The sequence below is a fragment of the Saccostrea echinata genome, unplaced genomic scaffold, assembly GCF_033153115.1.
Source record: "Saccostrea echinata isolate AGI-Se365-2 ecotype Australia unplaced genomic scaffold, CSIRO_AGI_Sech_v1 ptg000047l, whole genome shotgun sequence".
NCBI classification, from domain to species: Eukaryota; Metazoa; Mollusca; class Bivalvia; order Ostreida; family Ostreidae; genus Saccostrea; species Saccostrea echinata.
In genome coordinates, this window is record NW_026889796.1 from 15450281 (window position 1) to 15594459 (window position 144179).

The 144179-nt window shown below is 32.9% G+C and overlaps 13 protein-coding genes, 1 long non-coding RNA gene and 1 pseudogene across 15 annotated transcripts; 11 read left to right on the forward strand and 4 right to left on the reverse strand.

Annotated features, from left to right (window-relative positions):
- Positions 1-1166: 1166 nt before the first annotated feature.
- On the forward strand, positions 1167-10897 carry LOC133202434 (dynein assembly factor with WD repeat domains 1-like). Its single transcript, XM_061338251.1, has 13 exons — positions 1167-1263; positions 2208-2280; positions 3100-3191; positions 3810-3862; positions 4198-4256; positions 4545-4667; positions 4887-4986; positions 6016-6123; positions 6560-6666; positions 6906-7027; positions 7779-7951; positions 8367-8529; positions 8841-10897. The coding sequence occupies exons 1-13, from the start codon at positions 1224-1226 to the stop codon at positions 8873-8875; spliced, it is 1248 nt and encodes a 415-aa protein (XP_061194235.1). The 5' UTR covers positions 1167-1223; the 3' UTR covers positions 8876-10897.
- A 1762-nt stretch (positions 10898-12659) lies between these two features.
- On the forward strand, positions 12660-19980 carry LOC133202435 (uncharacterized). Its single transcript, XM_061338252.1, has 4 exons — positions 12660-12806; positions 14392-14569; positions 17999-18156; positions 19104-19980. The coding sequence occupies exons 1-4, from the start codon at positions 12755-12757 to the stop codon at positions 19241-19243; spliced, it is 528 nt and encodes a 175-aa protein (XP_061194236.1). The 5' UTR covers positions 12660-12754; the 3' UTR covers positions 19244-19980.
- Positions 19981-23012: 3032 nt separating this feature from the next.
- LOC133202658 (uncharacterized) lies at positions 23013-33211 on the forward strand. 2 transcript variants are annotated; one of them, XM_061338515.1, is made up of 5 exons: positions 23013-23164; positions 29009-29173; positions 29447-29594; positions 32518-32660; positions 32821-33211. In XM_061338515.1, the coding sequence occupies exons 1-5, from the start codon at positions 23101-23103 to the stop codon at positions 32952-32954; spliced, it is 654 nt and encodes a 217-aa protein (XP_061194499.1). In that variant the 5' UTR covers positions 23013-23100; the 3' UTR covers positions 32955-33211. The 2 variants fall into 2 exon arrangements, with proteins under 2 accessions (XP_061194499.1, XP_061194498.1); XM_061338514.1 differs by having other exon boundaries at positions 32818-33210.
- A 4068-nt stretch (positions 33212-37279) lies between these two features.
- LOC133202667 (protein shisa-4-like) lies at positions 37280-38694 on the forward strand. Its single transcript, XM_061338524.1, has 4 exons — positions 37280-37394; positions 37587-37707; positions 38220-38344; positions 38490-38694. Exons 1-4 carry the CDS (start codon positions 37346-37348, stop codon positions 38672-38674), a joined length of 480 nt encoding a protein of 159 aa, XP_061194508.1. The 5' UTR covers positions 37280-37345; the 3' UTR covers positions 38675-38694.
- A 1663-nt stretch (positions 38695-40357) lies between these two features.
- LOC133202526 (protein SpAN-like) lies at positions 40358-46441 on the forward strand. Its single transcript, XM_061338364.1, has 4 exons — positions 40358-40373; positions 45384-45574; positions 45759-45915; positions 46000-46441. The coding sequence occupies exons 1-4, from the start codon at positions 40358-40360 to the stop codon at positions 46266-46268; spliced, it is 633 nt and encodes a 210-aa protein (XP_061194348.1). The 3' UTR covers positions 46269-46441.
- A 6340-nt stretch (positions 46442-52781) lies between these two features.
- On the forward strand, positions 52782-56896 carry LOC133202768 (uncharacterized). Its single transcript, XM_061338649.1, has 4 exons — positions 52782-52922; positions 54185-54347; positions 55452-55527; positions 56684-56896. The coding sequence occupies exons 1-4, from the start codon at positions 52792-52794 to the stop codon at positions 56854-56856; spliced, it is 543 nt and encodes a 180-aa protein (XP_061194633.1). The 5' UTR covers positions 52782-52791; the 3' UTR covers positions 56857-56896.
- Positions 56897-61144: 4248 nt separating this feature from the next.
- Positions 61145-66128, forward strand: LOC133202527 (uncharacterized). Its single transcript, XM_061338365.1, has 8 exons — positions 61145-61487; positions 61616-61939; positions 62069-62131; positions 62559-62909; positions 64005-64316; positions 64566-64820; positions 64901-64981; positions 65956-66128. The coding sequence occupies exons 1-8, from the start codon at positions 61145-61147 to the stop codon at positions 66126-66128; spliced, it is 1902 nt and encodes a 633-aa protein (XP_061194349.1).
- LOC133202598 (mini-chromosome maintenance complex-binding protein-like) lies at positions 65651-76720 on the reverse strand. Its single transcript, XM_061338441.1, has 15 exons — positions 76640-76720; positions 72899-72978; positions 72539-72721; positions 72124-72225; positions 71760-71949; positions 71442-71515; positions 71188-71288; positions 70913-71079; positions 70275-70398; positions 70034-70151; positions 69640-69805; positions 69166-69299; positions 68743-68907; positions 68553-68641; positions 65651-66608 (listed from the first exon to the last, which is right to left on the reverse strand). The coding sequence occupies exons 1-15, from the start codon at positions 76695-76697 to the stop codon at positions 66494-66496; spliced, it is 1866 nt and encodes a 621-aa protein (XP_061194425.1). The 5' UTR covers positions 76698-76720; the 3' UTR covers positions 65651-66493.
- A 3941-nt stretch (positions 76721-80661) lies between these two features.
- On the reverse strand, positions 80662-82547 carry LOC133202528 (perlucin-like protein). Its single transcript, XM_061338366.1, has 5 exons — positions 82496-82547; positions 82292-82395; positions 81271-81361; positions 80888-81110; positions 80662-80692 (listed from the first exon to the last, which is right to left on the reverse strand). Exons 1-5 carry the CDS (start codon positions 82545-82547, stop codon positions 80662-80664), a joined length of 501 nt encoding a protein of 166 aa, XP_061194350.1.
- Positions 82548-82670: 123 nt separating this feature from the next.
- LOC133202530 (perlucin-like) lies at positions 82671-84209 on the forward strand. The gene is made up of 5 exons (XM_061338367.1): positions 82671-82683; positions 82939-83072; positions 83227-83326; positions 83445-83700; positions 84157-84209. Exons 1-5 carry the CDS (start codon positions 82671-82673, stop codon positions 84173-84175), a joined length of 522 nt encoding a protein of 173 aa, XP_061194351.1. The 3' UTR covers positions 84176-84209.
- Positions 84210-87909: 3700 nt separating this feature from the next.
- On the forward strand, positions 87910-89725 carry LOC133202531 (uncharacterized). Its single transcript, XM_061338368.1, has 3 exons — positions 87910-88499; positions 89388-89444; positions 89615-89725. The coding sequence occupies exons 1-3, from the start codon at positions 88287-88289 to the stop codon at positions 89723-89725; spliced, it is 381 nt and encodes a 126-aa protein (XP_061194352.1). The 5' UTR covers positions 87910-88286.
- Positions 89726-89902: 177 nt separating this feature from the next.
- LOC133202756 (uncharacterized) lies at positions 89903-90524 on the forward strand. Its single transcript, XR_009723295.1, has 3 exons — positions 89903-90021; positions 90125-90220; positions 90453-90524. It is a non-coding gene; the product is annotated as an uncharacterized LOC133202756 (long non-coding RNA).
- Positions 90525-93993: 3469 nt separating this feature from the next.
- On the reverse strand, positions 93994-103385 carry LOC133202312 (ubiquitin-associated domain-containing protein 2-like). The gene is made up of 8 exons (XM_061338106.1): positions 103288-103385; positions 100904-101151; positions 100365-100468; positions 98635-98755; positions 97230-97277; positions 96207-96452; positions 94614-94724; positions 93994-94400 (listed from the first exon to the last, which is right to left on the reverse strand). The coding sequence occupies exons 1-8, from the start codon at positions 103316-103318 to the stop codon at positions 94290-94292; spliced, it is 1020 nt and encodes a 339-aa protein (XP_061194090.1). The 5' UTR covers positions 103319-103385; the 3' UTR covers positions 93994-94289.
- A 4874-nt stretch (positions 103386-108259) lies between these two features.
- On the reverse strand, positions 108260-111585 carry LOC133202532 (golgin subfamily A member 6-like protein 22). The gene is made up of 16 exons (XM_061338369.1): positions 111547-111585; positions 111290-111361; positions 111105-111179; positions 110747-110842; positions 110562-110657; positions 110376-110471; positions 110191-110286; positions 110005-110100; positions 109819-109914; positions 109633-109728; positions 109447-109542; positions 109261-109356; positions 109075-109170; positions 108865-108927; positions 108454-108549; positions 108260-108325 (listed from the first exon to the last, which is right to left on the reverse strand). Exons 1-16 carry the CDS (start codon positions 111583-111585, stop codon positions 108260-108262), a joined length of 1371 nt encoding a protein of 456 aa, XP_061194353.1.
- Positions 111586-112855: 1270 nt separating this feature from the next.
- LOC133202533 (calpain-5-like) lies at positions 112856-115170 on the forward strand (annotated as a pseudogene).
- Positions 115171-144179: the final 29009 nt, after the last annotated feature.

The following is a 144179-nucleotide window of genomic DNA, read 5'->3' on the forward strand; positions in this document are numbered from 1 at the left end:
CTTGAGCCTTCGGCTAAGGTGAGCTAAAAAGTAGCTAAAACCCTTCTACTATAAAATTGCAAACAAAATAAATATGTTCATGTATTATACCGGATGTTTTAGTATTAACTCTTGTTATCTTCATTATTCTCGAGGGTCATTCATAAAAAATGCAATGCAATTGACTGTGCATCAAAAAAACTAATTGCATTCAAAGTTCAATACGAAGACAACACAATTCATTGTTTTGAAACAATCCTTGGTCGCCTCTGTAAATGTTTTCCAAGCTTCCCCAGTTGCAGTAATTATCAGAAATATGTTCTTTGTTTTCTGTATTTGCTTGCACAAAAAAGAGAGTTGTCATCATTTATCGAGAGGTTCCATGTAACTGTTTCTTGCAGAAATGCAAAACGCGTTTAAACGAAATTAAATGCAGCAAAGTACACACATGGAGTTCATCTCAACGAAAAAGAACCAGACTATAAGGTGATTTAGCTCGATGCATATTTGATTTTCGAGACATGTTTCATATTGTAAATTTTGAATATTTACCGGGTGGTAGTAACAAAATTTACAACAATAATTTAAACGTTCACTCATATCTGTATTATCTAAAATTATAATATTTTCGGAATTTATTTCATTTAAATCTAATTCTAAAATGTCATTTGTAGTAAATAATTAAAGTAATAAATGTATTAAAATAAATATATTATGGGTAATAAATATATATACTTAAAAATTTTGAATTTACCAGGTGACAGTAAATACAAAATTTACAATATGACACTACCAATGCGACGATGTGTGGTATATTTTCTCGTACACAGCCAGAAATTCTAGAAGCATTTTATATATTCATTTATTTAGTTTGTTTGTTTGTTTGTTTATTTATTTATTTATTTATTTATTTATTTATTTATTTATTTATTTATTTATTTATTTATTTATTTATTTATTTATTCATTTATTTATTTATTTATTTATTTATTTATTTATTCACACGTATTTATTTATTTCATTTATTCACTTTTTCAATCTTATTTATTTTTATTTTTAATATTTATTCATTCAATCTCTCTTTCAATCATTTTAATTTATTTGATTGATTAAAATTTTAACGAATATTTCCTCGTACAACTGTCTCCAAATTATTGGAAGAGTACTCTCCCGTAGAATTCATACGTATCCCAACATGCATCAATATTAGGTATTTTTAGCAGTTAGAAACCAAGCACTTGAGCATGAAGTTGAAGCGATTTCTTCTACGATATTATCCCCCTGGTAAGTAAATAGTTCTAAAGATTTGAAAGATATTTCAAAAACTTTCCAAAAATATGGTATTATTAATTAAGTTTTTAAGGGATTTGCGACAGGAAACAGTTTCGAGTTTGGTCGCGATGAACGCCAAGATGATTCATCATGGCTGAAAAGCACATGCCTGGACATTGCTTGGTGTTCTGTTCACCTGTTTCGATAAATTGTGTTATTTTCGGCTTTTTTTATTTTGATATATGCCTGCTGCTACTTTGAAGGACTTTTTAAACTATTTTAGTAGATCTACTGTACTCGCTCTTCTCTGTATATAAACAGCTTTTCAGTAGGAGAAAAAGAAAACCTTTTGCACTGTATCAATCAATACATTTGATATATTACTTTCATAATTTTTCACAGTTCGTTACCTTATTTTCTTAACTTTCTTCCTTTATCATAATGAGATTTCTCTGGGCTGTCTTAATGATAAATAATCTATAGCTGACACATTCACTGAAAATCAGAGCAGTAACTGCATATGTTAGTTTAATAAATTCTACGATTGATTTTGTTCATGTAAATCTCATTGTGACATTCAGACAAAGCATCTAGAGATAATTCATTACATTCATTGTTGCATATTGTAGCATATACAAAATTCAAATTATAGATGTTCCGAATTCGCTACCATTTCTCAAACATTTGACATTAGATGTTCTGAATCTACTGTTGAGAAGCGGGAGCAGATTTGGAAAATCTAATTTTAATTAGATTGACACAAAATTGAAATGAGTAACAAGTTTAGCTAAAATCTTCATAGAAATTCAAATATCTTGTGTATTCATTGTATATAATGCAAATGAATTGCAACAAAATAATGTAAACCTTAAGTTAATAAGTAACAATATTTTAAGCTCTTAATTATTTCTTGTTCTTCATCATGATTGACTTTTAATTGAATCAATGTATTTCAGGGATCATATTGGAGTATGAACAGGGAGGCAACTTGAAAACCAAATCAATTGATCTGCTTGACCTGAAAGTAGAGTAAGTTTACACAAAACTCTTTGTACAAAAGTCCAATGAATAAAAACACAGCTGGTAAAAATATGTACTCTTCATATTTTACACGGTCATGCAATACTAGAGGGGCATTCTCTAATTCTCTAAGCCCTGTAATTATTGAGATGATAAGACTGTTGACAAGTAATCCTTAGGGAACTTAAACTTCTTTAACTGGTTCCAGGTTAGTCTAAAGCTCTTCACATCATTCTTGTCAAATCAGTACATCATTTTGATCACTCCACTTAATACAGATATAAATTTAATACATATTGAACCATCTCATCTATAAACATGTTCTTATAATAATTTACTACAAATGAACTTAAGCTTTTGTGTGCATGGTACATGCAGGGCTACATTTAATGATGTGCACAAATAGGAATAAATGCCCATATATTATTTTCATTTAATCTGTTTTGTATGTAATTCATGTCTAAGTATATTTTAGTAAAATTATGCTTTTAATTTTGGTTTGGATCTTTAATATGTGACAGAGTAGGTTAAGCTTTTACAGAGTATTGACAGAACTGCTTCTAAAGAACTGAAGTTGATGTAATTTATACTTTTACAGAACTACATGATGTTGATGTATTTTATACTTTTACAGAACTGAAGTTGATGTAATTTATACTTTTACAGAACTGCATGATGTTGATGTATTTTATACTTTTACAGAACTGATGTTGATGTATTTTATACTTTTACAGAACTGATGTTGATGTATTTTACACTTTTACAGAACTGATGTTGATGTATATTACTTTTACAGAACTGATGTTGATGTATATTATGCTTTTACAGAACTGATGTTGATGCTGTGGTTGATGAGATAGCCAGGAAGGAACCATTAATTACAGCATCTAAAACAGAACAAGTTAGGAAACTTGTACAAAGTATGTATACCTACTGACTCTCAAGAATTTGAATTAAGAAAGAGTACAAAAAAGGGTGCACAGCTGCAAACTTTTCATCAGAATTATCTACAGATGTACAGAATTTAGAAGAATGGTCACCATTTTTTGGACAGTTTTTAAGGGATAGTTTTTAACAATCTAAGATGTTTAATCCTTTGTGCACAGAATATGTCTTAACAATGTACCAGTATATTTTTTGTCAGTGAGAGGTATCCAAAGGGATAAATAGCAATTATAATTAATGATATATAATCACGATTCAATTAACATACGGTAATTTTGCTACCGTATTTATTATAACATTAAACGTCTAATACTTATTAGATGTTTTGACAAAATTAAAGTTAAAAAAAGAAAACTTAAGATATTTTCTTTGACAGTTAAGTTCAAAAGAAAGAGACATAAACTGAATCATTTAATTTAAGGAGTTAAGAGACAGTTTATTGTGCCATTTTACTTATGAAGACAAATATCATATTTTGAATTTGAACAAATACGTGATTTTTGTTTCTGAGATATTGAATCTATAATGCTAGTTTATGGTATTTTCAGTCCAGGAACATCGTAATATAAATTGAATTTTTTTGAATATTACAGGATTACAAGAGAAACTTGCCCAAAAGGATGACCATCACTTTTACTTATTCAAGGTGAGTTTTATACAAAGTAATGTTTTAGCAATTACATTTAAAAATACCTTTCAGTTTGAGCTATCTTACGGTGGATTCATCATTGTTAGTGGGGGACCAATGTTCGTGGATTTCGTGGTTCACCGTTACCAATGAATTTTGAACCCTGATTGTCAACCTAATGGTTAAGTGAATCTTCTGTATGAACAAGTTATGAACAAAATTATCCCATTGAACCAGTAAAAATTTTGATTCCTACAAACATTGACCCGTCGAATAAAAATGATTTCACAGCATTCATTTTTTAATCGTATTATTTGTATTTAATGATTTTCATATTTATTTCTATTCTGTAGGTGCTTAGAGCCCATATCTTACCACTCACAAATGTTGCATTTAACAAATCAGGGTCCAGGTATGCAAAATGTTATATAATAATATATATATATCCGTAATGACAAATTCTTATTTTTATAATTTTTTTTTTTTTTTTTTTGTAATTGCAAGTTAAATTTAAAAAAAGAAAATTTCAGTGTAAGTGAGGGAAATATAACTTCAGTAGCTTCAATATTACTTAAAAAAACAAAACAAAGGACAGCCAGGTAGTGTCATATTAGATTTATTATGTATACTTCTTTTTCTAGTTGAGGATAATTTATCAAGTAAAATTTGTGAAATATATCTAGTCAACACTCTCTTTCAGTTTTATCACTGGGAGTTATGACAGAACATGTAAGGTATGGGACACAGCTTCGGGGGAGGAGTTACATACCCTGGAAGGACACCGTAACGTAGTGTATGCTATTGCATTCAACAACCCATACGGGTAAGAGGACGGCCCAGGCTTTGTATTTCTGTTTTTATCTATTACTGTAGAATGAAAAAGAATTTCAACTTTCAAAGTAGAAAGTACAAAAAAATAAAAAAATAAAAATTTTCACTTAGTCTTGAGTCCGAGGGAGTACTTGACAGTTTTTTTTTTGTTAACTTTTAGTCCAGATATTTATTGGAAGTAATTATACTCAAATTATACTTTTATTTTTAGAGACAAGATTGCCACAGGTTCCTTTGACAAAACTTGTAAACTATGGAGCTCAGAAACTGGGAAGTGTTATCATACATTTAGAGGACATTCTGCAGAAATAGTAAGTAAATCTGATCAAGAAAACTATCAGATAATATTTAAAAATTGTTTATTAAAAAACCTTTATTTACAACAATTTCAAAGGTTAAGTAGACAGTAGAAATATTTAAAGTGAATACATCAGCTAAGCAGACAAACTCAGTTGATAATAGAATACACCACTTGATAACTGGATTTATTATACCTTTATTAAGAATAATCAAATTTGATTGGCTTGTTAGAAGGCTTTTAAACTCAATAATGACTCCAAAAAGTACCGTATACAGCAATAATGACCTAGGAATCATTGCATGTGGGGTATAATGACAAGTCAATAAAAATAATGACCGCTAAAAATGACCTGTTAAGATTGTACATTACAAAAAATGCCGTTATAAAAATATGTAGTATTTTTAGGATACGGAACACATTTGGCCTTTAGATGTGTCATAACATTTATTGTTTTCATTGAAACTTTCGTTACAATGTCAAATTCAACGAATGCAGACTCAGCTCTCTTGTACAGTAAAAGTCTGCACCAGATTGTCATTGTACTCGGGAATGTTATTTGTGAATTTATAAAAATGCATGTTACTGACAATCACAGAGTGTTTTAATAAATCGGTGGTGCAAAAACTTACAAGACTTGCAGGCAAAAAGTAAACTACTTCACTAGCGAATCCCAATCCCCATGGAACACTGATAATAACAGTTCATTGGTCTAATACACAATCGATTATTTTAGTAATTAAGCCTACAAAAATTGCATTAACTTATATTGGTATAATAAAACAATTGATTACCCCTTATGAGGTCAACATGGTGAAATAAGGACCCTCGACCTGGCCACTTGCTGACCTGACCTGACCTCAGCCGCTACGCGGCCTCCGTCAGGTCAGGTCACCTTGTGGGCCAGGTCGAGGGTCCTTATTTCACCATGTTGACCTCATAAGGGGTAATTAATTGTATAATATTTGATTTGTTAATTCTGTTTATTATGTCATTTATGTTATGTCTTTTAGTTGATTTAAACACAACTGTAATATTGTAGGTGTGTCTGAGTTTTAACCCCCAGAGTTCTGTAGTGGCCACTGGGAGTATGGACACCACAGCCAAACTATGGGATGTCCAGACTGGTCAAGAACTTGTCTCTCTTTCTGTAAGCATCATGTACCCTAAACTTACATTGTGATATATGTAGGACATTTGAGATGAATTGTTAAGTTTCAGATTATGGTAGATATAATTTTTCATTGTATTTTCAACTTATAGCCACAGGTCAGTAAAATTGTGTGACACAGTTGCGTTAATTCTAAATTTGTCACAATTATGAAAATATGGATATTCTATCTTATTTGTGCCCAAGTTTGTGTTTATTTCACCCATGTGAGTGTGTATTAACATGTCACAAGTACATGTACCACATTTTCAGTTGTTAACGGAACTAGCACAACAAATAGCTAAATAAAGAAGCCACAAATTACTGTCATTTATTTTTGATTTATTTACTACCTAAAACATTGAAAAAATCCCTTTAAACCACTTGTCACAAATCATGCATATACAGTGTATAACTAGACTCTTTTCTGTTTCAGGGTCATTCTGCTGAGATTATCTCCCTTTCTTTCAACTCTACTGGTACACAGCTAATAACAGGATCCTTTGATCATACAGTGTCTGTGTGGGACATCAACTCGGGAAAGTAAGTGATAGAGTTTATATAAAATATACAGGAGTAGTTAGTGTTCTCAAATAATGGTAGGTGAAAAAATCATGCCATAATGTAATATCCCTCTGAATAGATGTAAAGCACGGTTCTTCATCTGATGTTTCTTCAGTGGGGTCAAAACATTAACTACATCTTTCAAAAGTCTGAAAATAAATGCAATAGAATGTAAGGAAGTGATTTGGATTAACACAGGTTTTTTTTTTTGGTTATAGGCGGATACATTCGCTGATAGGACACAAAGCAGAGATCAGTAGTGCACAGTTTAACTGGGATTGTTCACTTATTGCCACAGGATCCATGGACAAAACCTGTAAAATCTGGGATCCACCCTCAGGTTAGTAAATCTCTAACCAAACCATATTATTCACCCCCCCCCCCCCCAATATTTTGTTAATAATGCCCTGTTCACATGGAGAGTTTAATTCGAATTAAACTTAAGTTACTGCGAACTAAATTTGACCCGCGTTCACACAGAGAATTGAAAGCGAATTAGTTTAATTCGAATTAGTTTACTGCGCATTAAATTACTTCGCATTAGCTCTGTGTGAACGCTAAGTGAAGCTAATTGGAATTAAATTTTGACGCATGAGTAAGGACAGAAATAAGCCACAGGTCACATGTCGATGGTCAAATATAGGTATTTGTGCTATTTTTGAGTGGAAAACAGAGGAAAATTATGTTCATCACTAAAATGTGTACAGACACTATGATATTATGTCAAAAGTATATCTCTTCAGCACAATATGACGTGATTTGTAAATGACGTCATAATAGCCTCACTGAATAGCCTTGTTGTAGAAATAAAATTATAATTCGCATTAGTTTACTTTGCATTGGCTGTCGTGTGAACGCAATTTAATTTGCATTAGTTTAATTCGCATCATTTCACTTCGCATTAATTTACTGCAAATTAAACTCTCCGTGTGAACAGGGCATAAGACTACATTTGGTTATGTCTATAATTGAAATATGATAACATTGTTTTTATGCATTTACAAAGGTGATGTCTTCAAGCTTTTGAAGTACGAAGAGATATCCTCATGGAAAACATTCATTATGTAAATCACATTTTTTTTTCTACACAGGCCGCTGTATAGGTACCCTGAGAGGCCATGACGATGAGGTGTTAGATGTGGCATTTGACTACACAGGTCAGATGTTACTGACTGCATCAGCTGATGGGACAGCCCGGTGCTACAATGCTGTCTCCCACAATCTCATCTCCAAGTTTGAGGGGCACGAAGGTGAAATTTCTAAGGTAAATAAGGGGAAATTGTGCATACTGTAGTTCAGACATATAAAATATTTCTTTATGTTTCAATTTGAAGTGTGAAATCTGTCTCATAGTGTTAGTCAGGGTAATATTTTATATGTATGAAATCAGGTAAAATATGTTTCAATCTCGTTTAAGCAATGTAGCTTATTTTAAACTAAATATTTAACAGCTGCTTTCTCTGTAAAATCTTCTTGGAGAATTTCAAAATTATAAGTAGAAAGGGCCTTGAATTTATTTTGATTTAAAAAATTTATTTCAAGGCAACATCTTAAATATTAGAAAATTCTTGCTTCACAAAGATAAGAAAAGATCAAACAGATTTTATACATTTTAAAAGACTCACTTCAAAATTTTTCCTAGGGGTATTTTGATTGCATTCTTTATTTCCTTATTACAGATAACCTTTAACCCACAAGGAACCTCAGTGTTGACGGCAAGTTCTGATAAGACAGCGCGACTGTGGGACCCAGAAACGGGGCGATGTAAACAGATCCTGGAGGGACATACAGATGAAATCTTTAGCTGTGCATTCAACTATGAGGGAAACACCATCATTACTGGTAAAGAAATACATTTATACTAACTGCTTTGTAATTTATTTATAATACTAATTTTCAAGAATGCTTCTAATCTGTTTTATTGTAAAGCTGATGGTAAGTAAAAAAAAAAAGTTATTATATGTTTTGAAGAATTGGTTTTGTTATGTTATAAAGTTTTGATGATTTAGAATTTTAATTTTGTGTCATTTACATGATTTCAGTTGTTATGTTTTACTTCTCTGATCCACATTAAAATTGCTATTGTACTACATGTAGTTGAATTGCCTTTACGTACAAAATATAAATTACTGAGCTTCGATCTTGTTTTCTAGGTAGTAAAGATAACACTTGCAGAATATGGAGATGAGAGTGGTCCATAGTGTCTCATTATTAAACAGTATTATGGTGCCAGAGCTTGATGCCTCATTTTGTCTGTGTCATTGTATGCCCTTGGTGGACTTAGAAGCATTTTAAAAATATCAACATGTTAATTTTGCACAGAGGAAACTCCAAGAGTTTGTGTCATGGAAGCCATCATCTGGAATTTAGATATTTGCAAAAAAAAAAAAAATGTTATTCTGGTGAAGATTTAGGGGATGTTATTTGAAAGAACTTATTTCTTTGCATCTTTCATACTCTAATTTGTGAAGTGTCCAAGTCTTGAAATCCTTTTTTTGTGGTAGAAAAAAAATTGTGGTTCCCAGAACCAATAATTTACACCTGTACGTAATTATTAACGACTGTTTTTGTCTATTTTACTGAAATCCATTCCTTCCAGCTTTATTTACTGATATATATATATAATTTATTATATATTTCTTTTTTATAGTTTTCTTTATGATTTTTTTCCCCAATTTTACATTTGAATTGCCGTCCAGTAATTATTTATGATTGATGGTAATGGATACCATTTGTAACATTTAAACAAAAATATATGATTGTTGAATTTAAAGACATATTCACGACAGAGGTTATTTTGTGACTTTATACATAAGATTTTACATTTATTTTCAATTCTATATACTTGATACATTGATTTTTAATGCACATTCCAGTATGTACCGATGTAATGTTTATAATGTTGTGTTTTGAACCAAAAATATATAGTTCCATGTAAATTTTTTAAGTCCATCTGCAGACTTCAATTCTTATAATATTTAAATGTTAATAATTATAGTTTATATATGCATGAATAGAATTGTAAATGATATTTCTGATTTTAAAATATTTTCAGTTTTGTTACTCCCAGACTTGGAAAACACTATACTTGACAAAGGAAGTGGCATTCTTAATGACAAATATGTCTGTCGAATAGATATTAGCTTTGAATAACTAATGTAATTTTAGTTTTCGTGATAATGAATTAGAACCTGTTACTTTGTAATATTGCACATATATTGTCACAGAAAAGTTCAAGGTCACAGGAAGTACTGACAGGATCTCGGTTATTGTTTTGATCATTAATATTATTATTCATAATTGTTTCATTTTTGTATCATTTACATGCAAACCATTAGCAGAATGTCAGCATTATTGATAGGTTAAGAAATTTTATCTTCTTTAGATCTCTAGCAATTTTTAATGTGTACAAAATTTAGAAGCTTACTTGTTTAATTGTGGAACTACAGTTTGATTAATTATGTATGAAGTTTACTGAATTTCTATCTTCACAAAATACACTTTATTTTGCCGTTTTGAATTGCACAGGAATTTATTGTCACATTAATTCTGTCACAAGACATTTCAGAGTGAAATTTGATTGTCCGAGTCTTACATGACAATTTAAAACATTTGTGCATAATGAAGGTTGAAAATTCTTTGTTGTTGGGCTTTTTTTTATGCTTGTGTGTACTTAATTTATTATTATTATGTTGCATTTTTAATAGAAGAGTGTGGTAAAGAAACAGTAGAAAGACCATGGTTCAGAAATGGGGTTTTACAAAACTTTGAATGCTAATAGACTATTGCAAATACACCTATTTATTTCTCTGCTCCATATAAAAATAACACATCAAAAGAAATTTTTAATATATTTATTAATATTTCTCAGTGTATGCACATTCAAAGGTAATGTAAAAAGCAATTAGCAGTCTTTGTTATATTAATATTTAGCACTCTTTTGCTTAAAAAAAGGCTCAAATTACAATTAAAAGAGATGAGTACATTTACAGTAATGGATATTTGTTCGATTGAACATCTAAAGTTGTTAGAAAGTGTTGTCATTTGCATGAAAGATATTTAAGTGTGTAGTAATTATAAGTGCAGATGGTTTTGTTGAAGAGTTTGTCAGTTTGCCCTTGTTTTGCATATGCATGCTGGTTCTTTTGTATTTGCCAGTGCATTTTTTTTGGTTAATACCATAGAAATGCAATAAAAGAAGTACAAAATATCTGAAGAGTTGAAATCTTATTATATGTCCAGGCATTTTTGAATAATTATGAAACAGTACTTGAAGTTTATGTTCTGATGTATGAATTCTGTTTATCAGCATTTTTTATTATTATTATTATTGACGTTAATTGAGAATAGAAACACTGCACCACTCTGAGGCAAACTGAAAAATGTCTTTTGCTACAGTAACAATGTATAAAATCAAACCGCCTTTGAAATTGTCCCTGCAAAAAAAAATTATGATGCAAAACATGTCTATATTTACATCCACTTAATATTATTTCCTTTATTTCTTATAAAAACCATTGCCGTTAATCAGTCCATAAACAACACTAAGCAAGCCAACTGCATAGATTTCTTAAGCAACGGCTGTTCCATCAATTATGCATACAATGATATACACATCTATAATACAATATTTAACATATTTAATTTACTTTGAATGTTTTTTTAAAAAAAGATATAAATATAAACAATAAAATATATTTCTTTGTTTGTTAGTACGGGAATTAACGTCGCAGCTACTGCAGAAAAAAATTCACATAACCTGTTTACGCGGGTTATGTATTTTTTCTGCAACAGCTGCGACATTAATTCCCGTACTAACAACCAAAGAAAGCATTTTATTGTTTAAATTACAGAACATCATTTATGTTCCACATAGTCATAGTTATCAGTAAAGTTTGTGAATGTCACCTAGGAGCGAAATCAAAAGTTCCATGTCCGTCAAAAAAGTACCGTAAATTCACAAACTTAAAGGTTTCATAAGACTCGCTGTTCCCTCTGAAAACTAAATGTGATGAATGTTGATTGATATTGATAAACAAATACTAGCTTTAGTATATAAACGTATATTTCCTTTGTTTATTATAAAAAAAAAAGACTCATTTCAAATACCAATATCATAAAGTCTCATGCACAATGTGCACTTTTTGTTTAACGATGTCAGACAAGAAAAACTTGGGGCTCTTGCCCCCCCCCCCCCCCCCTTTGCGCTCACAGATACTTGACTTTCTTTATAATTTAAGAAAAAAATCTTTACTATAATACAATGTTGTAAACTTTGCCAAATTTTAAAACTCTGTATTGTTAGACTCAGAGGTTAAAGAAATGCAGCTAAATCATTTGAAAGATGGAACAGAAAAACCAAGAGCAATGTCCCTTTTTCAAAGATTTAATTGGAATAAAACTTGTAGAAAGAAGAGATGGAGCGTGGGGGAGAGGTACTTGCTGTTTAAAAAAAATGAGGGATTTCAAAAACCTATTTTTTTTCCTAAATCTAAATTTGGTAATTCAAACTACATGATTGACGGAAAAGTTCAAAGCAAAATCATTTTTTTTTTTTGGTTTCAGAATAGCATAAATTTTAGATGTACACATTTGAGAAGGGACACAGCCTCTTATGTTCCTACAGATTTCATCATTGCACTATACTGTATTTACCCTACCTTAAAGTAATAGCTTGAAGTCATGCAAATAATGCATTTTAATAATTTAACCAAAAAAAAAAATCTTTAAAACATATACAAATCATTTCTATATTACATGTAGTTGTAAAGATTAAATTTATGAATCCGCCTAATTGTTTTCTGGTCATTAAAGATTCGGCGTAGATATTCTGTGATGTTTGAAAGTAATAAAGGTATCATTTAAAATTCATGGATTTTATTACCTACCAGAAAACTTGAAACTTTTCCAATTCCATTGTAATTTCACGCTGAATGGGTTCTACCACCATCCGCATTTTAATCAATAGTGCACATTGCTGATGTGTGACATCTATCCACGACTGAACCCAAACAAAACATTTGTTACAATTATGTGATTTCGGAAAGAAACGTCATTTAATTCAGTGATGGAGATTTCGGCTTTTCTTTTGTTGACACTGGTATTCGTCTTGACTGAAGGTATAATATAGTTTTTACTTTTTGTAAGTATGATGATGAATTTCTTTTTTTTTTTAATTTATAATTACTCAATATTTTCTGTTTCCAGAATTCAATATTTAAATGACAGTCCTACCTGGCCATGTTTTTTGCATTGAGTTTAGAGCGAAAATAAGTCACATGATACGTCCTAAAGATAAATGCAAAGATGTAACCCCCCCCCCCCTTTTTCAGCTTGACTTCAATTTTTATTTATTTTTAACTCGTTAAATTACAGTATGGTGAAACTGTGATGTTATCGAAATACAGCTGAGGATCCGTCTGCGAAAGATAATTTAATTATACCGTACGAAAGAAATTCAATTTTTTTCTACGTGAAAACAAATTTATTTACAATGCATATGATTAATATGATTTTCATCGTATATAGTAAAAAGAATTCTTTCTATTCTAATCATGATCAATGAGAATATCGCAGATTCGTTCCCGGTTAGGGCTACTGGACTGAATAGAAAAAAAAAATCGAAGGGACGTTAAACAATCAAACAAACCAATTAGTCTAAGTCTTTGGTATTAGATACTCAGAATAAATAATTACTAGAGTAGTTCTCAGTATCAAATACTCAGGATAACTACTAAATTGTCAATATCAGGTACTTATTATTATCAGATACGCAGAATAACTTTAAAATTAATTTTAAGTATCAGATATTCAGGATCAATTATTCTTTAGTATTAGAAACTCAGAATAACTCATTAGTCTTCAGTATCAGATATGCGGAATAAATAATTACTATTAGTCTTCGGTATCGTATACTCATGTAATCGGAGAGAAGAAAAATCCGACGAACCAGACCGGGATTCGGACCCGGGCCCCCTGAATCTCCAGTCTGCTGCTTTACCAATTGAGCTATCTGGCCACCGGTGATCAGACCCGTCTGACCGCAACATTCCTCCCTCTTTAAATGTCTTCGGCCCCAAACACACCAACTCAGGTTCTTTCACCAGTGTAACATCCTGGTCGCGGCACCAAATGTAACCGGAGAGGAGAAAAATGCGACGGACACCGGGATTCGAACCCGAACCCCCCCCCCCCCCCCCCCCCCCCCCTCGAATCTCCGGTCAGGTGCTCTACCAACTAATCTACCCAGCCCGATATCCACGCCCAAACCATTACACTCAAAATAACTAACGCGTCTTAGACTGATCAGATACTCAGGATAATAAGAAAGTTCTCAGTATTAGATACTCAGAATAACTTATTATTGTTCTGTATCAGATACATAGTGTAAATTATTAGTTTTCAATATCATATTCTCACTACAGGACCAATTAGTTTTCGGTATTAGATACTCAGAATAATTCATTAGTCTGCGGTATTAAATACTCAGGAAAACTAATATAGGCCAAGTGAATTAGTCCTAGGTACCTGACCCCACCTCTGGAATCTCAGGGGTTCGTGTTTTATGTGCTGTTCACAGATTTGTATTGCTTGTAGATTTTTTGAGATCTATCGCTGTTCGTTAATTATCTTCATTTTTCATTACAAAAAGGTATAAGTGTAATCAGAACATCATTCATATTTTTGTACGTCTACTTATTTTAGTTGTAAACCTCGCTAAAGGATACGAGTGCCCTAGAATCACCTACAGAAGGGACAGCTTTGGATTTATTTACAAATTACGAACTTACGTTCATTGTGAACATGGCTGCTGTGGACAAAGGGGAGACTACTGCTGTACAGCTCCAATCACCACAACAGAAAAACCTATCTACAATGACAAGTAAGAGCGTAATTGTTACAAGTCTTTATTCATTAATGTCTGTAGCTCAAGCGCTAAATTTCAAAGGCCAAACTTCAAGGTCATGAGGTAAAAAAAATCATAGGACATTCGATCACAGGTAATGCAAAAGTGACCCCACTTTCAGAGGTCCGTGTTGACTCTGCTCATAATTTTTTTTTTGTTTAAATGGACTTTTGGGAATTATCACTGTTCGTTATATTCACAATTCACAAGTGAAATATCTTTTCTCAGTCAGAAGTTATTAGCAAATTTGAATATTTTTAAAAGTAGGTCAAACTTCAAGGTAATGAGGTCTACAGTCATAGTATATTCGGAAAGGACTTGTCAGAGGAAATGCACACGTCGTGTGAAATATGAAAGCCCTATCTTCCCTTACTTTAAAATTTATTACCAAAGTTATTTTTTTTTTAAAAGAAGGTCAAACATTAAGGTCAAGGTCATGCGGTCAATAATCATAGTATATTCGGAAAGGCCTTGTTACATGTACAAGAAATGTACATGTGAAATATGAAGGCCATATATCATCTCATTCAAAAGTTGTCACCAAGGTTAAAGTTTTTGGTGTCAGACAGGCATATGAACGGACAAATAGAATTTAACGTCCTCGCGCTTTTACAAAAGTGGGGGACAAAAATTAAGGAAATTTTAATCAAGTACATGTATATATATATATATATATATATATACAAATGAAGCATGGAAGCTGAGCAGAAAGCCGTTTCTATAGATTTCTATTCAATGTTCAGGAAAACGAAACAAATGCATTATTTTTACAGTCAGCTGATTTTGATACAATATTTGCATGTAATTTGATCTAAAGGTACATTGAATATAAACAATTGTTCTTTTAAATTGAACAAAAGAGAGCGATAATTAATTGTCAAACCCCAGCGGGCCACTTTTAAATAATCGATATCCTACTGACAATCGCAAAAATGGTTGGAAATGGCGATTTGCCTTGAAGCTGTCTTACCTTAACTCCCTCTGTTTCCTTCCTGCTTGACAGGTTTTCTTAAACGCCCCCCCCCCCCGTTCATATGGACCATTTCATGTTTGTAAATATTCATTTACAGATAAACTATGCACAGTCCTCACTGACGACGACGGTACCTTCCGAGAAAATGTACACTGCTCCTCCTAGACTTTTGTCATTCTAGAAGTTGTATTGTTTCTTGTAGTACATTGAATTTACGTCCAAAATGGTCATAACTGAAATTTCATAGAAAGCCGCGAAAGAAAAACAAAATCAGATCGATGGCAATTACTAATCATTAAAAAATGGTCGGAAAACACCTCATTATCTGAAAGAGCATTAAATATCAGTCAAATACCTCATAATTATATCCAGCAAAAACTTCTGGAAAACAAATATGTCGCCTGGGGAGGGGTGAAGAAAATAATAAAACAGGCCTAGATTTCACTATTAGTGAATTAAATTAAAAACTAACAGAAACTTGGTAGGTATTCAATTATTCCGTAAGGCGTTAATAAAAAGCAATAATGATTTTTTCTCTCCCTCTTTTCCCCATATAATATTTGTTTTAGCTTTGGGAAGTCTGTGTCTATTTTCCACATTTGAGGACCAAATTACTGTTTGTGGCTTATGGCGGAAGTTGGTGAGTGGCCATTAGATAAAATGTCGAGCGCATGACAAGTATATGGGAAAAATCTTTTTAGCGCCCCTTTTTCATGGATATTTATTAGTTGTTACGTGTGTTTCTAGGAAACGTAAAATATAGAAATGTTGCTATGGCAGGAACACCACCAAAACCAATGCACTGTGGATAATTAGTGTTTAGAGAGTGGGAAATCAAAGAGTTTCTCATGACGTTATCATGATTTTATCTTCATCAAAAAAGTTAAAAATTAACTTGAATTGGATAGAACTTGAGCAAAACTTTATAGTGAAATATCACTGATACAGTGTGGCTAAATTGATCTACTCATTTAAAAGCTCTAGTTTGTAAAAAAAAAATGTGCATGTACCATTCTTTATTTCTAAATTAAGACCATGCAAAGCTTTACGTAGAAGCCATTCTAGAAAATTACCGAAAATGTAGAGCATTGCCGTGACATTGTTAACCCAGATTGAAGAAAGAAGAAAATGCCACGCTTTTATTATTGATAAGATTATCAGGAAATTTATAATTAAAAGTCGTCCATATACTGGATAATAGTTATAATCAAAAGTACTTAATTAACACAAACAGATTGAACTTTGGCATCTCGAGCGCCATTTAAATCGCACAATAAAAATATGTCGAAGTGAGTCCATGATCCCAACTAAATTTTGAGTTCGAATTTGAACACCCTGGTATCTCCATGTTTATTTAGAATTATATTTTGCCTTTGAGTTCGAAACACCGACTCGGAGATTAAACTGTGTTAGTTTACTTCTTATAGCAAGTATCATTATTTTTTTTTTTGTTTTTTCCCCCAATTTTGAAATCATGTATGTATCAATTTTCGCACATGTATAACTATTATGCCTCAGTGAATTGTTAAGAGTTTAAATAAGATCAGAGACATTTTCAAACTACCAGTGATCTCTCTTGACTATTTTGAAATCATGTATGTATCAATTTTTGCACATATAGAACTATTTCCTCATCCTAATACTCCTACATTGTCTTCCTCATCTTTGGACTTCTAAAATTGTTTTTTTCTTCATTCTAAGAGCTCTATATTGTTTCCCTCATCTAAAGACATTTGAAGTGTTTGTCTCATTTCAATACTCCTACATTGTTTCCTCATGCTCCTACATGCTTTACGCCCTGTTTACACATTTGTCTTGTTTGTAGGTTTATTGACATCGATCACTGATCGTTATCTTCACATTTTTCATTGTCTCTAAGGTCCCTATATTGTTTGTCTCATCCTAAGACTCCTACATTGTTGGTCCCTATATTGTTTGTCTCATCCTAAGACTCCTACATTGTTGGTCCCTATATTGTTTGTCTCATCCTAAGACTCCTACATTGTTGGTCCCTATATTGTTTGTCTCATCCTAAGACTCCTACATTGTTGGTCCCTATATTGTTTGTCTCATCCTAAGACTCCTACATTGTTGGTCTCTATATTGTTTGTCTCATCCTAAGACTCCTACATTGTTGGTCCCTATATTATTTGTCTCATCCTAAGACTCCTACATTGTTGGTCCCTATATTGTTTGTCTCATCCTAAGACTCCTACATTGTTGGTCTCTATATTGTTTGTCTCATCCTAAGACTCCTGCATTGTTTGTCTCTATATTGTTTGTCTCATCCTAAGACTCCTACATTGTTGGTCCCTATATTGTTTGTCTCATCCTAAGACTCCTACATTGTTGGTCCCTATATTGTTTTCCTATTCCTAAGACTCCTAATTTTTTTTCTCATTTTAATACTTCTACACTGTTTTCTTCTTCAGCACCAGTTTGTACCTTGGAGTCGTGTCTGGTACTGTTCTAGCGATCGTGTTTATTATCTCCGTTACTTGCTGCTGTATCAGCAAATACAACAAGAAAAATGTGACTGTTGGCGTCGACCCTCGCCGGTCAGATGGATCTCGAGCAGGAGTTTTGACAGGTAGAAAGCCAACATTTTATAGCCCAGGTCATCTTAAAAAAAATGTTTGTTTGCCCTCTCCCGACCGGCTGACTAAAAACGACTCAAAACTTTTTTTAATCTCCTGGAAGCAATGATTTTTTTTTATTCATTCTGAAGTTTTATCATCCCATTAATAACTACATGTATTCTAACTTCCTATTCGCAAGTATTTTTGAATAATTTAATTCTGGTTGTAACGCGTCATTTGATTGAATAAAAAATTAGTTTATATCGTATAACCTACGTTGCCTACATCACAATGACTTACGTCAAAAACGTATTAATCCGCTTGACCTTACTTTTAAAATATGATCAACTTGAAGAAATTTTTGAGGAGAAATTGACTTAATTTCAACACTTCATGATGGAAAATTAAATTATGAGGAATAAATTTAATAGCTACCCAAGTTATACTGGTATAACCTGAGTTGGAACAGTTTACGCTTTTTAATAAACCGCTTCGCGGTTTATAAAGCGTAAGCTGCCCCAACCCTAATTATACACTATAACCTGGGTAGCTATTAAATTCATTCCTTAAATAATAAAAAAAATTTCCCCCTACCTACCTACCTACCCATTTTTTTAAAATCCTGAGTCGGGAGAGGACAAGAAAACATTTTTTCTTAAAGATGACCTCAGTGGTAACGTTGCTTTCGAGTACGTTGCGTGATTGTTACGAAAACAGGCATACAGATCTTTTAACTTGTACTTAATATACCGTATAACAGACAATTTCTGCTATGTTTTGAATATAATTTTATCTTGTTTTTTAAATTTTTCATTTATTTTTTATTTACTTTATTTTGTTGAAATTTTAGACTAAACCATTTAAATTCCGGGAAAAAAACTTTTGCAGAAATATAACCATTAGATGGTATTTCAAAATCCATATTCATTGTATATACTGAGTTATTCCGTGGTTTTAGTTCAGGATCTTGAAGACAGAGTTATGTCCCCTCCACCTGCATATGAACATACCGTCTCCACAGCTGCCCCGCGTTCAGCACCACGTGACCCTTCCGTCAGATATACCAGGACCAGTGGAAAGTTGTTCACATCCACATAAAAAAAACTACACTTTTTTGGACAGATTTTGATCTAGCTTATTTGAGAGATGGGTATACGAGATAACTGCATATTAGATTTGCTTCAACGTTTAATCTTTTTATCATTTATTTAAAAGCTTATTTTCATTTTAATTACGGTGTATTGAAGTGCATGCTCATAAATTTATGCAGGGTAATTTAAATTTAATCGTTCTAGTATCTTACACGTAGTAACATGTACAGGTAAATTTAAAGTTGACTCTATTATTCAAAATTTGTTCACCAAAGCAGTTGGTTTTCTTTTTATTTGTATGTACTTAAGATTCCATGTACTTAATTATTTACATGCATGCATTTGCAGGTTAGGACATGCATGCATGTAAAGTGCAAGGTTTTAAATGCAATGAATATAATTATACATGTAAAGTGCATGTATTTTTGGAATTTTTTTTTTAGGTCTGTTTTAAATATGTTTTGCCTTAACACATCTATTTTTGAAAATATCTTGCCTACTTAAACATCTTAGCTTATCCACACTACTCAGTGTCAAGTGCTTTATTTTGTGTATATGCTTCTTTTTCCTGATCTATATTATGTTTCTTTTCTATGTTAATATTAGGCCTCCTGTATGACAAATGAACTTAATGTCATGTTTTGTTAAGGTTACAACTAGAGCAAGGCGATATTGTTATCATGTTACTTATGTAGTGTGTCAAAAACATGAATTTGATAATCTGAATAAAATTTTATATCTTTGTGTATTGTTGACTTACCAATAATAAAAAATAACTGAAAAATAATTTAAGTTGTCCATATTTGTCCATTGCTTCTATATGTTGTAAGATGTCATCAAGATGCAGTGCCATTTTTTTAAAATAAAAATTCCAAAATAATGGTTGGCGGCGTGTATTTTTGTAAATATACATGTAAGTAACGTTTGTCTTTTTTGCCAAACCTAATTTAACTATACATTTCAGACTTCTAACTAAAAAAAATTAAAAAAAAATACAAACAAACAAACCAAGACTTTCCCTTTGGTGCTGTTCTATTTGTTGACAGCTTTTAAATGCCATGGTCTTAGGACGAAAAGAGCAATTAACGAAGAACATTAATAATTGGCTTTCCATTAGCTAGCGAGGCAGCGCTGAGAGTCTCCGAGGAAATTTGCCCGACTCAATATTCTCTCTTACATTAATTTACCAGGAGTATATATCTTCCTGGTTTAAAAATGGCACTTCGTGATTTTGTCGTCCTTATTCTGAAATATACCGTGTTTTGTTTTTGAAACGATACTATGTTCGGACCCACAATTGACAAATATTTTAGTATCTATCATAGATACTGAAAAATCTTCAACACTAAATGACGTACATTAAAGAACTCTATATAAGACGTAAACATAAGTAGTAACTGCTCCTTCGCCAAATGACAGGCATTGGGAGTGAAAGGCACAGGTCCCATGTCATGGTAGGCGATAAAGAGCCCTCAAGGGTCTAAATTTGAAGCCCTTCACCGGCATACGGCGACGACTCTTTATGAGTGAAATATTCTCAAACGGGATGTTAAACAACATACAATCAATCAATTAATCTTGACTACTGGACATCAAACAGTCAAATTGTTGACATAATAATAAGCCTCTTCCAAGATTGCGAAATTCATAGATCAAAAATATGAATATGCATATTTTTTTCAAAAATCTTCTCTCCCCCTTTATTTTTAGCAGACAAACTACATGCATAGATATGATGGGCAAGAGTGCCTCTCCCATGCAAACCTGTGATATTTATGGCCCCTGGCCCAAGGGCTCTGTTGTCAGGGCAGGACTCTAGTTGTCATTTAGTGAAATGCATTATTTTTCTCTGCTGGGTATTTAGCATACAAACTAAGTGAACCGTTATGAATAGCAAGAATGCTTTCTCCAAAATTGTGAAATTCATGGCCCTTGGGTCAGGGGTTCTGAAGTTAGGGCGGGGCTCTTTTATGATCATTTAGTGAAAATGCATTGATTTTTTGAAATCTTTTTCATTGCTCTTGAGTATTTAGCAGAGAAATATATTGCATGACATTGATGAAAAAGAGTGCCTCTTCCAAAATTGTGAAATTCTTGGACCCTTAGACAGGGTTCTAGAGTTAGGGCGGGCTCTATTATGATCATGTATGGTAATGTTTACTCTTCTTTAAGAGAAATTAGTCCACTTTATAATTCACTTAAAATAATTAATAAATGTAGATATTGCACGTGACTGAGAGGTAAATTGAATAAAAGAATTATACAATATATTTTAAAAAGTACTTTCTTTTATTTTTTTTAACAGTCAGATAGATTTGTAAATAAAGATGAATAAAAATGAGACAAAAATACCTTATATACATGTACATGTACATTAAATATTAATCAAGAGCCCAAGAAAGACCATTATTGTGTGAGGATTGTGCTGGGTGTATTCTGTGAATTTTGTGTGTCATGTGTAAGCACTAATGCCTCATGTTTGGTGGTAGTGATATAGCGTATAGATAGTACTGGCATGTACAGCAAGTCTCTATGTTGTTGCTGAGTATCAGCTAATTACTTTGCTCATCCCTGATCACCCTAAGTCTATTGTTTTTGAAGTCTCGTTTATTTTTTTTTTTTTTTTTGTTATTATACAATTATTTACCATTTCATGGATGCTTTAATACAGGGTTGTATTATACTCAGGTGACTGTTAAGGCCCTCGAGCCTTTTGTTTATTATTATTATCTTTTTTGTTATTATTTTGCTGTTTTATGTTTGTATAAAGCTTTGCTTCATGAAAATGAAAGTGTAGAGCAAAGATGGATTAAGTAAAACACAAGTCATGATTTACCTACAGTGTACAAGAAACATGGAAGTTATATATTAAGTTTTAAATACGCGTTTAAGGCATACGGACAAAATATCCATGTCAGGATACTTATATGTCTTCATTCCGTTGTAGTCATGTCTTCATTCCGTTGTAGTCATGAATGGATTCTCTTATAAAGAGCTGTTTTGTAATAATTTGTTATAACCGATTACATTCAGCTGTTTGATGCAGTGCATCATTCAAAATTACAGTGTATTTGAAGATATATACAAGTATGTTTCATTAGTTATTTTCACAGACCATACACCCACTGTAGCCATGAATGGATTCTCTTATAAAGAGCTGTTTTGTAATACACCCATTTCAATATTCAAATGAAAAATTTCCTGCATAAAAATGAAAAGCAGCAATTATCTTTAAACGCCTCTGAATGGCTTGTTAATCGAAATAATTTCTGAAATGAAAGTCCATGTGTACTTATATAGTTATGTACTTTTGATAAGGTATCAAGGACTTGCTTATGTTGGATAAATCTTAGATAATTTTCATTGTACTCTTAATGCATTTTGGGAAAAAATGTGAATCGAACATAATTATTAATATAATGCATGCATGTTTATGGTGGAAGCACAGTACAGGTCGATTAAAATTCAAATACGTTAAGGAAAACCAAGATTTGACTTGAAAAAAACCCAAACTCTTTCAAAATACATTTTCTCTGAAAGATGAAAGTAACTTCTAAGATCTGTTGAGCAAAATAAGGTTTAATCTTGGTGTAGGGAAACTAACTGTTCCAAACTACATTACACTTTAATTAAAAGGGACTGTGAACTTCTTATTTACATTTATATCAAATATAATCATGCATGAGCAAAAAAAGTTAAACCCCAGTTAATTAACTAAAAAAAAAATCGAGCCTGCGCACAAGACAGATCTATGCAAGCTAGGCGCTGTATGCAACGTAGTGTTCTCGGGTACATTTGTTTCGCCTGACTAGTTATTGGGAATTTAATCTCGTTATTCCACCATAATGTAAAAAAACAAGTAAGATGAAGGCTGTCAGATATCTAAAAATCAGTTGTCTGCTTTGTATAATATGGATAGGATATGGAGGTATGTTCTTTTTTTCACCTGAGCAAGCATGCATCAAGGTATTCGTGATTTTATTCTCACCTCTGATTTCTGTGTCAGAAATTCTTTACTTTTTTAAAAAGAAAAATATATTAAATTCAATATAAATACAGCATTCAATTGTAATTGTTATATCTGAATGAGATACATATGTAAATATTGTATAAAAGATATACTTTTGCATCACAACATCACATTGACCTAAATTATACCAAATGCAATTGATTTTCTTTCTGGTTACTGAGGATCGTATTTCTTATTAAAGACCATGGATATTTCCGTCATTAAAGAGAACTGAGCATAAACAAAACGGATTCAAAACTGTTAATCGAACAGGCAGTTTTCTTTCTTTCATTGTTTATATGTATGTTGGTGAGAGGGAAGGGGAATCAACTCCTAGTTTACATAAAATGCATATTGTTTAAAATAAAATATGGAAAATTTGTCTCTTTTTACTTTAATTTTTACATATACACTGCTATAAATTCGGATATAAACAGATATACCATGCTATTAATCTACTTATAACACTGCTATGTTACAACGCACTTTGAACAATTATGCATTTTGAAAATATTTTTCAAAGTGCGTTGAATTTGGGACCATATTAACGCACTTTGAAAAAAAAATGTGCTCGGCTTGGTAAAAATTCTTACAAATTTTAGGCATGATAAATTATTAATTGAATATTGCAGCCCATGATAGTTTTGCTTTCTCTGCCTTTTTTATACCATTATACTGAAACTGTCTTCCAGCCACTGCTGAGAATTGAAAACACCAATTTTAACATTTGTAATTTATTGAGAAATCACATCATACAATGTTGGATGGAAATGGCCGCAAATTTTGTAGGAGTCAAGGGAGACAACTAGGATACCATAAACAAACGGGCAAACTAATTGCCTCGCTTAGATGCGAGTGCCATGGAGCCCCATGCCCGACACACATGGTGGCTAGGCACAAAACCTGCACAGCTTTTACACCCTACCTCTGGCTTGCTACCTGGTTTAGAATTTTAACACCAAACGGCCTGTACCCTCTCCTAGTTTTATATAGGTAGAGGGGGTCTGAACACTGAAATACTGCAGATCCCAAGCAGTTTACAGTTATTCCACACATTTCCTCAGTGGCATTTAACTTCTATGTTAACACACTGCCATGGACACCCCTCATGCTTTGATACAGATGGGCAGAGACAAAAAGTTCAGCATGTACAAGATGTCTCCCTTGACCCCGCCACTAACATCAATATGATGTTCCCCACCAAAAATTTGCTCCAAAATCGATATACGTATCAATACTAAACTAATGACAGGTCATCGCAATTGAATCCTGAATGATGAGGTTAAGGAAACTACTGAGGCGGGAAAACTTTGCCCTTACCCCCCAAAATGAATTCCAAACCACCTAGGATATTATTTAAATAAGCCTTATTCCCCCTTTCAGATCAATGGATTCCATCATATCTAAATAAACTGCTTTGATGAACATTGGTATTTTTGTCGTGAACAATGCAAGCCCCATTAACTTCGGATGTAATTAATTTTCTAATGGCCTTGTTAACCTTACACCGTTTTAAATCAATCTTAGCCCCACACTTGCCTAGGCGCTCCATGCCAGTAAAGACGGGGAAGCATTGTTGACCAAATGAGCAAGGTCCTAGGAAGCCATACTTTATAAAGATATAGACTACATTGAATTTCATGTGAAAATCTTAGTGCATTATGGCCAGATGTTGTGAGATCATTTGACCCTGCATGAATAATCAATGTATCTGGGTATGGTTGATGCCTGAGTTCTTCTGTTAACACTTTGTCAAGATCTTCCCTTTTCAGCCCTCTTATTCCCTTCCAAGTGATGTGATTCCAAGATTAAGGTTCTTTCCGCCTGGTCTCCTCCCTGCCTCCACATCAGCCCGATAAGGTATTGAAGATCCTACTATCCAAATTGTCTTGAAACCTGGAATACTTTTGGCAAATTTAGCTTGTGTTCCATTTAAAAATGCAATCACATTATAATCTGATGTAGTTTTGAATAGCTTTTGACTCCCACCTGCCCAAAGATTTAATTTCTGAATCTGGAAAGATCTGTAGCTCTACCTATTCTAAAGCTATGTGGTCTAAAGAGTCCCTAAATGTTATTGAATTGAAGTGCTTTCTGAAGCATGCAGTTGAATTGGTATCTTGTTACGCCTTTGTTATCGATATGAATGAAGAATAAAAAGGAGCCACTGTTAGGGCGCAGACGTAAAAACATGATTGCCCACAGTACTGGACAAACATCAGAATTTGGTTGTTTGCAACGTTGTTGTATTTCCAATTAGGCCAGTTTTGGACCTGGGAAATAGAATACTGATCCTGCTCTAAGTAAATGAGATGTGTGCCCTATGGATAGTCAAAACTTCACTTACCCTAAGCAAGCCGTGAAATGCAACTGAAAAAAACTGGAAAATAACACTGCCTCCTAGGGTGATCTACACACTGATGGCAATGCTGATACTACACGTTGCAAGATTGATAAAGTTTGAGATTCGAGAATCTACAGTGATACCTCTCTTTTGTTTGCCCCCTCATTCTTAAATTCCCCACATGTTCGTGGGAAGTGGTGTTGGCCATGGATCTGCTGTAGGTGCTAGCCGTCGGAATCTGTCCCACTGTGAACGAGAAAAACAATCCGCAATAGAATTTGATTTAGATGATATGTATCTTGCTTTAATAAAAACAAGATGTGTTTGTGAAGCACTGATGCCCCCGCATGGCAACTTATAGCAAAGGTTAAACTTTCTCAAATGCAAATCAAATAGTTGGTACCCAAACTAAGGTCTTGTGTCGAGGAATATACCTGTGAAATATGAAAGCCCTAGCAGCAACCATTGAATAGATATGGAAAAGGTTAAAGTTTCTTCCAAAGAAAGTCAAAAATCCAGGTCAAAGTCAAATGGTCAAAATTAATGGTGCCTAAGGAAAGGCCTTCTCACAAGAAATATACTGGTGAAATATGAAAGCTGAAGCACCAATCGTTCTAAAGTTATGACCAAGGTTTAAGTTTTTCAAAAGAAGGTCAAACTCCAAGGTCAAGGTCAATGGATTACAATTGTTGGTATCCAAAGGAAGGTCTTGTCACAAGGATTATATATGTGAAGTATGAAAGCCCTAGCACCAACGGTTCAAAAGATATGGCCAAGGTTAAAGTTTTCCAAAAGTAGGTCAAACTCCAAGGTCAAGGTCAAAGGGTCAAAGTTGTTGGTATCCAAAGGAAGGTCTTGTCACAAGGATTAAATATCTGAAGTATGAAAGCCCTAGCTGCAACGGTTCAAAAGTTACGGACAAGGTCAACGTTTTTTCAAAAGTAGGTCAATCTCCAAGGTCAAGGTCAAAGCGTCAAAGTTGTTGGTATGCAAAGGAAGGTCTTGTCACAAGGATTGTATATGTGAAGTATAAAGCCTTAGCATCAACCGTTCTAAAGTTATGGCCAATGTTAAAGTTTTTTTCAAAAGTAGGTCAAACTCCAAGGTCAAAGGGTCAAAGTTGTTGGTATATAAAGAAAGGTCTTGTCACAAGGATTACACATGTGAAGTATGAAAGCCCTAGCACCAATTGTTCAAAAGTTATGGCCAAGGTTAAAGTTGGGTAAAATTTTGCAAAACTGGGTCAAACTCCAAGGTCAAGGTCAAAAGGTCAAATATGGTGGTACCCAAAGAAAGGTCTTGTGACATGGAATACACATGTGAAATATGAAAGTCATAGCTCCAACCAATCAAAAGTTATGGGCAATGTTAAAGTTTTTGCGGACAAACAGACAGACAGACGGATGGACAGGGCAAAAAATATATACCCCCCGAATCTTCAATACGGGGGGATAAAAATTATACTTGAGACATGTGAGAACCATTTTCATGACCCTTTATGACCTTAATGTTGTTGTGTTAATGACCACTACCATATTGTCGATGTAAAACAAAATTCTACAGTTGTAAAATTGATGCTTCCACAATTCAATGCCTACATGGACTGGAAAAAGCTCTAGAAAGGTCATATCACGGGTTATGCCTTGTGCAAACCTCGAAATGGGCCATTGAGCATATGTCCACTTGCCTGCAAAAAATATACCAAACCCCCCCGAGTTTCCCCCTGCACTATCGTGTAAAGTTGTAGAGTCTCATTGATAACCGATATGCCTTCTGTTATGACTGAAATGCCATTAAATGATTGAAGGAAAGCAAGCCAGACTTTGAGGTCAGCTTTCATTTCTAATGTTACCCGGGTATGGTGATGTGGTTTGCTAAGGCCAAATATTACACTTTCATGTAAATTAATTGAATCTGATTCGTCGAGAAACATTTCTTAAAAACACTATTACCCGCTGAATGATGAAGCCACGCCCTCCAGCGTAGCAACAGTCAACATTGCTTGACGACGGGTGATATTCCAAAAAAAAAAAATTACAGTGTAACTGCGCAGAACATGCAATATTTATGTACTATATATATTGTTGCATCAGTCAGTCGTCGACAGAAAGTCCTACCTGGAGCTATGACTCAAGCAAAATTACTACATGCAAAATTTAAAAGCCCCAATATAGACTGAAGTTGAAGTGTTACCTTCTTTAGTGTCATAAAGTCAAGAATCTTTTGTTTGATTTCATCAATCTTTACCAATGGTAATTTCATGATCATTTTCACCGTATCGAACTCAATGCCCAAGAAAGTAAAAATCTGGGTTGGATATACTGTTATGTCGTTTCCAGTGTTGACCCCCCATATCAATGCACAGGGAAAGAAAAGTGTCTAAGGTGTTTTAGCAAATGGATTGTTCTTTGCCACTGAAGAGAAAGTCATCTAGATGATGCAGAATGGAGGCATTTTGTGAGCGATCCTGTATTAGCCAATGCAGAGAGCAAGCAAATCTGTCCCAGATTGCAAAATTTATCTTACACCCAAATGGTAGCATTTTGTCATAATAAAACGCATCATTAAAGTGAAAACCTAACAAATCGAAATCAGTGCTGTTAACTGGTAACAACCTAATGGCTGATTTGATGTCTGACTTAGCAAGAAAGGCCCCCCTACCTAATTAGGCAGTAATGGCAGCAGCAGCATCTATCGTTGAATAGGTTACAGAGCTCTGTTCTGGGTCAATAAAATCATTTATAAAAGCAAATTCTGGATATGATAAATGGTGAATAAGGCGGTAGTCACCATCTTTTTTAGGGCAAGGCCTAATGGAGAAACTTGCAATGTTGGAAAAGGTGGTTCTATAAAGAGGCCCGCAACTCTCCCCAATGAAACCTCTTTGTAAATCTTTTGCTCCGCCTTAACCCCCCCCCCCCAGTTACCAGTTATGTAAGTACATAATATATACATGTTTTTGGATAGGAAAGATAAAGAGTTTTGCTGAGGGACCTTCTACCTGTCTTCTCGATATCGATGAGGGTAGATCAATTCATCAATTTTTCGAAGAAATATAACAAAACAATACTGTCTATTACTAATATACCTAAGTCCAAAATTGTTGTTATATTTATATATTTTTTTTCAAAGTGCATTAAGTGTCTCCATGGTAAAAATGTTGATGTACACTCTTAATGCACTTTGACAAATTTTTCAAAGTGCGTTGATTCTGTCCCAAATTTAACGCACTTTGAAAAACTTTTCAAAGTGCGTAAATTTTTCAAAATGCGTCACCATACTGCTATTAAATCAAATTCAGTGCTATTATCTTAGTAACACCGCTGCTATATTTGAAGCTTTACCACTGTAAATAATTTTAGCTATATTAAATTACTAGTAATAATTTCGATCTTATTGAAATGTAATTTTTTTTTTAGAAGCGGACCATTTAAAGAAACCAGGCACATGCCCTGCTATTTCGCCTTCCATGACCGGAAGTTGTACAAATTACTATTGTACATCAGACTATGACTGCGTGGGAGAGGAGAAGTGCTGTAGCGATGACTGTGCTACCTATAGCTGTCAAAAACCGGTGACTAATGGTTAGGATATATATCCAAAATTGATATAAAGTCTCAGTAATCGGAAAATAATATTTAAAAAATCTGAAAAGAAATCACAAAAATCCTCCGTAAATCTTTGGCGCTTTCATTTCAAATCCTCAGAAGACAGTGTACTTACATGTAATTAAGCATCACTGATTTGATTTTTTGCCTTACAATAAAGGCATTAGAATATATCCAGCATGTACATTGTATATTGTATCTAGTGAGTATTTTAGATTTTTAAAATGAAATGTCTGATATATATTGAAGAGGCACATATCAAAGGAGCCGAGTGCCCACAGGTCTCTTATCGGACAGACAGCTTTGGGTTCAAATGGCCGATGACGTCATACATTTACTGCTCTACGGGATGTTGTGGTGTCAGGAATAATCACTTCTGCTGTGAAACCAAGCATCAGTAAGGGTCTACAAATCTAAAGTAAAATAGTTTTAAAAAATCTAAAAATGTTGAAAAGTGTACACGTTTTGGAATCCTTTATTGTTACTGCAATTGCTCTCCTATGGTAGCATATTTTTGCCCCCACATGCGCGAAGGGCTTTATGATAAATTTGATCTCGTACCAACCCGTATTTATATCCCGATAGATGTTTAGAAATGATACCTTATTACTTATATTTATATTTGGGTGAATTAAAAAAAAATGACCACCAAAGTGAAATTTTTTAGAAAAAATTCAACTACCCATAACACATTTTTCACCAATATCATCATATTGTACATACATTCTAGTTAATGTTCCTGAAGTTGCAATAGAATAGGATAAAAAAAAGTTTAAGAATTTTTATAAGTAACACTTTATTTGAAAAAAGAAAACACTACATCCTAAAAGACTTTCTAAAAGAAATTGTAGTTTTTATGCTTCAAAATGGTATCAGGGATATAACTGATTAGATCTAAACCTTGACTGAGTTTCTTCTCTTGTATATGTGGAAAAAACTGGCTTATTTGATTGTTATTTTACATTATTTTTTCAATTCTGGTTTAAAAAATTTTAATATGAAAGAAATATGAACCAATAAAATTCCTCCCAAATCATTATTTTGTCCATTTAAGTCAGTTCTTTAAATTTAAACCAAAAGAGAATTTTGAGTTTTCTTACAAAAAATACTAAATTCTGAAGTGACCCTATGTTACATAATTGTGTTGCACTCCTGACATCTGATATGTATTTTATTTAACTTTGTTTATTAATCAGTTCGTTGTTTTGATATTTTTTATCATTTACGGAAAGTTTTTCATATTTTCAAGACTTCAAAACATGATTATTTGCAACGTGTTATATATATACATTGTATCTAAAAATATGTGTTAAGTGATGACAACTATTCTCTGAATTGACTGTAAATTGTATGTAATTAGTTGACAGACATAATGTTTTGAAAATCAAATAGTATCAAACATTTTTTATCAATTTATTTTTTAGTAAAGATAGATGAAGATAATTAATAATTATTATAAAACAGTTTTGTTGCACTCCTGGCTGCAGTAAAATTAAAAATTAAAGCCACACAACACAAAAATTCATAAAGTGTTGGCAACATCAAGAAATAACGAAATTGTGCAATATTTATAGTCCAATACTTCATAACTGAAACAGATGAAAGTATTTAAAGTTGGCTTTATATCTTGAATTATTCCCCATTTATGTCAAAAAACTAGCTAAAATATATGTTTTGAAGATAAAATATATCTTATAGTATATTTTCCTTCACATGACAAACACTGTAAGCAACTGCGGTCAACCAGAAACATTCTACTCATCAATATTTTCTTTATATTTATCCATATTTGATCAGCAATAATCCTAACATATTTGTTGCACTCCTGACCAAGAGCATAGCAGTCTTTATAAAGTAGAATTGTGAAGCAAAAGTTATATCATAACTTGTTCTGTTGTTTCCTTGAAGTTGAGGTGGAATTACTTGAACTTTCTAACAATTTTTCAGTGTGTTCATTTTTCACATTCTTAAAAAAAATTAAAGAAAAGATAAAACACATCTGCTTTGATAAAATTGAAAAAGAGAAGGATTTAAATAATAAAACTGTCACTAATTATTAATAAACTATTCAAATAGATCGTTATTAATTTAAGAATATGTTATAGTATGAGTAGAAGTCTTTTCATCATATAACTTGAATCTTTAAAAAAATGTGTTGCACTCCTGACCATGGAAATATAGTTTTGAAACACAGACATACCCTGTAATTGATAAATCTATTTGGTAAAATGTTCTTTGTGTCTTTATTTTCCAAAATAAAAATCAAAGAATCATATATTGATAGTTTTTTCATGCTGGGGGAACAAAACATCAAATTTTGCACTCCTGACTTATTGGGAATGCACAGATACTTGACTCTCATAAATGCTGCTTGTGATTTATATGATATTTTTAAGTTTTAAATTGTATATCAGTTATTGTTTTACACTTTGAGAATTCTTTTTTTGACTTAATTGTCTTTCAGATTTTTTACATCGATGTTTTTTGGCAACATTACATTTTTGCTGTTGCACTCCTGACATAGTACATTTTTTTTAAACATCAGACATGGCCACAACTTAGTCCAACAAAAGTTGCTACAGTCTACATTTAAAGCTCAATACTTTGAAAATTATCAGGAAAGTCTTTATTTCCAACATAAACCATTATCATTTATATCACAGATCTTAAAAAAATATTGAATTTTAAAAATTTCACAAGAGATGTTGCACTCCTGATATTTTTAGCATCATTTTTGGGCATAACTTTTTTGTGAATTGAGATATCAATGAGATATTTGGCAGGTATTTAGACACAATCTAAAGACATATGCTGAGACACAGAATTTATTCCCAATGCCTGCACTTTTAATACAGGTTGAAAAATACGTGTTTGGTCTTTTTTTTTATTCACCCATTCGTGACTTATTTATATTTTATATTTGCCTGATTATAATTTTTAACGTGTGACGTTATGTTGCATATTAACATAATTTATCTTGGGTATTTATAGGGGGCAGAAATATGCCACTATACAAACCTAATGCTTCCAGATATTTTAGCCTCGTGCTTTTGTGTTACATAAACATTAAAACAAATGCAATGTAATACCACAGATTAATTTGTTTTAAATATTGTAATTTTTAAAGATACATGTATTTTGTAATTTTATATAAGAGAAAAAAAAAACTACAATAAAAGCAGCACATAAACATACCTAAGGATTCGTAATACTTTATTTATATCACACAGAAGAAAAGAGAATTATAAAGTTCATAACGTATAAAGAATATCAACTGGAATGGACATAAAAAAAATCAAAGCACCCTTAAATTTATACAGCATTGGTATTTATGTCGGGATCGCTGCAGCCACCGTGGTGTTGGTCGTATTGATCGTCTCAATCTCATGTTGCTGCATCCATAAATACAACAAAAAGAATGTCATCGTCGGAGTCAGTCCAGATTCGCACAATCAAATGTTTGGTTAGTACATGTATGCAAAGAATTTTGCGAATTGAAACGTTTACCTAACATAAATATTTTATGTAGATTAATCTAAATATTTCTTGTAGAATACATAATTCATATTAAGATAGAAAACGGAAAAAAATCTTTGTGAGCTGATTTTTTTTATTTCCAGCAGCTCAAAGGACACAATATCAGTGGCCAACGGCTCCTCCTCTGTATGAGCAGGCCATTTCTACAAGAAATCAAGCACCTGCTGCCAATGTTAGCTATTCCAGAACTAGTGGTGTTTTGTTTGACAGTAAGAACTAATAAAATACAACTCCGGTATATAATTTTTTTTATGTAAATATTTTGTAAATTATACAATTAGTTATTTTCAAGTAACTAATAAATCATTAAATATATTTTGTAAAATCCATGTTAATGTACCGGAATTCGAATCTTTTTCTGATAAGAGATGCAATACTTATATATAATTGCTATCTATGCATTCAAAGATTTTTTAAATCCCGAAATGTATTTTTGGAAATTGAAAAAGTTCTATAACCATTGACATTTTATCTTATTTACTGTAATTAATGTATTTTGATTGTACAGACTTTGACAGTTTATGTAATTACCGATTAATTGTTTCTGTTTATCATATTAATAAAAGACAAGAAACACAATTTAACTTCTTTGTTTCTAAAGTATGAAATGCATTTGTAGGACTTTTAATCTTTTTTATAGGCACTCTAATACACTAATGACCTCCCCCCTCCCTCCACCCCCAGGAGACACATTCAAGCAGATGAACAGAAATCACTGTTGCATACTTAGATCGGCATTGTTTCAATTTTAATAATTTTTTATAGGTTTGGGCATTGAAATAATTATCCCCTACTACCCAAACTCCGTCACCCTAAGCGGAGAACACGTCAGGTTACTCTCTGAATTATTTTTTTGATTTCATTCTTGTCAACTACACTTAGTAATGAACTTAAACATTGTTTTCAGAACTATTTAAAAAATCAGTTATTGGGCTTATTTACATTACACATGTATATCGCTTATAAAGTGTGTGGAAACCTACAGCATTCAAAACACCATAACACGGACAGGGGGTCAAAAGTTTAAGTATACGTTTTATTTTGACGTCACAAACGTTGAACGCCGTGGAATTACAACGTCATAAGCGAAAATCAAAATTCACGCTCACATTGAACAGAAGCTGTTGCAAAGGCTTTTCCATTCATTGTAACTTACTCGAAGGATAATACAGGGATTTTGAAATTGTAAATCACATTTGCAGTCAAGGCAAGGAGTTAAAAAAATTTAAATATAAGCATTGAATCATTATTTTTTGAAAGATATAGTCTCATAACTGCAACGGTGTGTGAAAACAAATTTTCATAACGCGCTAACGCGCGTTACTCAATTTGTTTACACACACCGTTTCAGTTATGAGACTATATCTTTCAAAAAATGAGTCAATGCTTAAGGAAATCACACAGACTTGTCACGTAGGCATATTTCATGAAGCACGCTGCAAATATGTGTGATTTACACACCAATAATTCACACTTAACTTAAAAACAATCCTTATACATGTATTTACATTTTGCATGCTTAAATTCACCAAGCTTATACTCAATGTTTGAATTTCTCGCTGCCCTTTATCGTCATATTTTTAGTAACGTCTCTGTAGCCTCATTGTGACGTCACTTTAGCGCGAGTTTCTCCGTGTATATTTCTACGCCTGAATATACACAAAAATGGCTTTCAAAATCAATTTCACAGTTGGCTTAAAAGAAAAACATAGCAAGTGTATATATATCCGTATCCATTACGTCCAGTGAACCCTAACTCCGTCACCAGGGCCCTCTACAATAGTTCAACGTATTAATTAGATTTCTTTTCCAGTTTAGTTTTTTTCTCCCTTCATCTTAAACTTGTAAACATAGAAAATTAGTTTTGACGATTTAAAATAGTATTAAATTAGGGAATAACTATCTTCTAATTTGGTATTTGCGACCGTTAATGCTGATTTAATGGTCGCAAACTGAGTTTTACCGGCGACGCGTAAGCGGAGCCGGTAAAACGGATGTTTGCGACCGTTAAATCAGCATTAACGGTCGCAAAAACCAAATTAAAAGATAGTTATTCCCATTCTAATGCAATATATGCTTTTTATTTGATGTCCATGTCTTATTTTGTTGAGTTTTGTTATATAAAATACGTCATGGAGCATTGTGTTTTTGCGTTGCTTTATTATGACGTCACAATGAAAAGCTTTCATTCTCGTTAATGCTCGTTTTACTGCATCAAATGTCAATTTATTACCCAATCAAAATGTGTTTTACAAAACAATTGCATTAGAATTGTATTTTAGGAAAAGCATCAACAACACAAAAAATAACATTAATAACGTATTTTATATGTAATAACGTCACGCTACGTTATCTCCAAAATTTTTTTTTAACGTATTCAGTATGGGATATTTACATTCCACATGTATTTTGCTTAGAAAGTGACGGCATTCAAAACACCATAATACGGACAGGGGGTCAAAAGGTTAAAATATGCGTTTTATTTTGACGTCACAAATGTTGAACGCCGTGGAAGTACAATGTCATAAGCCAAAATCAAAAATTCACGCTCACTTTACTTTACTTTAAACATATTTTATTGAGTAATGCAATAAGGATTGGGCAACAGGCAAAGCCTATGCACACCCTCTCCTTGTATAATAGGTCAAGACACAGACATTGATATTAATACTTGAACATGGTAATAAACTTGCTAATAATAACAAAAATAAAGATTCACAATCAAGCATTATTCATCAGTATTATATATAAAAAAAGATGATAACCCAGTATTATAAAAATTATTTACATACTGTTCCAGCTTTAATATAAATATTGTAAAAAAAAATATACGTTCAACAGAGTATCTAATATTACAGTGTACTCAACTACGTCTCTTAGTAGATTTTATAAATTCATGTACATATGAAAATATTTTACAGTTTGTTTGATAGGATTATTGACTTTTTCCTCTTAACAGAGTGTCGAGTTCAAAAACAACATCAATATCATTTAATTTTTTACCAATAAATTTCTTTCAACAATATATGATGGACATTTGATGAAGTAATTTTCAGTATCCTCTGTATAAAATCCACATTTTTGACATGATTGAACATCTGATTAAAAAAAAAATGATTTTTTAAATGTGCATTGAGATTGCTAGCATTGTTTCGCAACTGACAATGTAAGATATTCTCTTTTCTATTACCAAAGTTAAAGTACCTACATAGTTTATTAGTTACTCCCCAACTTTTAAGCTTTGCTTTAAAGATAGATAATGATAAAGAGTTTTTGATATTCTCACTAAGACTGTTCCAAAGTTTTATAGTTGAGGGAATAAAACTATTATAGTAAGACATTGTTTTACAAACTGGTATATACAAGTTATTACATCCAGACCTTAGGTTGTATGCATGTTGAACTGGAAAAAAAGGTTTGAATCAATTCATACAAATAATCAGGTGCAGAATCATTAATTATTTTATACATCAATATAAGTTTGTGTTTTTCTCTTCTAAGATATAATGGTTCCCATCCTAGTTCATCATACAAGCAAGTTCTGGAAGAATTTACTCTAAGCCCTGTAATAAGCTTCTATCTGAACTTTTTCAAGCAATTCTGCATTACTTTGGGTACAATTATCTCACACAATGTCTGCATATTCTAAAATTGATCTTATGAAAGCAAAATGAATTTTTTATTAGTGAATTTCTATCTATACTGTGTTTCAATAACCTAAGTATATTCAATCTTTTGCATGCCTTTTCATATATATTTGATATATGATTATTCATATATATTTGATATATGATTATTCCAAGAACCATCTGCCTGAAATTGTATTCATAAATGAACATGAGTTTTTGATTGTTTTATATAATCACCTCCATTTCCAAATTCAATGCCAGGATAACTTAAGTGTTTTCTTGTAAAATCAACATTAACAGTTTTTTCACAATTAAAATCAACAGCCCAAGCTTGGGACGTATTTCTTATTTTTCAAGATCTTGAGTAAGGGACATTGTTGTATTAGTATTATCATTGTCTATAATAGTAAACAAAGAAGTATCATCAGCAAACAGTCGAATATTACTTGATATATCATTAGTTATATCCTTTATGTATAACAAAAACAGGAAGGGACCAAGAACAGACCCCTGAGGCACCCCAGCATCTCTGGTTTTATATGCTGATGAAAAACGCTCACTTTGAAAAGAAGCTGTTGCAATGGCTCTTCCATTAATTGTAATTTACCCAAAGGATAATCCGGGGATTTTCAAATAAAAACCACATTTGCAGTCGAGGCAAGGAGTTTAAAAAAGGTAAATAAATGTTATCCGATTAAGTCTACATTTTGTAACACTTGTTGTGTAAATTTCAATACAAATACCATGGGTATTTTTTTTCTTTAAATGAACACCGAAAAATAAATGAACTCGAAGATTTTAAACTCTGACAGTCTGACCGTCAAAAGCTCTGCATTAAACAAAACCATTATCTGATCAATGTTTTAATACATGGGCATTTAAATCTAAACAGACATCATTCATGATAATTATTTAACTTAAATTAGGTACATACGTTTGTTAAGGCTGTTTACAATATTATGGGGACACAAAAAATATCGGAATGACAAGACAAAATGTTGTTTTAGCACAAGTTTTGATAATCATATCTGGTAAGTATTTTTTCTTTTTTCCTAAATTTTTGACACCTCCAATGAAATGATATTATTTTGTTACCTAAAAAACTCACCTTTATTTTTACTCTTTTATATTAGGAAGAATTAGTCATAATGATGAATTTATTTTGTTAATTAATTTTTATTAAAAATTAGCAAATACATGTATAAAGACTATTTATGTTTCAGGATGCTTGGGAGGAGAGTATTGTTCCTATAATTACAATGGCGGAAGTGGTGTTAAATACATGTACTGTGACGTCACATGTTGTGGTTCATACTATGAGCGGTACTGTTGTGCCCTAACATCGTAAGTATTATATGCTGTAGAAACTGTAATGTTCTTTTCTGACCCTTTTTTGATCCCTGGAGTGTCCTTCAAAATCATATACATGTACATACTTCTGCAATTTTGGCAACTTTTAGAAAATTCATGATGAAAGTTACCGAAATAAATGTGTTGACTTTTTTCCAAATATATATGTAAAAAGCAACGATTAATATATATATTTTTTTCTGAAGAATGTTCATAATATTATAAATCTGAATTTCATGTCATATATTTTAGTAAATGTTTTGAGCATGATTTATGTATTAAATGATTATTTGCAACTAATGGTGCTTTAAATCAAACAGTTGACAAGTGGTTACAATAAGCAAAAATAAACTAACTTACTATCTACTTTCTTTAAAAAAAATATCTTATTTCTTTTTGCAATGCCTTTCCAATTTATATTTATGTAATATTTATGTTACTATATAGAAAACAACCTAAATCTAAACTTTTCTTAATCTGTCAATTTTTCGCCTTTTTATCCACAGGACGGCCCTATATGTCGGAGCAATAGCAGGAGGAGTGATATGTGTAGGTCTCATCATAGGAATCGTAGTTTGTTGTGTATACAAAGGGAAAACACGTGTCAGGCGACATCGCCACATTAACAACGGTAAGAGAAGTTAAACATAAAAAAAAAATATTACTTAATCTAAAAATAAGTAAAGTGTTCAAAATTGATATCTTGGATTTAGGAAATATCCGCTGATGTTCCAAACTGTACAGAAGAATGATAATTTATACAATTATAATTTTAGATGCAACAAATGTACGTTTTGAGTGTTCAAGGATTTATGGCAATGATTCTCCAAAGCCCCCACCGTACGAATTTCAGCATCACCCCAGCCCACCAGAATATCACTCAGATCCGCCACCACGTTATTTGACGCCTTTACCGGGGTCAGAATTTCATCACTTTCCGGGCTCGATGGAAGACAGTTGATTAATCTGTATAATCTTGACAAGCAATGAACACTGAGTAAATTGTATTAATTCTCTTTTCATATTTACTGCTTGAAGTCAGGTGTTTATATGAAAATATATTTTCACCCTTTTACAATACAAAAACTTAAAGATTTTCTGAGGTCTATCATATCACTTTATATAATAATGTTCCAAAATGACTTATATTCTGTACATAGTCTGGTTATATATTTATCATTATTCCAACTGAAATCTCTGCATTTTATTTTAACAGCTACAAAACAGCATGCTAGTTTTAAGGCTATGTGAAACTATTAATCACATGGACACTGTACTTCAAAATTTTAATGATTTGGTAAATTAAAAAAAAGGTATGATTTACCTTTCAAGATATTTGTATTTCAAATGAATTTAACGTTTTTTAGCACGAGCTACACTTTGATAATCAATAATAAAGGATTGATTGTATGTTGTTAACGTCCATTAGAGAATTTTTCACCAGTGTAGAGGCATCGATCAGCGTCTGCTGGTGAAGGGCTTTAAATTTAGACCTATATTCAGAGTCATTGAGCAGTGAGGGCTATTTATCGTGACAACGCCTACTGCGTCACGGGACCTCGGTTTAAACCTAACGAAATGGACAAAATTCTAATTTCCTCTGTGTAAACAGTGTTGATACGAGACGTGCTCCTATTTTTCTTGTTATTTGTAGTTAAATGTACATGATACACAAAGGTTGGTTTTTAATTGATTATCCCTCTGAAGATCAATTTTTATGAATTTTACTTTTGACCAGGCCTATCTGATGTGTCCGAGAAAGTTGAAGAGTAGCTTCATCTCCAACCCGTTAAAGTTTAAAGGTTTTGATTGAAGTGATGGTGACCTGTTCCTACCCTGATATGGTGACCTGCTTCTATGATTAGGACAGTCTTTGGCAAAGTACACTTAAAGCAAGTTTGTCTACTTTGGTTATTATAAAGAGATCTAAGTCTTGCTCTCTCGCTACTGATTGACTTTTAATTGTAAATTTGACTTTGGGATTTGAGAAATTGAGGGCTCTCTTGAATGTTACTTTTGAGTTTCCTTTTGTCTTCTTCTAGTCTTTTGACTCTTGATTCTAGTTTGGACACTGTTTGTCGTGTGTTTCATTCTTTGCTGAAATGACTGTCATTGTTTCACTGATTTTATTTTCATAATACGTTATTGTGTTTTCTATTTCTGCTTCAAATTTTATTGTAATTTTTTCATTTGTTCTTCATTTTCAGATCTACGTGTGTTCACCCACAATTCTATTCGTTTTTAGCTAACAATGATTTTTTTCCATCTGTGCAATTTATGTGTCTTTTCTCTCAATATCTTTGTCTTTCAATTTGTGATTGTTACATTGTATCTTGCAATCTGAAACAATACATCTTCAAAATTGTTTATTTTTGCTCTCTCTCTCTCTAAAAACAATTACACCATCGTTCACCGGGGGATCCCAGATTGTTCTTGGGATTGATGTTAAGCTTTTAAGCCTTCTACAGTAAGAGCCCTTTCTCTTCTCTTAACTCATTGATAAGCCCTGGCCTTTTTTCCTCCAATGTTTGGGGGGGGGGGGGTTAAAGCCGGCCCCCCTTGCTGGCATTGTTTAAGTCTACAGGGTTTTCCTTTGATGCCAATAAGATTGAAATTTGATGTTACTACGTTTCAAATATTCGTAATGACAGAAGAAAAAGGTATGTTGTTGGTTATTCTATCAGAAAGTCCAACGGAAAATCAAGAGTGGAATACATGTATTTTTTATTGTTACCAGAAAATTCGACAAAATATTAAATGTATTTGAAAAAAATTGAAAAATCGAGAAAATAGTCAGGAAATGATAGAAACCGCCAATAAATTTATTCTAGAAAAGAAAAATTATTTGAGAAAGACGACCATTACATTTCCATTGCTGATACAGGTATGAATTCATGTTTGAATGTTTCACACATTCATTGTTCTTTATTTACATTTCCAATTATTTTCTCTTAAGATTCTTTACAAATTAGAAAACGGTTCATTTTATCATGTGGATGAGCATGTATATTAGAGAGGGTGAGATTTCATCCATGTACGTGTACGGGTACATCTAGTAGAAAAATTCCCTAAATTTCTCGCGTATTATGTCATCAGTTTTAGTGATGACAAGTTTTCTACGCGTTTATTTAATCTACACGTACGTGTGAAGTAGCTTTTATTATAAAAATTATTCAATTTATGTGTGAAGATGTGATTGTTGTATCTTATTTAGGATGTTTAGTTTCATAAATACTTATTTAACCATGTTTATTTACTAATTGAGGTCAAACTGATGTCACAAAACTACTAAATAGTTGAAAAAGAGACATCGATCGAAAGGTACACGTTGAAGAATCTCATCAGACAAATTACAAAAACGTGTACGTGTACGTCAACGTATAAAGGAAGAAATCTAGAAATTACAGAGGGTGTTTGTTTTTTTTTTTTTATTTTACTGCGTTGAATTAAAGTTTACATAATTACAGAATTAAAATTTACATAAAGCAATCGCTTGAGGTGGGGAAGGGGGGATTTACATTTTGGGTATTACCCTCAAAGCACAGTACACAAGGAATAATAGCAAGACTTGCCCAAGAGAGCATATTGAACAACAAAATGAACACAACCAGGTAAACACTTTAGTCTTTCTGAATATGAAAGAAACAAATTCTCTTAATAATGTGTGATTAAGACAAGATTATAGCATTTTACCCTCTTCGGACCTTTAAATATAAGCGAACATTTTCTAATAAACGGCGGGCCTTTCATGTTATAGGACTTTGAACAACTTTAAACAAGGACGACCAAACATTATGCAACAACAGATACGTTTACAGTTGTTTCTCAGAAAATCTTTTAGAAGCATTTATTACTGGAAGTTATTCGTTGTGCAACGTGTGCCCCTGCAAATGTAGAATTTGGAGACAGTATTTAATGGTAAGTTTGATATGTATTTTAATCTTAGTACAACTGTGAACATTGCACATGGAAAAAAAAAACCTCCTTGGTCCTTAGCAATTGAATTTTGTTACATGTATTTTAGGTGTTTAAAAACGGAGAATTACTCAATCAAAAATATAAGTACAAATTCATGATGCAGATTGATATGGACTATTTTTATTTTAAGATACATAATATATATATATATATATATATATATATACACTTTACTTTACTATATATACATATATATATATATATATATATATATATATATATATATATATATATATATATATATATATATATATATATATATATATATATATATATATATATATATACTTTACTTTCAAATTTTAAAGCGTTAATCATTGTATAGGGTTAAATAAAAAAAAATATGACGAGACACATATTTATCAACCTGCACTAAAAACACAGGCAATGGGAATAAATTTCTATATCACAGCATATGTCTTTATATAGCTAAAAAAAATATCTCATTGATATCTCTATTCACAAAAACGTTTTGCCCAAAAAATGATGCTAAAAATACGTGCAACACCTTTTTGTGACATTCTGAAAAATCAATATTTTTTGAAGATCTGTGACATAAATTATAATTGTTTATGTTGGAAATAAAGACTTTCCTGATAATATTCAAAGTATTGAACTTTAAATGTAGTCTGTAGCAACTTTTGTTTGGCCAGGTTGTGGTCATGGCTAATGTTGAAAAAAAAAATGTTATACCATGTCAGGTGTGCAATAGAAAAAAATGTAGTTTTTCCAAATAAAAAAAAAAAAAAAAAAAAAAAAAAAATTTAAAAATGTGAAATGCAATTAAGTCAAAAAAGAATTTTCAAAGTGTAAAAGAATAACTGATATACAATTTTAAAACTTAAAAATGTTATACAAATCACAAGCAACATTAATAAGAGACAAGTATCTGTGCATACCCAATAATGTCAGGAGTGCAACATTTGATGTTTTGCTCCCCAGCTTGAAAAAACTTTCATCAATATATGATTATCTGACTTAATTTTGGAAAATAAAGACACAAAGCACATTTTTACCAAAATAGATCTATTACAGAGTCTGTCTGTGTTTCTGATCTATATTTCTATGGTCAGAAGTGCAACACATTTTTTCCAAGTTATACGATGAAAAGACTTCTATTCATGCTAAGAAATATTCTTTAATCAATAATAATCTATTTGAATAATTTAGTACTAAATTATTGATAGTTTTGTTATTATAAAATCCTTCTTTTTTTCAATTTTATCAATTCAGATGTGTTTTTATCTTTTCTTTGATTTTTTTATGAATGTGAAAAATAAACACACTGAAAAATTGTAATAAAATTCAAGTAATTCAACTTCACTGAAACAACAGAACAAGTCCTGATGTAATTTTTGCTTCACAACTCTACTTTAAAGACTCCCATGCTCTTGGTTAGGAGTGCAATAAATATGTTAGAATTATTGCTGATCAAATATGAATAAATATAAAGAAAAATTGATGAGTAGAATGTTTCTGGTTGACTTCAGTGGCTAACATGATTGTGTGAAGGAAAATATACCATAGAATACATTTTGTCTTCTAAATATTTATTTTAGCTATTTATTTTTTTACATAAATAAGGAATAATTCAAAATATAAAGCCTAATTTAAATATTTCATGTGTTTTAATTATGAAGTATTGGACTATAATATTGCACAATTTCGTTACCACTTGATGTTGCCAAGCCTTTATGAATTTTTGTGTTCTATGGTTTTAATTTTTGATTTTACAGCAGTCAGGAGTGCAACAAAACTGTTTTATAATTATCAATGATCTTCATTTATCTTTACTAAAAAATAAAATAAAGTTTGATATTATTTTATGTTCAAAACATTATGTCTATCAACTAAATACAGAATCATCACTTAACACATATTTTGTTAACGGAAGGGTAGATGGTTCGCATTTCCCTCTTAGTTTTCTAATACGAATCTTAATATATTTCTAAAACACTTAATCTATTCTGACAAAGTGTTCAGGTCTTCCTTTACATATTTAGCCCAACGTTTGACAGAATTCATAATGGAAATAAAGTTCTGTCGCCAATTGAAAGATCGGAGCTCCCTGTATTTAGGACTTTTTACAATGATTGCTTTAAGGTCTTCATTTTCAGCCAGTAATGACGTGTCCAGCGGAACTGTAGTTGAAAGACGAAGAAGAGCAAGAACACTTAAGAGGATTTTGTTTAAGATGTTCAATATCTAGGCATTGTAGCTGTCATGAATTCTATCATCATGTTTGACAAATATAGCAAATACATGTATGTTCTGAAAGTCCAGAAAAAATAGCCCCAATTTAAGCTTAAAATTAATACTTTATTAGTAATATATAGAACATCACAGACCCCCACTTCTAATTTTCTTTTCTGAATATATATACAATTTTAATTATTCTGCTTAAATTCAGTAAAATGACATTTCTTTCAAATGATTTTATTGCTTGTTAAATTTTTAATGCCAGGAAAATGACATTTTTTGAGCATGCGAAGGATTTGAAACATTTTTGTTTTCACAAATATTAATTTGTCTATTCAAGATGAAATGAGACTGTTTGTTCTGATAATTTATTTGAATAAAAAATAACGGAGGAAAAACTTTCAAAATTTGATTTATGTGTCAGACGTAATTACAGTGCAAAAGGGTCATATTTTAAAATGCTCCATAAAATGCTCCATAGCGCCAAAAGAAGGGCATTAACCCTCGTTTTGTGTTTTGACTTTTAATTGAGCTATGTGTGTAGATCCTAAAAATATACTTGATAAAAAATTCTCAATACTTTTGATAACAGGATTCAACCTCCTTAAGGGAAACACAATTTTACTCTTATAGAATACTTTTATAGTTCAAAGTAAATAAAAAGGTGACACTAGGTTTTTAATAGTGAGCATGTTGAGTTTTGATATGTCCTTTGTCATGAGGTATGTGGACTGCTGCAACAGTTTGATTAATTTTATTAATCAGTGTAAATTTATTTGAGCAATAATCATTATAAATGATTTCTGAGTCAAAACTGAATCCAAGTTCCATACTTTGCAAGTATTTTCCTTAAACTACAACTTTTGCCTTGCTGCAATGAACAAAAACGTTAATGTTGATTTTCAAAATTGTGTTATACACAGGAGAAACTAACACACACACACCCCACACACACATAGCGCGTTACTATACCCCTTCCGCAACTCCGTTGCGAGGGGATAAAAAGGTGTCACTCTTTTGAGTCTATAAGGGACGCAGTCTCAAGTTCGGTCGATGTACCTCGGAGAATCCTCCGGGATGTTTAAAATATCTCATATGTGCAGTTTTCAGATGACCTTAGGTATAAAACAAAATATTTGTTTTGTGTCTTAAATCAAAATTCAAAACTGGCAGTATTCGTTTAATAAGCATTGATGACAAAAAATATTTGAAAGCTCAAAGCATGCATCATTATGATAATGGATATAATACTAATTTTCCCATACCATTGTGAAACATCAGTCTTTGCTTATGATATTTCCGTGATAAAACAGAACGAAATATATTTAGGTAAGTATTTCTGAAGCAGTCATTCAACAAGGAAGATGTACTCTCCAATGATCCAGTTGATAATCGCCGTACCCTTGAGTAAGGATAATTCATAGAGAATTTTGCTAGCATCATTTGCACAAAAAATTGCTGTTTTAGAGCTTTTTTATGTTTTTGTTTTTCAGATTATGGATTGCTATCTTTTAATACTGTGAAGTATCTTCATACAAACGAAGGTCAGATAACCTCACCTGGATACCCTGATAATTATCCAAACAATGTAAGCTTCACCTGGATAATCAGAACAAGACGCAATGATGCTTATGAAGCTTTTATAATTCTTGACATGGATATTGCCTGTGGCGACTATCTTAAGGTAACATTCTTCTGCAAACACAAATGTTTCGGACTTTTGCGCCGAAGACATTGACATGATTAAATTTTGTAAACGACTACGATTTGCATGTACTCTGATCTCTCTCTCTCTCTCTCTGTGTGAGGGGTGGGGGTGGGGGTGGGGTGTGTGCATGCTGATTATTATCACTTAAGTATTTCTGCAGATTGAGCAGGTCGAGCCATGTTGCTTTAATGCATTTTACGGATGTAGTAACCGTAAAATACATCAAAGGACCGTTTACACTAAAGGGAAGCATTTCAGAATTTCTTTCCTATCCGACAAAAGACTGAGTGCAAAAGGCTTTAATATCTCTTGGACAGGTATCATTCTTTACTTTTTATTTATGTAACATGTTGAATTACCATTATGATCTATAAACAAATACAATAAAAATATGCAAACAGCAAAACTAGGGAGAAAAGCAGTTTCAAAAGCAACAAGGTTGACAATTACTCCTACAAGAACTGTTTCAACAACAAAAGCGTTGACGTCCACTGCTACAATAACAACAATAAATAAGTTGACAGCAACTCCCACAACAAGAACAACTCTGTCAATCATACATCTTGCAGCAACATCCGAGTCAAAAAGATCAGAACCCACAGGTGCAAGGTTTTTAAAAATTACATTAAAGAAATTCAGACCTAATAATGTGCAAGGCCAAAATCTTTAATGAGAGTATGACACACATACGAGGGTTGTTAGAAAAGTTCGCGGATATACTGACTTACGGAAAATTTAATGTCCTTTTCTGTTGCCCGCTTGGCGCAGTAATTAGAGCGTTTGCTTTAGAGTCGCGGAGTTAGGAGTTGATCCCTACGTCGCAGGTTCGAATCCCAATGCGAGACATGGAGACCGATCCTTCGGATGAGACCCTATAAACCGAGGTCCCGTGTCATAGTAGGCGCTGGCACGAAAAGGATCCCTCACTGCTCAATGGCCCTAAGTGCCAAGTATAGGTCTAAAAATTAGCAGCCCTCCACCGGCAAGTGGTGGCGTCTCAATTTGAGTGAAAAATTCTCGAAAGGGACGTTAATTAGACAATCAACCAAACAAAATGTCCCTTTCTAAACAAGCAAACTTTAATATAAGCCACAAAAAGGGGGGTATTGGAATAATAAGCCATGATTCACACCTATCAAAAGTAAAGAAATTAAATATGAATTACATTATCAAATATTATTTTGATTTAGAAAGACATTTGCTATTACTGGCTGCAGCCAGACATTTTGTGTTGTGCAATGTATTCCATATGATTTATTTAGGACTTTAAATAATTTACCAAGCGGGTGAGTTGCAAGAAATACAAACCCCTTTTATTTTAAATATATGCATTCAATAATGAAGCAAATTCATAATGCGCAGTTGTTAATAATTGTTGGCCTATTGAACTTGAATATAAAAAAATGTTTTATTAAATTATTAACACCATGAAGAATAAAGATAGAAAATATTGATAGTTTTCGTTCGTTATACACACATGGAGTATAAGTATACGTACAGGTATATATTTTCTTATCAAAATAAATTAAACGTGCGCGTCCCCTCCTAAAAAGGAATCCAGGATCTACCATGTCATGTAACAATGAGCTCTCAGGAATCTATCCATCTCTTCAAAATCGAACAGAGACCGTTCACAACAGAAGCTGTGTTAGCGAAGGGAAATAAGTAAACCAAACTTTCTTGTTCAGTAAGGTTTGATGAATAGTAAAAACAAATCAGTTATTCAAGAAAATTGCCTTGCTTTATATATTTAGTCTCACATGATATCTCGATACATATTTAATATTTTCCCTTTGATGTATTTGCATTTTACTTGAAAAATGCTTATGATAACATGTCAAGTTCATGATGTCAATTCTTTGTTTTTGCAATATCCCGCGCATGTATTTGGACTTGAGGGATGAAAGACCTTGCCACAAATATAGTCATCTCGATCCTATTGGCACATACACACATGGCGGAAAATGGCAAAAATCGGTAACCCTTACGTCTTGCATAAAAATCATTCTTCAAACATTTGTATCCTTAATAAATGTTCGAATCAAACAGAAAATGAAACAATGTATGGTTCGATGAAGGATCTAAGTAGTGGTTTATGAACATGCTGGGAAAAAAAGGTATTTGTCTAGATTTTTTAATATTATATGTAGCAATGGATGCTATTCATAATAGCAATGAAACTTGAACCAAAGGCATATCTAATGATTATGATATTTAACTGACGTCTTGAATGAGATTAAGATCATATTTATTTTTACTATTCATATTAACAGTAATTGTTGGGCAACATAGGGAAAAAAAACCAAACACCCAAATAATCATTTTTTGAAAAAAGACATGCCAAGAGGGGCATATTTATGACGCCATATTTCTATACACAGATCAGGTCAAGCAATAAAACTTCAACTAAGTTCTATTTTTTAAACAACTTTTCTGTTCAAAGATCTCGGGAAACGCGATCTTCTTTAATCGAAATCATTTACTTTAAAATTGAGTTCAAGCAATACCATACATAAATGTATGTAGAAAAGTAACTACAACTGTGCGTTATATTTACATTTTTGTTAATTTTCTTGTAGATTCTTGATATGAACATGATAAACAAAGTATTAAAAATTGGTAATTAATTGGGTTATTATACCCCTGCTCCGAAGGAGAGGGGAGTATACTTTTTTACCTTTGTGTGTCTGTCTGTCTGTCCGTAACAAATTTTCGTCGAAGTTTTCTCATCAACTACTCATCGCATATGCTTGAAATTTTAGCACATTCTTTGTCTAGGCATGCCATATGGTGGGATTCATTTTTGTACAAATCCGATGTCAACCTCCCGTTTATCCGTGCGTCTGTCCGTACCAAATTTTCGTCGCAGTTTTCCAGTTTTCTCAGCAACTACTCATTGCTGATGCTTGAAATTTTAGCATATTCTTTTGCTAGGCATGTTATATGGTGGGATTAATTTTTGTACAAATCTGGTGTCAACTTACTAAACGCTTTTCCGTGCGTCTGTCCGTACCAAGTTTTCGTCGCAGTTTTCTCAGCAACTACTCATTGCAGGTGCTTGAAATTTTAGCACACTCTTCGTTTAGACATGCAATATGGTGGGATTCATGAGAGCGTATATTCACATCAGAGCGGGGTTATTACTCACAGACTTCTTGTTGAAATAGCAACAGACATGTATTTCTATCCTTTCAAAAATGAAAGTAAAAAAGCAAAGAGGAAAATTGATTGTAAAAGGCTTGAAAATATAGATCGTTGTTACTAAAAAAAACCTAATTGTTTGCTTTTTAAAGATATTTTCTACGGTGTTGTCTCTTTAAAAAGACATTTCTTGTTGTTTTTTTTTCCTGCTAGTACTATTGTTAAACTCATTTTCGAAAAATATGAGATCTGTTTAAATCTTATAGTTTCATGAAATGTTTTTCACTTTTGAATGTCAGTTAATTACTTTAACTTAAAGTATAAATACTATGATTATTTTTTTTTTCAAAATGAAGAAAAAAAACTTGATATCTTGTGCAAATACATAATTTCATGAGTGTTTCACTATCAAAAATAAAATCTAAGTGCTCGACAAATACATCCAGACAAGATGATTCTTTTAAAAGATTTCCTCGTCACCTAAGTACACTTTCTCTGCGTGGTCATTTGGACACTTATTTAATAGTGGTAGGTAGAATTAAGCTGTCAATCTAAGTACCAACTTGTAATATCTTGAACAGACCAATTGTGTATGGCATACTCTCCAATGGCGTATTACCCAAACAAATATTCTTTCATAAAACTTGGCTGAAATTTACCCAAAGATCACTTGTTTACCTCCCGCTCGTACATTAGGAGTATGTATTTCTTCTCTGATTGTACACATTTTTGGGATTGTCTCGGGTAAGCTATAGCATGGATAGGTAATACCTAATATACAGTGGACTGATGTTCCATTGAAGCAAAGTCAATACTCTCAACTGCCAATTATGATAACTACCAGAAATTACATCTTGCCTTACTAGCTTGACAACCAATTATGTTTCTAGTTTAGAATGATGTCACAAATTAACGGATTTTGATTCTCTAAAAATTGTCTCAATTTTTTTTATTGAGCCTGTTTTTTATTGGTAACAATAATGGTTAATGTTATCTCTATACATTTCGTTACAGATATAACAAATATTTGAATTGGATTTTCCTTGTTGCTACTGTTGTCGATGCCGAGTCTTGTGTACCTGTTATTAAAAACTGTTAAAACTCATTCGAAACAATACTGCATCAGTTCTGATTTCAACCGATAATACATTGAAGCTGTTTCTAATGACATCTAAGTCTACCTGAATATAACTTTACGCCAACATTTACTGCTGTTGTTTCGAAGAAAGATTTGTGGGACTTTATGGTACGCAGCTCTAACGTAAACAAGGATTCAAAATCTTATTTTAAAATCTATTAAAGAAGTGTTAAACGTTATTGTTGCATTCAGGTTTGTTTATTATTAATTTTTCATTTCTTCCCATATTACAATCCACGAATTTTGAAAATCTGTTAACAGTAAGTCAGACTGCATTTGAAGAAAAAAAAATATAGAAATCAACAAATGCATAAACTTCCAGTTAATCCTTTGCCTGTACATATATATCCGAAATATCAATGTAAATTTTCGTCAATATTGAACGTCACTTCGATGTAAGAAAAAAATAAGTATTTAAGACACCAATTTAGTTGATTTCAGGTTCATTTAAGGAGGTGAATGACTCTAAAATGGCATCATGCCTTTTCTAAAAAAAAGTTCGGTAAAAGTTCGGAGGGTATTCTAAAACAAATTAAGATTACTTTATCAAAGTTTAGCCTTGGTTGTGGACATGACGAAAACAACTAACAACATGAAAATTATTTCTGTTACATTATTTTAGCTTAAAACGCTTAGTTAACAAGAAGGTTGATTAGCTCAGCTCGTTAGCATCTGGTGTTAACAAACTCAAGACAATGTTTTATCAAATAAGATATTCCTATTGTAACCAAACAGAGGGACAAAACAAAACAAGATGTGTTTGTGAAACATTGATGCCCCCTTATGACAGCTCATTGTCAAGGTTAAAGTTTCTCAAATGCAAGTCAAATTCTAAGGTCTTGAGATCAAAAATGTTGTTTAGCAAGGAAAGGTAATATCACAAGGAATGCACAAGTGAAATATGAAAACCCTAGCACTAACAGTTCAAAAGTTATGACCAAGTTTTACGTTTTTCAAAAGAAGGTCAAACTTCAAGGTCATTGAAGAATTGAACATCAAATCTCCTTCTACGATTCATTTGATGAAAGAGATAGAATACTTTTCCTCCAAGAATGGAAAAGTCAAGGTTAAGGTATTCACGCAATGTATAATGAAGGGATATTGAATAATTTTGAATTAAGTGTGTATTGCTAGATAACGATGAAAGTGAAATGAACCAAATTCATATGATTCAAGGTGCAATTAATTGAACAATAATCAAAATTTCGTAAATTTCTTTGGTGGAGTATTTTTATTTGATAACACCTTCAAAATGCTACCATGATTAATAACATCGGATCATTCATTTATTAGCTACAAAATATGGTCGTTATACATTAATAATAACCTTAACTCAGCCCTTCTTGAAAAAGTGTAAGAAAATGCTAAATATCAAATCGTACTTTTTCTGGTCTAAAAGTGCCATATGAATTTTTTGCAATGAAAGTAGGGAGGAAGTAAGCGGTCAAAATGTTTGTTAGGCCAAGAAATTTTAAAATGTCGTTTGATGGTTGTTTGTTAATAGGTCTAAGATCAACTCCAAAATCAAAATATTTTAAGGCCTGACATCTTTTATTTAGTAGTCATATTCCAACATCACCTGCATATGGTGTTAACGTCTCGCAACTGATTGTTAGGCAAGGGCATGATCTGAGTACGATCAATTTTTAAACCGGGGCATGCTACCGACAAATAATTGATATTATTTTGTACGTTGGGTCGAATAATGTCTGACATACTAGTATCTCATATCAATTGTTAGGTCATTGTTTGTAAACTTGATTTGACTACGGATCACTCCGTCTAGCTGATCAATACATTGAGCTCACGGTCGATAGGGGAAGCTTACTTCTCTTAGGCACCTAATCCATACTCTGGTGTTTCCAGGGGTCCTTGTTTTTTCCTGTACGATCACGATTCGTTTTCTTTAATGGATTTATGAGATTGATCACTGTTTCTTGTCTTCACCCTTTACTTATTAGTAGATTTATCAGAGTCATACATATTGTCGTTACATGAATACATGAAACTCATTTTTAAAAAAAAAAAAAAAAAAAAGTAGGTCAAAGTCAGGTTCCAGCCTAAAAGGATAATTTACATTTTTTTTTATTCTTATGGTTTTCATTGTATATATATAATTAAATACATAAAAGCTCTTCTCCATGGAGTCAATAAATACATTGTAACTGCTTTGCTTTTAAAACTATCTTTGAAAAGAAAGTCAAAGGTCAAGATAATTGTTACAAGTTAGCAGCCTTTGCATTTTGCAATCATCATTTGTCATCCAATATTTGTGCATATTTTCGGATCGCTACTTCTAACAGTTTAAGACATTCAACCTGCAACCAACGGAAAGACAGCTAAAGAGACCCTGGCATAGTGACCCATCAGTTTTGCTTTGTATTGCAGGCTGAATAAAAATATACAAGTTATTAGTAGCTCTTTAAAATATTAACTATGTATTAAATGGCTAAATTATATCTCTTTTTTTATGAACATACATGTAAACCTCTACATGTATTCACAATCATTTAATACTTTCGTTGATCGAAATCACATTGTTAATTTCTAGAAAAAGTTCTTACAGCTACAAATGTAAGCACCAATATTATGACTATAAAGGCACTTGCAAGTAATTCTATTATTCATTAATCCTCAGCATGAGACATAACTTTCAAATATGATGCTACAAATATCATATCTCTTGAAAGTTTTTCATCGATCAGGTAGGCACAATAGGTTATGAAATAACGTGGAGACATTTTCACATAATTTGTTATCAAATAATCTAATATTAGACAACAACGTCTGATAACATTGTCTTAAACGATATTTTACGATTGATACTTAACCTATATGTACCTGTGTATGCTATATCGGTATCATATGATGTCAAGTGGTTTGATTACCCTGATACACATTTTCATCAAGCAAGATGCGAATTACTTCATTTTTAGTTTTTGCTGCCTTTTTTGTCGTAGTTTTTGCTTATAGAGAGGAAATTAAGCAATGTAGATATACCGATGCTTCGGGAAAGACGTATAATTTGAGTCCTTTAATGAATGCGTAAGTTATCTTTTTATGTTTCATTTTTTTGGGAAAAAATGCAGTCGCAGAATATAAAAATATCAGTTTTAACAACTTTAATTATTTTATTCAAAGCATTATAGTATTTTTTTCATTTCACTTTATTTATTTTTTTCCTATCCAGTATCTAAACAGTAAGATAATAAAATGATAAACAATTGATCAATCCCATTGAATTGGTGAAAAAAAATTCACCATCTTCACCTTTTCATTCAATTCTAAAATTGCAAATTATTGTAAGAAATTCTGTAAAATATGATTCTGAAACGATGAACGTACAGTGATCAACCTCATTATTCCTATGTAACGTAACAACATGATAAAGCACGGACCTCTAGTAAACCAGAGGTTAGATCAGATGCCTAGGAGGACTAATCAACCCCTCTGTCGACCCGCCATGAGCCGTCTCTATTGATCAGGTAAACGGGGCAATCCGTAGTCAAAATCAAAACGTGTATGATAAAAAATGGCCAATGGCCTAACAATTAGTAAAAAATCGACCGAACAATATTTGCAAAGAAGGCCATTATTTGCAAAGACTGACTTTAAAGAGACCGTAGAAACCTCTGTAACATCAACTTTTCTGTCAGAAGCCGGCATTGGTTGAAAAATTGACAGTACACAGATCATGACCAGTGATTATTACCAGAACATACTGGAGATATGTAAACCAAATGCAGACCATTAATTCTATACTCAATAAAACGTCTAAATACGAAAAAGTGAACCTTTTCCCGAAATATCTTAAGACACAAAATTCATTTCTCCAAATATATAGTAGATCACAAAAAAAAAAATCATATTTCTATTACATTACAATATATTGTGAATTATTTTTAGAAAAAGAATATCTTTCTCGAACAAAGAAATAACAGAGTTGTTCAATTTTAATCTTACTTGTGAGATTTTTTGGAAAAAAATGGCAATAGATTTGGCAGATACTATGGTGTCTTTTATTACAAGTTCAGTGGGATAAATCGAATGACATAAGAATGAAACTGAAATCTGTTAATTGACAAAACCAAATGTCGTAATAAATGTATCTTAATGTCGAATTAAAGCCATAACAAAATATTCTTCTCGTGTAATTTTTTTTAATAAATTCTGCTTCAGAAAGCAAAACAGATCAATAAAAGAGCACAATCTGTGCTCATGGGAATTCCAACGGATTGTTTAATTTGTGAATAATATATATGAATGCTAATTTCATCCTTGCTTTTCTATATTTCACAAAATTCCAGCAAGCCGTTCATATGGATGCAGACATTGTACGTGATTGGCAATAATAAATGGGACAACTTAGCAGCCGACAGCACCATGAATGTCACAATTCAGCTGTCTGTATGTCGTAATGAAAAACCAATGATTAGCAACAACTGCAGCACCAATGGATCAATATACACTGTAATAATTTATACATACATTATTTTGAAATAATGCAAAAAAGCCTTTCTTTTGAATACCGAAATAAACAACCATAGGTATTTTTCCGAATTGCTTTGAAATAACGGTAAAGAAGAGTAATAGACTCCTTTCATATTAAGTGCTGCTTACAGAATGTGTTAATCATTCTGTATTTCGAAAAAAAAATGTAAAATTGTAGTAATATAAGACAAAATTGAAAAAAAAAAAAGAACTGTGTACATATTTAAGAAAACCTTTGAATTCCACATTAAAAACACAGTAATTGAAATTTCTCAAAATCGGTTTAAAGTGACCGTTCATGCTGAGTCAAAATTGAACCAAGTCGAATGATTCTTCATAAGAATACAAAAATATGCATTCAACAATAGCTTACAGTGCTATCTCTGGGATAAATGTCATAAATCAAAAAACCAAAAATGGATACCGTGATAGAAATTGTGTGATTCAAAGAAAAACTAAATTAAAAAGTATTTTCCGCAGATGTAACATTCTACTTAGTTTCTTTGTGGATTTTGAAGATACTCCTGGTACGTATTGTTTATGTTTAGGGGGAAAAAAGAGCTATTTTCTCATATTTATGTTGAATCTTTATAATATTTATTAATCATAAGCCGCAGTTTTTGTTCTCTTCCCGGGAATTACATCATATAAACAACACATTTTTAGATTCAATTTTTTCTGATATTTTATACATGTAAGTAGCAAGGAACAGCTGAGGTTATACACATGTATACAATATTTGCATAACGAGCGCCTCCATATAAACAAAAACAAGTCATATAATTATATATAACCATGATGAACCTTGCAACTGCTTTTATTTTAGTTTTATTCTTTCTCAAAGATCATTAAATATTTTCTATTTTCGTAATGAAACACTTTTTACTGTTTGTTTGTTTGTTTGTTTTTTTTTTGTTTTGGTTTTTTTTTTGTTTTCCCCTGAAACAGATATGAACGTACACTCTTCTTAGTATTACCCGTTGAAAAATCATAACAGCAACTTAAACTTAACGTAAACTTAAACAAGTAAACAAAAGCTATGAGGAAAAAATTCATTCTATCAATCCGTCATATTTCTGATAGGTGGACCCCACAAATGGTTGTATTACATGGGGAGACGCCGAAGTCGCAGCTTTTGATCAAGCACCTTACAAAGACGGTAGGTTATACTAACTATAGTTCAGAAGTGTTTCATTTCAAAAAATGTTTTAAAATTAAATTTGGAATAGTTATCTGGGAGTTATAGTTTTTAAGATTTAATGACACTAGTGATAATTGCTGTAATGTACAATTCTCAGTATGGTTTAGTTTTTGCGAACTCCAGTGAGTAAGTACTAGCATCGTGTACAGAGGAATATAGGATAATGTACTTTATTTACATTTGCAAATATTTTTCTTAGATGAACCTATTGAAGAGAAAATATGTTCAATTCTGTATGAACTTATTAGGGGGTCAGAGGTCATGACGTGACCGAATCACACAGCGAGATGATACATGTAGGCCTATCTTGTCTACATATACTATTTCTGTCACAGTGACACTGGTTTCGGAACTTCTAAGCCGTTAAAGCGATGAAAAAGATAAAAATTATTTAAACATATGTTGTTGTTTTTTTTCGTGCAACAAATGATCATTAGTTTCTTTCTTCGATGTGAAGAATGTTTTTAATTAGCCTAAAATCACGCTTACCTTTTTAACCCGAAATTCCTTTGAAGGTATGTAAACTGAAGACGATACCACCGCTTTTGACTTCATATATAAAGTCCTCAAGGCATACAGTAATAGTAAGATTATTCTCAGTAGCGATCATTGTTTTTTTCATTATGAACAGCTATTTCCTGAGCTGGACTGCTGAACACCAATGTAAGTATTCAAATGCTGGAGCGAGGCGAACTCTCAAGACCAAACAGCTTCTAGGTCATTGCGCGTCACAACATAGCAATACGGCGGGCCGTTCGTGTAATAAATGCAGTTCTTTTCAGAATATTCGTCTCAAATGTAAATAAAAGTAATAATCAACAATGTTAAAAAGTTCACTGGGAAATGAACTTGGTTGGTACGTGATCAAATCTTCTGAGAAGCCCTTCGGGCTTCACAGGATTTGATCACGTGACCAACCAAGTTCATTTCCCAGAGAACATTGTTGTTTATTTCTTAAATAAACTGTTAAATGAAATATCAATTGGAAGAAAATTTTGCCACAAAAGGGACAAAATTTTTCAGTTTCTTATTTGTTGCACAATAGGCATTTTTCTCGCCTTGTTCGCTCATCTTCTTTAATCCAGTTTGTTAAACCCTATGGTTTCATTTTAAGGAGTATTTTTACAAATGTTCCATGGAAGTGTGATCGATCACCCGACAAAATATTCTTCAAACGTCTACTTCATCTGTAATCCAAAGGTCGGTGTTCCCAAACCTATCATGGAGCATGTAAAAGCTGACACAAACCAGGGTCACTTCCGGGTGGAGACGAAATATGCTTGCTAAGAGAACAGTTTATTCAGAGTTTCAATAAAATACAAACATGGACAAATACAGTGAATGCTATTTAAGGTTAAACCTAAAAATTGCACAACTTGTAAATTAAAATTGTTTATCTTTAATGTATAATTATTACTGTAAACAACATGACATTAAATTATTTGCTTAACAGTTGTTTTTGTTATTTCTGCCTTCTTTATTATAATATTGCATCCCCCCTTTTTTTCAGCTTGTCGTTTTATTTATCTAGCCTTAAACATAAACTATTCTTGCATTCAGACCTAAAGAGAAAGCGTATACGTGGCAGTATATTTGTCATTGTTCTGAATAACGTACTAAAACAATGATTTTAAATGGTTTAAAAGGCCATGAGTTGTTAGCTGAGTTGTTTGAAGTTGTGTTGCATGAGTTGTTTGAAGTCTATAGATAAAAAATGTTTAAATAGTTATAATAAAAGACATATATTCAAGAATTTCAATACCAGTAGGACAAATTATGGATTATACAACCGATGACTATACTGTACCTTTGGATGGTGGAGGCATGGAACCTTTGATAAATTCTCAACGAGGTGTAACCTATTACAGTGGATTTTATGGTAAAACTGTGTACATGTATTTAGTAGAAATCTTTAAAACTGGTTCATTACTCTAAATTGCAAAGTTTAAAGGTCTACAAGATAGTAGATTTTTTTCCCATATGACAGACATTTAAGATTAAAACAATTATATTCTTTAACATAAGAAATTTTTGTATATTTGAATTATGAAATATTTGATTTTTTTAAATTCATACATAAATCTTGCTTGATAAAATCTTGAAAACAAAGAAGCAATGTCTATAATTTATTTAAGAATTACAGCTATATAGAATAATCATCTAATATTATTCCATCCGATCTCCTTTAAACTGTCAGCTCGCCAATTCTCGAAACTTGTTAATGCTTGGTTTTTTGTCAATCTAGTCTATACCCATAGTAATCTTTTATAAAGACAGGGACGTAAAACTTTAATTCCTTAGCGGACATCAATTTATCAAAGGGCCATTTTGAATCTTGCAAATTAGCTAATATTTTTATTCAAAAATAAAAAAAATAAATAAATAAATAAGAAAGTGCAAAACATACAAGAATTCTGAGACAATATTTCATTATTTTACTGGGCGTTTCATTTCTGTGGATTATTTACGATAAGAAATATCGTGTTTAAGTCCTATAGAATACATGCAATCTTAAGCTTTAATCTTTTTTTCTTTTTTTTTTTGTGAACGTGCATTTTTAGTAAATACCAACAAATCTCAGTACCTTTTTAAATAATAATAACAATAATTAATAAAGGATTACAATAATTATTTCAATTATTACTTGACAATGTGAGCAAAATTTGCTACTTCATAAACGAATCATATTTGCATTAGCTTTAGAATTTTAAGTAAATGTTAAAAGTTACGTCGATGGTCCATCCAGATACCAATTAAACTTACTTCCATAAACAAAAGGCAAGAAGATTAAAAATATACAGGTATTAACAATTATTTTGATTTAAAAAAAAACATTCATCATGCTAATTCTGATTAGCACACGATGAATGTGAATAGTAATCCGAATTAACGGATATCCGGGAGATTTATTATGCAAGGGGGAAAATTGCTATATAGTAAAATTGTCCCGGGAAAAAAGTTTGCTATATAGTAAAGTATCCGGAAGGACTGTTTGCTATATAACAATAATTCCGAGGGGGGACTTTATCATAAACATTCCTGAAGAAGGTTTGCTATGCGGAAGGCTTTTATATGAACCGGAATTCAAGATATTAAAAAAAGTTTCCTATTAAATCGAACTGGTAACAATAATTGCTAAAAAAGTTTCATAGTGAGACAACAGTGCTGACTTTTAATACTTTTAAATGCACAAAATAAAAAAAAAATAATAGAAGAATCTAAATGTTTTTAACTGCATACAATTTTTCTTCAATGTCAAGCTGTTCATACTGTAGAAATAAGGTAACTTAATTTTTAGTTTTTTTTTGTTATCAATTTTATAGGTATCAATAACTGATTTCAACTACATGAAGATTATGTTCCTTATTATCAGATGTACAATATATATTTTGCCAACCTCCCCTTCTCTCTCTCTACTGTCATGTTGTCATGCCACCTGTTACAAGATGACTCTGCCGTGTATATTTGTACATATTTAAGGAATAACTGTCTAATTTTTTGGATTCATGATGTGATCAATCGAGTGGCTTGCGTGATAATTTGCATAAACGCCGAAGGCGTTTATGCATAAAATTATCACGCAAGCCAATCGATTGATCATCGTCATGAATCCAAAAAATCTGACAGTTATTCCTTATATTTACATGCTCCTGATTCTGCAAATTCCCGTGCTAATAGCCCCGCTTCTGTCTCTATTTGTCCCGCCCCGCACGTGATTTTTTTTAACCGCGCCTATCGATGAACCAGTAGATTTATGTAGAAATAAAATATTTTTACAACTTGTAATTTTATCTCGGACAAAGACATTGGAAATGTAAATATATGAGTATAAAGCACGACATATTACATTCACAGAGGACAACGGTGAGGACGTTTTGAATCTACACACTTTAAATGGAGAGTCCGATGGCGACACTGATTCAGGTATTGTGTTAAACCTCAAACATTACAGGTATTAAAAAACTTACCAATAAGGAGGGAAAAAAATACGTCAAAAAGACTTAAATCAATCTAGGAGAAGAGTTCATGGAAACATTTACGTACAATAGACAAATAACAAAAATATTTATAAAGATGTGAAGAGTTTACAAGACGTTTGTCAATTTATATACAGTAAATTATCAAATATATCGTGTGGGTAAAAAAATAAGAACAATTTTTTATGACTTTGTCTAGCATTGTACCTCAGAAACTTAAGCTTTGGTTAGTATAGTTTTACTCGAGTAAAAATAATATACCTGGGTACCAGGGCCCTGATTTACAAGAGAACTTATGGGACCAAAATTTAAAATTTGTGAATTACTTTCTTCCTTACATTTATTAAGCTAAAGTTTTTGGTCTTAGTCGTAAGTTCTTTTGTAAAACTTGGGCCCTGACAGATAAAAATTAAAGTACAGTGTGGAAAAAAAGTCTGTATAATTCATTAAAAGATAACTGGTGATCGATCAAGTTGATATCGCTGATTACATTCTTTTTTATGCCCCCGTATCGAAGATTCGGGGGTATATAGTTTTTGCCCTGTCCGTCCGTCTGCCTGTCTGTCTGTTTGTCTGCAAAAACATTAACATTGCCCATAACTTTTGATTGGTGGGAGCTACGGCTTTCATATTTCACAAGTGTATTCCTTGTGACAAGACCTTTCTTTGGGTACCACCATATTTGACCTTTTGACCTTGACCTTGGAGTTTGACCCAGTTTTGCAAAATTTTATCCAACTTTAACCTTGGCCATAACTTTTGAATAATTGGTGCTAGGGCTTTCATACTTCACACGTGTAATCCTTGTGACAAGTCCTTCCTTTGGATACCAACAGCTTTGACCCTCTGACCTTGACCTTGGAGTTTGACCTACTTTTGAAAAACTTCAACATTGGACATAACTTTTGAACGATTGGTGCTTCAGCTTTCATACTTCACATATGTAATTCTCGTGATAAGACCTTCCTTTGAATACTAACAACTTTGACCCTTTGACCTTGACCTTGGAGTTTGACCTACTTTTGAAAAATTTTAACCTTGGCCATAACTTTTGAACCGTTGGTGCTAGGCCTTTCATACTTCACTTATATAATCCTTGTGACAAGTCCTACCTTTGGATACCAACAACTTTGACCCTTTGACCTTGGAGTTTGACCTACATTTGAAAAACTTTAACCTTGGCCATAACTTTTGAACCGTTGGTGCTATGGCTTTCATACTTCACATATGTAATCCCTGTGACAAGACCTTTCTTTGGATACCAACAATTGTAATCCATTGACCTTGACCTTGATGTTTGACTTACTTTTGAAAAACTTTAACCTTTTCTATATCTATTCAATGGTTGCTTCTAGGGTTTTCATATTTCACAGGTATATTCCTCGAGACAAGACCTTACTTGGGGTATCAACATATTTGATTTGCATTAGAGAAAGTTTTACCATTGCTATAAGTTGTCATACGGGGGCATCACAAACAAATCTTGTTTTCAGATGAAACTGATGAAGAAGAACAAAATGAACTTTCACGAAACGAAGCCAAAATAATCATAACAATACTACCAGGTAAATAAAATACGGCTCTGTGTATATTATAATATGCATCCAGACATAAGTTTCTTTGACCTGCGATCCTTCTGTCATATTTTCATTTTACCTCTAGAGGACATCATAGTGCGTAGAAATTACATATTCCTCAAGGAGGAGCTGTCAGCCGGATATATATGCCCTTTTCTGTATCAGGAGGGGATCCTTTCTGATCATGATCTTGACATAGCTTGTAGTCCCAATCCCAGATGTGTACAGCTGGATATACTGCTGAAACTTCTGCTCCGCCACGGGAGATCTGCATGCAACAAATTTGTCAACATCTTATCAGCAAGCGGATATGGTTACATTCTTCATACTTTAAAAAATACAAAGGACTTTAAAACCAAAGAAGGTAATTATGTTTGGTATATAAAATGTGTCTTTCTTAAATTGTTCTTTAGTTTTTCTTAATAACATAATATCAAATACTGTGTATATCTTTACATAAACAGAACTTAATACGCATCTCCTTTTTTATAGATTGCTCACAGTGGCAAAGTGATATAACAATACACCATATAAACATGGAAGAAACATTCCTGTGCAAAACCATTGAAGCAATCTCCATCGCTGATTTCATGTTACAAGAGCTACTAGACGACAAATTCTCTCTTTATGACCATGACGAGATCCAAAATCAGAATTCGAAATCGAGGCGGTCTAGAGCTCTTCTTAAGAAGGTTATAAAAGATGACCCTGTCGTTTTGAACTGCTTCCTTTGCGCTGTCGACTGCTTACGTCATGTGTTACCCGGGGTGTCAGTCATCGAACATATGAAGAAAACAAACCTCAGCAAGACAAGAGGTAAACGTCTAATTACCATAAATTTAAGAGGGGTCGCTATAGTAGTAAAATATAAATTTAAAAAGTACATTTAATTACATGATAAGAAGGATGCTTTATTTGACAAACACGATTTTATTTTTCCCACAGGTGGTAGTGAAAAACATGTCAGTGTGTTATTCCAAGATGAGCATTTGCTGAAAGTGGTCGATGGTAAGACAAACAGGTTCCAAAATCTATGTGTGTTTAAGTGAAAAGTTTTTCTCTAACTTGAGTTCTATAACTTTGTAATCGACAATAGACACAGTGCTTGCAGAGTGTCTATTGACAATTAAAAGATTAAGGAACTCGAGCTGGGAGAAAAACCGGTGACTAACAAGCAGATATTATGGAACCATTTTCTCCCTTTACTTTACTAAAATTCTTCAAAACTTTGCCTATCTGAACATTACTACTGAAAGAAGCAAAAAGAAATATAACGTAGCACAACGGAACCGCATAATAGGTGTAGCTATAGCCTAATGGGAGAAAAATGTTTTTTAAACTTTGATTTACATGGTTATATATGAGTCGCATCTGCTCTCGAGATAACTGTCAAATTTTCTTCCTTTTGACATATTTGACATGGTTTCATTTACAGTGAACTGTGAAGATGACGATGGTGACCATGTACTCATTTTCAAATTCAGAAATCAACATCTGCGGAAAATACAGGAATTGGAAAAGGTGCTAGTGCGCAGAATCCAAAACAATGATTCAAAACTAGATGAACTGGCCATCAGATTCATGCATATGAGCATACAGGATGGCCATGCCGGGTCCATAGTTCTATATTTGAAGGCCCTGACAAGTACTGCAGCAGAGAACCTGGACAAAAACAGTTTGAAGACGTTTATCCAGAAGATTCTCCAGGATTCTCAAATCTTGGGACTCCTTCCATTGGGAACTCTACAGCTTCAAGTAGAAACAATAACAAGTGGATTCATGGAAGGTTCTATCCTGTATATTACTGTGAAATCATCATTGTTCGTGGGGACCAATGTTCGTGAATTTAAACCTTATCCACCATTATTTTGTAATCGTTTGATTCATTGAATCTAGAGTAAACGAGTTACCCACGAAATTACATCACCGCAAACCAGTAAAGTTTTGCTCAACCACGACATAATGACTCCTCACGAACTAAAATGATTCCACAGTATTATGCCTGCACTTTCTAAGAAATTTAGATGTTTTTTTTTATTTCGATACCAGTCACAAGGGTTTCCAAGAGGCAAATATTTGCTTGCCTTTGACTATGTCATGTAGAAGTGTATTCGAATTTCTGTCTCTCTCCTCGAGCTCCGAATGGACCTAAAAGGGTGTGGTTTCTTGTAAAAGGTCGTCTTTGAAACTCTCTGCATTCTGTTGTTTAAAAATCAACTGTTATATACCTATAAAATAGTTGTGCTAAGGATGCAGATATGTTATAAGTATACATGTAGGATGCAGAAGTGACCCTTATTTAATGTTTGATAATTTAGCATGGTAGGTTTAGCAGGTTTATTTCCATTTAGTAATGTTGATAAAACTTGCATTGATTATAAAACTGAATTAAGATTCAGATTCTTCCCCAGACCAGAATATTGGATCAAAAATCAGGTATTTCTTTTTACTACTATATCATCTACAGGTGACTATCGGATAATGGGACAACCATTTGATTCTGAGGAGGGGGCAGATTTTGGAAATAATCTGTTCTCGAAAATACACTTGTATGTTGAAAATAAATAAACCGACCTTAAGTTGCAAGAAATTAAATAATTTAACTCGAAAACATTTGCCATCCCCCACCCCTTCTCAAAATCAAGTGGTCGTCTGCTAAAAGTTTTATGAGCGGCCCTGTCTCTTAGTATTTATTAGTCAAGTACTGACGAATCTTACATAATCCAAATTGAACTTTAGTCCATAGGGTAGGTCCCAAGCCAGAAGATACCAGGTATTTTTAACCATAGTTTACCGCTTGTGTGTTTTGTTTGACATTAACAAAAGAATTTTCAAAAATCTTAAATGAGGTTTAAATTTAATTTCTTTAATGGATTGAAAGGAAAGCAATGGGAAGTCGACAGAAGTTCTCTGGTTGAGTTACTTGCAGACAACAGAACAATATTGGAGGACGAGTTAGAACCATTTCGTTTTCTTACACGCTTCCAACAAGATGGCATATTTTCAGAGAAAGAGGTAAACTGGATTAAGAGGCTGGGTAGTAGGCGAAATAGAGCAAGAGGATTCCTCAGTTTATTGCAAGGCAAGAGAAAGTCTGCTTTGGAAGTCTTTGTGGACGAATTAAAAATATCAAAAGAAACTTTTATATTGGAGCAGCTATTTCCTTCGACACCCACAGCTTTTCAGTGCAAAGGTAGAGTGATTAGAAATTGTTGTATGTAGCCTGAATTTGGTTTTCATTATTATATTAACTTTATTTCCTAAAAGTGAAGTTACTGCAACAAATTCTAAAGAACTTTTATTTTAAATTCACAAAGAAAAGTCATACAACAGCAAGACCTTGCGTCCAAATGAACTTGCAATCGGGATTTAAAGTCATTAGCCCCATTTCCTAGCTAAACTTTTAAAAGAAGCTGTGTACAACTATATAATTGTATTACAGAATGCCAACGTAGTACAATCTTAAAGAATTACAACGAGATTCGCGATGAAATAGATGTGAGAATTTTAGACTACACTGATCCGCCCTGTCACTCACACCACACGAATTATAAAGACAGCAGGGGACGGTACAGAACGCCCCAGGCCCTCCTTAAGCATGTGCTGGAGTGTGACACAGCTCTGGACAGATTCAGTAAGGTCTCTAAATCCATAACATCATTGACCAGGTTTACAGAATGCAACTGCAACTGTCCAGGTATTATACTGAGGCTTTGGGCATCTTAGATTGTGTCTTATCCACTGCATTGGGAGATTACATCCGACTTTTCTTAGCAGGTTACAAGAACTTTACAACTTTAACCCAGAGGAAGCAAAATGTTTACAATTTTCGGATTTCAACTGTATTACGGAAGAAAGGTTAGTTAAGCACTCTACTTTCTACAAGATCATTTCCGATTTTCTTCTTTGTCGAAATGTGTATTCTGGCTTTCATTAAATGACTTTTTATGTACTGCATAACCAATTTCTTAACTGGGTATATGTGAGCCAGCACACCCGCCCTCTTCCACTCCAATAATGATGTTGACCTGTGCAACTTACTTTGTGTCAAGTTACAACTACCTTATCAGGTACAATATTTCAAAGTTTCTATGTTGAACGATATGAAAGTCCATACTTTTTCTGCACAATTCCTTTCACTTGTCCAAATGGCGTTTCTCGGTCAAGGTCAGGACACATATACATATCGTTCATACAAAAATTACCATAGTTTTAGCTGGCATTTCCTCAAAATTTATTTTGGAAGGTGTACTACATCATTTAGCAAAACAAAAGTTGCACAAAGGTCCTCCATTTATTGGAACTGCAGTAGGGAATTACATATATTTTTTTGTGATCATGTTCTTGCACTTAAGTCAACGTCTTGATGCAACTTTGGAGCGTAAGCAATCCCTATCTAAAGTATGAGCTTCGTATCCTCGACACAAAGTTAAACACTAAAATAAAATATATCACTTTTTGGCCATTAATCTTCACCTTTTAAACTTGGGTGTTGGAGTTGATTAAGCAATTAAAACTGAACGAAACTTGAGCAGCTCTTGTCCACCAACATTGGAAAATTTATTTAGCTCTCTGTCTCATATCTTAATACAGAGAAACCAACTGACAAAAAAACATTACATAACTCTCCAGAAAAAGATTTACCAGTCCCTGCATTAAAAAGGGAAAAGTCCTCTCTAACAAACAGTATGTATTTTAATTCAAGAATATTTTAATTAAGTGTACTTTAATTCATGAACATTTAAAAAAAAAAAAACCCTCACTTTTTATCTATTAGCATATAAATTGTTCATTATAAATGCTATCAATTATCTCCCTTTTTTCTCCTGCAGAAACAGTCAAAACAAAAACCCCCTTTACATCTCTACAACCAAAGATTGTCACCTTTAATGTAGAAGAATTGCCTGTCCATTCCTACACAACAGAAAATAGAGGACTTCATGATACCAAGATTCAAGAGAAGAAAACAAGCAAACGTGCAACAAAAAAGATGGTGAAAAAATAACCAGCTGTTTAATGCATTGACTGGAATATACAATAAGATTGCTGTGATCTCTAAATTGGATACTTCTTTTTTCTGAAATTATACAAGAAGAATTGGCTGCCGCTTTATTTGATTTTATTTTAAATATAGGTAACCTCTTTGTAAGATCAATTTGTGAAAAGTTGCCTAAGATAAATGAAATCCTTAAAAAAATTGGTACTTATTTGTTAACAGAATTTATAAAACTACATATATATACATGATTGTAAACATGTTTTTTTTAATTCATGTATAAAGATTGAATATTGCATAAGCTATATATCCATTCCTGGAAATGTCCCTTTCCCCCAAGAAATATAATATAAACAACTGTCATAAGCCCAGAATCACTGACTACTGTTCATCATTAGAATTCTCCTTTTTCTTTCTGTCTCCATAGTTTTAGCTTTCTCCCATACACTTTGTGTTGGGGCAGTTTCCATAGCACTTAGTGACAACAACCTATCGGTGAATGAAAATGAATATTGTTAATTGATAAAAACATTGTTGATATACATGTATCTAAATAAGGCCAGAGCATGACACTTCAAATACTAAAGGGCCATGGGAGACATCACTCACCTGAGCACTGTGGCTAGGAAAAAAGCAAAAATCAGTTCAGTATTGAAAAGCTTAAATGCATAAGTGGTCCCAACCTACCCCTAAATGGGGGATTGGGGAGGATAATTTGAACAAAATTGAATCCACACTAACTAAAGATGCTTACATATTTCTTTGACTAACTGTTGCTTTTTTCCCTACAAGTTTGAACTTTCATTGTGGTCCCACTCTACCCCTGAGGGTCATGATTCATACAAACTTGAATCTACACTACCTGAAGACGTTTCCATATGACCAATCATGGCTTTGCTGTTCTTGAGAAGAAGATTTTTCCTTTATATTCCATGTAAAACTCTGATCATCGACTGTGACCCCATCCTATCCCTGGGAATCATGATTTGAACAAATATGAATCTACACTACCTGAGGAATCTTCCATATAAATATGACCAATCATGGCTTTGCTGTTCTTAAGAAGAGGATTTTTTAAGATTTTTCCTATGTACTCCTATGTCAAACTTTGATCATCCATTGTGGCCCCACTCTTGCCTCAGGGTCATGATTTGAACAAACGAATTTACACTACTTGAGGATACTTCCATATAAATATGACCAATCATGGCTTTGCTGTTCTTGAGAAGAAGATTTTTAAAGATTTTTCCTATGTACTCCAATGTTAAATTTTGATCGTTCATTGATCCTATACCCTATCCCGGGTGATCACGATTTGAACAAACTTGAATCTACACTATCTGAGGATGCTTCCATATAAATATGACCAATCATGGCTTTGCTGTTCTTAAGAAGAAAATTTTTAAAGATTTTTCCAACATTTTCCTTTGTAAAAGATTTTTCCTTTATACTCCTACGTAAAATTTTGATCGTTCATTGTGGCTCTACCCTACCCCAGGTGTCATGATTTGAACAAACTTGATTATCCTTCGTCCTCTTACGTACATTCATAGCTAAATATGCAGTATCCAGCGCATGCGCAGATAATGACCACTAATTCATAGAAACAATAAAAGTTTTCCCGCCACTACCCATCATAGTTAATTCAGTGCTCGCTCAGAGAAGACCACCCGCGTTGTGTATCCAGTTTCTTTTTGTTTTTTACGTATTTGTGGACATTTTCATCTGTTATTTTTATTTTATTACTTTATTATGGATGAAAATCAGGAATATATTATAATTCAACATCGTTCGGACTCACCAAGTTCACGTTCTGAGAAGAAATCGACGGCGACGGACCAAGAGATGCTGGCGCCATTAGTTAACATGGCAGGGCACGCTGCCTCAGAGCAGTTGACTAAAGTGCCCACAGAGGCTTCAATGCCAAACAATTGTGGTTCAAATCCCACCTTTTCTGTGGCATTGCCACAACTGAGCAACGCTAGCTCAAATATTGGAGTTCATTTCTCGCAACAAATTCAGGCAGAGGATGGGTGTAATTCGATTTTTCCTTTATACTCCTACGTAAAATTTTGATCGTTCATTGTGGCTCTACCCTACCCCAGGTGTCATGATTTGAACAAACTTGAATCTACACTATCTGAGGATGATTCTTGAGAAGAAGATTTTTAAAAGATGCCAATAATTTTTCCCTAATTTGTAATTATCTCCCCTTGAAGAGGGTGTGGAACAAACTTGAATCCCCTTCACCCTAGGATACTCTGTGCTAAGTTTGGTTCAATCTGGTAAAGTGGTACTGGAGAAGATGAAATTGTGAAAAGTTAACAACGACTATGACAATGACAGACAACGGATAAATTTCGATCAAAAAAGCTCACTTGAGCCTTTGGCTCAGGTGAGCTAAAAGTGTTAAAAATTCTGTATTATCAATACCTGACTAAATTCAACAATGTGTGAAAGTCATCCACTGACATTGATTTTGGATCTGTCTTCCTTATTTCTACAAAGTCATCTTGGATTGACTGAAATGTTAAAAGAAAATTAGCATTAACTTGCATACCTCTAAGAAACTGTTGAATGCTAGTAGATATTCCAGTTCTTTCATTCTTATCATATTATTTACCTTTTGCATGGTGTCATCAATTGTGTATTCCAGAAGTTTACAAATGGTCAGATAACTCCTCAAACGACCCAGAAATTCCGCAGTGAGAAGGACATCAAGCTGTGAGAAATGTCGCTGTAGATTTTCTATTTTACAGGCTGGGTTCATAGGTACCAAACAATCACTCTGCAATGATAATGATGTATTTAACCATAACTATTCATAATTTTAAACATGGATTTTGAATTATTAAAATAACACTTTATTTCTAATTATTTTATCACATTTGTTTTTTGGTTGACATCAACAATACAAAGAGCAGTTCCAAAGTTCAAAGTCTAATAAAGTAAAAGTCAAGGTCATACGCAATGTACATGTGAGAGAGGTCTGCTAGCAGATGTTGCCTTATTTTACATACTTACTGGTATCAAGATATATACTTACTGGTAAGATAGACTTTGCTTCAGATAAAATCAGAACGGAAACATTGGATAAGAAATCTTGTCTATGGAAGCGAAAATCATATTCCACCTTCTGCCAACTAATCAGGTTTCCAAGAGCTGTAATGTTCCTCACTCCTGAAAAGATGAGAAAATTAAATCAACAATTGAATATCAAGTAACACTTCAACAAAGCTATGTTTGGATCTGAATTTTGTAATCTTGCAGAAACACTGAAAATTTGCTTCAATAATGACCAAAGTACTTTGAAACAAACTATTCCACAAATCATGAAATTACAACACAGATATAAGTGGAAAATCACATCACTTTTATTTGTCACGAATTTGATATAAAATGTATTATTCACCAAGACTGAATAGTCTAACATTGCCAGAAAAAGGCCCCTTTATGAGCTTTGGTTAAGTTCGTAAGAGTTAAGATTTCTTAAGCTTTGAAGTATAACACTGTGACTGACCTACTGCTTCCAGCTGTCCTGGTTGTAGCTGTGTCTCGTCGATGATAAGAGAGGTATCTGCAGCCAGCTGTAACACACCACTCTTCAGCCTGTTAGCCGTGTAGTCCTTCTCTGGACACAGTCTCAAGCTGTTCATGTTTTCAATGGACAAGGGAAGAAAGTGACACTGTAAATCATGAGATATTTATTTTAAAATATATTTCCCAAATGCAAATGACATGATCAACCCCCCCCCCCCCCCCCCCACCCCCTTTCCCCCATTTTTATGCCCATCACTCCTTTGTATCATAATTTAGGTCAGGTTCAATTTTTCTGACCAAAATTTCATACAGTATTATATACTAAATGCCATGAATTCTCTTAGATAATGTTATCCAGATCATCAAATTATTACCTTAGTAGTAAGTGCTTCCATGAAAGTGTGTATTAGTTGTCCATATTCTTTACTTGGGGGACAGTGGGTGATATTCAAACTAAACTTCCCTAATGGCATCACATCAGCTCTTCCATACCTGAATACACATACATTCAAAATGAAAATAATTTTTTTTACACTTAATATATATTTTTTCTGAAAATAACACTTGTTATATTATAATTGGAATAAATATGCAATAAATCAATTACTGCCTTACACAGAGGAGATCAAATGACACAGGAAGTATTCCGCTGCCAGCGAGTCTCCCAGCATGACCTGTTCAAGAGCTGACAAGATCTGACGTCGTAATGTGAAGATCTCTGTCCTAAGGGAACTTACATCTGTAAAAGATATAGAAACAAAACATAATATCAATACCACACACAAAAAAAATAAATATATTTATATTACTTAAATAAAACCTTATACGTCTTTACCATTTCAATTTTTCAGCCATATTTAAAGAAAGAGAAATGGTTCTTTTCAATACTTTTGAAACTGTACCTTAATAACTTTTGAAACTGTACCTTAATATCTTTAAAAACTATCTATGCCACAGAGGAACAGACAAAAACCTTTAATATGACATTTAAAAAATTTCATTATTCTTTTACAGAGCTCAAAGGCATTGCACACACTTTAAACCAACTATTATTCACGTCATCTTTTATCCTCGAATCGTCAGTTTGAAACCAATCCGCAACAATTGATTTTCGCGACTGAGGAAACATTTTCTACATATACAAAACAATTAGTTTGGGGCGATTAATATTTGCGAGTTAAAGTATGTCGCAAAACTCGCGAATATTACTCACACACGAATAAAAGTTGGTTTACAGTAAATGATCCCGTTACCTGAGTCTAATTTGATTTTCTCTGTCGATACATGGGGGTTATTATGCTTCAGTTTGTGGTGAACCAAAGCGTGAAGTCTTGGCACCAGAGAAGGGGGCGGGGCATGTGCGTTTTTCTCCTCCATGGGTTCCTCGTAACCATCGATACTACTCTGTAAGCCATCGGATCTGTCAACATGAAATTAAAAAAAATTCTTCACTCCACCTCAAATTAAGCTGAATTTTTTAAATTCATTTGATAAAATAATGCCAAAACCATTCATCTAATTTATGTACCTATTTTCTTCATGGAAATGCGCCAATGATGGATCAACTGACAGAACCCCTATAAATTCGACCATATCATTAACTGCAAACCCGTCCATATCTTCATAAATCTGTAGATTGAATAGCATAATTTGATAACCATGTTACTTGCAAAAGTTTACACTGACTAATAAAATAAATGTTGAAATTTTGTCAGATCTTGCTACAATTTTAATATTTGGTTACAAGAATTAATACTACAGAATAAACAAATATGAGGATACCTTCACTAAACATGGCAGTCCCTTTTCTCCATTTAAAGGGAAATTTAGATCCGTGTTATTTCTAGGTACTGATCCTATAACCAGAGAAAACCAAATTTTATTAGAGCTGGACATTTAGCGATTTATGCCATTTGTGAAATTACATTGTGCACTTATACACAGGTCAGAAAAATTTGGTGGGAGTCTAAACAGCCATTTAAACAATATGTTTTAGAATTACAAACTCGCAGACAAATGAATTGAATAATGGTGACAGATTAGATGCTACATGTGCAATAGTTACAGAATACTGAGTAGCATTTAAATTGAGTTATTAACCTTCCACAACATCTGCCCTTGGTCTTTTGTTGGCAGTGTCCTCAGATTTACTGTCTGTCCCCTCAGTGTCCTCCTCCATGTGAGTGTCTGACTGATGTTCCTGGTCCTCCTCCTCCAGGCCTCGTTTTGACCTACTGGAGGCCACAGAGGATGTTGGAAAACTTTTCTTTCCTGCTTTGTCTGAATATCCGTTTCGAAGTTAAGGAATCTTGTACAATTTTTCAAAATGCCCACCAGGCTTGCTGTGATTAACTTTTTACAAGCCTGACAGTAATTTTTTTTTTACATGCCTATAGTCCAGTACTGGTATTTTGGACACAGAATTTAGCTATGAACTGAAACTAATATTAAGACCGAAGGATATTGACTTGACCCATTCAGTTTCTCCTGGAATTGGGACACAGTACAGGGTCTGCCTCTCCATTGTTACATTTTTATCTGAATCCATGTTAATTTCTTGATGTTTCTAAAAACATAAAATTGCATAACTTTTCTTTTTTAATTAACATTCAATCTTTGCTCAACCTGGAAAAAGGATGATCTCATCCATAGCAGAATTTTTTTTTGTTTTTGTTGAATGACATTCACAGTTTTCTTATTCTAACAGTCTTTTTTTTTTTTTAAATTAAACTAGATTGTGCTATTCTAAAGTATGATAATTTACATGGTCTATTATGATTTCAATCATATTGAAACTTAATTAGTCTGCAGGCCTACTTTTGCAAATGTCTGAAAAGGAATTATTTGCATATAGAATATGAAGTGTGTGTATTACATACGGCACATTCTGCTATATCCTTGTACTTCCCCGACTTCATCGAGGTAGTGTTTGTATTGACGTCCGACACTTCATACTCCCCCATGTAGAACTCAGGGTCAAACATGTCCTGGACCATACACCTGTAGCGCACCAAGGAATTCGGCAGGAGACAGTGAAGAGGTGTATCATTTAAACTGGGTATCTAAAAATGTGAAAATAGGTATTGGCATTTTTAAAATCTGTTATAATTGTTGGAGAAAATGTTTTAAAGTCTGTACCTTACTAAACCTAGCTGAAACATAGGAAATATAAGATCCCTTGATCTTAAATACTTCTCATCTTCAAGGTCTAAACAAAATCATTTTTAAATTGATCTTACCCAAAGACGAGCTGTTTCAGAGTTTGTCTTGCTATGAAAGTATTCTTGGACCTTTTCAGAACTTGCTGATCCATGTTTATCTACAATATACACAATCATTCATTAATAGAGTCATTAGAGTGTTTATGAGCAAGTTGTCTTGACAAAAATTATCAGTGTCACATTTGCTCACTTTTGAGATGCATGCTCCAATTTGTACCATTCACTTCATATAAAATAAATTATTTTTTATTTTTGCTTTATATGACAGACACAGTAATATAATTTCATTTTTTTAACTCTTTCCCCCTCAGAGCTTTGAAGATAAGGCGTTACTGTATACTCCCGTAGCAAGCCACTGCTGCAGCCTTATCTCCACAGCAGTCTAGCATCAGTGATAACCCCATTTACTCAGGCATTTTCAGAAATAAAGAAAAAAATCACAGTGCTTTATATTTATTCTTATTACTCTCAAATTATTGGGTAAAAGTATATAAAACCAAGTATTTTTATTTTCAGCACAATCTCATCTTTACAATGATGATAATTTAAAGCCAATCCTTTATTTTTAAACTAAGAAAAAGTTTGGTAAATGTCATGAGTCAGTGTATATACACACATCATTCATGACGAAATATTTAGAATTTAATCATTTTACAGTCAATAAAAAGGTTTCAATGTCTATTTTGGTATGTGAAAAGATCCACATTTTGCATAGATGCACACTGCGAAGTTTACACAAACGGATAATCTTTTTAATTTCTTTTTTTGGCCAAGTAAGCCTTCTTTTCTGCTTCAGTGATTTTGTACCAGACACGGTCTTCCTTTCTCTTCTGTGCATTTATTCGCCGTGCACTTTTATTTTTGTGATGCACATAGTCTATAATAATGTTTGGATAAAACATATCACCCAAGAAATCTTTTGTTGTAGTTGTTTTTACACAAAAATCGGCTCCAGAATACTGGCCATGTGACTTTCAACTCGCACGCCATGAAATGTCGAAGGTTTTCTGGCCAATTATAATGTTCCAAATTAATTTTTTCTGCACAAATGAATTCTTTAGGAATATATGTATTCAATTCAGCATCCTAAAACCCATAAAGTTTATCTAAATTGTCGCGTGAATAGAAATAATCTCACCGTACATTGTTCGTAATCCGCCATTTTGAATTAACAACTTTTGTTTTTCCTACCATACAAGGTAAAAACCATCTTTATTTATAGGTACACGTGAATTGATGACAGTGCACATACTTTATTTTTGTAGGCCAATAATAACGCTTCAATTTGATACCTGCCCCAAAGTTGCCGACGTCATAGTCTCGTTTTCACATAGTCTTAAAATAACAAGACGTCGAAAGGCGCTTGTGTGGAAATTCTGTATAGGCGTCGAGAGACGCTAGTGCGGTAATCATGGATGGGCGTCGAGAGACGCTTGTGCGGAAAACCTGGCTAGGCGTCGAGAGGCGCTTGTGAGGGGGAAAGAGTTAAACCTTAAACTTACAAATATTTCAAACAAAGCACAGCGCTTTCAAAAAAAAAAAGGCAGAGTAAAGGACAGTTTGAAAAAAAAGAAGAGATTATTTCATCAGGAAATGTAACCAAATTTCATTGATTTTGATACGTCAAATATTCTATATATTTTAAGAAAATTTATAAATGGAGAGCAATCTCCACATTCAGACCAAATATCCAAACATCACACTTTGTCAATAATGCCTGAAACAACACACTTCCAGACCTACATACTTCCAACGCTTGGTCCTTGAATAGTAACTATGCACCTTTAACAGGTCCTGTGCAATCACCACATTTAGCTATGTAGGTCGATTTTTCTACATAGCTTCATTTAGCCACTTAAATTAGCTTTATTTAGTTATTTTAAAGCAAGTTTTCACAAGTTTGCTTCTTATTTAAAATAAACAAAAAATTGCAACTATATGACTACTATTTGTACTCTAAAGTTTTAAAAAAGTAACCAAGAGCAATTATAAACATTGCTGCTTTTTGAACATTTTTAAGTGAAAGATGCATTTCCACTGTTTGAATTACTGTACACCACCTTGTGTGTGGCTATTGTATGGATAATATTTGTTATCCAGGTTCAATCAAGGGTGTACAGTGATTTACTCCAGGTTTTATTCCATACACCCTGAGGCTGAAGGGTGTATGGAATAAAACCCAGGGTAATCCCTGTACACCCTTGATAAAACCTGGATAACTAATATTATTTCCTATGAGTTTAACATTAGATTTGATTGGTTTGTAGAAAGACTATTTCTACCTATGTAGCTATTAATAGCTACCTAGGTATTTAAACCTACTGCAAGTATCTACTTCTACCTACTTTCACCTGTCTTTCAAAATAAAATCAAATGATGATTATGGCGCATCTTTAAAACAGGTCAAACTTTTATTTATCATCTTGTGCATTTGCACGGCAAAATTCAGGGTGTTAATTTGAAAACTTTATGACGGTGGAGAATGGAGAGGAAATTCATTAAAAAATCATTCCAAAAACATTCGCGATTATATTTCAGAAAGCATGACGATAAGATTTAAAATTGATACAGATTTGTGAGATATTTTAGACTTAGTTTTGATCCTTAGCTACCAGAAAATGAAACTGGGTGTAGTTTTTCATGCAAAATTAATAAGTCAGAAAGTAATTATTTTGGGGCCAAAAACTATGTCATATTCATAAGGGTGCAACGATAAACCGTTTGACGGTATATCGAGGTATATTTTTCCACGGTTCAATTCACGATACGCTAGACTGATATCGCGGTTCAGTTCAATCGGTCCAGAATCATCCGTTTTGTCCGTGTTATTTCCTTTTTTACTATTTCAAAATGGCTTCCGCGCAAAACGTGACGTCGCCGATAACGCATTTACGGCAGTTAAACTCATCTCCAGCATCTTACAGACGTCAGATTTAACACGGAGAAGGACTTAATGTGATTATAAGTTATAGGTGTTAAGACAAATGATAAACCCTTTAGATCTAAACGTATTCTTTGGTAATACACGATATTTCATCACGGTGTGTATTTCGATGAAAATTAGCTGCCTTGTCGACTAAAACATATTAACACGAGAAATATGACAACTGGTTTTCTACGTAAATAAAAGGAATAAAAGAATGAATGTCTTCCTTTTTCATTCCAATTTAAAAGGAAGATTATTAGGAAAGGTCCCCAAGTTCCCTGTAAATGTTCATTATTGGTTTAGAATGTTGTCACAACTCAAAGATCTACCTAACAATCCAATTCAAGTTAACAAAATGTTATTTTAATTATTATTAAAAAATATGAACATTTTGTATAACCCTGTCAAGTTTAAAAAAAATATGATGACAAACTTGAAAGACTTTTTAACCTTGTCATGTATCGCGATACGTATCGTATCGTGAACTGAATACCGTGATACGTATCGTATCGTGAGGTTAGTGTATCGTTGCACCCCTACATATTCATTTTTAGTGTGATTGTATTACGTAATTTGGTACTAACCATATTGCGATGTTTTTGTGTTAGGCAACAAAATGCAAGTATAGCAAAAAGTAGGTAAAATAGCTACCTGGAGTAGGTTGAAATACCTAGGTAGCTATAAGTAACTACGTATGTAGAAAGAGTCTTTTGACTAGACCTGTGTACTGCCTGTGCCATGCAACTTTGTCACTGGCACTGGCCATGCAATTTAAACACACATCTGTATATACTGCTTAATTCTCAGAAAATAATCATAAAGGGGAACCCTACCATAAATACTCTGAACAATTCCTAAAGGATTAGTGGTCCAATCTTCGACACCAGGCATGATTATCTTTTCTTTCCGTTGTTTACAAACTAACAAAGAGATGAATTATGGCGGGAAATGGCCAAATCACGTGGGTTCTAGATAAGTCGTTCTTTTGATTTTCTTACCAGATGCATTGTACATCAAAAAATCTCTAATAGATTTGGTAAAAATTGAATAGGAAGAACATTTCCCAAAAGCGTCATTCGAAACCGCCGTTTTGTTTTTTTTTTTTAAAGGACACACCATTCTTTTTCCAGGTGCTTTTCTTATATTAAAAGATAAACAAGACAGATAATGTCCACGAAAGTAAATTTAATACAAGTATTAGCTTTCCTAAAAAGCTTGTCTGACTTGAGCAAATTTATTTTTACGTGAAGAATCAAGAAATGTTAAATACAGTGTAATCAACATGAGTCTTAGTCATGAAATGAATTCTTTTGCTAAGAAACAAGAAAATTTCAATTCAGTGGCATCAACATAAAATAAAACTTGTCATGAATTTATTCTATGTACATTATATTACTTGTAATATTACTTGTAGGAACCGCCCCCCCCCCCAATAATTTTGTCGATTTATATACATAGCTATTTTATGATTGTGTCACCTAAATCATGTAAATGTTAACTTCTGATAACTTTTGTATGCTCTATAAGGAATTTTTCCTTGATAGTGTCCACCCTAAACTGCAAATTTCTGAAATTTTCTTTTCGAAAGAAAAAGTTGCAACATATAAAAATCTAAAACATCAATTGGTGAACAATTTTGATAGTTAAGAAATGTCTTATTTAAAAAAATGAACGTAGCTAACATCTTTGCATTTAAGGACAAATGATACAAACAAAAAATGGATGTCTGGATGTCTGGATAGGTGTATATTTTTGGACCTATTTTGATTGAAAATGCAAATAATAAATTTCTAAATTATTAAGAAATTGTATACTTTCTATGGTGTTCAAAATTCTACCTGTCTTCAACCATCCTTATTAATCCTTATTAATCTATACAATTTTTGTCACTTTAAATCTTATTAATGTGAAATTTCGAATGAAAAATTAAAAACTATGCGGTTAAATTTATTCATTTTACTTATATAAACATGGCATTAGTTGTTATTTTCAAGATATTCAATAAAAGTTTGTTTGTATCATCTGTCCTTAAGCAAAATAATATTCAACATCTATCCTTCACTTTGATAATTTTTGAACTATGTTATAGTTACATTATAGATATTAACTGGTTATTGGTAAATACACTCACAATTTTAATTCACGCGGGGCGGAAATCAAACATCTGCAAGATATGAATATGTGTAGATTCATAAAAAATCTAAAGGTAGAGAGTCTTAGTATGTATTGAAAATAAACATCCATTAGTTAATCTGATAAAGATAATCGACAAGTGTTGACCTGATCAGCTTCATTCCTGCTGTTTTGCTGGACATAAATGATATGCATTCGAGAATGGCCAAATGTTATGTAACCTGTAATGTATAATGTGATAATAAATAGGTCCAGTACTCTGGCTTGTTTGGGTGTTTAGCATGATTGTTTTCTGTACTCCCCATGCTCTCCAACTGAGTATGAAGTTTCCAAGATCAAGTTATCACAAGAATTCTATTGAACGACTTGACCAACAAGCCTTGGCTAAATCTAATACTGTCTGACGCCATGACGTCAGACAACAAGCTCATATAAAAGTCAGGGCTCGACATTAACGCTTGTCCGCTTGTCCGGTACCAGTGGAAAAAAATTACGGACAAGTGGATATTGCTGGGCACTTGTCCGATTGGACAAGTGTATTTTAATGTAAAGACGTCTCCAAATAATTTAAAAATGACTTGAAAGTTTACCGGTACTTCAGATACGGAAACAGTACATAAAAACCGAACTTCGATCCCGATATGGTTCGTAATTGAGTTCACATTCGATCGGGATCGAAGTTCACTTATTGCATACTCAAAGGCATGAAACTTGCGAATTTATGTTGACAGTTTCACTTGTGAACATTGATGTTGTTGTCAGGACAGAAAGTCTAGATAAAATTTTGTTTTATGTGTTTGTTGTATTTATGAATAATATCACGCACATGTAATGGACTTTATTTAGTTTTCCAATTGACAGTATTAGATCTTTATTGAAAAAAAATCGGACAAGTAAATGTCTTGGTCACTTGTCCGAATGGACAAGTAGGAAAAAAAAATTAATGTCGAGCCCTGAACAGCTGTATAAAGAGTAATCTCCGCCATTCTTCTTTTTTCAAAAAAATTAAAATTGGAAAGCATTAAATTCTCATGCATACCAGGGTTCGAAATTCACTATATACAACTCGCAAAACGCGAGTTAGAATTCCTAAATTGCAAGTTAAAAATTAGGTAACTCGCAAAAACTTGCGAGTTGATTTTTTTTGCATTGAAACTATAGCAAAATTATATAATATGACAGAACACAATGATTTTGATTTAAATCAGTAATTTAACTAAAAGTCACACTGTAGTTGTATTTTGTGTATTGTACAGTAGTTACTTTTTCCTTAAGTTACATATTTAATTTACATAAACTTAACTTTATATGAAAATTGCGAGTAGTCTCATAAAATTGCGAGTTCACTTTCTTGGTACTCGCAATTATTTGCGAGTTGTAATTTTAGGGAGTTTCTAACCCTGCATACTTGTACATGATCGATTTTAAGGATCACCCCCCCCTTTTCAACACATAACACGATTCAAAATTCAATATGGGCGTATTTCTTTTGCTTAAAAAGTAACACAAATGAACTAAGATAACAAGTTTTGATAATCCAAAACCACGTTATGGAAAGAAAAATAATTTCCTTCTAAATAATACGGATACTCTATACTGGAATGGGTTGTTAATTAGTGTCGCATATTATTTTGAGACTCTCTTATATTCAAAGAAATGAACTTTCATTCTATTTTCTTAAATAAAAGATAATCAAGTCCATAAAGGAACCATTTTCATTTAAATTTTGATAAATCAACTGAGATATGATTATCTGTGCTGTAAAGACAGAGGTTCCATGCTGCATTAATTTTTGAAGCTGGGCTTTAGTTTGAAAAGTATGCCCATAAATCCAACACATCTCGATGAAACAAATTCTGTATTTTAATTCCTGCACAGTCTATGGATGTAAGTATTTCCATTTTTACCTTAACCTAGTAAATTGAAAATTTACAACATGATATTATCAGCAATATATTTGGAACATCTTTTATGATTGACCAGTGAGTTTAAAATGCATGGCTCGAAGACCGACTCTAAAACTGGACTTCTGATGTGTCCGGTCTCCGCTCATAAGAGTGTTCGATATGAAAAGTCTCAATAAAAATAAACACATGTCTGTTAAATGTTTGATTTTTGATTGATGTCAACCTCAGAAGGATTTCAAATGCAGCGGCAAACCGGAGCACAGACGTTACATTGCACAGTCAAACCTTGTTATCTCGAACTTTAGGGGAACGAGAAAAAAGTCGATATATCCGAGAATTCGAGATGATGAGTTAAAACACATATAGTAAATGTGGATGGAACTTCCAACTCACTTTCACTTATCCATGGTATCCTAAAGATATCGATACTCAAAATTCAGAATATTTGCACTAATCTCAGAGTCCTCAGCAATTTAAACACATGCCATGGGAAGGGAGAGAAAGGGTTTACATTTTAGTTTAGGATAATTATTGGATAAGATCAATGAATCATTTCACTGTTACATTAGACAAATTTCACAACATAACACGACTGAGCAGGCAAATCAAAAATACTTACCGTAACATAGTCATATGTAGATCAAGACTGCTATACAGCGTACCGTATTTTAAAACCATAATGATGTTTTATTAAAAATTTATCTATTTTATTTGCTGAGAATAAAAAGAACGCCAATTCTGGCTTGCCATTTAATTCTTTATTATTTTTTAAAAGAATATGTCTTCAATGAAATCCCTCGTATACATCAGCATTATCATCCAATAATTGTCTCCCCAAAGTTTAAACTGCAAATTACGTTAAAAAATATCATTAATATTATTAAGACTATAGGGTAAAACTAATCTCAATTATAACTTGAACAGAGAAAGAAACATTGTTGATTCAAATGTATAGTCTTGAAATATTTCTCCCAAGAATAAAATATACTCTTATTTGATTACTGAGAGAAAAAAATGTAACGAAATTGAACAATCACTTACTTTATTTCGCAGATTAGATGTTGTTTTCGATCACAGACAAAGTCCCCAAAGAAATACTGGCCGCCATGATACAAACCCCCGCAGTCCTCCCGGGCGAAATAATTTGGGTTACCCCCTCCCCATTTGAGGTAAGTGGCTTGTGTGTGGGTCCGGCTCCACATCCACGTTCCCCGGTCTGCCGCATCGTTCAGGTCAATCCAGAAGTCCTTAACATCGAAAGAACCTGTACAAATATTTGGGTCGCGTATGAATATTAAATGCATTAATAAGTACCACACATTCAGTTTCAAATCCAGACAAAAGAAAAGATAAATGTGAATATAATACATTTTGATAATATTTATAAGTTTACTTGTACATATAGGAAGATCAGTTATAAGTACCTTCAATTTCATGTATTTTCTGTATCAGAAAATTGTGTTCAATTTCTGTTTCTATTGTAACAAGGTGGGCACCAATCACTTTACAGAAAGTCTAAAAAAAATTACACCCTTAATTTTTCATCCAGTATAATGGTGAAATTGATATTTAGCTTATATAAAGAATATAAGAGATACTTCTATATCTTTAGATAATACTCATAATATAACGTTATATTTTACATGTCTACATTTTGGAGTCTCATAGGCAATGATATTAATCTGGGGGGGGGGGGGGGTATTTACTGCCATTATGTGATATTACCTATTTGAAAAGGTGTTATCACCTATTGGTGATATATCACCTATTTGAAAAGGTGATATCACTTATTCACTTGGTTATATCACCTATTCAGCTTTAGAATTGGAGATATCACCTATTCGAATAGGTGATATCACCTATTCATATAGGTGATACATGTATAACCTTTTCGAATAGGTGATATCGCCTATAGGTGATATCACATATTCATTTTGAATAGGTGATATCACATATTCGAATAGGTGATATCATCTATTTAAATCAAATAGGTGATATCACCAATTCGAAAAGGTGATATCACCTATTCAAATAGGTGATATCACCTTTTCAAATAGGTGATATCACCTATTCATTTTGAATAGGTGATATCACCTATTCGAATAGGTACATGTGATATCACTAAATTGCAATAAATACCAAAACGGCGCCTCATACTTATCTGAGTTATGTTCTCATATTAACATATACCAGTTATATGTTTTTGCAATTAAAACGTGGTCAATCATCAAAAACTTTAAAATTTTATCGAGTAAGTCTAAACTCTATTTAATTATCACTTGAATAGAGAAATGTAATTAACTAAACCTTAGGGTACGTTGGGGTATGAGCCAAAATATCTTTGTATGGGGATGTTTGTCATTGATCTGAATTTTACCGGCCTTGCTTATAGACGAACCAAAATTATAAAAGTGTATATATTTGTAATACATGTACAAAACTGACTATAGACTCGGGCCAGCTGAGATGGTGGTGTAGGAACTTGTAACAGGAACCTTGATGTTTCGTGAATCCGTCAGGACAGACTTCTATAGATTCTATGCCTTGGACTGCAAGACAAAAATTGTGTAGGATCATACAATCCATACCTAAAGCTGTCAAATGAGAGAGAGAGAGAGAGAGAGAGAGAGAGAGAGGTTGTTTACTTACTTAAAAATAAGCAGGGAAAAAGACCCAGTAAAGCACATTTGTTCATTGTCATCGATAAGTGCATTATTCACCATATTTTCTTATCTTAGTCAACGATAAGTAATACCTAGAATATAGGAGAGTAGGAGTGTAGATTACTTCTCTCACTCACGCAATAAAAGTTACTTTGTTAAAAATGTTCCTCCTTTGTAAGTACATTTCCATAAATGTTTTTTTTCTTTCTATATATATAAACTAAATATTTAGATGGAAAGATGAATACTACGTAACAAGTTTTCATTCGACATTGCATCCACAACATTTGTGAATAATGTATTTTCTATATATGTATGATAAAAGGATAAGATGAAATAAAGACAAAATACCTTTACAGATATTTACCAAACTTTTCTGCTCGGATTTTGTAACACATTTCTTTTTTTCTCACTCCAATTTTTTTCCAGGTCTTGCAATAGCACTAGTGTCTGTATTATCGTGTAAAGGCCAACCGAATTGTCAGTTGGGATCAAACACATATACTTTTCACCAGTCATGCTACAAATTTGTGCATGAACATTTCAGCTGGCCAGAAGCTATCGTAAGTTGCAAAAGTCACATTAAACATTTAGTATTTGAAAACCTAGAATACAAACTGAACACTTTGGTGTGCACAGGATGATACCCTATTGATGCAAATGACAATATGTTATGTTCAGCTACAGATTAGCTATATATTACATGGCTTTTTGTAGACATACTGTGCAACGCTAGGAGGCGAACTGGTTCGAATAGAGTCGGCTGCAGAACACAACTTTCTGATTCATATAGCAAACCAGTTAAAAGCAAATGACAGTAAGAGCTAAGAACACTACATTATAGCGCAATGGCCGTCATTACTGCATTTATTTATTTTGAAACGTTTCAGCCTTTTTTTCTTGTTCAACTGAAATTGACTAGTTATCTTTGTTAGCTTCTTTCGATGTCAAGGAGTACTGGATTAATCTGTCGGACGCCATTGTACAAGGAGAGTGGATGTGGATGGGAAACACGAGACTGAACGCTCCGGAGGACTCTCCTAACAACGAGCGTGCTACTTATGTAAAGTGGGGACCAAACCAACCAGATGACCATCCTAACGAGGACTGCGCGGGACTGTGGTTCGAGGGGGGATTTTTGTACGGGGATTGGCCTTGTAGTGCACTATTGCACGCCATTTGTGAGGACAGGTAACGTGCCGAAGAGAGCCTGATAATGTTTTGCATAAACATATAAAAAAAATCTAAACAGTATAGAAATCAAGTCCAATCCATTGATAATATGCACGTTATGTGGGCGTAAGGGAGGCAGTACCTTGTTGAATGGGACCTGGGAATAGAATTTATATATCGAACATATAAAATACCTTCCAGAATTGTTAAATGATTGGTTCCCATTTAGATATATTGTTCAATTACATACATGTATGGATAAATAAAACTTTTTTAATATCCATCAATTTTGTCATAAAATGTTGTACATGTATTTTCAATGTTCTTAAAAAAAAGAAAAAATTGGCAACAAAATTCTTAACTGTATATGGCTACGAGAAAAGCTAGAAAGGCGTTATTTGAACATTATTTATTTATTTATATGTTTAATTAATTAATTAATTACTTTATTTATTTATTTGTTTTTCTTTTCAGCTCTATAGCAGATGATTGAACATAGCACATTTAACACTACGGACATATAACATGTACATATAAAGAGTTTATTGAAGTTGTTTGGATGAAATATGAAGATAACGAACAGTAATCGAGCTCAAACGTCGACTGAAACCATACAAATTTGGAGCAGAGCAAACACGGACCTCTAAAAACATCAGAGGATTAGGTGCCATGTGGAGGAGTAAGCATCCCCTGTCGACCTGTCACACCCACTGAGTGCTCGTTGTCATGATCGGGAAAGAAAAATCTGTATTTTTCCATTTGACTTAATGGTAGACTGTATTTGCTGACAAGGTCATAGTATAGACGAAAGAATTTGCGAAATGTTGACTTTAAACGAGAGTGTTGATATTCTTATTTCATCAACTTATTTGTCAATTGCTTGCCTCGTTTTAAAAATTGTTCGTACGTAGAGCACGCTCTTGCGTATCGAATCAACTGGGAGATATAAACTCCATATATGCAGGTGATAATGGTATATTGCTACAAAAATAAGGGAAGTTGACAATAGAAAAGTTGAAATCCTCACGTTTATCATAAAGTTTTGTAGTTAGGTTACCATTATTGTCTTTTCTAGTAAAATATCCGAATATGAAATAGATGTGCCAGACTTTATAACGGTGTCTTTTATTTCGATATCAAACTGATATATCGAATCAACGTAGGGATGAAAATGAATATTGTTAATTGATAAAACGCTGTCGATATACATTTATCTAAATGTCGAACCGAAGGCTTTTTTCTTTTCATGTGGAAGTTTCTGAATAATTTGTGCTTCATATAAATACAAAAATAGGTCTGCTAATAACGGGGCGTAATTATCATCTATGGGAATTCCGACAGTGTACAATAAGTATGTTTTAACAGAAAAAAAAGGTATGTAAAGAAGATGGGCGAACAAGGAGAGCGAAGTGCCTGTAGTGCAACAAACATGAAGGTGAAAAATTAAATCTCAATTATAACAAAATTTTCTTTGATATTTCATCTAAAATTAAAGTATACTTTGTGTAAAATCTCCACAATTTGCAAAAATCTCACAAAGAATGAAATTATTTGCCTCACACACACACTAGAGAGGGCAAAAAGGATCATTTTCTCATACTAAAACACAATTTTTCGATATGAGTGGGTCTTCGATCCATATTTTTCAAAGTTTGCGGAAAATATACATTTATTGGCCAACAAAACTATGGAGCAAAGAGCCCTATACCTTAAAAATATACTTTTATGACAAAACGTTCGCATCTTTCCGAGAAATGAAGTCCAATTCATCAAGAGCTGTGTAGCGTAGTGGTTAGCGCGTTAGTCTCAAATGAAGATGATGGTCAGTATTTTTATTGCTAGAGTTCGACAATACCACATTATTTTTTTTTAAACAGAATAATTTTTGCCTAGAAAATTTTCCTCAGAAAAGTTTTGTTTATCATAATTTCATAAAATTCAATCATGAGAACTTTACTCAAAATACTAAATTCACAAATGATTAGGATTTTTATCATCTGTTCAAAGCTATAGGCATACTGTGCGCCTTGTTCACCCATCTCCTTTATGAGTTCCATTTTTATTGAAAATGCAGTTGTCTATGATGTCAGAAACCCGGACTTCAATTTATCTGGGTTGTATAAAGAGTTAAAAAGTCGTACGCTTTGATGTTATTGATTTTGGTAAAATTTTGTGATTTCAATCTTTCGTAAAGTTCCTCGAAGTTTCAAGAATCCACATCTCTTTAACACCACTTCTCAAATATGTACAGTACTCCTCAGTAACATATAAACGCCATAATATGTCAATATTTTGGGGGACTAATTTCACTACAAATAACGAAATATAGGTGTATAGCTTTCTTTATACAGAACTGTTATGAACTTTTTTCTTATAATTGAAAAAAGCAGTACCTTTAGAAAAAATACTTACTTGAAGAAGTGAACATAGCAGAGTGTAATTAACCAAGAGAGCCAACTCTCTCAAGTATATTATCTAACAATTCACAAATTTTGCCAAGTTGGACCGTATTTGCTACATTGAAAAGCGTTTGAAAGAAATATAGAATGTACTATGTAATTTTTTTTAAAGCTTATGCATTTGATTCCGCGAAAGACTGCGCTACCGCAACATGCACTCCGTTTGATTGTGACGTAATGAGTTCAGTATAAACAAAAAGATTTCAACAAACAGGTAGGTAATTTCAGTTTATCTTGCAAAAAATGGATTTAAGTAATTTGTCCTTTATGGACCTACTGTAATTTAGAACAAGAGGCCCATGGGCCACAGCGCTCACCTGAGTAACTTTGGCCTTGCTGTTTTTCACCTGATTTCTCCCCCCCCCCCCCCCGGTAGTACTTATTGTGGCCCCGCCCTACCCCCGGGGGTCATGATTTGAACAATTGGAATCTACACTACCCCAGCATGCTTCCAAGTAAGTTTCAGCTTTTCTGGTCCAGTGGTTCTTGAGAAGAAGATTTTTTAAGATTTTTCCTATATATTTAAATGTAAAACTTGGATTCCCTATTGTGGCCCCGCCCTACCCCCGGGGGTCATGATTTGAACAATTTAGAATCTACACTACCCCAGGATGCTTCCACATAAGTTTCAGCTTTTCTGGTCCAGTGGTTCTTGAGAAGAAGATTTTTAAAGATTTTTCCTATATATTTCAATGTAAAACTTGGATTCCCTATTGTGGCCCCGCCCTACCCCCGGGGGTCATGATTTGAACAATTTAGAATCTACACTACCCCAGGATGCTTCCATATAAGTTTCAGCTTTACTGGCCCTGTGGTTCTTGAGAAGAAGATTTTTTAATGACCCCACCCTATTTTTGTCTTCTCTTGATTATCTCCCCTTGTGAGGGGACTTGGCCCTTCATTTTAACAATTTAAATTTCCCTTCACCCAAGGATGCTTTGTACCAAGTTTGGTCAAAATTGGCCCAGTGGTTCTTGAGAAGAAGTCAAAAATGTGAAAAGTTTACAGACGGACGGACAGACAGACGGACAGACAGACGGACAGACGGACGACGGACAAAATGTGATCAGAAAAGCTCACTTGAGCCTTCGGCTCAGGTGAGCTAAAAAAGTTGGTATTTCTTAACTCTTAAATCACGCGTAGAAACTTCCGATTTGTCAGTTCTATCATTTTTTCGATTCTTTATGACAAATGACATCTTTATGAAAAATGTAAAATATTTCTCATTTTTATCGACATTTCGCTTTATTGAAAAAAAAAATATAATAATAAAAATAAGAAGATTGATGACGTCACGAATTTTTGACAAAATTGCATTGTGGCAACGTCACGTCATAGATACGGCGCCATTTAGTTGCAAGCGGACGTGTGAAATATTAGGAAATAAAATATTTGAGATTTTTTCATGAAGTTTAAAGTTATTCTAACTCATTGCAGCGCATACAAGGCAAAAAGGGTAAAATATACCTTGTTGTTAACAAAATCGTTTCAAAGCGATTGTATCTTTATTTTAGAAGTTGTTTTGATCAGGACAACAAAGTTTTCACTGAAGAAAGTATATTACATGTATCCTAGATATCTTATTATGAACCATCTTTCAATGCAATGCATTCGTACTTCTTTCCATCTTCTTTTGGCGGAAAAATAAAATGAAAAAAATGGTTTGCATTTATAATATTTAGTATTTTTTTTAATTTTACAGAAGAGAGGGGGTGGTTAATAAATTGAAATGACATTTGCTAGAAGTTTTTTTTATTTACAGCTTAAGCCTTACGAAAGAAGGGTGAGTCCCAAACTACTACACAGGCCTGTTCTGGATTACAGTAATATTACAGATGGCCGCTCAGGGTCATATACCACTCAGGAAACATTCCGATTTCCCGCCGAGAAAGATGCGACATTTACTGTCAACTGTAACACAGACGGAATTCGGAGCCTTGGTCCATCCTATTCTGTGGAGAAAAACAACACCATTTTCCCAGACAAGCCTGCTCACAAGGATAACCAAGCTGACCACTATTCTCTGGGTTTACCAAAATATGGAAACCCTAACGAACACGATTGGACGGATGTTCCTTTACCTGGGAACGTTACGCCTGTAAATTCACAACATAGAGAAAAAGGCCATAGCTCAACAGAGGACGAATGTACAAACTTCAGAAAAAACTCGATGCTGAAAAACAGAAATCTTTTAGTGTCAATGACGGAAACATGGATTCTGGGGTTGGGAAACCATTATGGGGGCCATCTTATCGCACTGTGGACTATACAGTGTATTCGTTAACAGGGTCTGGCGAGTCAAACAGAGAATACCAGACTTGGTCTGGACTGCAGACCTCGGACGGCAAATATAATTTAGTAAGTGTCATTAATCACTGTTAATTTAAAACCCCAGTCACATTTCCAAAAACGACAAACGGCCAACGGTTTATGAGACAAGAATAGGATTCTTCGGGCAACAATCAGCAGTTTATCGACCCTTGTCTTGCCAGATTTTGACCTCTTTTTTGTCAGCCGACCAATTTTTGTCCGTCGGGCCAAGATATATTTTTTTTTTCTACGTCGGTGGCCGATTTCTTCGATTAAAGCAGTCAGTGAATAGTCCGTCGACCAACCTTCGATCATCATCCGACCATCGGCAGACAGTTTGTGAAGTCGGTCGGCCGACATTTAGGTATTGTGTTTTCAAAAAATGTCGACCGACAGTGAAAATCAACTGCTCCGCGTCGCCCGATAATCATGTTTTTTTTTCAGCCGACGAAACGAGAAAAATTTGGTTGCCCGACCATCGGTTTAAATGTGATTCAGGTTAAAGTGGGAGTTCGGGGGTGGGGTTTGGATTTTTTATGACAAAGTGACAAAAGAACTGAGTTTTCTTTCCCCCGGTATTTATAACATTTTCATAAGAGAACAACAGATACCCATGGTTAGGTGTGGCGGAATATTATTATCTCTTGAAAGCTTAAATTTCTCCTCAATCTCTGGTCCTTCTATCTGAACATGTTTTATGTTTACATGTTTTCTGTTTATTTTTTTTCTTCTTTTTAATTCGTTTTATTTATTTACTTCTGTATCATATTCAAGTGAAAACTTGGCTTTCATGAAATTCTGATATATTGATCGATATTCATTTTTGTGAATTCTTAGATTAAATACTGGGTATATTAATAAAATGCTTATTTTGATTATTCTCCTTACATTTCCATCAAACCTTAATTATTAATAATAGAATGATTTTTTTTTCAGAGAGACAGGATTAACAGTCCTTTGTCTGATGAATGGAAAAAAAAGATTGATGAATTGGTAATTTTATCTATAAATTCCAAATTTGGTATGAACGATGAAGTTTAAAACTCTACACTCGCTTCATAAGAAAGTGTTTCATTCGAAAAAGTAGGCTCATCATCTTTGCAAAACTGAGATACAGTGAAAACTTTTATATTCTAATTAGTGTAATCTTCCTGTCTTTCCAGTTGCACCTCGTTGACGCAGTTGATGAAATGGAAACAGGAGGCCTAGGATTGGTCCATACAGAGCAAGATAAAGTTTATATGGTACAGGATTGTTTATGTCTAAATATATAAATAAATAATTTACAATTAAATTTAATTGATATATATATACATGTATATTTTAATCTTATTACTCCCCAACCCCAATATCTTCAATATCCTTAGTAAAACTAAGAAGAATTCACAAAAATATAATAGTATATATTTCTTTCTAGAAAAAGGGATTATTTATTTTTTTCAGCCTATGGTTTTGGCTTCAACTGAATCCAGACACGAGGATGTAAAACAAAACATAGACTATACTCGATTCAGACCAAAAAAATCAGAGAGAAAAATTGGGCCGCTGTGTCAGACACCGCCCTTATGCGGTATGCTTTCATGTCATCCTCCATAAACAACAGAATTTAGAATGTAAAAAAAAAAATAAATCAAGGATAATGTTGCACAAGAACTTTTTTTTTTAATTTCCAGAGAAAAACACGCAGCCATGGAGAAACATTGACAAAAACTGGTCACATGGGCAACGACCCGATGTAGATTACTGGCAATTCCTAATTAATAAATCTGGTAAGATCTAACAAGACATTAATGCTCAAATATTGCAATATATTAAAAAGTTGATTTAAAGTTTTAGTAAATCAATTAAAAACTAATAAAACACTAAAATAAAAGATATATATTGTTATTTGGTTTCACATTGTTAATTGTCATTCATACAGTGAAATTTTTGTTGACCTGCTTTTCAGTGTTAAAAAATATTTGGTGCTAATTTCACTTTACATTTTCTTCTTTTTTTTAGGTTTTGGATTCTAATATATACTGCATTCAAAGATGTAGCAGTTATGGAAAATTACAGAATGGACGAGTGCAGTTTTTTTTTAATTATAAAAAAAATAAATGAAATTCATTCATATTTTTTAAAAAGCAGCTATGTCAGTGCTAAATTGATAACGTTTTTAACAATTTATTGTTATCGAAAAATAAATGAAATTTGAAAATATTAATGTTCTCATTACTGTTTCAATTTGTTGTTATTAAACCATGTTAAAAATATCAAAGGAAGTTTCCGAGATCCAATTTCTTTATTTTGCACCAAATGTTGTCAACCTATAAGATTCGACGACCAAAAAAATATGTCTAGTACATGTATACTCCAAAATACATACGCTTATCTTGCAAGTTCGCAAAAACAAGAGACAGTAACGTCTCTTCACTTTGGCCAGACTAAACTCAAAATATTTAATGTTAGCATGGCAGATACACGTATAGCGGGGACCTCCATTTTTACAATTTTTGAAGACCTTCGTGTTTAAAGTACCAAGAAAATCCAAAACATTACGAACTTTGTTTAAAAAGCATGCTTTCAAAAGGGCCTTACACATAATTTGGGGTATCCCTGCCTAAGTACAAAATTTAGGCCTGTTCTGAGCTTTAAATAAGTGATGTTTTAAAAATTCTATTTGATACAAAGTGGAGACTGCATCTGACGTACATTTAACATTTATCTAAATTGTAAGGAATGTATCCAACTTAAAAGAAGGTATACATACACAAACAAAATCTGCACACATGGGGAATATTTTGAATGCCCTTTTCCCCCTGAAATGTACATTACATGCTGCTTTTGACTCTTTATAGACTCGAGGAGAAAGAAAACATGATTCTCACTTATCAGTTTATACTTGACGAAACTCTGGTTAAGTACAACATTTGGGTCATTTATATAAGCTTTAAATGGACCAGGTGCTAAAAAGTCCAATTAAACTATACAACTTATGAGCAGAGCAGACACGGACCTCTGAAAATATATGAGGTGAGATCGGGTACCGTGGAACGGTCAAAGACTCTTGAAAAGAAAAAAAAAATCCTTCAGAGATCATCATGAGGCAACTCAGCTGAGAACTGTGTCACATGAACATTTTTCTTTCCCAAGGGATGCTTTTTGCAAAAAAAAAAACAAAAAAAAAAAAAACAAAACAAAACATAAAACGAGAACTTCGATCTTCGTTCTATAAACCTTTTCTTTGTTGTCAGATGTAACACTATCTCACCTTACCAAATTGATCAAGCAGGTATTGTTATCAAAATTTGTTCATCATCTGTCTGGCATCTTTCTCTTTGTCATACCTTGATTTTTCAGTTTCTTCTCCAAAACCAACAGGTCACCTGAAACCATACTTGTCTCAATGCATCCTAGGATAAAATGTTCTCAAATATTTTCATATAAGGGGCCATTGCTTTCCCCAAAAGGTCATTATGTATTACCAAATGATAAAAATGAGGTAGAGTTGTTTTAAAAAATCTCAAGAATCAAAAATGTCAAGTAATACGAATTGCTCTCTAGATTGGTTCAGTAAATCTATAAACTAGGCTAGAATGACTTTAGCCCTAGTCCCTTTTGTCAATTCTTTGACGTTATGAGTTTTGTCCTTCAGTCAAATCTCCTTTCTTTACTTTTATGTTCTGGTCCGGATTACCGGTAAGTACAAAATTTAAAAAAAAAAAAAAGGCCTCATATGATTTACTGTGAAATAAAGAAATAACAACATTTCTCCAACATAAAAGACAATAAATAAAGACACTCCAAACAAAATTTGATGAATTCATATTTTGACATATACAGCTACATTGTTTCTGTACTTTCTGGAATTGGTGCAAAAATATACAAGTTTGAGAAGTTTTTTACTTGTACATGCAAGTGTGCAACGGTAAATTTAAGTAACATTACGAAAGCATGAAACATATCAAAATGAAAATAAAATTGGATATTTATAAACTCTTTTTAAACAACTTTATCACACAATAAAGCATAAAATTTAGAAACAATGCTTTATAATACATTATCCCAAACAAGCATTTGCATTTGACGTTTACAATACAGCACCTTAAAATAGACGTAAATGATACATGAAGCATCACACAATCCCCCCCCCCCCCCTCTAGATTTTTCTGTCCAACTACCATTTAAGAAAAATGGGAATTTTAAAGCAGACTTTTAAAATTTAAAATTGCCAAAAAGGTGCTGCCTGACTGCAACATGCATGAACTCACAGTCTGATCAAATGGAATTATGATCACTGGGACCAATACTACATATGTAAATTACCTGATATTTGACCTTTCATATTCAGTCTTATTCTCTATCAACTTTCATGTGAACTAAAAAGATGAATATCAAAAAAAAAAAAAAAAAAAAAAAAAAAATACATAGCTATAAAGCAAAAAAATTACATAATTTCTTTTAAAATAAACATAAGAATTTTCTCTTTGTTGTAGAATAAATATTTTTTCCATTATTTTTTTATTGTAAATAAACTATGAAACATCCATGTAAAAAAAAATTACAGATGGGTAGATACTAGGAGATGACTTAAACTAGTTTTGCTGTTTTACCAAACCAAAATATTCCATCGATACCAAAAAAGTAGGACAGATTTTCCTTCCAACTTTAAATTACCTGATAGGGGAAAATAATCTGATATAATTTTATTAAAAAAAAAAAACTCATTCAGATTTCCAGTTTAAGACTGTGAACATTTGGCATTTGAACACATGACTACTGACTTTTATGTAAAGTGCTTCATTGAACTGCACTGTTAAGAGAATTATCAAGACATGATACACGTCAGATGCATGCTAAGTTTAGCTGAAAAAATGGGGGGAAAAAACACTTCAACTGGTTTTGTCCATTTAAAAAAGCCCTTCAGCACATGTACTCAGAACGTAAAGTTCACTGAAGGCATTTCAAGATATCATGCAAAACATTTTAAAGTGGTCTGATAACAGATTTGTGAAAGATACAATGTATACAGCTTTGATTTTTTTTATTATTACTGTTAATGTCAGGGCCATTATTGGCCCAAAATAATGAATAATTTACCTTAAAAGAAACCCTCCAATGTTTTAATACATTATATGTATCAACAGGATCACATACTTTAAAATGTGCTACTAGGCTATAAAATTTAAAGTTTTATTCATACACCAAATGGATGTACATGTAGGATCTGCTCTTTCATTGTGTAAGTACAGTACCTGATTTACACAGAATAATCACCCCTTTTATGCTACATACATAACATACAGCAAATTATCAAAGTTTAAAATGAATTTACCTGACAGATTCTCTCTTATTGAACCTTTGGCTCAGGACAGATTAAAATGGATAAAAAAAATATCCACAGACTTAATGTAAAATTAGTTGTAAAATTAAATTAACATTTACATTTTTACAAATATTCTTAATTGATAGTTATAATCATATTAAAGTATAACTTAATACATTCATAATACAGTGAAAACTGTCAATCCGACACCTGTACAATTCGTTACACTGTGAATTCATTCCCATTTCATATGTTCTTTCCACTGTGCAATCCAACACCCTGTTTATTTCGACACCAATGTATGTCGGATTAGACAGGTTTCACTGTATCTGCACTATGTAATATAAATTTGCAAGTGAGCTAGAAGTACAAATAAAGCGGATGTACATTGTACAGGATCAAAATTAAAAACACTATTTATTTACAGTGACTTATTACCGTAAGGCATTTGGTAATTCAACCATATCTTTGGTGAGAATCATCATTTTTAATGAGAAAATGATCTTTTAATGTAAGGCCAGCAAGGACTGCTAAGATTCTTGGAGCAGAAAATTTGTTGCTGTATTGAGGTCATTATGAGACATAAGTAAGGCCCTTCTCACACTTTCCTCTGTAAATCCCATATCCACTAGCTGCTGGATCTAAAACAAACAACTACACCTTCAATCTTCTGTTAAAGTTGTCCGAGTTCTTCGATGACTCTTTCTTTGAATCTGACAGTTGCTGTTGCATTAAATTTGCTGTATATATGATAATCTGCAAGTGACCCCCCCCCCCCCAAAAAAAAACAACAAAAACAAAACCAAAGAACTACAGCTTTATTTTTGATTTCTATTGTAGATTTAAGTCTTTACCTGTTCTTGTGATGGTGGATCAGCTGCTGGGACATTTCTCTGCCTTAATCCTTCATTTATTTCTGCAAAATCTTCTGCATCATCCATTGCTCCAAACAGTCCAGGACCATTCTGATAATTAAACAAAAATGGCTTGCACTTATAGTTACATGCCTACAGAAACAAAGATGACCAACAACTAGGGGACATATGTTTCTAAGATACACACATTTAATTTACAAATAACAAGGTGAAATGTCATTCACTCATTGTCAAAGTAAACTCCAATGTTGGAATATGTGATCAATCCAAATCTTTTCTACTACAGGTAGTGACAATGTCATCCTCAATAGTTAGGATCATGTTTCAATATTAATTCAAAGTTCAAAGGTCAAGGTCAAGTTAGAGATGTCATGTCATCCAAAACAGAGATAGACACATTTGATTTACCAGTGATTTGATCAAAGGTCAAGGACAAGTTGCTTAAGCTCATTTTACCTAGTAAAGTTAGAAGGTATATAATAAAAATAGGTTATCCTCAACAAAACTAAAATTGTCTATCTACCAATATTAAAGCCAAGAAAAACTGGCATGGGAGTATGGCAGTATTTTAAACATTTTTTCTTATTTTGTTTATGTTGAAATCCAACACACATTTTCTAACATCAAGATTTAAGGTCTATGCATGATATTAGAAGATCATGATTGGAAAAAGTCATTCCCAACAGATAGGCCAAATGGAAATTTCAAGCCAAACTAACCTGAGGTGAAATTTCAAACAATTCACATCTTTTGCTCTAAAACGATCTTTCCTGATTTGGATAGTAACATGCCCCTGATCTCAGATTGAAAATCTAGGTCTTACCCGATTTGGATAGTAACACAGTCCCTGCTCTCGGATTAACTGCGGTAATATCTGTTGTTCTGTACTGTTTTTAAGATTGCAAAACAGTCCTTGCTCTTGGATTGACTGCAATAACACCTGTTGTTCTATCAGTGTCCTTCCTGATTTGGATTGTGAAGTGGTACCAGCTCTCAGATACCTGCTCTCTGATTGACTGTATCAGTGCTCTACCTGATTTGGATTGTGAGGTGGTACCTGCTCTCGGATTGACTGTATCAGTGTCCTACCTGATTTGGATTGTGATGTACCTGCCTTCAGATTGACTGTATCATGTCCTACTGATTTGGATTGTGTGGTGGTATTTGCTCTTGGATCGACTGTATCTGTGTCCTACCTGATTTGAATTGTGAGTGGGTCCCTGCTCTGGGATTGACTGTATCAGTGTTTTACCTGATTTGGATTGATAGGTGGTACCTGCTCTTGGATTGACTGTATCAGTGTCCTACCGGATTTGGATTGTGAAGTGGTACCTGCTCTGGGATTGATTGTATCAGGGTCCTACCTGATTTGGATTGTGAAGTGGTTCCTCTGGGATTGATTGTATCTGGGTTTTGTGAGGTGGTCCCTGCTCTCGGATTGACTGTATCAGGGTCTTACCTGATTTGGATTGTAAGGTGGTCCCTGCTCTCAGATTGACTGTATCAATGTCTTACCTGATTTGGATTGTGGTGTTGTACCTGCTGTCGGATTGACTGTTAGGTAAAACTTACCTGATTTGGATTGTAAGGCGGTCCCTGCTCTCGGATTGACTGCAATAACACCTGTCGTTCAATCTGATCCATCCTCTCCTGTCTCTGAAGCTCTAGAGTGGCTCCCATGGGGAGAACATAGTCTTTAGGTTCTGCAGAGTCAATAAATCTACCAAAAACTTTATACACAGTTCCAGCAATCACACTGGGTATCACAATTAGCTGCTGGATTTTTAAAAAGTTCTTTCTCCATAAAATTCCAGATATCTAAAAAATTTAAAACAAATGAGCAATATAATTTAATGCAGCTGAATTCTTAATGAATGGGAAGTCTTACATAAGCATAATCCTAAGTCAAATATGATCTGTGAATAAACAATATACTGGACAGATAACAATCAGCAATCAATATTAATGGTCACCAGACATAGGTCACTGGGATAAACAACTGTTCTACACTGTACAAACTAAAAATGTGTTCACAGGACACAAATGCCCAGCCCAAATATAAATGAAAAGAAATGTAACTTGTACCTTTGGTCTGAGTTAATAGTAAAATATAATGAAAGAGGGGAAAATTTTCAAATATTATAACATTCTGCCCATTACAGTACAATATACTGTATACAGGCAAAATTTCACTCCAGTTTTATTTTTGCCCCTTTTCCCTCTTCAGTGGGCAAATTCAGAACGGAGTCAATTAAACAGAGGTATCTCTTTCTTATAACACCACATGTGTGTGGAACAATTTTTAAAGGAAGAAATCATTTTGAAGTGTGTGATAAATTGAAAATAACACAAAATAACACAGGAAGAAAATAACCCTGTACACAATATCATTGATGATATATATACAACTTCCTGTTAGAGAACAAAACATTCATGTATATAATTGATGATATGTAAAGAACACTGTATCGTTGGTAAATACATGTACATGTATATACATCCTGTTAAAAAATAATACTAACTTTTCTTGAAAAACTGTTTGAATTTAATTTATAACCCTCTACTGTAATGCATAAACATTGCCCTGATACTTACAATTCCACAGAATGCTACTATCAAGGTCTCTAAAGAACCGCTAGCTACCTGTTAAAGAAAAGAAAGGAATAATATGATTTTCTTCATTAAGGTTCATAAACCTATAAAATGCACTTGCTTTAATGCTTATGATTTTCCAAAAGAAATGTATTTGTTAAGGTATGTCACTCGTGAAATTTGTTATATCAAGGATTTTTTGAGAAGTATATTTTGGATAAGTACTCATATAGTATGACTCAAAATCGCAGAGAAAATGGGGAGTCAGTGTGCATCTAACTGAGCTACAGTACAATTAAGTTGACCTTTTTGCACTTAAATTGTAACTCTTTGGTTAATCACTTTAACCGTTATCATATTTTATAAGATGTAACCATGGCAATAAACATAATCTTATTTTACGTAAAACAGTTTGAATAATATTTATCATTGAACAAATCATGCAAATTAATGCACGTAAATTATTGTGTGACCTTTTTGCACTAAAAAAGTCTCATATTTGGGGTATTAAAAATCTAAATAGGCAATAGGATATTTTCTTGTATCAAACTTTTTACAACTTATTTGCTAATCGGTCAAAAGTATCGAGTAGTTTAAAATAATGAAAGAAAAAGTTGGGGTCAGTGATGTAAATTTTGAAATATTGGTCAAAATATGCGATTTTCAGACAAAAAACTGTGTAAATTTTATCTCAACTTCCTTAATATATCTTCATTTCTTGGCATTGTTTGTTGAGCGAAGGTGTAAATTTTGTTATAAAAATATAAATTGAGACCTATATTTAATATTCCAGGCATATCATAACGGAAAATATTCTCTGAGTAAAAGTATGTGAGGCTAAAGTTCCAAGATATTAAATTTAATAAATGTGTAGATTTGCAGAATTTTCTGCTAAATATCCTTCCGCCACAAGAAATAGTTCCTTATAAATCTTGCTTCTTTGTGAATTTTTGAGCAGTTTTTTAATTGAATGTTGAACATTTTACATTGTTTAATCTAAATATGTTATAAGGATTGAATTGTAATAAATAGTTTTTAAGTAAGAGGTTCTGACTGAAATTTTCTAAAAGGCTGACGAGTGACATACCTTAAGTAAAATACAAACAAGCATAGCATAGCTTGCAGGGCAAAATTGGACAATAAAGACAATTCAACTTGACAAATTCATAAAGGAATAATAGACATTTATGTCATTAAGAGTTATCTCTCTTATCAGAGTATCAATGAACCTTAAACCCAGCTTATATACCGGTAAGTGAAAGATCAGAAAACAAACCAATAAAAACATTAACTAATATTGTATTCTATTTCTATTCCAACTGTGTAAAAAAAAAATCAAGTATAAAGCATAGCTGATGTTCTATCTTTATAAGGACATTGTAGTTTTGAATGCATTAAACAATAATACCTGTAGACCCAGGAAATACTGGAAGGATTTCCCAGTCATCGGGATTCCTAAAACATTTCCAAGTTCTATTCTTGGAATATCCATAAAGTATGGTACAAAAAATGGGTAAATTAAACATAATCTACAAAACAGAAAAATAATAATTGTACATATACATGTATAACAAGAAGTCTGTGAGCCAATGCTCACTAATAATACCCCCGCTCTGATGTGAATACACAAGTTCGGTTATAGACAAAGACAGTGATAATTAGGAAATTGACATTGGATTTGTAAAAACTGAATCCCAACATATGGCATGCCTAAACAAAGACTGTGCTAAAATTTGAAGCATCTGCGATAAGTAGTTGCTGAGAAAACTACGACCAAAATTTGCTATGTATGTTTCGGACAGACGCACGGATAAACAGGAAGTTGACATCGGATTTGTACAAAAATGAATCCCACCATATGGCATGCCTAAACAAAGAGTGTGTTAAAATTTCAAGCACCTGTGATGAGTGGTTGCTGAGAAAACTGCAACCAAAGTTTGTTATGTGTTGTACGGACAGACGCACGGATAAACAGGAAGTTGACATCAGATTAGTACAAAAATGAATCCCACCATATGGCATGCCTAAACAAAGATTGTGCTACAATTTCAAGCACCTGCGATGAGTAGTTGCTGAGAAAAGTACGACCAAAATTTTTTATGTATGGTACGGACAGACGCACGGTTAAACAGGAAGTTGACATCAGATTAGTACAAAAATGAATCCCACCATATGGCATGCCTAAACAAAGATTGTGCTACAATTTCAAGCACCTGCGATGAGTAGTTGCTGAGAAAAGTACAACCAAAATTTTTATGTATGGTACGGACAGACGCACGGATAAACAGGAAGTTGACATCGGATTCGTACAAAAATGAATCCCACCATATGACATGCCTAAACAAAGATTGTGCTAAAATTTCAAGCATCTGCAATGAGTAGTTGCTGAGAAAACTGCGACCAAAATTTGTTACAGACAGACAGACAGACAAACGGACAGACACACAAGGGTAAAAAACAGTATACCCCCCTCTCCTTCGGAGCGGGGGTATAATTAACAAGAGGCTGACAAGCAAAATTGCTTAACTGAGTCATTATTCTTGACCAAGTTGTTGTTGCTTTCACTCAAATAACATCTGTCAATGTCTTAAATCACATGACTAAACTGAAATATGCTCCAAAATACTAGTATAAACAAGAGAGCACAGTCCAGGTTTTATTCCTATTTCAATGCACTAGTTATGCTATATTTAAATAAATTTACAGCTGATTGCAAAAAAAAAAAAAAAAAGGGACATCCCAATCTCATAAACTTTAAATGTGAAATTCCAATATGAATGGGTATACAGGTCCAAAAGAGGGCTTACTGAGCCACAAGTTCCTAAAATTAAGGGAATGTTACTCCTCATATTGCCAAGATGTACATAAATTTGTACACTCTCACAGCTGAACATATAAAGATTTATGGGAATCAAAAATACTGAAATTCTTTGTGTTTCAAATTCAACAACTGTACAAGTATCGATCTGATCATTTGTAATGTGTTCATTTGATCTGATCATTTGTAATGTGTTTTTATTTTAGCAAGCACTCTTACCCATCTGCTTTTTAACACATTTTGATGCAAATCAGAATATGATTTTTTTTAAAAATCAAATTCTTTTGAAAAGGGGAGAATAAATGTAATAGAAAGCTTACGGGCCAGATGGCAATGGCTCCATATTGAAATGCATAAGTTTGCAAACATGGACAGCAGACAGCTCTAATACACTTCCAAATACAAAAAATCCTATCAGCTGTGACTGGAAAAAAATTGTATTATAAATAAGCAATCATATTTCCAATATCTTAAACCATATAATTTTATATTGTGCATAAAATACATGCATATGTTTCAGTGCATATTTTAGTGATACTTTTCTTTCTTACAGATGGATATTTTCTATCACTACACATTTTTGTACAACATCAATTTTTGAAATGATTTTTTATCAGTTCTGTCAAGAAATTAACTGCATGCAGCATTACCAGTACTGGTTAGTACATTTCTTATCTAAATAACCACTGTTCACCAGTACTGGTAGTACATTTCATATCTAAATACACCACTGTTCACCCTTGCCTCAAAGTTTTCTTTTTTTTTTTTAAATTGCACAATTATACCTAAAAGCTATTCAGAACAATTAAATGTATCTTGTGTAATTAACATGTCAAATACATATTCATAATATACATACTGCAAATTTTCTTGAACCATATCTTCTTTCAAAAGTTCTAAAATAGTAAAACAGAATGCTTCCTATCATGAGGTCCTTGACGTTCAGAAAGGCGATTCTGGCGGTGAGGAGACGCCACAGTTGTAGTTTCTCTACAATAAGGGAGTGGTGGTACACACACAGATGACGGTACTGACTCAGGGGGAAGTTGATGAGGACTGACGACAAGAAGCTGGCTCCCAGAATGCATTTGCACACCGGTGCTTTATCTGAAATATACACAGATGTATATATTGAAAACATGATGACTTTAAAGAAAAATGTTTTTAAAAATGACTATTGAAGGAAAATTGTACTGCAGAATTAGATGTTATCAAAAATTCAATCCTACGTGTGGATGGACAATCAATGAATGTTATTTGAAGTTTAAAGGGGACTAATATCAATGTAAAATAATTCTGCCACAGATGAATACGTGAAGTAGATGTATATAACGGTATATGTCATTTAGAAATTGTAACATCCAGATGTAAAGTTTTTAATGATTGATTTAAACTTAATTATCATGAATAAGCTTATAAATCTTATTTTGTATTTTTATCTTTTCGTATATATCAATATAAATGAAATGGACATCAAATACATTTGCAGTGCAGTTACACCTGCAGTAACTAGTTTTTAGTCTTTTAACATTGACATTCCCAACTTTGGAATAAATGTTGCTATATTTTCCAACAGGCATCTCACTGTCTCTATAGATCCTCTGTTATGATGCCAGGGTTACAAATGCTAAAAGATCTAATTATATGTTATATGTACCTCTAATGATTTAGAAGATATGTTATATATACTTTATGCTCCTCATGTACCATCATGTATGAAACACATGGTTCAGTTAAATTTACTACACAATTTCAAATGACTGCAGGAAAGTCAAATAATAACTTTTTAAAATGTTTTTGTGAAAAATACGAAGAATAAGTTCTAATATTTCCCATGCTCACATAAACAAACAAGGACAATTTTCCATGTTGAAATACCGCTTACAAAGTCTTCAAAAGTAATAAGAATCCAATTTTTATAACTTGATACTGGTATTCGTACATTTGCCATGCTACTGGTGTTATTCGTTGTTGCTTTGTTATTTGTTGACTAGAAATTAAAAGTTAATGCATTTAATTAAAAATATGTATTACTAAGTTTAGTTCTGCTCAACATTTATTTTACACGGTATTACTTCTCATGTACATTGATCATAGTGATTTTATTAATTAGCATAAAAATATCAAAGTAGTATACGTAGTAAACAAAATTTACACTGTCATCATGTACATGTGTCGTTATGCTGCATCTTTGTACATACTCGCCATAAAGGAATGATAAATCACATTAATTGATAATTCCCAGTACATGCACACAACAAAGCATCTCTAAACCATTTCAAACTTTAAATGGCCATCTGAGGTGAGAATATGTGAGTACACCTAAGAACCGATTGTTTCGAACCATGGAATACACATAAAATTTGTATTCACTGATAGTACAGCACGGGAATACAGGCAATTGTCCACAAATGGACTTATACAATGGAGTGGAGAAAAACCCAGATTTTACCATTGTAAAACAATTGTTTGTATATGAGAGCATGGAATTAGTAGATAATGATGTAAATATTTTAAGTAAAATGCTTGGGAAAATGCTTCATATATTTCCAAAAGCGATTTGAAAAACTGGCATTTTCCAAACTCTGTATTTTTTTGTATTTTATTTAACCCATAATGCAATTCAACACTTTAACTCATTTAGCTGATTGGTTGGTTTGTCAGTCACATTGGTGCCTCATTTAGCATGTAAATTTAGTCTGACATCACAAGAAATAGTTTCCTTGACCTGTTAAAAGTGTTCAAAAGCAGCAATATTAACACTATCTTTCCCTTAGATTCCTTCTTTAAAACTCTCTAGTATAAATATTAGTAGTCATACACTTGTAATTTTTGTTTTTTTTTAAATAAAATGCAAAATTGTGAAAAGTTGCATAGACCGTTCCACGATAACTGCGGTACTGCTCTTTTGCAGGGCAAAATTATAGGCCTATACTTTGGTGAAATATGACGTAAAAGAAATTGTTTATTATGTGTCATTTAATTATCTGTCAACAAAAACTGCGCCAAACGTTATTAATTTGCCCTGCAAAAGCTTAGTACTGCAGTTATCGTAAAGGGGCTAATTGAAATAGCTAATTAAAGCTACTTCAAGTAGCTAAATAAAGCTACGGTAGGTAATTCAAGCTACGTACATGTAGCTAAATCTAGTGATTGTACCAGACCTGCTCATATCTAATTAAATGCGTAAATTTCTTTCACATATGATAAAATACAGATTAAATATGACAACAAATTTCTTACAAAATCCCGAAGCACTGTTTAGCTGCCACATAGTTCATTCCATGGGATAATGACGGCTAAAAGTAAGAAAACAGCATCACCACTGCCTCTGTCCACTGTTTCAAAACCGACAATGTATACCGGAATCTAATGTATGAAACAAATATCTAAACGGAAACGGTCATAAGATGCGAAAAATTCAGACTGTTCAGAATATTTTTTTAATCAAAAAAATCAAAATTAAACGTTTAAAAAACTGTTCTGTTACATGATCTTCATGTAGCATAGGCCTATTTGGTGGTGGTGGTGGTTGTTTAACTCCAACCCCTAAATAACTTTACTAAACAGGCCAAAATTCGATATGGCGGCCAAATTATTTCCCATATATGGAAAATCTCAATGCATTGTGGGATAGGTTATCCTCTGATTTTGGAGTCTGCAGTCAAAATATAAATAAGAGTCCTGGAATAAAAAAAGAGAAGGGTTCATGTACTTAATGCCCAGAAGGTATTCATAGTCTCGGATTGGATGTCATTATATGATAATGTCTCTTTTTCACTTGTCCGTGGCTATATCCAGTCTCTATCCAGAGAACTTTCTCCTTCCCGCTACATCCAATCCTCCCTTAGCTACATATGTAACGTCAAAGCCACATGAAGGATATGCCTTATTCTAAGTTCAATAAGATAAAACGTTTTTTTTACTAATCACATTATAGCACTCCAAGCTAGCATGAAATTAAATCACAAATTTGTCAAAAACAATTAGATTATTGTTTTTGTTTTTTATCGCCTGTGTTTTGTGTTGAAAAAAAAATCTTAGGTGTTTGTCTTTAAATCATGAAACTTTATTTCTGGGGAACTCATAAAGGTGACAATGTTGAAAAAAAACTACATCTTGATTTTTGTAAGCAAATACTAGGAGTTAAAAAATCTACATGGAATGCAGTAATACTGTTGTTTATGCTGAGTTATGTAGACTTCCTCTGTTGTACAAAAGGATGTTTTCAATGATAAAATTTTGGGATAATATATTAGCCAATGATAACTGTATTATTAGAAATTGTTATAAGAAAATGTACATTAACTGTGAATCTCATGCACAAAAAAATATGGGCTTTTCAGGTGAAGAAATGCTTAAATGGTCTTGGTTTTAGTGAAGTTTGGGGTAAACAACAAATTAATACAGCTACCTTAAAATCTATTAAACAATGGATCTTGGATCAGGCTAAAAAAGAAATATTTTCTAAAATAGAAAGTTCACAGAAATTTTCTTTCTATGAATATCTACTTGTTCAAAAATGTATATCAAAGTTAAGAATATCCTTACACCTTTTAGCTATTGAAACTGGGAGATATAATAAAACAAACAAAGCCCACAGGAAATGTTTTTCCTGACATACTTGTGTTGAGGACGAATATAATTTTCTACTAGTATGTCCTGTTTATGCAAATTATCGAAGCAAATTTATTAAAAATATTTCTTTAAAAAACTATCCATGTATAAATTTTTGCAATTGTTCAATACTGAGAACTTTAAGGATATGTGTAACCTCGGTAAATACAGTGTACATATTTATTATAGCATAAGGCGAAGAGGAGATCTTGTAATCCAATAATTGTAATTTTTTCTTTCTTTTTATTTCACTATTATTTATGTACATGTACGTACACATTGTTCTCCTGTAAATTTCCACTTCTGTACTGTATCTGATTGTATGATATTGTATATACTGATTGTATTATATTGTATATACTGATTGTATTATATTTTATTATATATTTGTTCAATAATACAGGATTTTTGCATCCCTGATATGAACACAGGCACGCGCCCTGTATTACACACCCTGTATCAGCACCCTTTATTTTACCCTTTATCACACCCTTTATTACACCTTTCCGGAACATCTCTGTATTTTTCATTCGGAGTACCTCGGATCTTTTTCTATTAATTGTTTATAATGTTTATTTAAATTGTAAATTTTCATCAGATATTTTATGCTATTCAAAATAATTATTTGTTTAATTCATAATTATTTCATTTCTTATCGCTGTATGCATTGCCTTTGGAAAAAATTTATGAGAAAGGAAATTCAACGAAAAAAAAGAACATATTCAATTATTAAGAATTAATTAATTTACAGGTTTATTTATGATTTTTTTGACACTATTTTCAAATATATAATAAAAACAACAATACATGACAAAATCTGTATCACACCCCATATCAACCCTCGACCAATATCAGCCCTCTGGCCTTCGGCCCTCGGGCTGATATTGGAGTCTCGGGTTGATATGGGGTGTGATACAGATTTTGCCATGTATTATTCTCTATGTATATACTGATAAGCTGTAAAGCTTAAAGTAATAAAGAAGAAGAAGTGCAAGAGGAAAGAGCTAATTAGCTAGCCGAGGTTATAGACAAGTAAACAAAATGCAATACTCTATAAACACGTAGTATAAAGGAAAGGGAGTGACTGCACTTCCTTGCAGAAATGGTCATTTGCTGTTAATTTTTGGGAAATTTTCACTGAAAGGTTGTTTGAGCCTCTCAAATTATGGTGGTACTGTTGTTTAATCTATACCCCCCACCCCACCCCATGTTATCGTATATCCTAAAAGAGACGGGGAATCTAACCCCACTTTCTTTGCTGCCACCTTCCCGCTCTATATCTCTTTCAATTCCTATGCATGGTCATGATTTATGTGCCAATTTTGCGAAAACTTAAATTAAGGGGAAAAAAAGCTTTAATTTCACTTCAATGTAATGCGTGCATGAATAGTTAACAATTCCTTCGCATGGTAATGATTTTCGTGCAAATGCACGGACGCATTACAGTCCCACTTTAAAGTATTCCTGATTGATAAAAATTCATTAATGTAAAAGTAGGGAATAATAGTAGTTGTCATTTACTTCATCAATAGTGTATTCATGATCAGTTAACAAAAGAGTTGTCATTTACTTCAATGTAAGGTATGCTTGATCAATTAACAGAAGAATTACACATATAAATATTACTAAATAATGGAAAATGACTTTTTTATATCCGTGGGATTTTGAACAAAGTGGTATGTTTTACTGGTATAGAATGGGAGAAATTTTGGAGTTTTGACAATTTTGGACTTTTTTTTTCGGCTTGTCAAAGTTTTTCCAAGTGAGTTGATTTTTTTTTTTTTTTTGCGTGGCTGCCCTCCCCGGATCAATATCGACATACTACATGTACGTGCCTGTCATGTAAATGATCGTGGCAATTGTTGGCAATTTCATAGCGGTTGTTACATGTAAAATCGGTATGATATACACAAAGAATTAAGATAACGATTTTCAAGGTTGACACTAAATGCTCATTGTTTATAGCAAAGTATTTTAATATAATAATTTTAATATAATCTTCTCATCAGATTAAAATAATGGTGTCAGCCAAACCATTCAAAAATCAGAAATACCGAAAGATAAAGAAGGAATGCATCAAAAAGAGGGCGCTGTTCAGGGACAGTGAATTTCCTCCCGAGGGTACCTCCCTATTTTACAGCAGGGCAGCCCCGGCAAACATTGTCTGGAAACGACCAGAGGTGAGTATCAATCAATAATATAGTGATAGGTGACATGAAGAAACTCGTGAAAGAAAAAGGTAAAAGTTAAGAATATTGATCGACCTAACAAAATCTACAAACAGCACAAATTTGTGAACAGGGTAAAAAAAGGACCCTTGGGATTTCCAGAAATCAACGATTTTATGGATAGTCGGTTGATTTTTTTTCTTTTCGTGAACAGCCAACGGAGTGTAATTTTTAGAAATTCCTTTCCAAATACGACTCTAAGATTTTGCCCAAATGTACATAAATGACGAAAATTAAACGACAGAAAATTGGAGGGGGTGGGGGGTGGGTGTATGTTGTGCATTCTTAAGAGGCTACTACAGCAGTAAAAATGTTTTGAGCAGAATTACTAGACAGCAATAAACTTTTGAAGTTGTTTTAGGTAAAAAAAAAACAGCAAGACAATAGAAAACTTTCAATATCATCTATTTCAACTACACATATCAATATATTTTACAAAAATCAAATTTAAGGTCGACCTCCAAAAATAATCTAAAATCATTAAGAGTCTCTCAGACTCATTTTTCATAATATCTTAGTCCCAAAAACTTTAAAACACGGGTTTTGATGCTTTTTCTTGTCTTGGTTGGAGAGGATTTCTGAAGAAGAAGAAGAAAAAAAATTGTACGCACAAAAAATATTTGAAACTGTTTAAGAAAAGTCAGTCAAATAAAGAGACGTTTTAAACAGATTTTAATACTTTTATGAACGTCAAACAAAAAAAATACCTTTTCTGAACATGTTCCATGAGCATGTTTATCCTCCAAATTTTGCATGCTTGATAAGGGGTTAGGAGTATACTTGGTTTGATTTAGCTTTTCACTCTGAAAGAAAAGGAAAATATAGCCATTTATTGTTAATATCCTATAGGAGAAAAATTTAAAGCATTTTTGAATTTCATCTCTCTAAGGGGATGTAAAAAAAATTAAATAAAATGTTATTTACCTTCGGGCTGTCCTTGAAATAGTCTATATTGAATAGGAAGAGTTTCCTGGGTACAAACAATACATTGTTATTCTCCTCATTAGCTTCCATTTCTCTCTCTATGCTGGAATTCTTCAATATGAAAATAATTGAAAGTTAATTTTTGATTCCCTTGTAATTGTAATTATTAATTAAGAATACCTCACACACATTAAGAATACTGGTTACAACAGTAACAGCTTATGGAGGGTGTGTCGAAGAAAACGTATGAAAACTATTTCAAAATATTAATTTTAAAAATTTCAAAATTTTAATTTTAATATTATTAAGTATCGAATTACTTTAACAAATCTATAGAAATATTTCTATGCAATAGTTTGCTTTATTCTAAAATAAACAGAACTTTAATAAATCAGCTTTTTAAATTTGATTTTACATCGAACATTGAATCTTTCAAAGCTATAACTTCACATGTATAATAATAATCTCATCCGTACCTTAATGAGTCGATCTTTTTTCTTTTCCTCCATTCTCTGGAAAAAAGTAAAATTAAATATTAATGTTAATATTTAAGTAAAACATATTAACATTCAAACACAACTAACATGTGTATATCACATGAGAAACAACTTTTTTTTATGAACTTCTAAAATGTACCTACCACAAGCTCCCCGTGGACTGCTTTCATCATTTCAAATTTTCTGTGTATATCTGCTCGAATGTTGGTCACATAATTGGTCCTTTTGGCTACCGTTTCCTATTAATATGGAAGAAAAAAAATTTATGATTTACAATGATTTACAACGGAAGTGGTATTTTGTTTGAAACATGTTTATTAATCGGACTTAAATAATCATAAATTATAAGTCTTAAAATATTAAGTTGATAATATCAATGCCTAGACAATTGATCAATTCGTTATTGATAGATTATCAATCAAGGTGATATCACAATAAGTTGAATATCAAATCGTTTTGACATTTTTGAAATATCTATAAGCAAGGATTAGCACTTCTTCAGGGAAAAAAAAATCTGAATCCATCATATCATTTTAATCAGTTGTTTTACTCACCAAGCATTCCTGCAGAACTTTCCTTTTAACATCATGAGCAGTTTTCTTTCTTTGAGATTCGATCTTAAAATATACAAATAATTAATAATAATAATGATAGAAATAAAAGATAAGTCTTTTCGACGAAAGAATTGGTTTATGCAAGTATTAAAATTACCTCATGAAGTCATATCGATAATTAAATGATATTAATTGGCGAGTACTTCATACCTTAAGGTCTCCATGAACAACCTCCATTAGTTCCCTTTTTCGCATCATGTCGGCCTGTATTTTCTCCATCTTGCTTAACTTTCTGGCTATAGTGTCCTAAAATTGGTATACATTGACTACATTTAAGATAACTTGATTCTAACTCACTGTTTATTAAATCAAGATTAAATGGTGAGTACTACGTACCTTAAGTTCTCTGTGCACAGCATCCATTAGCTCCCTTTTTCGAATCATGTTGGCCTGTATTTCCTCCATCTTGCTTAACTTTCCGGCTATAGTGTCCTGGAATTAGTATACATTGGCTACATTTAAGATAACTTGATTCTAACTCACTGTTTATTAAATCAAGATTAAATGGTGAGTAGTACGTACCTTAAGTTCTCTGTGCACAGCATCCATTAGCTCCCTTTTTCGAATCATGTTGGCCTGTATTTCCTCCATCTTGCTTAACTTTCCGGCTATAGTGTCCTGGAATTAGTATACATTGGCTACATGTAAGATAACTTGATTCTAACTCACTGTTTATTAAATCAAGATTAAATGGTGAGTACTACGTACCTTAAGTTCTCTGTGCACAGCATCCATTAGCTCCCTTTTTCGAATCATGTTGGCCTGTATTTTCTCCATCTTGCTTAACTTTCTGGCTATAGTGTCCTGGAATTAGTATACATTGGTTACATTTAAGATAACTTGATTCTAACTCACTGTTTATTAAATCAAGATTAAATGGTGAGTACTACGTACCTTAAGTTCTCTGTGCACAGCATCCATTAGCTCCCTTTTTCGAATCATGTTGGCCTGTATTTCCTCCATCTTGCTTAACTTTCCGGCTATAGTGTCCTGGAATTAGTATACATTGGCTACATTTAAGATAACTTGATTCTAACTCACTGTTTATTAAATCAAGATTAAATGGTGAGTACTACGTACCTTAAGTTCTCTGTGCACAGCATCCATTAGCTCCCTTTTTCGAATCATGTTGGCCTGTATTTTCTCCATCCTGCTTAAGCTTCCGGCTATAGTGTCCTGGAATTAGTATACATTGGCTACATGTAAGATAACTTGATTCTAATTCACTGTTTATTAAATCATTATTAAATGGTGAGTACTACGTACCTTAAGTTCTCTGTGCACAGCATCCATTAGCTCCCTTTTGCGAATAATGTCGGCCTGTATTTTCTCCAATTCTCTTAACTTACTAGTTGTGGTGTCCTGGAATTAGTATACATTGGCTACATTTATATAACTTGATTAAAATTCACCGTTCATTAAATCAACATTAATTGGTAAGTACTACGTACTTTAAGCTCTCTGTGTACAGCCTCCATTTGATCTTTCTTCCTCATCATGTCGGACCATATTTTTTGCATCTCGTTTTTCTTTCTTGTTACGGTGTCCTAGGATAAGTATACGTTTAGTACATTTTAAAGTTCATGCTTCTAATTCATTGTTCATAAAATATACATGAATCAGTGAGTACTACATACCATCAGCTCTCTATGGATATCTTGCATTAACTCCATTTTTCGCATCACGTCGGCCTGTATTTTCTCCCTTTCGCTTGACTTTCTGGCTGTAATGTCCTACAATTATACATTGGTTTCATTTTAGAAAATATGCTTCTTATTCACTGTTCCTTAAATTTACATTAATAAGCGATTACTATACGTACCTTTAGCTCTCTGTGGATAGCCTCCATTTTATCTGTCTTCCTTGCCATGTCGGACCGTATTTTGCGCATCTCCTTTGACTTTTTGTTTATAATGTCCTATGAAAAGAATATTTGTAAATAAGTAAATCATAATTCTGCACAACTTGCCTATAATTAATTACAATTTTGAACAACTGATAATTTAGTTGATTCAAATATAGGTTAGGCAAATTAAACTGGAATGGGGGTGTCCTTTATATCTCACTGCATCCTTTTCATATTTTTAATATTTATAAATTATACATAAAACTCTTCGACTTTATTCGATTTATTTATTTCATCCAGGGTTGAGATATTAGATAATTCCAATTTTACTTACAATCATTTCTTGGTGAACTTTCTTCATAAGGGCTTTCACAATCTTCTTTCTTTTTCTGTCTTCTGACTCCATTGCCTTACACAAATAATTAAATACAAAAATAAACAAGGATTCTAGGAGCATTGATGCACATGAACAGCGCGTATTTATTTTGATAAATTATCACCAATAGATAAATTAATTACCTCCAATCTCTCTTGCCTCTCTACCTCCTCAGCCCAGTTATAACTAAACTTTAAAATCTCAAGTTTGGTCTCCTAAATTAAGACAATTAATGACATCAGATAATTTAAGCACAAAACACTTTCAACTTTTTTTATCTATTCACAAAATTGAAAAATTAAAAAATAAAAAATTAGATAAATGAACAAAAAGTTCCAGCAATCAATGTCTGTATGTATATTAGTATTAAACGTAAACTAAAGCTTTGGTATACGCTTACCCCTTTGTCACTGAAATCCAGTATTTCACTGTAGTCCATCATAAATATTTCTTAATTCTACAAAAGAAATAGTAAAAAAGAGTGTTTACTTAGTTTTTATAACTGTAACTCAGAAATTTAATTCGTAAATTAACCAAATTAAGTAAATATTTCATAGCTGCATTTCACATACTGACCTGCTTTCTGCTTAGTTCCTTTGTTTATGGTGATGATTGTGACGTCAACTAAACGCCAGATAGCTATGACGTCACAATCACAAAAGAGCAGACAACTTTCACTCATGCCCATTCTTTGGCCCGGAACATGAAAGCCCGCATGAAACAGGCGTTGTTAACGTGCAAGTATGTCCTGTCTCGTAACAAAATTATAAAAAGCTATGTATTCAGTGAGCCAATTATGAGCGACTGATTTCTTTTAAAGTTATTGACTTACTTGATTTAAACATACTATAGTATTTCTTAATATAATTTCATGTAAATTACTTGAATCTGACTCGTTGTGGAAAATTTTATTTTAAAAAATGCTACCCTCTGCGATAAAACCATGCCTTGAAGCGTGATAGAACGTAGCAACAGTCAACATTGATCGAGAAACCACGCCTTCCGGCGTGATAGAACGTAGCAACGGTCTACATTAATTGACGACGGGTGATATTCCAAAAAAAAAAGTACTGACTGCACAGAATTTATGTGCTAACGGTTCATTAAATATAATTAAGATTGCATTTAGTTGAGGGTAACAATGAACTTCTTCATCCCTCGGAAACAGTTTTCAATGTCGGCCGCCCCTCCATTCATGATAACTTATGGCTTTGTTCAATGTTTGCCCTACATGTATTTTTTATATTATGTTCAGTAGTATGGATTTTAGGTAATTGTACATCGAATAATGCTACATTTTCATCAAGTGATACATGTAAGTCTCCAAGCTGGTTTTAAATCATTTAAAAGTATTTAAAAAATAATGAATAAGGTTATAGACAAATGTTTATTTTCGATTTTTCAAATTCAAGACATCAATATACTTGATGACTATTAACGATAGTAAAAACCAAAATTCATTGACCGAGGCAAATGGTTCAATCAATCTGCTCATGCATTCTCAACTTGTTTGACCAGCTCGTGTATGTTACAGTTAAGGGCGTTTGTTTTGATCCATCATAGTTTAATTGTCCTTTCATGTGAATATTTACACGTAGGTCGAATCGAACTATTAGTTTTATTTGAAATAATCCTTTGAATATCATGATTTTACTTATGGCAAAAATCTTGTCGCGAGCCCATTGCAGAGGTGTCTGAGAGAGGAACGAATGACAACTCAGCAAGGGAGATTCAAGGCTGTTAACTTCTGTAGAGGCGTCGGAACCGGGGGAGGGGATGGGGATGGTAGACATAACATAGGCATTGAAATTTGGGGCTTATAGCCCCCATACGGTTTTTATTTGGTTTAGCCCCCATTTCTATGTCCCCGTATCGAAGATTCGGGGTTATGTACACTGTAGTTTTTGCCTTATCCGTCCATCTGGCTGTCTGTTTGTCCGCAAAAACTTTATCATTGTTCATAACATTTGATTGGTTGGAAGTATGGCTTTCATATTTCACATGCGTATTCCTTGTGACAAGACCTTTCTTTGGGTACGATCATATTTGACCTTGACCATGGAGTTTGACCCAGTTTTGAAAAAAATTACTGAACTTTAACCTTGGCAATATCTTTTGAACAATTAGTGCTAGGAATTTCATACTTCACATGTGTAATTCTTGTGACAAGACCTGTTTTTGGATATCAACAACTTTGACCCTTTGACCTTGAGCTAGGAGTTTGACCTACTTTTGAAAAACTTTAACCTTGGCCATAACTTCTGAACGGTTGGTGCAAGGGCTTCCATACTTCACATATGTTATTCTTTTTACAAGACATTCCTTTTGATACCAACAGCTTTAACCCTTTGACCTTGACCTAGGAGTTTTACATACTTTAAAAAAAATAATCTTGGCCATAATTTTTGAACGGTTGGTGCTAGGGCTTTCATACTTCACACATGTAATTCTTGAGACAAGACCTTTCTTTCGGATATCAACAACTTTGACCCTTTGACCTTGACCTTGGAGTTTGGCCTACTTTTGAAAAACTTAAACCTTTGCCATAATTTCTTGAACGATTGGTACTACGGCTTACACATTTAATATGTGTATTTCTTGTGAGAAGGCCATTCCTTGGGTATCATTAATTTTTACCATTTGACCTTGATGTTTGACTTACTTTTGGAAAACTTTAACCTTTTCCATATCTATTCAATGGTTGCTGCTAGGGCTTTCATATTTCACAGGTATATTCCTCGAAACAAGACCTTATTTTGGGTACCAACATGTTTGATATGCATTTGAGAAAGTTTAGCCTTTGCTATAAGTTGCCATACGGAGGCATCAGTGTTTCACAAACACATCTTGTTTCAGATAGTTCCCGATATTGAACAACAGGATTGGGGTAAAGGCCGAAAGTACACTGGAATATTCCATTTGAGTTCTGGCAGTGTGGGGAATGGGTAGATGTCGTCATAGACGACTATCTTCCCACACGTCAGGGGAGATTAATCTACATGCACTGTAAATCAAGAAACGAGTTCTGGTCAGCCCTGCTGGAGAAAGTATATGCCAAGTGAGATTCGATAAGTTTCTTTATGACATTAATGCAACACATAAATTGCCATGAATAGTTGCATGTGCATGTATTGTGACGCAAAATATCTGTGATATGATAGAAATAGATTCTAACTTTCCCAAACGTTATCTTTTGATTATTCGGGGATTACGAGTCGCTGGTTGCTGGGAAAGCTAAGGACGCCATGGTTGACATGAAAGGGGGCGTGGCCGAGGGTATAGAAATCAAAGACTATAATTCTACACAGGAGAGGAAAAAGCTGTTTAAGATTCTGCGAAAATCGAAAGAAGACAAATCCTTGATGAGCAGGTCCATTGCAGTATGCACCTGCAGCACTTTATTAATAATATTTTAAATCTCTGTAGATCCGTAAATCACGCAACCAAATGCAATTTTTAGTACTAACTATTTTTCCTTAATTTCTTTTATTTATAATAATTGCTCTCTATATCATTACAATATACTTAGTTCTAGAGATAGGGCATATTTCTAAAATAGATACTTTGGACTTTTTGTTGTACTTTTTTTAGGCGACTAGGGCAGAGATGGAGAAACACTTGCTTGTGGTCAAGTAAAGGGCCACGCCTACGGTATTACTGACGTAAGAAAAATAAAGCTGGGAACAGGACTGAAGTCCATTTTCAGCAGAGAAAAAATCCATTTGATTCGATGCCGCAATCCATGAGGCGGTACCGAATGGAAAGGGGCGTGGAGCGATGGGTTGGTACTTTAAAGGAACTCTACGGGAAAAGAAGTTAAGCCTCAAAATGACAAGAATTTTCCTAAAGTTGGTAGCGAATTAAATGGAGAATGTTTAAAAAGAAGTTTTCCTGTGAAAATTAATATAATATCAATCAATATCTTGTAATTTTTATTTCTAGGTCCCCGGCGTGGAAGAAAGCGAGTGAAAGTGAGAAAAAAGAACTTGGATTAACATTTGACGAAAATGGCGAATTTTGGTAAATAAGAGAATGGGTTCATATTGGATACAGAAATAGATTGTTTAAAAGTATATTTCGAAAGAAAGGCAATTACTTTTCAGTTGAAATTGAACTTATTCAAGAAAATCAATTTTAGGAAAGGATATTCTACTTTAGACCATATTCGGACTTTACACTTTTTATCAAACACACTGATGAAGTGCAAAAAAACATTTTTTGTATTTTACAGACTTCAAACAAGCGTTTGACGCTATTTAGAGAAATGGACTTTGGAGTAAACATTTAAATTATGGAGTCAAAGGCAAATGCTTCAAGTATATTACAAATATGTATCAAGGAATCAAATCACTTATTAAGATGAACGGCACGACAACCCATGTTTTCTTTTGTAATGTCGGAGTCCGGCATGAAGAAAACTTATCCCCCTTTTTATTTTCCCTGTACATTAATGACCTTGAAAATTGTTGATAAAAATATAATTTGTCTACAAAGCCTTACTACTTCAATAGAAAATGAATTATGTATGTACTTGAATCTTCTTATACTTTTATATGCCGATGATACTGTCATTTTAGCAGAAACTCCTGGTGATCTACAGAATGATTTGAATGAATTTGAATGCTATTGTAGGGGGTGGAAATTGCAAGTTAATATTGACAAGACCAAAATATTAATTTTTTCAAAAGGTCCTTTATTCAAGAGAACATTTTACTACAATAACAAGAGTGTAAAAAATGTAAGAGAATTTAAATATCTTGGCATCATTTTTTCAAGATCTGGTTCCTTTTTAAAAGCCAAGAAACATCTGTTTGACCAAGCTCAAAAAGCAATGTATGGTATAATCAGAAAAATTATACAATCCCACTTCCTTGTAACGTCATTTTGAATTGTTCGATAAAATGGTTGCACCAGTGTTACTCTATGGTTGTGAAATCTGGGGTTTTGAAAACCTAGACATTATTGAATGTGTTCATTTTAAATTTTTGAAACATATACTTTACTTGAAAAGTAGTACTCCAAATTTTATGGTGAAACAGGACGCTTTCTATTATCTGTCCTTGTTTATTCCAGGATAGTATCATACTGGTGTAAATTAATTAATGGCCCCGAAAACAAAACTTTAACTATTTTATATAAATATTTAACCTCTTATTCACAATCTGAAATTGGTAGGAATCCATGGATTGATTGTGTGTATCGTATTTTCGATTCTTGCGGAATATCTAATATTTGGAATGGACATTTTTGTAATTATAGTCTTAATCAAGATTGGGGTACCACTGTTGTAAAACAACGATTACAGGATCAATTTTTACAAAAATGTCATGCTGACATTAATATTCATCCAAGGGTGTTGAGTATAAACTTTTTAAAATAAATTTTGAATGTGAAAAGTATTTAAGTATTTTGCCATTAAAGTTTAGAAAAATATTTGGAAAATTTCGTACTTCTAATCACCGTCTACCAGTTGAGCTGGGAAGATGGGCAGGTATACCATTAAATGAAAGTATACTTTGTAAAACCAAACACGTTGCTGATGAATTCCATTTTATACTTGAATGCACTGCATTGTCAAACATTAGGAAAAAGTATATTAATGAATCCTACTTTACTAGACCAAATATATTTAAATTGTCTCAATTGATGACAAAACAAGATGGTAAGACACTGAAAAAACTCTGTACTTTTATATTGAAAATATATCATTTAGTCTGTCCTCCATGATTTTTTCCTCATTTATACCATTATTATATCTATTATATGTATTTATCTTTTTTTTCCTTTTTTTGTCCCCTTTCACTTTCATTTTCTGAATATGCATATCATATACTTGTACCTCTGACCTTAATATGCTGTAAATATATTTCATTGTCCTCATGTACCATATATTTACATGGTTTTGAATGAATAAATGAACTTGAACTTGTTGCCACACTTAACTATCGTAAGTATGTGCGCCTAAAAGATAAAAATTAAAAAAAAAAAAACAAGAAGATAAACCATGAAGAAACATAGAAGAAACATTAATCTAGTACTCTGCTTTTGTGCTGACCCGTAGTGCCGGTGTAACGACGAAAAGTGACCCTTGTAGAATATTGACCGGGGGTCATTTTTCTACGTAGAAATTTGACCCCCTGGTCAATATTCTACGTAGAAAAATGACCCCCTTTTTCGTAGAATTTATGGCCTGGGGGTCATTTTTCTCCGTGTGGGTTGTAGAAAAATGACCCCGTAGAATAATGACCCCGTGTCTTTTTTATACAAAAAACCTGATTTTGGTAGGAATATTCTTGTTAGGCAAATACGTAGAGGTAAAATCAGGCAGCCTAAAAGCTTTAAAGTTTAAGTAACAAAAGGTTACACTATACCTTACATGTACATCAACAATACAAGACGTTTATCCCATTAAAGAAAAACAAATAACTATAGGCTATTATGCTGTTCGATGACTATAAGAGCAAAAATACACGTGTTCTTAGATTTGTTTTATCAAATTTTATTTATATATAAAAAAAAAGGTTTCCAGAGTCGTCATTAAAAAAAATTATTTACTTAGCTGGTGTCAGAGAGAGAAACTTATATATGAATAAAACTGCATGGTTTCTGTGTATAATTGTAATGATCCTCTTTAAATTTTACTCTGGGTAAATAATGTAAAAAAAAGAATGAAAATAAAGTTTCAAGCGTTTTTTTCTTCAGAAGTTACAAGAAAGATTAAATTTGCGTGAAAGAAATGGACAATTGTTAAGAAAATCAGATCTCATATATATCTTTGATTTTCTGGTAAAAAAAAAAAAAAAAAAAACTCCTAATAAAAATATAACGAAGATTAAATTTGTGTAAAAATAGCAGACAGGACTAAATCAAAATTCCTCTGATATTCGATCTCAGAGACACTAAAAATGGTTAGCTCAAAATCTTTATCAATGTCTTTTGTCGTTTACTAGTGTCAACAAAGCCTATAAATAAAATGAGGCTTTTTACATAAAAAAATTAATTAATTAATAAAAGAGGTCTTTGGTATACTAAGAATTGACACAAGTTTATACACAGTAGTACGTATTTCCCCTTTCTAGTTATATGTAATAATTTTTACCAATAGAAAAAAACCGAATGTTGAATTATGAAAAAGCTTCTCTGCCTAATTTACATATTATTTTTTCTCTAAGTATGATTGGCAATATTAGCACAATTGAAGTTGGGTTTGCAAGACTACATAGAACTGTGCCAATAGATATTATAACACATATTGTGTTCGAATCAAGCACGTGATTCGTGTCCGCGTATTTATAGTGGTAAGTTTTGAGGGGATGGGTAACGAGGATGTAACCCACTCTTTAAATTTGCTAGCCTATAGAAAAAAATCTGGCCATATCTTTCCTATACACAAATTAAGCGATCTTGCTGTGTGATACGAGGTTTAAAAAATATAAGTTTTTTGGATAAAAGTAAACAAAAATCTTTTTTTTTCTTACATCAAAAATCCTACTTATAAGGAATTACATAATGCCTGTGTGTTTGATGATGTAGGTTATACATGTATCTATATAATGATCAAAGAAGGGGAGTATATTGCCAGTATTTCTAACACAATCGAAGGGCACTCCTAATAAAAATTTACTACAGTAAACTATAGTTCCATGTAACTATAGTTTACTATTATTATCTATAGTAAATACTATGATACTTTGATTAACTATGAAAAATTGTTTGGAACTTTTTTGAGATTTCAAAGCTGAAACTTTCTTAAATTGATATCAGTAATGTAAAATTTTGGGATGATATGTGAATGAACAAGAAATACGAGGGGTAATCAAAAAGTTCGCGAACTAATTCAATTACTTCCATATAAGAAATAAAATCAGATTTTGATGTATATTATTTTTCAAAGTGGTCCTCTCCGATTTGAATGCACATCTGCCATCGTTCTGCCCATGCGCGAATCACGTGATCCAGGCGTTCACGTGACATGCTCTGTAGCGTTCTGTTCACAGAAATTAAAAGATTTTTCCGAGTCTTACGAGGGGTTATCAAAACGTTCGTGGACTAGCGTCATAAAATTAAAACCGCTTTAGGTACACCAATGAATTTTTACACATTTAGTAAGCATCATCTTTTCTATCTATAGAATAAACCATAAATCATAATTTTTATTTTTTAATAAATTGTTAGTGTTTTTGTAAGCAAAGGTATGTCCAGGCGGCGCAACCTCTAATATGACGTTTTTTCTACCTGAGTGTAACTGAGAAAAACTCTTTAGATATGAGTATTTGTCATCAAATAATCTCGTTAATTCAGGCATGTGGTACGACACATTTGTTCAGTAAAATTTGCAATTTTTACCCCATTCTGTAATTTCTATGAATTTTTTTCGTAAATTTTATATGGAGTGTTCAAACATTTATGGGCTTGAAAATAACGTCAAAAAGGGTGAGAGGTTTCTTTTTCAAACACTCTATAGAGTTTCGCTCCTGGAAAAACTGGTATTGACCTAAGGAATGTTTAAGCTGGCTACAGAAAAATAAAATGCACCCAGAGTACTTGTTTTTTTAATGCCCAAAAAGATTCAGAGAGATGAAATATGCACAGTTAGTGTCGATTTGTAGTCAGGGTGTCAAATGTGTGGTAGAAATTGAACTCCAACAAGCTAAGTATTCTGGCATAATCAAGTGAGGATCTTTCCCCACATAGAGATCCATTTACAATATTATATGCATTGAAAACAACTGCTCATGACATTGTAAATTCATATAAATAAGACGGGTTTAAGTCCTTACTTAACTCCAGGTAATCTCATCAAGATAAGTGTATGAGGTAGAGAGAGCGGACATTAAGAAACAATGACGTTAAGCGGACGTCATGACACTAAACGGCGACAGCGCCGGATGATCGCATAAAGTCTTTTTAATTTTAGAATAATTTGGCAAATTATCAAAGTATCAAGCTAAAATTTTCAACATTTCTTAAACTTTTGTTGTTTTATGTTCCGCATAAATTTTGTAAGCAAAGACTACATATTATTAATTTAATCGCGTCAGTCCACGAACTTTTTGATAACCTCTCGTATATTTCTTACAATGCAAGTTATTTTTTTATAACAAGAATAGCCCATTTGTCACAAATAGGATTGGTGGATTAGGATATCTTTTCCCAGAATGAGCATAGTGACCATCACAACCCGACTCTTTTGTATTGGGGTGCGTCGTTCATCCATTATGGATAAAGTATGGGCGCCTTCTTTTTATCATATATGAGATATTAGATTTTAAACATATCATCAGGGACCTATATACTATATATAGGTATACAGGTCCCTGATGATATGTTTAAAATCTAAGGTAAACAATATTTAGGGATTCAATAATTACATTATTGTTATGATATTCAACTATATTTTTAACTGTAATTTGGCGAGCTTTCGTTACAGATTGCTCAACTAAGGACGCATCATTTCCCAAGCTTGCTTTCACTGGGCACCAGAACAAACATCATTTTAACCACCTCCCTTCCTTCACTAAAACAATCAATCCAATTAATGATTGAACTTCTGTCATGTCTTTTTGTCTTCATAAATCGTGTACAAATTATTATATGCTACTGAAAAGGAATTTATAAGATAAACGTTAAACTTTAAAGCCGTTCGTTGCTCAAGTACGACTGAGTCAACCATTTTTTGTCGCGTCATCTACATATTGAGTCATTTTTATATTGTGACGTCCAAACGTGGAGCAAATATCTGCTATTTATAGAACATGTTTATGACTAAATGTGTGCAAAATTTCATTTTGATCTGAACTGTGGTTTTGTAAATAACGAGATAGTTCACGAACTTTTTGATCACCCCTCGTAGTTCCCTAAAATATAAAAATGTGCACATATAAATTTAAGAACATAAAATATCACAATCATATATATAAAAAAATACTTTGATTTGCTTTAGGAAAAACTTTGATACTGCATTAAACTATAGTTAACTTTGGTAAACTATTTTCTTTTGTTAGAGACTATCAGTGTTTTTCATATAGCGATCCTGATACAAACAATATATATAGTGTGTCATAGTTAACGTTATTTAGCTAAATTCGTTTTTCCCTAAAAAAGAGATAATTCTACAGACAATAATTGTAAGTACACAAATTACAGGGGAAACAAGAAGTCTATGAGCCAGTGCTATCTAGTGATACCCCACCGGCACAGACAGAAGGACAAGATTAGTACCAAAATAATTATTACTGTATAGCATGCCGAACCAAAGAGATGAGTTGTTGCAGAGAAAACTGCAATGAAAAGAATGTTTCGGACAGACAGACACAAACACTCACCCTGCACACACAACAGAGAAATTCGCAGGGTACAAGGTATATACAACCCCATTTCCTCCGAAGCGGGGGTATTAATATTCATGTAATAAATCAGGATAAATGAACCTAAAAGAGGGAAAAAGATATTACATGATATTGAAAATGAAGCAGTAATTACAGTTAATGATAACATCTCCATATTGGACGTTATTGGACGCTTCATATGCCGTGCTTTCTCTAATTCTTTCCTTGTTTACAAATAATAATACAATACGTTTTTTGTTTCAATGGAATGGTGTATCCAGAAACTGATACATGTAAAAGTTAGCGCTGGGGTGGAGGCAGGTTGAAACCGGGCCTAAATTTTAAGCTAGAAGTATGGGGCCACAAACTTGTCCTTTAAATAGTTTCCGATAACATCCATTCCATACAGACAAAACCTGTGAGAAAAAAAACCCAAAAACCAAGAAAAAAACAAAACGGATTATATATATATATATATATATATATATATATATATATATATATATATATATATATATATATATATATATATATATATATATATATATATATATATATATATATATACATGAATTTATGCTCCTAAATAATGTATACTCAATGGGATGCAAGCAAAAAAAAAACATACCAGGTACATTGCATGTCATACTAGTATTAAGAAATGGCGTTAAGGAGGGGAAGGTACTTTGCTTCTCCTCCAATATACATTTGAAAGAAAAAAAAAATCAGGAGACTCTAGGCATTCACCGACCCTCCGCAACATCAGAGTAACGCATATCACACCTCATTTCTAAAGGTTTAATTATAAAATGAAAAAGTAGGGGGTCAGATTTCTATGGGGGTCATTTTTCAACGTGTGTGGAGTCGTAGAATTACCGGTCTGGAAGGGTTTTCTACGGTCGAAAAATGACCCTACTTCCGTAGAAAATTGACCGGGGGGTCATTTTTCTACGGAGAAATTTGACCCCCCGGTCAATATTCTACGGGGGTCACTTTTCGTCGTTACACCGGTCTTGTAGAGTAGGCTTTCCCCTCTAAAATCTCCCCCCCCCCGGAAAACTGGCTCTAGAGGAGGATTTCCCCCCGGTAAATAGACTGTAGAGTAGAATGTCCCCGACAGAGAAATGAGAAGGAATTCCCCTATGGAAATCCCACACCAGATTCAATTTTCCGGGGAAAAATCCTACTCTGTTTAATAGTTATAGAGTGCGATTTCCCCCAGGGCCATATCCCCCCCCCATAAAATATCATGACTGTACTTATGTATGAGGGGAAAATTTGTTTCCAGTGTCCCTTCTTCAAAATGGGGACCCGACCAGTTCCATTAATTGAAAAACATGAAAAGAAAAACGAAAATTATAAATCTCATTTTTCTCAGTAACCGTCCAACCAATTTTTCAAAGCATTAAAATCTTATTCTTTTCGTCTGGTCAATCTGGTTTCTAAAACAAGAGGCCCATGGGCCACATCGCTCACCTGAGTAACTTTGGCCATGCTGTTCTTTACCAGATTTCCCCCTTTTAATACTTATTGTGGCCCCGCCCTACCCCCGGGGGTCATGATTTTTTTCTGTTCTTAAGTTGTTCTTGAGAAGAAGATTTTTAAAGAATTTTCTTACATATTTCAATGTAAAACTTGGATTCCCTATTGTGGCCCCGCCCTACCCCCGGGGGTCATGATTTTTACAATTTAGCATCTACATTACCCAAGGATGCTTCCACATAAGTTTCAGTTTTTCTGGCCTAGTGGTTCTTGAGAAGAAGATTTTTAAAGATTTTTCTTACATATTTCAATGTAAAACTTGGTTTCCTTATTGTGGCCCCGCCCTACCCCCTGGGGTCATGATTTTGACAATATAGAATCTACACTATCCCGGGATGCTTCCACATAAGTTTCAGCTTTTCTTGCTCAGTGGTTCTTGAGAAGATTTTGAAAGATTTTTCTTATATATTTCAATGTAAAACTTGGATTCCCTATTGTGGCCCCGCCCTACCCCCGGGGGTCATGATTTTAACAATTTAGAATCTACACTACCCTGGGATGCTTCCACATAAGTTTCAGTTTTTTTGGCCCAGCGGTTCTTGAGAAGAAGATTTTTTAATGACCCCGCCCTATTTTTGTCTTTTCTTGATTATCTCCCCTTGTAAGGGAACTTGGCCCTTTATTTTAACAATTTAAACTTCCCTTCACACAAGGATACTTTGTACCAAGTTTGGTTAAAATTGGCCCAGTGGTTCTTGAGAAGAAGTTGAAAATGTGAAAAGTTTACAGACGGACGGACGGACGGACGGACAGACAGACGGACGGACGGACGGACGACGGACAACGGGTGATCAGAAAAGCTCACTTGAGCTTTCAGCTCAGGTGAGCTAAAAACGGTTCAATGTAATCGGTTGGACAAATTATAAAGGTATCCATAGAAACAAAGATGATTTTTTTTAAATGGATATATTTTATTTCAGTTGAATTTCAAACTATATGTGCATAAGTGTCTCCAAAATTCTGATGTTAAGATTTTGCCACGGAACTAAAGTTCATTTATTTCTAAAAAATTGAAATTTTGCAAAACTTCTAGAGAGTGTTTGCATGCTCTCTGCTTTAAATCCGATATTACATCTCTGTGGTCGAGGGGACATACTTACATCGGCTTGCAAAAGCAGTGTTTCTTGTATTGTTGTGTATATGAAATTGGCTTTCTTTAAAAGATTTTTAAGGAGGTTCGATCCTGAGCTTTTGAGCAGATTTTGGTCTAGACCTTTATTTCTAAAATTCTGCATCATTTTAAAGTTCTAACATTAAATCTGGATTCTACAATGCAAATTAAACTATATTCAATGAAAAAAAAATGCAATTAAATGCCATTCAAATAGGATTAAGTCAGGGACTATATTTTGTGGCGGAAGGTTTTTTAGAAGAAAATGATCAATTTTTTCCTTTTGAAATATATACAGTACTGTTAAGTTTAGATTCCTATTTTTCCATGCTGGTTGCAAACAGAGCTGTTTTTTGCTGTGAAATCTTTTATTCTGGTTCTGAAATATCTATCAAATTATTTCTTTTGAATTCTTTCATTATTTTGTGACAAATATAGTAAATATATTCTGAAAGTCCAGGAAAAAATTGAGCCAATTTTAACATAAAATTAGCACATTTTTAGTAATATCTAAAAATTTACATCATAGACCCCCACTTTTGTTTTTCTTTTCTTAATATATAAGATAACTTTGATCAATCTGCTTAAATTCAGCAAAAGTTTAAGACTTTAAAATAACTTTCTTGCTTGTTAAATTTTTAATGCCAGAAAAATCACATTTTGTGAGTGCAGAAAGGTCAAATAATTGATTATGCGAAGCAATTTGAAACTTTTACTTTGTCACAATTTTAATGAGTCTTTTTTTAAATAGACTAATAGTTTATTTTGCCCCATGATTTATTTGGATAAAAACATTGGGGGAAAAACGTCGAAGATGTGATTTTTGATTAAGACACAAATTTCAGTGCAAAAAGGTCATATTTAATGTACTGTAGCGCCAAAAGAAGAATATTGACCCCCATTTTTTGTTTTGATTTTTAATTAAGCTATGTGTGTAGAAACTAAAAATATACTTGACAAAAAAAGTTTAAGACTTTAAATATCAGGATCCAACCTCGTTAAGTGACTTATTTTACAATTGCTATATGAGTTAAAATTTTGGTTTGAGACTCAATGATTTGAACGATATATTTTAAGATTCCATACCAAATTCTTGAGTCGAAAACACTCATGTATTCGGTTGACTTTCATATGAACTTTTTGCCACATTAATTATTGTCAATATAATTTAAGCATTGATAAAAGAGGGGAAAGACCTGCGACTTTCATTTCTAGTGTTGGGCGCTTGGCGAAGAAACACTATTTATGATTACCTCTTAGGTTTCACGCGGCACCTGGAATGAGAATCGAACCGGGACCTACCGATCACAAAGCAAGCACCCTTCCACTAGTCCGGCGCAAACGGTCCCCATTTTGAAAAAAAGTCTCACTTGGTCTGTTTTGAGTTTATTTCTTATTAATATTACGATGAGACTTATTCATGTTTTGAAGTGAATAAAATCAAATGAAATAGGAGAAGATAACGAACAGTGATCGATCTAAAATTTAAAAAAAAACCCACAAACAATGCAAACCTGTGAACAACACATAAAAAACAGACCCCTGGAAATACCAGAGGTGAGATCAGGTGCCTAGGAGGAGAAAGCAGCCCCTTTTGACCGGTCACGCTTACTGTGAGCCCTACGTATTCATCAGGTAGACGAATTACGCTGTAATATGTTGTCAAATATAGTATAGAAAGAAAGCACAGTCGCCACTTACAATTGGTATGAAATACTAGTATGTCAGTTAGAATACAACCCAATGATATCGATTCTTGAAAAGGTCATCATAACGATGATAGAATTTATGAAATGCTGTCTGTAAACGAGGTTGTTGAATTTCCTAAAACACCAACTTATCTGTTAGGAGCCTGCCTCGGTTTAAAAATTGAGCGTGAAAACAATTAAAGCATGCTCTTGAGTATCGAATAAGTTAGGGGAAGTAAACACTATATGCATGTAATAGTGGAATATTAATAGATAAATAAGGAAAGTTAACGATGGAAAAGCCGAAGTCAACTCGTTTGAAAATGCCTGTGTGCCTCAAGGCTCAGTTCTAGTTCCTCTTTTATTTTTTAATTGTTGCTGGTGAGAATATCCCTTCAATGTGTAGATTATTTGCTGATGATAATTCCATGCAATATGCGTCATTTAATTTATTAGATATAAAGTATAGATTAAACCTTGGTCTTGATGTTTTAGATAAATGGTCGGCCAAATGGTTTTAAAAGTTTTAATCCATCAAAATCAAAGGTTATATTTTTTTCCTTAAAAAATAGATCCGTTTTATCACAATTGTTCATGTACTTCCAAGGCAATACACAAATTTTTATCGGTGCATCGCCACTTGGGTATTTTGTTGTCACAAAATTGCAGCTGGTCTAAGTATATTGATAGTATAGTAAATATTGCATGTAGGAAATTGGGGCTATTAAAGGAACTAAAATTCTAAAAAGGTAAGAAAAACTTTCTATATTGTTTATAACATTCGTGAGACCTACACTCGAACACGCTTCAATTGTCTGTGATGACTGCTCTCTATCTGATGTAGAAAAACTCGAAAAAGTAAAAGAAATGGCCGCTAGGATAGTTACTGGTCTAACAAAACTAGCCTCAAGAGAATCGCTTAATTTTGAAACAAGAAGGGTACCTTTGAGGAACCGTCGTTACCTAGCAAAAATGACTACAATGTTCAATATTAATAATCGTGATGTACCGGAATATATACGAGATATACTAGTAGTCCCAAAGAAAAGAGAAAACATATCAAAATACAATACACGTAATAAAGATCAATTTCCAAGAGGCAGGTAAGAAATATTCAATAAGTCATTTTTACCTGATGTTGATAAATAATGGAATTTATTGGATACATATGCATATTCAATTGCATGTTTAATCCTGTCAAAATAGATAATCGGTTCTCAACACTATAGGTTTACACTTCGTATTTACCGAGAATATATAACTATGAGAACTTTATGACATTATTTAATCATATACATTTCAAAGCATTGCTCTACAGTTTTCTCTCAAACAATGCCATTATATTTTTGCATACAAAAAGAAAACTGAATGAATGATATACTAGTATGCAAGTGATGCATTTAGATATGTCTATGATCATGAATTTATGTATAATGTGTATTTTAATTTTAACTCTTAGATATTATCAGCGCTTATGTCACATAAATTCCAGAAGTCTATTTCTCCCTTGTTTGCCATGAACAGAAAAACTTCGCTACATTCCACTTCGCTCTGGCATAGACATCTATACACACATCTACTGATGCTGGTATTTTTCATTGCACCATCATACGTCAGTTGACAAAAGTTGACGTCGCCATTAAATCCTCTCTTCGAACTCGAAATAGGAAAAGATATCTATAATTGAAGATAAAATACAATTTCATTATATATCTCTTAAATTGGTTTTTCGAAATTAAGCTTTAGGAAAATTAATGTGTAATTTCATACGAAATTGCAATTTATTTTTTTTCCAAAAAGAAATCTCATGGGATATTACATGTATTTATATTTCACCCTTTGATATTGTTATTTTAACTTTAAGATCACCTTTAAAACCTTTTCTCCATTCCTTTTGCACGATATTCCGTTGCCAGTCAGAGTAATTTCGAATTTCGATGCATTGAGGCCAAACCAAGATGTGTGAATTCTAGTCCAAAACAGTGGAGGAAGGTTGCCCTTGTTTGGCAAAGTTAAACAAGTACTGCTGTCATTGTCCAATAACATGTGAAGTTGTCCAATAAGTGTGTTATATTGGTCGTTGAATACCTCGGGAAGGTTCAACCCGAGTTTATATTTGGACGTTAAATTTGCAATGCTTATAATCATGACATGGGTGACACCAAAGTTAATTTTATCAATTTCAATACTTATTCCAATTGATAAATTTAGCAAATGCGAGGTGTTTATTTTGGCAGAGTTTATGTACTTCAAGTTTATCAAGGCCAAATTCTGAACCGTAGAATTTTCAGTTTTACCATATGAAACATTTAAATGAGAACAAACTATAGTTTTGTCTGCACTTTTAACGTGTATATTTCTAATAACAATGGCCGATTCCCCTGTGCTATTTTCTTCCTGTGTCCACAAACTGAAATTGAATGACTCTGTTCTGTTTGATGGTGTATCTATGATTAGGGTTAAAGAACTTAAAAGATGGATTTCGTTTGATTGGCTTTCATCAAGCCATATTATGACCTTGGGCAAGTCCTGCAAAGAAATTAAAAAAAAAAAGAATAACCACACACTGAAACATGGAGCAAAAATTGACAAAAAAAGATACGTAACATATATAAGAAGGTAAAAAAACAGTTACTATCTTTACAGTATGGCAATTTTTACAAATAGCTAAGCGATACATCCCGGGGTATAGTTTGTCCTATCCACACCAACAAATTTTCAACTGCCGATTTTGATTTCCTGAAATATGATTGGTAGGTGACTTTTCCATCTCTGTGAGGGGTATAAAAAGTTATTACCTAATACAACTGATTTGTTTTTTGTTTTTTTTTTAGAAAAAATGTAGTATTTTTGACTATATTGTCTGAATATTCATTCCTCTAAATCATTTACATAAATTTCAAAATGTTTCATTGGACTGCTGGTAAATAGTTTACTTGAGGACCGCGGGGGACCAAATGACTGCAAGTCAAAATAGTTTGTGAATATCGGACCGATCTTGTAGAGTAGGCTTTCCCCTCTAAAATCTTTTTCCCCGGAAAACTGGCTCCAGAGAAGGATTTCCCCCCGGAAAATAAGCTCTAGAGTAGTATCCCCCACTGGAAATCCCACATTAGATTCATTCCTTTTTCCTGTGTATAATAGTTATAGAGTGCCATCCCCCCTCCCCACCAGAGCCGACTTAACAATATTTCAAGATTTTCAATCTTAAAAAAAATGACAAACCGAACAGTTGAAAATTCTAAATGACACTTTAATTTTTTATAGCAATTACTAAAAGGCGTTTCTATATTTTCATTGTAAACAGAAATGTTCTTAGTGCTTTTCAGCTTGAATTTATTCTTTTTCTTTGTTTTGTACTGTCTTTCTAATCCCTCGGCTTTCTCTGTAAACTCCGACCAGCAGCAGAGTCGAAGTTTACGGAGAAAATCGAGCGTCTGGTTGAACTTTCACACAGTAGGGCTAATGTCAGTAAAAAGTTGATGAAGAAATAGGTGTACGCCAGTTTACTGTTTAAGACTGTTGCTAAAGACGGCCAAGCTTTTTGAAATAGCTCTTATTTACACTGTATATAATACTCCGGAGTGTTATTATGTGGATGTCCTATGCCGAAATAGTAGTCAGGATTTGACACATGGTGCAAGAGCCTGAGGCGAGTGCACTGACTCAAACTACTACTTCTATTTCGGCATAGGACATCCAAATAATAACACTTTTATAATTATCATGCTGAATTTTGTACATTTACAACAATTTAGTTAAATACTCAACCCCAAACCTGTATGCAGATGTTAAAGCTGAATTAAAATTTTCTATACTTAAAATTTCGTACTGTGGTGTAATTGGTAATGCGTTGGACTGACGTTCTCAAAATCGTGACTTCAATCTCGTGGGTTCAAACTCCTTTTCTCCAGTAAAGGCTATTTTGACTTTAAATGCACTTTTTCGGCTATATAAATCCTTTGTATACTACGGAAAAATAGTTGGGTATTGATCACATAGAGAGAAACTTACAGGAAGCATAATAATACGTAATAAAACAGTTATTTATGGTTACACGTTTAACAATTGATTCCTATCTAAATCTATACTAAAAAGTCCAACATTTCTAATGTTTTACTGCGCGGTCATTAAAAAAATCGATGTTTGACCGCAGAGTGAGATATTGGACCTATCCATGAGATATTGGACCGCTTGGGTCACAGTAGGGGCAGGATTAACTGAATCTGGTGTTCGACAGTGACAAAACTGATCGAGTTTTAGTTCAGGTAAAGGAAATTTACATCAAGGAAACCAACACAAGATACATGTATGTCAAAAAAATATTAAGTTAATAAATAAAATGCGTTTTGACGACCGATTGAACCGACAAAATGCATGCTGCTCTCGAACCCAGTCAATAAATGTTTAATGTCTGATCACTCAATAGACCAGAACATTAATTTTTCCCTTTGTGCTGGAAACAACTCAATGTGTTTTATTGCCCTCAGCCGTTGGCCTCGGGCTATAGAACATATTGAGCTGTTCCCAACACCTTGGGAAAAAATTAAAATATTGATCAGTATAATAAAACGCTTATCCATTGGCTTTGAGTTAGAAAGATCTTTCATCACACCTTTAATTGACGGATATTCCCCTCGGACAAGCTCTTGGGGAATAGTTCCTGTCAAGGATTTGATAAAAGAGCCATGATCACAGCCAGTGGATACGTGTTTATAATCACAAGCCCTTAAATGAATACTGAAATGTTTTAACTATATCGAAACAACTTAACACTCTCAGACTGATCTTTCAGTGAGCCAAATATATTAACAAGTTAAGTAAAAATGAGGAAAAGCAGACTTGCTAAAGAAAATGATTAAAGTTATTGTGCTAAAAGGAAATAGCATCTGTTTGGCATACCAGTTAAATAAGAAAACAGGTATACTTCATGACAAAGCATGACTTATCAACAATCTATAAAGTTAAGAATCATTAATAGATGAAAAAAAGCTTTCACTTCGCAAGTGAGTTAAGGGTAAGTATAGATGTTTCTATGAAAATGAACTAATTAAAACGCATAAAGGCTATACTTATTAAACAGAAAAGGTTAAAGCTTATTTTCTAATGCAAACTTGGTACCTGCGACAAGTGATAGCCAGTACACATTATGACGTCATATTATGACGTCATTGCTCTCTACTACACAAAGTTATAAAGAACATCAACAAAAAAGCATCGGTGCAAGGGCATACCCTATTTATTTTTACAGAAACAGGGTCTAATTAGAAGCAGAATATTCCAAGGATTTGTGATATTGCTGCACAAATGTCGACAGATCAATTGTTTAGTTATTATTTATAAAGTTTTGAGTAGAAACGGGGTAAAAATTCAGTCCAGCGTAAGTTTCCTCAAATTTTTATCAAACGAGAAAGTGCATAGGATTTGTGCAGCACTTTTATTAATCTTTAGAATATTCTTCACTGTATTATACATTATTTACTTAAAATTAAATAGGGTATGCCCTTGCACCAAAGCCGTTTGTTGATGTGTTTTATCACTTTGAGTACTAAAGAACAATGACGTCATAATGTGATGTCATAATGTGCATAAGCTATAACATGCCTTGGGAACTAAGTTATGTATAAGAAAATGAATTTAAGCTTTCTCTGTATAATAAATATACCCCTTTTGCATTTTTATTAGCTCTTTTGCATAGAAACGCCTATACCTAGCCTTAAATCACTTGCGTTGTTGGAACTCATGATCAGAATTCATGATGGTTTGACACAAATGAGATAAATCATACTTTTGTCTTTGTTGAATTTGCTCTCACAATGACGGATGTATTCCATGCCTCTGTCTCATTCAATAAAATACTAATCCCAACACTGTGACTTGTTTCTTCTTCGTCTTGTTTGGCCAGAAACACACCGGCCTCAAACTCTATGACGTCATTTTCAGAGACGTTAGTAGAATCATAGTAATCTAAAACAAGTAAATATAATATATATTTGTACGCTTGCCTCATATTTCCAATTATTTTTCATATTTTTATGATCCAATTTACTGATTATATTATTGAATTTGCTGTACTGAATTCGCGTGCATATACCATTCTTTAATTTGTACATGTAGATTGGTCTATATGTAATGACATTATACATGTATAGATCTTCTAAGCCTTTTAATATAAATGTATGTTATCTAAGAGAAGGTGTATATATATATATATATATATATATATATATATATATATATATATATATATATATATATATATATATATATATATATATATATATATATATATATATATATATATATATATATAAAGAGAGAGAGAGAGAGAGAGAGAGTTTCAAAGCTATATTTTGTAATGATGCAAGAAAAAGTTACATTAAAGGGATTACTACATATACATATAGATGAAGTATCTTGAATGGAGAAGGAACAAAAAGAAAAGAACATTTAATGAATTTCGAAATTTGACGAAATTTTTTAGATTTTGTAATTGAAAATAAGAGGCCTCGTCATTCACAAATTGAGAGTAAGTGTATATATGGTTTGCATAATTATAGTTTCATTCTTTGAGAATTTATCATATACATGTTAAAACATAAGACTGGGTTAAGTTTAAGTTATTCATTGAAACACATAAGAAGCATATTTTATATAAAATTATATACAACATATAATCGGCAATACGAACACTTTTTTAATTAGATGCATGCAAGTTTATGCAACTTCGGTATTCGTTGAACACGATTTAAAGCCTCCCAATATTTAAAGGAAATCGTGAGGGAAAAAACACTTCTATTGGGGAAAACTTTTCTTATAGTAGCACCCCCTTAGTTTTTGGCAAAAAACTACTATAGTGCCAGAGTTTTGGGAGGAAAAGCTGCTATACAAGTTACATACAACAACTAATTGTAGTAGTTCGTAATACATAGATGTTAAATCATCAGTGTGAAATACCTCTTTTGACCCAGTATGGAGGGAATTCAAGTAGCAGTGATTCCTTTTCAACACAACCTGAAACAATGAGAAGGCTGATGTCTCCAAATATCTGAAAAATAAGCAAAGGAATGCAAAAAGTATGTTTTCTTCACAACCATGAAATAAATGTACATAGACACATGTATGTTTGAGTATATATACTCAGATAGCAAAAGTATATATATATATATATATATATATATATATATATATATATATATATATATATATATATATATATATATATATATATATATATATATATATATATATCAGGGATGGGAGCAATGATTTAAAAAGTAATTAATCAAATTACAATTACTTTGACTTTTCCTTCAAGTAAATTACAGGTTTTCTAAGACGTGTAATTAATTAAATTACAATTACTTTGCAAAAGTAATTAATTAAATTACAAATTACATTTTTAATTTTTTTGAAATTTTTTATAATCTTTGTCAATGAATATTTATTTGTATATAAGCTCAGCCTCTGCACAAATAGTACAAGAAAATATATGCTATAGGCATTGTGTATCATTGTGGTTTAATTTATAACATTTATTTATAAAACATTAAAGAATCTCTTAAGAACTATCCGAGATCAGTTAGATGCAGTTTTTACCATACAAAACCTACATGTACTAAAATTGCATGGCTTATGAAATTTGATTAAAAGTGGGTATTTTAATAGAGTTAAATGAGTCGCAACTGTAAGCCCTCAAATTAAATATTTTCTTTGAGGATAACCTGATCATGAACATCCTAAATTGCTATTTATGTTGAATAATTTTACTTCATAAATAATACTTGTACAGATAGAAAATTCATTCATAAAAATCTGTTTAGATGTTAAAATAATTATCAAATTGAAAGTTTTTTCTTTTTTAAAGCTAGTGGAGCGTTTTAAATTGAAATAATTATCTCCATTGGCTTTGTATTCTAAATCATGGAATGAATATCTCTTTAGAGGAGTTGTTTTGATTGCAATTTACAGCTGTGATCTGGAGAGCAATTATCCTCTTCCCAACAAGAGAGAACTAAATTAATGACACACACCTTCTTCTTCTTTACTATTGATCAAACAACAAAGATTGAAATATAATAAATGTGTGTTTCATAGCTGAAACCTTAAAAGGGTGGTTCAAAATTCAGATTTATAAACATAAATCAAAAAATTTCAAAATTTACAAAATGAATTGAAAGAAACCAGATTATTATTATCAAGCCAATCATTTTATTATTTGTTTGTAAACATTATCTTAAGATTTTGTTTAATTGAAGGATTGAGGATATGTTTTACAATAAAATAAAAACCAGTAAAATGTGGAGGTAGTGGTGGCAATATATCATGAATGTGTATTATATCAAGTAGTTGAATGTAATTGAAAAAGTAATTGAAATTACATGGTATTTTTCAGTGTAATTAATTAAATTACAATTACAAGTAATTGAAAAAATGTTCAATTACAAATAACTTCCAATTACTTCAAAAAATGTAATGTAATAATTTTTTTCAATTACCCCATTCCTGATATATATATACTTCTGCTATCTGATTAACCTACTGTAACAAAGGTGGTACCGATCTTGGTAACACGTAAAAACGCAACTTCAACAGACTCGGTATCTGTCTCCAAGAGAACTTTTATCAACGGCATATAATGTGGAATCCAAGCTTTAAAGGTAATACTCATTACAAATCCGATTTCAGAAGTCAGTATTGGCTCTTTTGGATCTATAATCTCAAAATAAGCCGTCTTCTTCATTTCCTGAACAAAGGGATCAAATGTTTCAATAAATTTGTATGTACACATGTGCATCAAGGAAACTTCGAGTTGAAAACAAAAGTTAATACCGGTATAATCTTATTGTACATTCTTCAATATAATTTTAAAAAATGATGTAAATACAAAATTACGTTACAAATTTAAATGAATGTGCCATCCCACACCCCTGTTGATTCTCTCTACTGATATCGAAGAGCATTTCTTACCAAGAATGATGTTCTTACAGTGAAGTTGACGACATTGGAGGGGCATGTTTTCCCAGTTCCACTCTTTGTGTAAGAAATGTCCGCATTAATGCTAACATTCTGTTTGTCTTGTAAGGCTTTTGCATTATGCAGATATACAAAAAAATCACAAATCAAAAGATTTTCAGAAAAATTGGAATAGTACACAAATGTTCTGTTGAGCTTATAACCAATCCCTTCAAACCTTTGGAATGCTGTCTACAATGAGAAAAACAACAATATTATCATTATAAAAGCCTATTATATGAGAGTTTAAAAAAATCTTATAAGAACCAAGCATTCTTGTGACCAAAACAAAAAGAATATAAAAATAATAATTTAAAAGAATATTTAGACAAGCCTCCTCCATTTCATACATTTAGATGTCAGTCAATTCACCCAACTAGATAATCGCAGTCAAAGCATCGCCTAACTTTTGGTCAAAGAGCCCCATGAGTTTAATTATTGAGCCCCCTAACTACTGTTAATAACAGTAATGAAACCATCCTAAAATATTAGCCAAAGCGCCATAGATATGGTTAATTATCAAAGTAGCAATCATAGTTTGTCAAGCTATATATTTCCTTAAACCTTATGAATACATTTATCCTATTTATATTTATTTTAACAAAACTGGTCACAGGAAAACGTTACCTTCTACATGTAATTGACATTTAAAAAAAGTAGGTTTCGTAATATGAAAAGGGAACTTTAAAAAAAGTTCGACGAAATTTTGTGCAACTAACTGTAAAGTAATTTGTTGTCCAGAGATTGCTTAATATTATGATAACTAAAAATATTAAAATCCTTTTCAATTTTAAATATTAGAAAAAAATATCTCACTCTGTAATATCGTGGCAAAGTAATATAGTTATATTCATACTCCATATTGCCTACATGACGAAAACCAGACAATGCAACGTCAATATTTTGTCCGTAGGTTTTGACGAAGATTTCTAGGATTTCGTAATAGCCTAGTGTAGGACTGAGAGTTATCCTGATAGAAGCCTTGGAGCCAATATAAAGGAAAGAGGAATTTGGTGTGTTGAACGATCCAATGTCTATCGCAATACTTGCACAGGTATCTGAAAATAATTTCTTACTTATTTGATCTCGATCTGAAAATCCTGACCAACATAGGATGCTTTAAATTTCCTTCATTTATGTCTTATAGACTAAAACAAAATAAAGTTATACTATATGTGCAATGGGACTCCAAAGTCTGATGGTCAAGCCAAAATTCCGAAGGTGCAGGAAAGTTAACGTTAATGGTGTCATAGTACTACTGCGGAATTGCACTTCAACGCCAGGCCAATGTCCAATGGTTTTAAATAAATACAAATGAATATTAAGCATTTGATCACGGACTTGAAATGGTTTAATGGAATACACCAAAATTAAATTGTACTACTAGCATTACGATTTCTTGAGTGGCTGCAAGGCTAACCTTAATCTCTCGGATGGGTGCGAGACTGTCGACCCTAATGGGGTCGAAATGTATGCAACAATTATCCGAAATTTCTTTGGTGTGAAAGAGACTAACCCTAATCAATCGAATAGTGTGCAGGGACCTACTTTATTTCTCTCGGTTGGATGCAAAACTATCCCATAATCAGTCTAATAGTGTGTTAGGACTAACTTTTATTAATGGAGTGATGTGCAAGGACAAATCGTTATCAGTCAAAGGGTGTGCAAAGACTAACCCCAATATCTCAGGTGGGTGCAATCAATAAGCAAATTCAGTGAAATTCTATGCAATAACTAATACTGAATTATTGGCTTATGAATTACCGACAACGGCGTCGAGGACTGAAGTTGGATTATTGTGATGTCATTAATTGATTGTTTCTCCGCACCATCGGACTCAGGCGAGTCAGACCATTACACTTTAGCGCAGCACGTCTCATAGGAAACGAGCCATCGGACTTTGACGTGCGTACCGACACCAAAATATCGGGTCTGGCGCACACCATCGGACTTTGGCGAGATCATGGACATTGGACATTGCAGTCTTACATACATAACATGTACATAATATATATATATATATATATATATATATATATATATATATATATATATATATATATATATATATATATATATATATATATATATATATATATATATATATATATATATATAAAACACTAAAAATGACCAACGACACGAACAATAATAATTAACAAATTTTCGGGACGACCTGTCCCTTCCTCAGGACAAAGAAAAAAGTTAAGTACAAAAAAAGTACTCTGGTACACCCGATAGACCGGACGCAATTCATAGCGCTCCGGATTTCTTTGTTCACAACTGTTTATTAACTTCAAATTAAACATGTAACACTTTAAATATTTAGTTTTTGGTAGTTTAGTAGTAGTGCTAGTTGTTTTTGTTTCCATATTTCCTTTGTTTTTATGACATCTTAACTTTTTTCTTTGTCCTGAGGAAGGGACAGGTCGTCCCGAAAATTTGACAATTATTATTGTTCGTGTCGTTGGTCATTTTTAGTGCTTGATATAAATTTCCATCTGTGACCTTGTATCTACCTAGTAGATCCGACACTGAGAATATACAGTGTTGTTGGTTTTTAGTGCTTTATATATATATATATATATATATATATATATATATATATATATATATATATATATATATATATATATATATATATATATATATAAAGCATTAAAATGACCAACGACACGAACAATTTAAAATTGTCGAATTTTTGGGAGCTGAGGAAGGGACAGGCCGTTCGGAAAATTTGACAATTTTTAATTGTTCGTGATGTTGGTCATTTTTAGTGCTTTATATAAATTTCCATCCGACAAATAGGATATAGAGTGTTGCTGTTTTTTTGTGCTTTGTAGGTTTAACAAAATTACCCCTGAATGAGTCCGTCGTGGTAAAGTTTGCGATGAATGTGGTCGAGTAGTCAGTAGTGATCAAGCTTTGTGCTCTTATGAAGTTGAAATAACCTCCAAGTTCTAAAAATGTTAAAGCAATAGCAGTGATACCAAGAATAATACCTATATTACATTTGTCAATTGTTTATGTATAAGGGGATGTTATTATATGTAAGTTGGTCCCAGTCGCATCTTTTTGCTTCTTGGGCCTTTCCGACAGACCTGGGAAAATTTACATCGCCGAATATTAAAATTTTATACAAAATGGAGTCGCTTACTATTTGGAAAGATAGTGAATAGACAGAGTTGAGTGTCTTTTTTGTTGTATATTTTAGGTACATGTATAATATTTTTGCATTTAATGAAATTAAGCTCCAGACTCTATAGATAAGAGCTCTCCGATCGCCATACTGTTATTTCAATATTTATGAAAAAGGGGCATTTTGTGGACGCCTAAGTCACACATATGAGATTCTTTTTTTCCGCTTGTCGGAAAGGCCCGAGAATTTGAGATTAAGATGGTTCAGTTTAGGCCCATCTTTTCTTTTGAGTCTATCATGTTTTGCTAGTTGGTATTTCAGTTAATAAAAGTATCAAATAACAGTTTGAGATAACAAACTAAAAATGTGTTGATACTATCATGCTACATATTTCATGTAAGTACCCCAGTGATGTCTATGAAAAGGTTCCTCCTACCATCTCTACATACTACTCGTATTGACTAGTAAGAACTAAATGATTCGTAAGAAACGAAATACTACGTGTATGTTGCCTTATGCCTAAGCCACATTTAAGCCGGTGGTCGGGCAACCAAATCGTCGGCTGAAAAAAACATGATCGGCCGACACTAGTATCGGGCGCAGAGTAGTCACATCAATTCCTAGGAACACCGAAGCCTATAAAAATATTCAAAAGTTGGACAATCGTCGCCCTATCATCGTTCACTGGGCCGCAGTTTCATTTTCACCGTCAGCCGACATTTACGAAAACCCAATTCCTAAATGTCGACCGACCAACGACCGACTTTAAAAACTGTATGCCGATAGTCGGACGGTCGACGGACTGTTCAACGACCGCTTGAATTGAAGGAATCAGTCATCGATGCAAAAAAAATTGAAACTTGGCCCGACTGACATAAAATTGGTCGGCCGCCGAAAAATGAGGTAAAAATGGGATAAGACAATGGCCGATCAACTGCCGACTTTCGCCCGAATAATCCAAGTTTTGCCTAAAAAACCATCTTCCGTCGGACGTTTTTGGAAATTTGACTGGGATTTTAGTCATCGACCGGAACAAAAATCGATAAGCTCGTTATGCATAAATTATCCCACGTTTTAAACTGTCGTTAATGTCCCTGCCATACCCCACAAACTAGACAAAGATTCCTTATATTTACATAAATATGTGAAATAAAAATGAAAATATGAATTAAAAAATGCCAATAGTCCCCTAACACTGACGTCAGACACAAAGACAGCTGCAAGAGATTGACATGCATATTAGGCTCCTGACCTTGGCGAAATTTACTTTCAGGTGTAATTATCAAGAAATCAATTCACCTAACTTTCGAAGAGTTATTACTGAAAAAAAAAAAAACAATTAGAAATCAATTTTTTTAAGGCCAACGGCTTAGGATTGGGAATCTGGCTTAAATTTCATTGCCCATCTTGTTAGTTAGGGCTCACAGAGGGCAAGGAACCAGTTCAGGGGAATACTGTCTTCCCACGTTTATCGTAGTCTGCTGAGCTTTTTAATCATTTTAGTAACAAAAAGATTTATTAATGTGCACTGTTTGATAAATTTCTCTATTTGGGGGTGCATATGTATGTTTGCTTATATATTCTTGCACTTACTCAGTATTCATGTTAGTCTAATTTCAGAAAAAAAAGTGATCAGCCCACGGACTTCTGTCTATAAATTAATACTGATCAACCTACTGATTCTCGAAAAAAAAAAAAAAACTGCTAGTGCTCGATCATGCATAGGCAAAAATCGTTTTCATTCATATATATTATTGAGTTCTCTCTATCAAAAGAGGAAATGACAATACCGTTTTAGCATTTTATAGATACATATTTAATGGCACATTGACATTTGAAAATGTATATTAATGTCCTCACCATAAATATTTCAGTATTTGTGTCAGAACTTAAGGAGGGATTCTTGTCTGGTTTTTGACTAAATGAAATATTCAAAGTATATATGCTTATAGTTCTTATAGAATAGACACTAGTAACACTTCATCCCATTTCAAGATTTAAAAAAAAATATTTTAAGGAAATTTTCAGGGAATATACCGTATACAGGGAAATTTTTTCGCCTCCTATTTATTTTAACAAATTGAACACACCCGGTGGAACGTAAACTATTTTGTAAACAGGGCACGAGCTCTGAGATTATTGTTAATGTTTAACGTTTCACCGGGTGTGTTCAATTTGTTAAACTCTGCACACATCACTGAGCACGGACTGACAATACTGGTTAGTTGGTTTTGCTTTCTCACATTTTTACTCTGAATTTTCTGGATTATATCTTTAATTTTTTTCATTAATACACATCGAAATTCCTACTTTCTTAAGTATTAAGGTAAAAGTTTACTCTGTAAAAGTGCAAGGATCTGTCAATCAAACGCGTCCCGAAATCCGTAGTTTCAATAATTTCCAGATAAGTTTTTTATTATATTTCCGTTTGAAATGTTATAGCAACATATAAGTCATGATATTATACAGAAAATTTAAAAAAATATTAACTTCAAATCTGTGTCTATATCCCTTTAAGGAGCATTGCTTTGTCGTTAAAAACCTACTACAAAGAAGGGTCATATAGACATATTATTTTATTACATTATTTTCAAAAACAGTTTCGATAAATTTGCAGACGTAGAACAAAAAATGCAAAAGGAAATGAAAAATTTAATAAAATCAATCTTTACTTTAATTTATATATGAACAAATGCTAATAAATCGTAAATTATTGTTCTTATTTGTTTATTGTTTAATTAAAATATAACAACAATGGGTCAAAAAAGATGAAAACTTTAGTGTTATAAAAACTAAAAAAAAATCATTTCAAAATATTCGAATATCATGTTCATGTTATATTATTTTTCATTGCAGCACACTTCAACTTTTCAAGCTTGTGAAAAAATTTTCATATTCATGTTCACATGTATTACAGTATGAATCAGTATGAATCAGTATGAATCAGTAATCATCTTACATGGATACATATGATACATCACATACATACATGTATGCATGTGAATGAATCCAAATTCTAAACGTAAGGTAAAATTGATCTATATATCTATTTTTAAAAGCAACTCAATGAATGTAAATCAAATACGGTACCAATTTTAATTTAATTGTGCAAAGTTTTAACCCTATATCACCAGTCTTTTGTTTTTTAACAATCCAGATTTTGTTCCTTTGTACACTATAGATTTTTAAGAAAAAATACAAATCTAAATTAACTCACCATAGTAAAGAAGTAGTCGACAAAGGAAGAGATATTTTGATATCCACTGCATGTTTAGTGTTCCAAGACCAAGGGTTTCAATGTATACATGTACTTCGTTTGTGAAAGAAACTTTGGAGCAAAATGAAACGAACGCATTGTTGTCTAAATCAATCAACCAACCAACTGCAAGAAATTCGATTTTCGTCATTACTTTGAATAATTCAAATATTACTGCAAAGATATGTAAACATTTTATCCCTCTATTTTGAGTTTTCATTTTTTTTTAAATACATGTAATTTCTATTACGATAAAACTTTATTAATTAGGCAGGAATATGCAAGTTAACAATCTTATCTCTTTAAGTGGCTTTTAAACATCTCCTAAAATTAAGAAGGCTGGGGGGTTTTGGCCATTTTCAGACTATATTGATCTCCTTTAGAAGAAGAGCTCTATATAAAGATATACAAAAATGATCAAATGTTAAAACTAAAATTTATGAAATTTTTCTTTGCCAAATGAAAGTTGACAGCTTAAGATATGATACCTAAAAAAAATAAGTTATATCTGATGGTTAATTTGTTGACCCCCCAGCCTCCTTAAGTTACCTGTAATGCAAACTGTTTTCACAGACATCAGAAAAAATGGTAGAGACATAAATCTATAAATTTATAAATCTATTAATTTATAAATTTTACAAATAAACCATTCCATGTTTTCTTAAAAAAAACTCTTGGAAAATAATTTTTTTTTCGTTAAAATTTTATTCAAAACCTCAATAATTTAAAGAAATGAAATGTGCCCCCATGTTTTTGTTTTAGATAAACAAAATAGAAGATATAGCAAAAATATTTATGCAAAAGTTTTATAATGGCATAACTCTTTCACATTTTAGAAAAATGCTTTGTTTATGTTAATTTTTATTATATTTAAGTGCAAAAAAGTCACGATTCATATTCTAGATTCAAGGATTAAATTTTCCTCACCAAAAACTATTAAGACTAACCATGAACAACTCTCGATGACTAAAATATTTGTATTGACTTGTCAAAAGAGTACAATTCGGTTTTTTTAGATTCATTTCTTCAAGAACAAAATAAATTACGACAAAATAGATGACTTCACATAGACAAGTACATTGCGATCAGAAACTTGTTATATGAACTTTAACAAACGACAAAACAGAAGTTCATAGTAAGTTTGAGTGTAGTTTAATGCTCTCCTAAAGTTTAATATCGCAAATCATTTCATGTGTGGTATTTATAAGAATTTTTAGTTCTATATGATGCGACAGTTAATATTATCCTTATAAGTTTCGCCTTCTTTTGTAGCCTTAACTGAGCCGTGTTTCTAATGTCTTGCCATCTGCTAGAGTAAGTCCCTGATGTGCTGATAGCAATACTGGTTGACTTGCCGGGTGGGTTGGGGGGTTACAGGATCATATAATTCGTACGATATTATTTTAAAGGAAGCTCTGACTATGAAATAAGCGTATATCCCATGACATTTGTCGAAATATGGAGTCAAGAGTCAATTGATGTCACGCATCCACTCCTTACCTGACAAGCTGGTAGTGTCGATTGCACGGAACTTGTTTTCGATGAGTTTTGCTCATTATATGTTTTCTCCTGCGCTTCTGGATGTCGACACTCACGGTTTATATGCCTCTTTTGATTGCAAGTAAAACAATCGACTTCATTTATGGACGTTCTTTTGTCATCTATACTGTCCTTGACCCCATCCATTGTCTGCCGCTACAGAAGCTGCTTCTATTGCTGAATCTCCGACTCTCTTGTCTTCTCCTTTCTCTGTTTCTGCCATCGTTTTACTTAACAAAAACGTCTGTATCTACTCTCTGTATTGATCCATTTCCTGAGTATCTTTTCTTCTACTCTCATAAACGCATTAAGTTCCTCACAATGTAATGTTTCATCAACGGTCACTGGTCGCGCAGACTTCGGATCTCGAAAGAGACTTTTGCCTAGATATCTAACACTTCTTGTTGTGCCTAAGGGTAGGCAAGAATCTTACAGCTTGCTCCAGTTCTAATAGCGATTCCCCTGTTTTCCTCTGTCTCATTCACAGCTCATATTTGTAAAGTTCTTCAATAGTCGGTGATGCAAACCGCTTTTCCAGAGCATTTACTAGCTCCTTGTAATCGGCTTTCTTCTCTGAGCTCAGGCTACCTTGGACTTCTTGTGCTACACACGCCTCCGAGACTTACCTCAAGGAAAAGACATTTTTCTTCTTTGTTCCATTCGTTACCTCCTGCTCAGTATTCAAATGTATCTTGAAATCTATACACGGTGACGTGCCGTAAAAAAAAAATTGGTGTTATTTTGGCCTCCGAAACTGGACCTCATTTAGATATGCCTGGCGGTGCATCACAATTCTTCTCTGTATGTTTTAACTCTTTAGAAGCAGTTTGGTTACTTTCTTCTGCTGTTGTATTCGTTATAGAAGCAGCAATGCATAAATACGTATACCCTCTTCATTTAGTTTTTCTTCTACTTTGGCGGCTCTCATTTTATTGAAGATCTCTTGTAAGCATATAACTTCATCTAAGGTCGCTACTAGATCATCCTGTAACATTATTATTGACTGTCTGTTTGTCTTCACAGTCACATCAACTTTGTTGTCTTCTTTTCTAGATATTGTAACTAGTGGGGTCCATTCTGGCTTTGCTGAGATGGGATATTCGCCATCTATATATTCTTAAATCCAGGTATGATTTATACATTGCCGGCGCGTGTCTTCTCCACTGACGCATGTCTCTCGGCGTACGACGATCTTCCCGCGTGCGCAACAAGCTCGAACCCTTTTTTTTTTGACATACTAGTTCCTCTTTAAAAATTCTGAGTCTCTAAAATATCTTTCGTAATTTCTAAATACTTTTTTAAAAGTAATATTAAGATTGATTGATTGTTTGTATGTTGTTTTACGTCCCGTTCGAGATTTTTTCACTAATATAGAGACTTCATTAGATGCCGGTAAAGGGCTTCAAATTTAGACC

What these genes read in the sequence shown, in the direction of transcription:
- LOC133202434 (XM_061338251.1), top strand. Translation starts at nt 1,224, where the DNA reads ATGAAGTTGAAGCGATTTCTTCTACGATATTATCCCCCTG. An exon ending in TCTACGATATTATCCCCCTG is followed by an intron (nt 1,264 to 2,207) that starts GTAAGTAAATAG and finishes AATGTATTTCAG; the next exon opens with GGATCATATTGGAGTATGAA. An exon ending in GAGGACATTCTGCAGAAATA is followed by an intron (nt 4,987 to 6,015) that starts GTAAGTAAATCT and finishes GTAATATTGTAG; the next exon opens with GTGTGTCTGAGTTTTAACCC.
- LOC133202435 (XM_061338252.1), top strand. Translation starts at nt 12,755, where the DNA reads ATGGAGATTTCGGCTTTTCTTTTGTTGACACTGGTATTCGTCTTGACT. An exon ending in GGTATTCGTCTTGACTGAAG is followed by an intron (nt 12,807 to 14,391) that starts GTATAATATAGT and finishes TACTTATTTTAG; the next exon opens with TTGTAAACCTCGCTAAAGGA. An exon ending in TCGAGCAGGAGTTTTGACAG is followed by an intron (nt 18,157 to 19,103) that starts GTAGAAAGCCAA and finishes CCGTGGTTTTAG; the next exon opens with TTCAGGATCTTGAAGACAGA.
- LOC133202658 (XM_061338514.1), top strand. Translation starts at nt 23,101, where the DNA reads ATGAAGGCTGTCAGATATCTAAAAATCAGTTGTCTGCTTTGTATAATA. An exon ending in AATATGGATAGGATATGGAG is followed by an intron (nt 23,165 to 29,008) that starts GTATGTTCTTTT and finishes TTTTTTTTTTAG; the next exon opens with AAGCGGACCATTTAAAGAAA. An exon ending in TTCGCACAATCAAATGTTTG is followed by an intron (nt 32,661 to 32,817) that starts GTTAGTACATGT and finishes TTTTATTTCCAG; the next exon opens with CAGCTCAAAGGACACAATAT.
- LOC133202667 (XM_061338524.1), top strand. Translation starts at nt 37,346, where the DNA reads ATGACAAGACAAAATGTTGTTTTAGCACAAGTTTTGATAATCATATCT. An exon ending in AGTTTTGATAATCATATCTG is followed by an intron (nt 37,395 to 37,586) that starts GTAAGTATTTTT and finishes TTTATGTTTCAG; the next exon opens with GATGCTTGGGAGGAGAGTAT. An exon ending in TACTGTTGTGCCCTAACATC is followed by an intron (nt 37,708 to 38,219) that starts GTAAGTATTATA and finishes TTTTATCCACAG; the next exon opens with GACGGCCCTATATGTCGGAG.
- LOC133202526 (XM_061338364.1), top strand. An exon ending in CCTGTGGCGACTATCTTAAG is followed by an intron (nt 45,575 to 45,758) that starts GTAACATTCTTC and finishes GTATTTCTGCAG; the next exon opens with ATTGAGCAGGTCGAGCCATG. An exon ending in CTTTAATATCTCTTGGACAG is followed by an intron (nt 45,916 to 45,999) that starts GTATCATTCTTT and finishes ATATGCAAACAG; the next exon opens with CAAAACTAGGGAGAAAAGCA.
- LOC133202768 (XM_061338649.1), top strand. Translation starts at nt 52,792, where the DNA reads ATGCGAATTACTTCATTTTTAGTTTTTGCTGCCTTTTTTGTCGTAGTT. An exon ending in TTGAGTCCTTTAATGAATGC is followed by an intron (nt 52,923 to 54,184) that starts GTAAGTTATCTT and finishes ACAAAATTCCAG; the next exon opens with CAAGCCGTTCATATGGATGC. An exon ending in CCAATGGATCAATATACACT is followed by an intron (nt 54,348 to 55,451) that starts GTAATAATTTAT and finishes TATTTCTGATAG; the next exon opens with GTGGACCCCACAAATGGTTG.
- LOC133202527 (XM_061338365.1), top strand. Translation starts at nt 61,145, where the DNA reads ATGCATCCAGACATAAGTTTCTTTGACCTGCGATCCTTCTGTCATATT. An exon ending in GGACTTTAAAACCAAAGAAG is followed by an intron (nt 61,488 to 61,615) that starts GTAATTATGTTT and finishes CCTTTTTTATAG; the next exon opens with ATTGCTCACAGTGGCAAAGT. An exon ending in ATGCAACTGCAACTGTCCAG is followed by an intron (nt 64,821 to 64,900) that starts GTATTATACTGA and finishes TTTTCTTAGCAG; the next exon opens with GTTACAAGAACTTTACAACT.
- LOC133202598 (XM_061338441.1), bottom strand. Translation starts at nt 76,697, where the DNA reads ATGCCTGGTGTCGAAGATTGGACCACTAATCCTTTAGGAATTGTTCAG. An exon ending in CTGAAACAGCTCGTCTTTGG is followed by an intron (nt 72,722 to 72,898) that starts GTAAGATCAATT and finishes TCACATTTTTAG; the next exon opens with ATACCCAGTTTAAATGATAC. An exon ending in AAGGGCAGATGTTGTGGAAG is followed by an intron (nt 71,516 to 71,759) that starts GTTAATAACTCA and finishes CTCTGGTTATAG; the next exon opens with GATCAGTACCTAGAAATAAC.
- LOC133202528 (XM_061338366.1), bottom strand. Translation starts at nt 82,547, where the DNA reads ATGACAATGAACAAATGTGCTTTACTGGGTCTTTTTCCCTGCTTATTT. An exon ending in TTTTCCCTGCTTATTTTTAA is followed by an intron (nt 82,396 to 82,495) that starts GTAAGTAAACAA and finishes TTTGTCTTGCAG; the next exon opens with TCCAAGGCATAGAATCTATA. An exon ending in TCAGCTGGCCCGAGTCTATA is followed by an intron (nt 81,362 to 82,291) that starts GTCAGTTTTGTA and finishes AATTTTTTTTAG; the next exon opens with ACTTTCTGTAAAGTGATTGG.
- LOC133202530 (XM_061338367.1), top strand. An exon ending in TCAGCTGGCCAGAAGCTATC is followed by an intron (nt 83,073 to 83,226) that starts GTAAGTTGCAAA and finishes GGCTTTTTGTAG; the next exon opens with ACATACTGTGCAACGCTAGG. An exon ending in CCAGTTAAAAGCAAATGACA is followed by an intron (nt 83,327 to 83,444) that starts GTAAGAGCTAAG and finishes TATCTTTGTTAG; the next exon opens with CTTCTTTCGATGTCAAGGAG.
- LOC133202531 (XM_061338368.1), top strand. Translation starts at nt 88,287, where the DNA reads ATGTACAAACTTCAGAAAAAACTCGATGCTGAAAAACAGAAATCTTTT. An exon ending in CGGACGGCAAATATAATTTA is followed by an intron (nt 88,500 to 89,387) that starts GTAAGTGTCATT and finishes TTTTTTTTTCAG; the next exon opens with AGAGACAGGATTAACAGTCC. An exon ending in AAAAAAAGATTGATGAATTG is followed by an intron (nt 89,445 to 89,614) that starts GTAATTTTATCT and finishes CTGTCTTTCCAG; the next exon opens with TTGCACCTCGTTGACGCAGT.
- LOC133202312 (XM_061338106.1), bottom strand. Translation starts at nt 103,318, where the DNA reads ATGTGGCAGCTAAACAGTGCTTCGGGATTTT. An exon ending in ATGGTTCAAGAAAATTTGCA is followed by an intron (nt 100,469 to 100,903) that starts GTATGTATATTA and finishes ATTTTTTTCCAG; the next exon opens with TCACAGCTGATAGGATTTTT. An exon ending in CGCCTTACAATCCAAATCAG is followed by an intron (nt 94,725 to 96,206) that starts GTAAGTTTTACC and finishes TTTAATTATCAG; the next exon opens with AATGGTCCTGGACTGTTTGG.
- LOC133202532 (XM_061338369.1), bottom strand. Translation starts at nt 111,585, where the DNA reads ATGGACTACAGTGAAATACTGGATTTCAGTGACAAAGGG. An exon ending in CTGTGCACAGAGAACTTAAG is followed by an intron (nt 109,915 to 110,004) that starts GTACGTAGTACT and finishes TACTAATTCCAG; the next exon opens with GACACTATAGCCGGAAAGTT. An exon ending in CTGTGCACAGAGAACTTAAG is followed by an intron (nt 109,357 to 109,446) that starts GTACGTACTACT and finishes TACTAATTCCAG; the next exon opens with GACACTATAGCCGGAAAGTT.